This window comes from Coenobita brevimanus, chromosome 70 (assembly GCF_032717465.1).
Source record: "Coenobita brevimanus isolate Jiangsu-jjx chromosome 70, ASM3271746v2, whole genome shotgun sequence".
Classification (NCBI taxonomy): domain Eukaryota; kingdom Metazoa; phylum Arthropoda; class Malacostraca; order Decapoda; family Coenobitidae; genus Coenobita; species Coenobita brevimanus.
This window is the reverse complement of record NC_137023.1, coordinates 42,370,757-42,514,935: the sequence shown is the minus strand read 5'-3', so window position 1 is coordinate 42,514,935 and position 144,179 is coordinate 42,370,757. Positions and strand designations below refer to the sequence as shown.

The window sequence follows — 144,179 nt, the reverse complement described above, 5'->3', positions numbered from 1 at the left end:
ACCAGCTTGTATTACAAGTCATTAATGTGGGACTGGGTAGAATTGATGTCAATAGAAAAGGATTATCTGGTATTCTGGTTGGTTGTTTTACTAACTGCATGAGATGAAACGATTCTGCAAACAGCTCGCATTCTAGACCAGTATCGTCAGTCCTGGCAGAATGCGATAATCACTGTACATTATGTACATTAAAATCACCCGAAATGGTAATTTAAGTGCTAATGAGGTTCAGGTTAGTCAACTGTGAGGATATGGATTCAAATACACTAGTGGGTTCTGAAGGAGCACTGGGGGAGTGATAGACTACGAAGGTGTATTTGGTAATATTTAGATGATTTAGTTTATACAGTGAATAATCAAAATTAGTTCGTGAAGTTCAAAACTGCAATACATATATATACAGTATATTATGCTGAAGCATGGGGGAAATGGATTAATCCCCGAGCTAGACCTCATCAGATCATGTAGCCTTGCTAGGGTTACAGGAGAGCGTTACCCCTCCCAGCACGGCAGCCACTGGGTGGGGCTCGAACTCGCAACCTCACGATTACGAGCCCGACACCCTACCACCGAGCTACCGCGCTCCCCATACATGGAGGAAAGATAGTAGCAGAATGGATGTGGAAGATGTGCAGATTGGCCTGGAAGGAAGGCAGAGTCCCGGAGGATTGGAAGTCGGGTATAATTATTCCCTTGTACAAAGGAAAAGGGGAAAAAGAAGTGTGTGGTAATCATAGGGGCATTTGTCTTCTTAGTGTAATAGGAAAAGTGTATGGTAGGATACTTATTGACAGAGTTAGGGAAATAACAGAGGAATTAGTTGGAGAAGTACAGGGAGGTATTAGGAAGGGAAGAGGTTGTGTAGATCAGATATTCATTCTTAGATCTTTAGTGGAAAAGTTTCTAGAGAAGGGAAAGAAGTTGTATGCGGCCTTCATGGATTTGGAGAAAGCATATAACAGGGTAGATAGACAAGGATTGAGGAAAGTATTAAACATATATGGAGTAGATGGGAAGTTGTTGAATGGAGAAAGCATATGACAGGGTGGATAGACAAGGACTGTGGAAAGTATTAAGAATACATGGAGCAGATGGGAAGTTGTTGAATGCTGTGAAGAGTACGTATGATGGTGCTAAGGCTGCAGTGCGTGTGGATGGTGAACTGAGTGAATTTTTTTTCTTTGAAGGTTGGGTTGAAATAGGGATGTGTCTTGTTTCCATGGTTGTTCAGTCTGTACATGGATGGGGTAATAAAAGAGGTACAAGGTAGGGCAGTGGATGTTGGAGTGGCCCTAGTGAGAGACGGTGGTGTTTGGAAACTCTCTGTACTGTTGTTTGTAGATGATACTGTGTTGTTAAGTGAAGACGAAGGGGAGCTGCAAGGCTTGGTGGATAAGTTCGGGAGAATGTGTAAGAAACGGAATCTAAAGGTGAATGTAGGGAAGAGTAAAGTGATGGTCTTTGAGAGAGGTGAAGTCAGTGAATGTACAGTGAGGTTGGATGGTGAGGAAATGGAAAATGTGAGTACGTTTAAGTACTTGGGGAGTGTGATGAGTAAGGATGGAAGCTTGGAGGGTGAAGTGCTTGAAAGGGTACAACAAGGAAGAAAGGTTGCTGGTTCCTTGAAAGCAGTGATAAGAAACAGGGAAGTGAGCATGGAAGTGAAAAAGTTACTACATGACAGTATCGTAATACCAACTCTACCGTATGGAAGTGAAGCTTGGACGTTGTTGGAAGGACACAAGTCAAGAGTGAGAGCAGTGGAAATGAGTTATTTAAAGGAAGTCTGTGGAGTCACATGGAGAGACAGGCTGACAAATGAGGATACAAAGGAGCGTTGTGGTGTGGATGTGGATGCGATAGGATGTGTCAGGAGGAACACACTGAGGTGGTTTGGTCATGGGGAGAGGATGGAGGGTGAGAGACTGACGAGAAGTGTGTGAGTGAGGTGGAGGGGGGAAGAGGGAGGGGGAGGCCGAGGATGAGATTGAGGGATGGAGTGGAGAGGTATGAGAGGTATATGGATGGGGTGGGTGGGCAGGGTTGGTGAGTGAGTAGGTGTGGAGGGGCAGGGTGGGTGGAGTGTGAGTATGGAGGGGCAGGGTGGGAGGGTCAAGAGGGTGGGTGGGTAGGGTTGAATGCATGTGGTGGGACAGCACTGGTGGGTGACTGAGTGGGCACAATGGGTGGGTGGGACGCTGGGTGCGTGGATGGGTAGGGTAGGTGCCATTAGAAATTTAAGTGAATAGAAAAGTGGGAAAAACTCACCCTGACAGGCCCCAACTTGCTTACTAAAAACTCTCAATGACCTCAGCTATTGTGGATCCATATTTCTGAGGCACCATGAGACCTGCCACTCATACTGAGGCCCTGCCCATGATGTAATCATCAGCCAGTCACAGCCACTGCCAGCCAAAGTTCATGGATATATTTTACCAAGTCTGGGATGCATTTGCTAATGAACTTCCCTCGTGTCTAATATTTTTACTTTATGTCCACTCTGCTAATATTTAAGCTGACAAAGGATCAGAAGTGCTTTTTAATTGTCTGAATGATGAAAAACTATATTGCTGATGATGGCTTCACATTTATTTCAGTGAAAAAATTTAAAAATGTAATCACATGAATATAATACAAATGCATGGTCAGGAAGATATATCATGATTTCATGATCATCTGACTTACAACATAAAAATTTTGACATTTCAGTACAACTACAGCAAATCTAGTAATCCAGATACCTATTTAATCTGAACAGTTAAACAGACACCAACTTCCAGTCTAGATATACAGCTGTATTCATAAGTTCAGATAAACATCTAATGTTGAAACATCAACTCATGCTGTTCTTGTTGTTCCTTAACCCCAGTCTGTCTGGCTAATCAGACCTCTCAATCACAGGTTAGCAACTGCTTCTGTAGGGCTGCCCTACAGTATGTACACCATTCAGGGAGCTGGTGCCTCCTTGTGGTAGACAACGCCTGCCAGGGTCGGACCAAGGTCCTTCCCCACAGTGAGGGGCAGGGAAATATTTTACCTGTATGAGGAGGTGGCTCCCAGGTGGACACTGCACCTGCTTAGTTCCATCTACGATGAACAATGCCACCATGTGTAGGTTTCTCACAAGTGCCATTTACTGCCAGGTGTATTGATCATCAGCATACTAGGCAATAAATCCTATAGTTCTACATTCCATCAGCAGTGGACACTTCAGAAAACAACATGAGCACATATGTTATCCCAACTAAGGAATGAAACTATATACAAGTTTTCTCCACATAACTGGTTTTTCCATATATTACTGTATAAACTAATGCACAGTATTTTCGTTTTTTCTGAAACTGGAAACTCACATGGAAGATCTTCACATGCCAGTGGTAAATATGTATGTACTGTAAGATGCAAATATGGTACTCCACAGTTTCAGAAGCAATTTTATACTGAGATAAATAGAGTTCCACTGGATGCAGATTAAACATATGCAAGTCCTTTAACATATAACAAACATTTCCCTGGCAGCCTACCCTCACCTCACAAAATTAACAAACCACATAATCAATTTTTCTTTAACTAGTAAACAAAGACAAGCTCAATTATAAATGTTACAGTACAGTACTATGCAAATTCTAGGTATATGCAATAACCTGTTACATAATAAAATTTTGTACTGTGGTAGGTGGGGGAGCTCACCATCCAATCATTTGATGTCATGCTGCTTTGGGTGTCTGCCCTTTCCTTTCTTCTTTCCTTCCTCTTCTGTCTTTCTTTCCTTTATTCATTCCTCATTCTTCTGCCTACGGGTGACTTTCCACTTCCTCTTGTTTCATTCCTTCATTCTTTCCTCTTCCTTCTGCCTATTGGCGACTCTACACTGAGTGACATGCCAAATGGTTTCCTGTACACCAGAAAACCATTTCCTATGCTGTGTGGTAACCATATAACCAAATTATGACACCTGGTGGTTTAGTGGGTAATTGAGGTGCTCCAATCGGATTCAGCCTGTGTATGTTTATATCCAAGGGATGGTTGGGGCTTATTGCTCACATAATGCCACTCAGGGAAGAGTGAGGCTGGTCCCTCGCATCTTAAATGTCAGGAACAACTTGCCTAGCCCTGGGCTTCTACGCTCCTCATGGGGCAACATAAGACTGGATGATGGCTAGATGGATGGATATAATTTTTCCATATACAGTACTGCAATATATTTCCCAGTTGCCTACTTCTAAAAGCATATCTTTTTATTTTTATTAAGTTGAAATTCTCGGCTTAACCATCACAATGAATGAATGTATGAATAGTGAGAAAAGCTAGCACCAAGCCTAGGGAAGCTATGTGGCACTAGGGTAGCAAAAGAAGGATGGACAATTAAATTAGATTCAAAATACACAGAGCAGAAAGAAAAGCAAGAATATTAATTATAGAAAACAAAGAAGAGTTACCAAGGAAATCAGTAAGCAAGGGGAGGCGAGGTAATAATGAGAGGAAGGGAAAAGCAGAGCAGCGGATGTGGAGTAGGAACGGACAGTCAGGAAAAAGATGTTGGATAGTCAGGGAGCAGTTACAGCGTGAACAAAGTGGCAGGGGGTCACCACTCATTAAGAAACCTTGAGTGAGGCGGGTGTGACCCAAGCGAAGACAAGCAATGACAGTCTCCCATCAACGATTGGGATTAGTGGACACAGACCAAGGAAGAACAGAAGGTTTAACAAGATGAAGCTTCTTGGTGACCTAGGAGTTGATGGTGACCTGGGAGTCCCAAGAAGTTTGCCACAGGTCACAGAAGATGCGAGTGAGAAACCATCACCATCACTATAACAATTATACAACTGACTGCTGACTGTCAACTTCCAATACTGCATATTTATATGAACATAGTTTTTCTTAATCTAATCCTGATCAGCTTCCTAGTGAATTTGATATGACAGTTTTTACTGCACAATTTCATTCATTCTATGTCAACAGTATCATATCATACTGTATCAATTATAAAGGCTCCAACATACTTCATGTGTCAGCCATGGTCATCTTATAGTGGCTGTCCATGCTGCCTGGTCTCTGGCAACCTCCCTATTCAGTCCCTCATCCCAGAGGTCAAACTCTTATGACCTTGTCCCTGGTAATTTTAGGTCTGCCTCTTGCAACCCTACCCCTGACATTCACACCTTAAACTTCCACACCCAACTGTCATCCTCCATCCTCTCAGCATCCCCAAATCATCTCAATATACTCCTCCTTATCACAACACCAATACATTCAACTCCCATCCTCTTAACTCTTCTATTGCAATCCTAGCTCCCTCAGGCCTCGTATTCAATGACATATTACACGTTAACATTTTATGTACCCAATGTAAAAGGTGTATAAAGAGAAGAAACTACAAATCAACTGTACAAAGCAGTACAATAAAAGCATTGTCTTGATTTCTCCAACTCCTTATTCTCAATATCCCTCACAATAGGGGCAAAGCTCTTTGTCAGCAATAGCATACACTAGGGAAACTAAGTTCAAGTAATGCAGAATTTTATAAGGTAATGTGGATGAGAATTATCCAGATATTTTGACAGTTTTCAGTAACCTTGGAAATTATGCATATTAAAAAAAAAAAAAAAAAAAAAAAAAAATCATCATCATCATCATTATCATCATCCACCAGTGGCTAACCCTGCTCTGATTAATAATAACACTGATCCTAGATTGGTCCAGTATATCGAGGGTCAACATAACTGAATATGAAGATACAGGACATGGTGTTCAAACCAACTTGCAACAGAGCTGAATTGTACTTTGTTATCCAGTCATGCAATGCACACATCACAGATAAACTGCATAAAATGTAAATAAGACAGTCTTATACAGAGGAAGATTAAGTACTGTACAGTACTGTACTGAAAGGCAGCACACTGATGCAAGACTTTATCAGCATATTTGCAAAATACACTGACGTGGGAAAAATGATTAAAAGTCCATACAATGACTTCATTTTCTAAAATCAGTATACTAAAAACTACGCAAAATCCAAAATCCAACAGAAATGTAAGTCAGGTTCCAGAGTGGTTGCTAGCATCAATAAAATGAGTACTCCATGTACTATACCATAAATTCCCTAAGCATCAACTGTAATGATCACAAACAAAACATCTGAGTGAGGCTTAAAAAGAGTAAGTTAATGCAAACAATTTGGTTTGTAGCAGGCAAATTTGTTTGCTGCACTTGCAAAGTGTTTACCCTGATGAAGGACTGGTATAATGCTGTATTTTTTGTGACCTATATATTTTATGGTGATTACCATCTCTACCATCCACAGCGCATGTTGCATCATGTCAGTTCTACAGTCATGGGCACTGCTGCTTCCACGCATATCTTTATTATGTGGCATTATGGAGATATGAGTAGATCAATACAGTACTTCAGACATGCTACACTGGTTTCACACTGATTATTTCAACACAAAAGGCAGTCTTCCCTAAGACTGACACACAAACAACATGTGGATGCAGGTAATTTTCAAGCTATATTCCTAATCAAATTAATACATGAGGCACTCCAAGTTAACACAAGAGACAAAGCCTTGATGAGCATTACTTTGAACAATTTTAATGCTTTCAAGAGGACTATGATACCTTTATTTCAACTGGGGAAAAAAAAAAAAAAAAGTTTTGCATCCCTCAAGGGTTAAATTAAGTAGAATTACACCCTTGAAAACAAGAATCACTGATAGATAAAAATGGTGTTAACATCTGAACTACTCAAATCAAATGAAGTTGGGAGAAGCTAAAAAATCATATGATAAAATGTAGATTCTACAGCTAACAAACTGAAAAATAACTAGCAATACATTCTCTACTTCATACTTAGAATAATTCAACATTAATATGCAGGATACTCACAAATGCTTTCTGACAATAAAGTTTTGTCCTTGTTAAGCATCTTCTTATTTTCCTCTATGTGATGCAAAATACAAATACAGTAAGTCCTGATGATTCACGTTTTGCTGTGTAAATTTATTCATATACTTATACATACTGGACATACGATCACTTATCGGTCTGCGTAGCACTTATCTGCTGCATCTACATGACGAAAGCACAATCTCAAGAAATACCAAACAGCATAGCCAGCAAAATGGGTTATGCAATCTGAATCCATAATTAATGCATTGACCCATTTCACAGGACATGCCATTTCCATTATTCACCAACTTCTTTAGCTTTCTCTGTTTTTGTATATGTTTCCTGTAGCAGCAATTAAGGCTGAGATGACATCTAATCTACTGTATATATAACATTACATACTCATCTTTGAATGCAACTGTACTTTATCAGCAAGTGTGCATGTTGCTGGCAAGGTGCAAGCTGAACTTAATTATTACTGCTGTCACTAATATTTTACTGACTTTGTTAACCACATTACTGCTTTACATGGTATAGCTATGGCAATATATCTCTAGGCTACTTTGTCTCCAAATATTTATTATCCATTCTTTTCTTTGCTATTTTTCATCAGTAAAATCTTTTTTATCTGATGAAATCTGAATTTTTATAAGTCTCTGTCAAGCTCTCTACATTTCAAAACACCTTATCTGCCTGTCATCAGCTCTAAAACACCAAGTGCAAAATCTGCCCTCTCCATCTTGCTACAATGTTCATATCATCTCCAGTTATCCATTCAGTCTGTATTTCATGTACAGTTTAACTGTTCTTAAATAATTTATGCTATAAACCTGCACATCTCAGTTCACTCTTGCCTTCATGTGATCTTACCATGTTTCATAATCTTACCAGTAATTGCTGGTAAAAGTGTACCAGTACTGTCATTTAGTCCTTTTTCATCTTCTCCCCCTCCCCCCTCTCCCAAGTACCACATGCTTACAGGGGCAATTTTAAATGTTTTCTAAAATAATCAAAACAAACTTCTTCTTTTTTTTCTTTAAGCTTAAATTGGTTCCTAAAGTATGTTGGTCTACTTCATGTTACTTGCATCCCAAATTACATTAAATGGAGCATTCAGTATAGGAGGGGAATGATAATTTCATGTGATGATGCTGGGTGGTTACCATATAGCCAAATTATGACACCTGGTGGTTTTATGGGCAATTAGGACGTTCCAATCGGATTAAGCCAGTACAGGTTTATATCCAAGGGATGGTTGGGGTTTACTGTTCACGTAATGCCACTCAGGGATGAGTGAAACTGGTCACTCTCACCTTAAATACCAGGACCAACTTGCCTTGCCCTGGGCTCCAACGCTCCTCATGAGGCAACACTGGATTAGATGATGATGATGATAACATTTGCAGAGCCCTAAAGTTCTACAAAAGCTAAACTTAAAGCTAACTGAAATGGATGACAAAAATGGAACTCGTACTGGGATGGGGACGAGGAGGATGCAGGGAATGCAGATGATCAGTCTGTTGGTAGTGTAGGACACTCTTCAGACAGACAAAAGTAGCATTCACCACTGTAGTTATTTATACTTCCTGGACAATTATTATGAACTGGTTGCATGTAACTCTAAAACCAATATATACTGATCTGTTACTGGTAACATTAAAACCTTCTTATCACTAAAAGCCCAATCTGATCCAATATAGGATCTCATATACACACAGGATGGAGAGGGCTAGAACAAGCTATGTTATACATTGTCAATAATCAGTTCTTCCAAAAGTATACAGTACAAAGCTGAACTGATAGTCATCATTCTGCACATTAAATTAAAGGCATTACATGTGCAGTCACTCACAAAAGTCATGTCCTTTTCTTAAACCCATTAAATGTGCGAGCAGGTTTGTCGAAGCTGCAGGGAGACTCAAGTGTATCTGGGAACAGTATCAATGGAGGTTGGGGGGTATTGGGGATAGAGGGGATGGTGAGGTAGTGGACATATTGTATACTGCAGTTGTCATGTTATTGTGTAGCTTTTCCTGCTCTTGGCTTTGATTGTTTTGTACAAACGATAGAGATGGAAAGGGATAAAGAGAACAATAATATATTACCACATACTAAAACAGACATGCAACTTCTAAAAAAATGAGTTGAACTGCAACATGTGAGGTTCCTCCTGCCCTTTCTGCAGATTAGATGAGGTTGTTTCAGCACATGCTTACTGGACATCGTATTCATGTTGGATATTATGGAAATAGAACTTTGTGTAACACACCACAATATAATACATTTTATATCCTACTACTGCTTTTCCTTTGATACTGATGGTGGTCATACCATTTTGTCATGTGTAAATACTCTCAGTCTATAAGAATTAATATTCAGATACAGTATATAAATGTTTGCCTTGTAAGCATTCTCACTTATCACATGGTAATTTATTCATTTCCTGTCTGTAAAATATTACAGATCTGCTTCAGTTTTAAAATGCCATTTATTTCTGATGTAGACTGGAGATACTGCATTCACTGGGAGACTGCATAACAGATGGATTATTATCCATTATTGTTAATGTATGAGGACTGCGAGTTTCATTTTAACATTAACCCCTACACCGCGGGCATGTTTACCGATGTTTTGCGTGTGCCGCGGGGTTATTCAGGCTCCGACAGACTCTCAAAAAATATTTGCCAAAAATCAGTTATTAGTCCTAGAATATTAAAATTACATATGCTTATGGCACATACCTTCAGCTTTCTCCTGGAATGTTTGTTGAGCCTTCGTCAGTTACCGTAGGACTTGTGGAGACCTCTGAAGTTGGGTAACGAAGTCTCCACTTTACACTTCCCGACAACCCGTAATATGATTACCACAGCCAGATATTAACATTATAAACACTACTCTATGATTTTCAAGTAGTTTGGGATCCATACTCAAAAAAAAAAAAAAAAAAAAAAACACCGTGAAAGCAATGAAAATTACGAGCGCGTCTGACCGTCGCACTTGCGCTAGTTCGCTGTTGGTACTCTGTCATTTATTATTCATAAAACCCCTCACACTTTATATTTCTATTACTATATAACACTTATATATATCTACAGTCTTTATCCATAAGTTTCCTTCAGTAGTATTAGTTTATTGTCACTGTAGGGATTCAATTTCTTTCAGTAAAATACGTAGCATTCACTTTCTCGTCCTGTATACTAGCATTGAGAGTGAATGTCACTTTCATCTTCACTCTCATAACTCATAGTATTCAGACATGCTAGAGTGAAACTTTCACTTTCATTACTCCTAGGGTATATACTCGTATTCTTATAATACTACTCATTTACATTTCTAATTACGTTCTCTATTTTATTTACGTTATTTACATTTCTATTTTATTTACACTGTGTTATGCACTGTCACTTGAAGTAACTTATAAAACTATTTTCCATTGTTCACGTATATTTACATTCATTACTTTCACTTGCTGTTTACACATTATTTACAATTCCACTTGCACTGTTTTACTCAATAGAAAGATCGTAGTCACTCTTTTATCAATTGTCAGCCCTTTACCTCTTTCCACACGAGGTTTAGTAGGGGGTAAAGGTCACAGGGCCCTGTGCATGGGGGTGAAAAAGTCCCTGAAGTCAGCAAGACGAAATAGACGTACCTCTACTTCGGAAGATGAGAGTAAACTGATAAGGGAGGGCCGGGTGGAGGCCTACTTAGGGGATATTCAGTACTACCAATGTTAGCTCTTGAAACAGCTATGTATAGCACTGAAATGATTGGCAGGAAATCTAGACAATACATTATAAATTAGGTAGTTCCAGGTGAATGTAAATATCACTTAGGCTTCTCCCTTCCCTCCTTATATGTATATTTATTACGAAAATAGATTATACAGCATATTTCAAGGGGAAAAAAACAGCGAAAATTAGCGAACGAGTGCACGTGAGGTGTTGTCAGGTGATAATTAGCCAATTCCAGGTGTATGGCACTCTCACTTACCTTATTTCTTTCTTGTATATATTATTTGGTATAAGAATAGGGCATAGGGCTTATTTCAATGGATGAAATCAGTGAAAAATTCCAGGGAAGATTTACTTAGCGTAGCACGGCCAGGCAGGCGAGAGGATAGGGTAATGGAGGGGGGGTAGGGAGGGGAGTCAAGAACGGGGAGAAATGGCTAAATTGTCAACAATGGATGGGAGTACAGATGAGATTAGGAGTGCTGACTAGTGTTGGACATTGGCAGTACTGATAGATGATACAAGCCCCCACTTGGAAGCCCGGGTGAATTCAAAATAACACAGAATCACAAAAGCGACGCCCCGCGGTATGATCCCTTGCTCCCAAGCGTCACGAAAGTGACGCCCCGCGGTTAAGGGGTTAAGATAACCGTAAATTGGGGTAAATTGCAATATTACAAATTATTTACTTATTTGTTTTGGGTTGAAATTACTGGGGGAAGAAGATTAGTAAACATATATATCAGTGGGTGAATAATGAACATTACAGTATGAAAAATGCTGTTTTACTTATACTGTATATGAATACAAGACTAACACATTTTGAACCATAATGTCACAATTTGACATAGGTTTTGTCTCTGCACTACTTGAGAAACAAGATATCTATGGGTGATTAGTTTCCAGTGCATGGGGGATATTATCAAATATCTGCTGACAAGACATTACTTCCTATTATTCAGCAGTGAAAAACACTGAAAGCTTGATTATGACTACTTGATTATGACTCTACTAATCATATGAAATGAGTCAATAATAATATTAACAGCCATGGCTCCATTGCTTCATGACCGTGTCTGACAATTGTGATGCTTACACCTTACTTCACCATGCTTTATCACGCTGAGTTACAGCTGTGGTCTATATCCAAGTTTAGACTCCCCACCATCACCAACCTCCATTGTTTCTGGTTAATGAGTGGTTGGACACTTACCTAACTACTGTAAAGGTTTCAGATGTCAACACAAAATAGTTCTGCTACATCGTCTCATATTACAGCATGTGAACGACAAGGCAATGTTTTCTTTGCTTTGTTGTTATGTCGTAATGTTTTGTCGACTGTGCTATACTGCTGCCCATGGAAAAGGAGCCAGTTGGTGGGAATCAAGGTGGTATTATGGTGGATAGGGAGTGTGCGGAGAGGGCAGGTGGAACCTCCCTGTCGCAGCTCAACTTTGTTTTTTAGAAGCTGCATGTCTGTTTCTTTCCATTTTCACTGTATGTATAGAAAAGTCAAAGCCGAGAGCAGGTAAAGCTACACATGACGAATGTAACATACAACTCGCCCACTACCGCACCACCCCCTCCATTCCCAGTACCGGTACCTCCAACCCCCACTGACACTGTTCCCAGATATGCATGAGTCTCCCTGCAGCTTCGACAAACCGGCTTAAACATTTATGGGGTTTGAAAAAAGGACACGACTTTTGTGGGTGACTGTACATTCCTTATGAAAAACTTACCCTCATAAATCACTAATTTATCAAACTCTTCAAAATGATATTGCACAAACTGCTGCAAAGCATTAAATTCAAGGAGATACCTGCAGCTCCCATATGATGCCACATAATTCAGTATATCAAAGTTGCTGCAGGTGACATTTTCAGAATACTTCGGTATGTTGGTATACCGGAACTGTATGAGGTACACAAAACTACAAATGTATTAAAACATGGAATTTTGAATAACAAATTACAAGGCATTGCATAGCAGGTTCAAAATATGAAACTATAGTTAAAACAGTTCCTTGTTTTAAGCTGAATTTGATCCCAAACTGCCGTGATAACATCTCCGTTAATAAATAAGAGAGGCAATAACACTGATGTCTTGATATTTAGAGGATATATTTCAACAATTTTACTGTGGAAATACTGGGAAAAAAAAAAAAATGGTTTTCCTTTTTACCTATTCTCTAAATATTTTCCTTAACATTTTAGATATGCATTACGTATGAGAGATGTGGTATGTTCACGGAGAAGCACCGTCTATTACTGTCAGTGCCTGGTTTAATTGGAGTTCATCATACAGTACTGTGCACAATATGCTACTTTTTACAATCAGTTCATTCCTATCAAGTGACAAGTTTTCACTTTCATAGTCATTTACTTTTTCAGGTACAGTACATCTTATCCTGTTTTCAGAACTGCACTGCACTAAACTAAAATAAAACAAGACGGTTAATAATAACATACATATTAATCATTAGCATTCAAAGAATGATGATGTCTACCATTATTCTGTCCAAAATACCTCGTAACTGTTGTTCTGTGACATACCTGCTGAACATCATGCATTACCTTTCCTATGTAGTCATCTGTGGAAGGCCAAATTCATCCACTGGCATACCATCCTTCACTGTTTCAGCACCAGGCTCCTTTTCTGGGGCATTGGGAGCATTGATTGCATCATCTAAGTATGAGGCATCATCATCCAGCATCACCTCATCACCCAAAGCATCAAGCTCAGCAGCCAGATCATCCTCATCAATCTCAGGCATCCCATACGATCGCCCCAGCGCCTCCTGAACTTCGTCTGCTTGGTCTAGCATGTCAGCCATGTCATCCTGGGGTGTAAGGAAAGAAGTCAGACAAAAGAAGAGCTTTGCAGTCCACTGCTGTAAGGAAAGAAGTCTGACAAAAGAAGAGCTTTGCAGTCCATTGCCCTAAGTCATAACTTATGATCTTGCAGGAGGGTCCATGTTTTGTGACTGTTCTGCGAACAGTATCAGTGTGATGTGTATAAGAATAGACAGAGACATGAAATGGTTGTTGCTGCTGTTGTTACTGTTACTTAACCCTGGGCTGTATGGCTGAGCAGAACCGATGAATGTTTTATGCATTATGTCGTATGTATATGTAAGGCCTGGGGGCTACATTTATGATGGAAGAGTTAAGAGGAAGGATGGGACTGGAGTGTATTGCTGTTGTGATGAGGAGAGGTAGACTGAGATGGTCTGGGCATGTGGACAAGATGGGAGATGACAACTGGGTGCAGGAAGTTGGAAGCATTAATGTTGAGGGTAGGACAGCGAGAAGGAGACGAAAAAAGACCTGGGATGAGGTCATAGAGTGTGACCTCAAGGATAAGGGATTGAACTGAGAGGCTGTCAGAGATCAAGCAGCATGGAAAGCTACCAAGGCTGATGCATGCAAGCATGCTTGAACCTTTATGAAGGAAACAAAACAAACCAACATGTAGCAAGTGGACAGAGAGATAACTATGCTTAGGAAGTGGAGAATGAAGTGGCACAAGGAAGACAGGTACCTGGTGCTATGAAGGCCTGATATGCACCAGAAGTCTGAGTGGGGAGGGTGCAAGGTGATTCTATGAAGGTGTGTTATGCACCCATTAACATAAAGGTGTTTGTTTTGTTTTGTTTTTGAAGGCTCCAAAATGCTTGCATGCGTCAGCCTTGGTCAACTAAGGGCGGCTCTCCATGCTGCTCAGTCTCTGGTAGCTTCGCTATTTAATCCCTTATCCTTAAGATCACACTCAATGACCAAGTCCCAGGTCTTTTTCGGTCTACCTCTCGCTACCCTACCAGTAACAGTAACACTTCTCACTTTCTGCTCCCAATTATCATCCCCCATCCTCTCCACATGCCCAAACCATCTCAATCTACCTCTCCTCATCACAACACCAATACACTCCAGTCCCATCCTACCTCTAAACACTTATATTGTAAACCTTGCCCCCCTCCCCCCCCTGCTGAGGCCTCACACTAAACGACACACTGCACATGCATCCAATCATAGACATTTCTGTACATTTGAGAGCTGTGGGAATTTTATATCATGAGTGCAAAAACATCAGGAGTGAAAGAACTAGAAATGGAATTTTTGTGGAATGTGTTTGGAACACACAGACTGGCAAGGATAAAAACAAATGTGATACATGAAAGATGTGAAGTTAGAAAGTCTGTTGATTACAGGGCTGAAATCAGTGATTAGATGGAATGGTCATACAGAGAGAACAGATTTAGACAGGGTGATGATGATGGTGTAGCTATGTGAGTGGGTTGGAAGGTAGCAGAAGATGTGGTCAGCCAACAAAAAGTTGGATGGAAATGGTAAATGAGTGTAGGAACACATGGAATGGAAATTATGAAGACTAGGGATATATCAAGATAAACTGACTAAATGAGATATTGTGCAGAGGATCACACGACACAGGTTTGGCAGTTTTCTCTTTAAGTTTATCTTGCAGGTATACAGAAGAAAAAAAAAATGGGGGGGGGGGGGATGGGGGGAGGAGGGGCAGATAACTGGCCCTGTGCAATGAACCCAGGATTTCTGGGGCTAGGATAGTGTGTCAATGAGTGTCTGACCCTCTTCATTGGGCATGCTGTTAACAGTTCTCCCTCTTATGTGCTTCTATCATTCCCTACTTTCTGAACCCTACCACATCCTATCCTCAGATGGGAAAAAATGTCAGGATGATGATACATGGGGGGAAAAAAAAAATGCCACTGATGAAAAAACTATCAAAACATTTAAAATGAACACAACATCCTGTCGGTGCAAGATAAGAATAAAAATACACCAGCATATAAAAGGAAATGAAGTCTGAAAATAATAAAACCTAATGTATATGTTACTGGCAAAGTGGGAAACCCATCATTATACAGAATGCCAAGGTACTCCATAGAAAAGCCAAAACTTCAAGACAAGGTACAAAATAAAACTACCTGTAAACATTTCCTAAGTACAGCATTCTGTAGACTACTGAGTTTGTTTTTGGCAATGTGTGAAACGACAAAACTGCAGCAAACAGGCAAACTGTGAAATCAGTCATTTCATTTATATTACGTTAATTTAGGATGTGGTTAGGTTTGGTTGGGATAATCTAGGTTAAGTTTAGGTTAGATCAGGCTAGGGTTTTTTTTTTTTTTTTTTTTTTTTTTTTTTTTTAATGTGTCCGACTCTGAGCAAAGGCTTCAGGGCCTATTTCTTGGGGGCAGTGACCTATCCCAAGGCCCAGTAGTCCTCCTACACCTCCACATGTCACCACTTCGGCACTAACACCCACCATCCATATTGAATACATGCTAGGGCTGTCTCATACAGGATTGGTGTATTGGTATTAGCGGGGGTATTTTTATGACATGTCGGCGGGTCATCTGGTAGATCAGGAAAGTCTGCTTTTAGGAAATTCAAATCCTTAAACTGTTCCCTGCCCCAGCCGGAATTCGATCCTGGGTCCATTAGGACTACAGGCCGCCTCTCTACCGATTTGGTAGGTTATGCTAATTTAGACAAATGCTTAACATAACTTAGCATTCTTCTAAGTTAACCTAACCTGACCTAACCTACCATGGCTTAAACTTAACCTAGATTATCCCAGTCTAACATAAATGCAGCCCCCCTGTTATCTATTATATTATTATCATCATCATCATCATCATCCGGACCTTGTTTCCCACCCTAGGGCAGGGTTAGGAGCAGCAACGTCCAGACAGCCCAAATTTGCCCACTCCAATGGGCAAGCTTCCATTCACTCATCATTCAAGTCCCCGGAATCCTGGCTCTATCTGATACGCCAAAAACATTCACAAGGTTCTGGAGCTTCACATAAACGTATCTGATACAGTCAATCCGGACACTGTCACATTAAAAAGGGATGCCAAAACCCTGATCATGCGCTTTTCCTCACAATATTCATCCAGCCAGCTCGAACTCTTGTCAGTCCCCTAGCCTCACCGACTTCCAAACTCCTCTTCCTCACACACTCATCCACCAAATCCCTCCACCTTCTCCTTGGCCTACCTTGCCTCCACCCTCCTTCCAATTCACTCAGATATACCTTTTTCACAAGTCTATTGTTATCCATTCTTTCCACATGACCATACCATCTCAGTGCACTCTTTGATTCTGGTGTCCACAGACTTCTTCACTCCACATCTTTCACGAATCACATTATTTCGTATCCTATCCACACTCTGTACTCCACATACATTCCTCAGCAGTCCCATCTCCACTGCTCTCACTCCTGACTTTTCATTTTCATGCCACACCATAGTCTTACATCCATATGTTGAAGCTGGCACTAACGCTCCTTATGTAAGCCTCGTGCAGCTGCAACACTCAAGCCTCTATTTCTTATCAAGGCCTTCCTTGCACCAACTACTTTCGTTCCTTGTGTCACTCTACCTTCCACTTCTTCTGCACATTTTCTTCTCTTTTCTATCACTGTACCCAGGTATTTGAAATCTCGCATCAATTCCAGTCATTCTCCATTCACTGTAACATCGCACTGGGATTTTTTTCCCCCCTCAAATGTCAGGACCAATCTGCTTAGCCCTGGGCTCCTGTGCTCCTCATGGGGCATGTAGGATTGGATGATGGAAGGAGGGATGGAACATCCATCCAGCCATCATCCAATCCCACATTGCCCCATGAGGAGCGTAGAAGCCCGGAGTTAGGCAGTTGGTCCCGACATTCCTTAAAATCCTACCGTATGTAGCTGTCTCATTACCTGTATGTCTTCAATTTCATCTATGTCAATCTTCTTGAATTCCTTCTTCATCTCCTTCACACCAAGTTTCATGGCATTTACAGTGGTCTTGGTGTCCTTAAGGGTTTGGGTAGCATAATTGGCCTGTTCCATGTTGAAACTCTGGTTCCGCAGATTGGTTGACTGCTGCTCATACATCTTCTTTTGTTTCAACACACGGAGGGCCTTTTGCTTTACTGCATTCTTTGCTGGGCCCTCTCGCATCTGGCATGAAGGATAATCTTAGTGGAATGAAGAGTTCACTGTAGAGTGGGAACGACCTTACAAGAGAGTGCTAAATTGTATAATGTATAAAGGTGCTGTACTGGGTGGAATAAAGTCATAGACAGGAGAAGGGGTCAAGGGGTACTGATCCTCGCCCTGCACTCTTTCTGCTGCTTATAGCATATGATAGTGAACTTACTGTATTATGATGTGGAAAAATAACTCATCTCTTTCATAAGTGCAATGAGTGAGAAATATAAATTAAGCTAAAGGTTTGACTGGAGTCAACGGATCTGGTGTTTGGCACTTGGCCTCTGATTGATGTTGCTACAGTGAGCAGGTAAAATGACAGGATGCAGTTAGGGCAGGTGGTGGGTGTGTCCGGGTTGCCTGCTGAAATGTCGAAGGTTTCAGGAGATGCAGAACTTGGTTTAGCTACTGATTTGATAAATTTAATTATGTATGAGTGTGTTGTTCCAGATGACTAGCTGAAGAGTGTGACTGTAAATAAGTACTAAGGGGAAGGGTAATGCCATGGAAAGAGGAAATTATTGAGGCACTACAGTGGGTGACAAGTCATATGGTTTCCTGTAACTCTGGAAACCATTTACTATGCTGGGTTGTAACCATGTACACAAATAAAATGGTGATGGGGAGGCTACTAAGGTGCCTCTTTTAAATGGGTGGACACACAAATGCAGCACCAACCCAGGAACATAACCTGCACATTTATCCCTGCAGGCGAGGAACCATCACCCACAAGGGAACATTGGTTCACTGCAAGGGACAGCCCTGCAGGGGCAGTTGCTTGCCTGCACTTGACTGGGTCTGCTCAATCAGGCAGACTGGGGTAGCACAACAGCAACACAAGGTTTAGTGTCTGGCAACAAACAGATAGTTGGAGGAACTTAAAAGAATATCCTAGTAAGAGATTTTTCATAACTCAAGTTTCATTAATTCAATTACAAAGACCTTTACATTTTTCAATTATGAAAAGACAGACAACTCAGAACCAGACTCATTCGAGTGACATTAGCAGCTTGCTGTCAGGTTAAGTTCCACTGGGCGTTAGCTGATGATTTGATGTGTGATCAGGACGTCAATATTTTGGGCATAGAAAAAAAAAAAAAAAAAAAAAAATGGAGATATGTAAACAGCTGGAGGAAATCAGGGTAAACACTGTAGATCTGAAGGCGTCAAGTGGATACTTTACAAGCGATGACAAGGAAATGGCTGAAACACTAAACTAATATTACCATATGACATTTACCATGACACTAAACAGTATTCTAAGGTTTATACCCATGGCAATAGTAAGATACCAACTTATTTCACAGGAATTGACAAAATAATAAGTTACAGATCAGCTTAAGACACTAACAACAGACAAATCACCAGTTTCTGACCCAAGGCATGACTGAACATTGAAAGAACTTGTAACTGAAACAGCCGGCCCACTAACATTCACATTCAGGTCTAGTATCTGATATAAAGGAAAGCCACAACAGTGGAGAGGGGCCAACATCACACCCATATTAAAGAAAGAAGATAAATCAGACCCTGAAAACCACCATCCTATATCCCTTACGTCTATCATTTGCATGGTTTTTGAGAGGATTATTTCAGGAAAAATAACTGACCACATAAAAACAACAGACTTCATTCTAAACAGCAGCATGGTTTTACCATTGGCAAATCAACTATCACAAACCTATTACAGGATGCAGGCACTTGACATGGCAACAGATGCACTGCCACAACTTTCCAGCAGAGATAGGCTTACTTCTTGATTATGCTAAAGACTCTGACACTGTACCACATGATAGGCTTCTACCAGACAGAGTTATCTGGCATCAAGGGCAACCTTCCTGAATGAGTTTGGTGCTTCCTAACACAAAGAAGCTAGTGTGTAATGGTAAACCATAAAACTTCAGACAGGCTACCAGTAACTAACAGAGTCCCACAACAATCAGCACTTGGGTCCCTGTTAATCGTTATCTTTGTTGGTGATATACCAGACAGCTATCCAATTTCGTGTCACTTTGCCGATGACAGAAAAATGTACTCAATAACATTAGACTGTGACAATGCGAACCACAGTACATGCCTTCAGGCTGATTTACTCTTACACCATCCACTCACTCGATGTAATGCTGCTCTCAGGTGTCTGCCCTTTCCTCTCCTCCATCCTTCTTTCCTTCCATCCTCTTCTGTCTATCTTCCCTTCATTCTTTCCTCGTCCTTCTGCCCACCGGTGACTTTACACTCCCTCTTCTGTCTTTCTTCCCTTCATTCTTTCATCTTCCTTCTGCCTATGGGTGACTCTACACTGAGTGGCAAGCCAAGTGGTTTCCTGTACACCAGGAAACCATTTACTATGCTCGGTGGTAACCATATAATCAAATTTTGGAGCCTAGTGGTTTAGTGGGTAATTACGGCACTCCAGTCAGATTGAGCCGGTGAAGGTTTATGTGTGGTTGGGGTTTATTTGCCACTCAGGGATGAGTGAGGCTGGTCACTCTCATCTTAAATGTTAGGACCAACTTGCCATGCCCCGGGCTCCTACGCCCTTCATGAGGCAACATAGGATTGGATGATGGACAGATAGATGGATGAATGTACAACCAAGATGCAACTGAAATTGCATCCAGATAAGTGCAAAGTCAAACCTACCACAAATACACAATGAAGAAGCTTGATGGCACAGTTCATGCTATTAACCCCTACACGCCGGTTGACATGTATAGCCGTCACGAATTTTGGCGCAGAACAATGCCGGTTGACGTGTATTGCCGCAAGCGTCTTCCCGTCACCCTTTGAACCCGCAACCAATTTCTAAGACAACCACAGAGCAGGTAGGTACCCGAGGTACCTGACCGATGCACAGCTCAGTCTGCACACGGCACTGGCAGTGTGTAGAGTGATGTCTTCCTCAACCTCCTCATCCAATTCTGCTCCCTCATATGCGGGACCGATTGCATCATCGACCCCTGCGTAAGTTCTGCCCTTACCACCGGGGAAAGGGCTCAGTGAATGAGCAGGTGTGTGGGAAATTGTAAATAGTAAACAGGTATGCACATTTTTTTTTTTTTATATACATATGGTACCGGTAAGTGAAATGTAAGATATTATACGTTATATCTAGTAAGTGTTATAAGTGTTTTATAATAAGCTTTACAAGTGCAATGCAATAAGTGTTACTGTTTAGGGTTATCTGTGAAACAATGACTGGAAATACCTTGAGTAACCCTACCTGCTACATGAAAGAAAACCAGAAGTGCACAGACGAGAAAGAAAATGACCTGGTTGACTATAACTAAATTTTTTCCCTCATTACTCAGAAAATAACAATGAATAAGTAAGAATAGGTATATTTGTGATGTGAAGTACAAAAGATGTAAGTTGTGTATAACATTAGTAATATTTTCACAATGCCCCCGATTAGTACAAATTAGTCACAATTTTAGTACAAGTAATTACCTCATACTCAACCATACTGCATGAAACAGCCACATCATTTACTTCTTAAAGTGCAATTACCTGTAATCGTCATGTCAAGTTCAAATATAAATGCCACAGTAGAGGGAAATTATTATAACTAATGCAAGCCTTAAGTACAAAAAATCAAAAAGCTATTCTTTTCCCACACACCTATGAGGCATAGTGGCACTGTGAAACAGGAGGAAAACCTTATGGGGAGCCACAAGAACAGGGAGATGATTCATCCTTACGACGGTGAGTAAGGAAAAGTCGAAGAGTGAGTGGAAAATTTCAGATATTCTCAAAGAAAGGCTGGGCAGTGTTACAATCACCACTCCAGTCAGTGCTGCCAATGCTAGCCAGTAAGTCCAAGGTCACTGGCAGTGGCGCGCACTCAGAATCAGCCCGCCAAAACACGGAAAACCAGTCATCTTTAACTTATCCTTACTCATTGACAGGACCACCTGGAGACCTGGGGATACTTTCCTTCGAAAGAGGAAGAGTTGGTGAGTCTTATGTATTTTTAATTTTTTCTCTAGCTATTTTAGTTTGGCAGATATTATAGTTTGAAATCAAGGTATTTTTGCCAAAATTACGGAAATATCCCGCAGTGAAGAGTGGGTGATGTCAGAAAACCCCCGACGCGTAGGGGTTAATACCACCACCGAAGAGAAGGACTTAGGTTCCATGATTCATTCCAAGCTGAGACTTTCTGACCACGTCAACAATCAAGTCTGGGTGCAATCAAACACACCACCATGTGCATGGACAAATGCACATTTTTTCTTATATCTATAAAAGCTGTCCATACATATTTTGAATATGCATCAGTCCTCTGGTTTCCGCAACCCAAAAAGGACAAGGATGCAATTGGGAGTGTTCAACATTGAGGAACTGGGCTGGTCCTATAAACTGTGCATTTACCTTACTCCTTCAGATTCGGAAACACTTGGCCTCCCCACCTTCCTGTTCAGAAGGCAAAAGACAGACATTACCCACTGAGCCTACATCAAATCACATAAAATGTTGATCAAGTGGAAGTAGGCAACAAGTGTCCCTGCTGCAGCAGGTCAATGTTCAAGCCAAGTTTGTCAACCAAAACTTAAAGGCCACCAATATACTGTACTGTACATATAAAATCCAACATTCACAAGGACCAAGAGTCAGCTTCTTCCCTACAGGAGTAAATGAATATTGGAACAAACTGCCTTTAAAAACTGTCAACAGTACCATGATCAACAGCTTCAAGCAGTGCCTGGCTCATGCATGGTACAACCATCCTCACCTGTATGACTACATCTATTGAACAAGGGAAAACTCGAATTCTTCATCTTGGTGCAGTCTCATTATGCTAACTATTGTAGGTATTAACAGACTGGTACAGCTACAGGTATTACTGCTCTACAACCTTACTGTATTGACAAAACAAACAACACATAAAGACAGATCACACTACAGTTTTGTATCCATCCATCATCCAATCCAACATTGCCCCATGAGGAGCATAGGGACCCGGGGCTAGGCAGTTAGTCCCGACATTTATGATGATAGTGACCAGCCTCACTCATCCCAGAGTGGCATTACATGAGCAATCAACCCCAACCACCCCTTGGATATAAACCTTCACCGGCTCAATCCAATTGGAGTGCAATAATTACCAGCTAAACCACCAGGCGCCAAAATTTGGTTATATGGTTACCACCCAGTGTAGTAAATGGTTTCCTGGTGTAAAAGAAACCATTTGGCTTGTCACTCAGTGTCGAGTCACCCACAGGCAGAAGGAAGAGGAAAGAATGATGGAAAGAAAGAGAAGAGGGAGTGAAAAGTTACCTGTAGGCAGAAGGACAACCGCATATATTACAGTAGCTATGATTACATACCTTCTTCATCTGGTCTTTGTATTTCACAAGCTCTGCATCTAATCTTGCAATCTTTTTCTCAACTGACTCGGCTCGGCTGTCCACATTGGAAATACAATCTGTGAGGTTTGGAGGTGGTTCCTTGGGCTTTCCACGACCAAACAGGCGATCCATGGTTTCTGAAATGTCAGACTTCTGAGTTTTTGAATCCTCAGTAATACAGAATACACCTTAAGGTGTACTGACATGCAGGTTAAATATAATTTCACTATCCGTAATGAATACTCTTAGAGTCAAATATCCATGGAAAAATCTCACTCAAACTGTTGTGGGCTCTGTCCCTTAAAATATCAATGGAGTACTACTGCTCTCACATTCAAGCCTTGTCTGCTATGCAAAAGGTTTCAGGCAAGGACATTCAAAACCTGAAATATGTGATACAAGCATAAGTTTCAAATCTCTTAATCTCTGATACATCTTGTCATGAATTTTTTGTCTTTACTGAAAACAATGGAAAGGCATGCCTGTACCTTAATGGGGATGATTATTGGATCCCAGCAATAACTGAAAAGTCCACACCAAATCTGGTCAAAAATTTTCAATAAACATGTTTGCTTACACTAAACTTATCTCCGAAATTTTGTGGGCAAAATCCTCGATGGCTACCAGTTACAAATGACATATAAGAAACGGTACCATGGCAAAGCAAACCCATCTCCGGCAGTCATTTAGTGCTGACATTATAAACACAACAACATATCTAGTCAAAGATGTCACATATTAAATTTGGGGTAAATTGGGTGGAAATTGACAATTTTACTCCCATTTGAAATTTTAGGCCCGACCCACCTGATGCAGATCTGAAAGATGCAAGAGCATATAGAGGCTGGGGGAGTGGACTTTCTGATCACAACCAAGTGGTGGTCAGAATCATGGTCCAATAGAAGAGAAGGATGGGAGGAAGGGGTAGATGTAAGGAGACTGGAAAGGCCATAAGAGGATGAGAAAAAGGCAGATTATAAAAGAGAAGCAGAGGAATGATTGGGTAAATATGAACTGGAGCAAATGGAGGACGTGGAAGGTGTGTGCAAGATATTCACAGAGGAAATATGTGCAGCATGTGAGGTGGTGTGTGGAGTGAAGAGAAGACGAAAGGGGGTTCAAGGACCAGCATGATGAATGAAGAGGTGAGACAGGCTCTAGCACAAAAGAAGAAACCATATAATGAATGGATGAGGAATAGGGGCATGGAAGAAGTTGAGAGACAGAAGAGAGAGTTATATGTAGAAAGGAGGAGAGAGGTGAAAAGATTAGTAAGAAAGAGTATGAAAAGATTGGATGAGGAATTTGGAAGGAATTCGAGTGTCAAGTGGAGGGAATGTAAGAAAATGTTCTGGAAAGAGGTAAAGAGAGTCAGACAGGGTGGCAATGAAGTCAGTAGGGGAGTGAAAGATAAAAATGGTTGATTACTAGTTGAGAAGGGAGAAAAAGTGAGCAGATGGAAACACCACTTTAATGAACTGTAACATAGAGAATGAAAGTAATGCGAGTATAAGTGGCTGGGGAATGGCATGGAGAAGGCGGGAGGTAAGAAGACAGGAAGAAATCAGTAGGATAGAAGTTGTGGAAGCACTGAAGAAAGTCAAAATGGGGAAAGACCCAGGAACTGATGGAGTGTGTGGTGAAATGCTGAAGCATGGGGAAGAGATAGTAGTAGAATGGATGTGGAAGATGTGTAGATTGGCCTGGGAGAAAGGTAGTCCCGAATGATTGGAAGTCAGGTATAATTATTCCCTTGTACAAAGGGAAAGGGGAAAAAAAGTGTGTGGTAATCATAGGGGCATTTGTCTTCTTAGTGTAACAGGAAAAGTATACAGTAGGTACTTATTGACAGAGTTAGGGAAAATAGCAGAGGAATTAACTGATGAAGAACAGGGAGGCTTTAGGATGGGAAGAAGTTGTGTAGATCAGATATTCATTCTTAGATCTTTAGTGGAAAAGTTTCTAGAGAAGGGAAAGAAGTTGTATGTGGCTTTCATGGATTTGGAGAAAGCATAAGACGGTGGATAGACAAGGATTGTGGAAAGTATTCAGAATATATGGAGTAGATGGGAAGTTGTTGAATGCTGTGATGAGTATGTTCATGGTGCTAAGGCTGCAGTGCGTGTGGATGGTGAACTGAGTGAATTTTTCTCTTTGATGGTTGGGTTGAAACAGGGATGTGTCATGTCTCCATGGTTGTTCAGTCTGTACATGGATGGGGTAATAAAAGAGGTACAAGGTAGGGCAGTGGATCTTGGAGTGACCCTGGTGAGAGAGGGCAGTGTTTGGAAACTCCCTGTAATGTTGTTTGCAGATGATACTGTGTTGTTGAGTGAAGACAAATGGGAGCTGCAAAGGCTTGGTGGATGAGTTTGGGAGAGTGTGTAAGAAACGGAATCTAAAGGTGAATGTAGGGAAAAGAAAAGTCATGGTCTTCGAGAGAGGTGAAGTCAGTGAATGTACAGTGAGGTTGGATGAGGAGGAAATGGAAAATGTGAGTACATTTAAGTACCGGTACTTGAGTAGCGTGATGAGTAAGGATGGAAGTTTGGAGGGTGAAGTGCTTGAAAGGGTACAACAAGGAAGAAAGGTTGCTGGTTCCCTGAAGGCAGTGATAAGAAACAGGGAAGTGAGCATTTAAGTGAAAAGTTATTACATAACAGTACGGTATTGTAATATGAACTCTTACCGTACGTATGGAAGTGAAGCTTGGATGTTGTTGGAGGGACAGAAGTCAAGAGAGAGATCAGTGGAAATGAGTTACCATATTTGAGAGGAGCCTGTGGAGTCACATGGAGAGAGAGACTGACAAATGAGGATGTGAAGGAGCATTGTGGGATGTGGATGTGATAGGAAGCATTAGGAAAAACACACTGAGGTGGTATGGCCATGTGGAGAGAATGGAGAGTGAGAGACTGATGAGGAGAGTGTATATGAGTGAGGTGGAGGGGGAGAGAGGGAGGAGAAGGGCAAGGATGAGATGGAGAGATGAAGTGTAGACGTATATGAGAGAGGGGGGTGTGAATTGGTAGCAGGGCAGTGAAATGGCAGGGGACAGAGTGACGTGGAGGCGATTTGTTTGTGGCCACCCCGTATAAGGGATTGGGGAGTCTGGCAATAGATACATAGACAGACCTTGAGGTTTTGGTTTCATGTTGATATGACGAATTTGAAAGGAGTTAGGATGAAAAAACAATTTTTACACATCCCCGTTTTTTTTACACTTTGGGGGCTACACCCTGGGCCTTGGCCCAAAATTTAATTAGGTGATCAGAAGATCATAGCCCATCATCCCTGTAAGTTTCGTCAAAATCGCACCAGTAGTTTTCGCGTAAAGTTGTTACAGGACAAACAAACAAACAGCCAAACCAAGTGAAAACAATACTCATCCCTGAGCCCCTCCAGGGTGGGGATAGGTAATTAAGCTTTATCAAAGTATAACTCTTTGACACCTAAATCTTGCAAAAACATTTACAGTACATTAAGAAAGTTAGGACTGATAAATAATGCTCTCACAGTCATGTTAGGTCCCATTAGACATGGTTTACATATATAACTGATGTGTCTATAAATGATAACATGAAAATTATGCACTGTGAAACTTAACCCACCATTGGCTACTGCATTGATAAATCTGGTACAATTTTATTGATAAAATACAGTACTGTGTTATTTACGGTAAGTGTGCGCTGCTAAATTTCCACCAGTTCCTAAGGATTCATATAGCTAGTAATTTACAACTACTTGTAAAAACTATTCATTCAGGTACTGTGATCACTTATGGTTTCTAGCATGTATATTCCCAAAACTTTGGTTATTACTCCGTCACCGCGACAGTTTCCTGATTCATATTTTTCTGCTCAGATTTTAAAATACATAATAAACTAACCTGAGGTTATGTAACGCCCAACTAAGAACGAGGGTCGAGGAATGAGTCAAAGACGAATGAAGGTATGACCAACCTTCCCTTGTGACTATCAACAAGCAGTGATGATGTTTCGTCTACCCGACATGGTCAATATAAACCAGCAACCAAAGGGAGCCAAAAGTAACATATAAGCGTAGTTTTTTTAAAGGCAGCATAATTATGTATTAAGAAAGATGATTTTCATATAAATTTATAAATAATGGATGTCTTATGGGAAAGCCGATATACCCAACTCGCGTATTAAAGATGGCGGTAAAATTGAGTCTCATTTATTTCATTTTTTACTCTCGCATATCAACTTAAGCTTTCTGCCATCTCACTACCCGCAGAATGCTAGAGAAATGAAAGTGTACTCTCTATCCAAATGTATATCCAAGTTAACCTTTACACTGGGGGCCCAAGAGAGTAGGCTATATGAGTTTTTGATATGGGGCATAACCGCAGACAGTCGTTACAAGGACCGATGCACACATCAAGAGGAAAGAAAAATCATAAGACAACTCTTGACGTTTCATCAGCAGGTGAGCTTTACAGAGCTCAATGGCAAGCTTTCATCTTGGTAGGGTATAGGCTACCGATGTCGTATGCACGGAGTGACTTATGCTAGAAGTTACCATTCCCTTCTCTATTTAGCCAAAATTAACCTAACCAAACCACAACTAATCTTAACCCAACCTAACCTTATCCTAGATCAACCTAACCTAAATAAACCTAAACTAAACTAACCTTACTTCACGAAATGACTGATTTCACAGTCTGCCTATAAAACACACACACACACACACACACACACACACACACAGTTTAATATATCACCCTCCACTCGGCAAAAGCGATCATGCAGTACTAAATTATAACTTCAGGATAGCATATGACATAGTAAACAGCAATGAGTTACAAAAAGGGCCTAAACTATAAAAAGGGAAATTATCAAGACCTAAAGAAGTATTTCTTAGAAGTTGATTGGGAAAATGAGCTTAGAGGACAAGATTTAAATGCTGTATATAAAAAATTTTGTGAATTTTATGAAATAGGAGTCCAGAAGTACATCCCACAGCACAAAGAAACAGATAAGAAAATACAGAAATGGTTCAATACAGAATGTAAAAAATCAAAAGAAAGAAGAGATTTGTTGTGGAATAGATACAGAAGACACAATAGTGAAAGGGCGTATAATAATTACAAACAGGCAAGAAATGACTATACAAGAATAAGGAGGGAAGCCCAAAAACAGTTTGAGGAGGATATAATAAATAAAAGTAGTGATCAACCAAAGCTGTTTTACAGCTATATCAGAAGCAAAACCAAAGTAAAAGATATAATACAATACATTACGGACGAGGGAATCACTTATACACAAGAGAAAGATATTTGTGAAGCACTAAATAAGAATTTCCAATTAGTTTTTACAGAAGAAAAAATTTTTGAGAGGGACTATGTGGAACACGCATGTCCACACATACTACCAGATATACAAATGGCAGAAAAAGTAATACAGGAGGAGTTAAGTAGATTAGACAGAGGAAAAGCAAGTGGTCCTGATGAAATTTCATGTTGGGTATTACGAGAATGTGCAAAGGAGATAAGTTAACCATTATTTTTAATTTTCGAGAAATCCTTGAGTCAAGGTAAACTACCTGATATTTGGAAAAAAAAAAAAAGCAAATATTGTCCCCTTATTCAAGAAAGGAAATAGACAAAATCCACTCAACTACCGACCAGTATCACTGACCAGTGTTGTAAGCAAGGTATTAGAAAAACTTATAAGAAAAGCTTGGGTAAATCATCTAGAAGAACACAGTATGATAACAGAAAGACAGTTTGGTTTCAGAAAAGGAAAATCATGTGTTACTAATCTGTTGAGCTACTATGACAGAGTAACAAACTCAATACAGGAAAGGGAAGGATGGGTGGACAGTATCTATTTAGATTTCAAGAAAGCTTTTGACACAGTACCACACCAAAGACTTTTATGGAAACTGTACCATCAAGGAGGAATTCGAGGCAAACTGTTTTGTTGGATGCAAGACTTTCTCATAAAAAGAGAAATGAGGACAGTCCTAAGAGGAAACTACTCATCATGGAAAGAAGTGACTAGTGGAGTACCACAGGGTTCAGTGCTGGCACCAATCATGTTTTTAGTGTATATAAATGATATAAACAGTAACACCGGAAATGAGAGCTATCTGAATATGTTTGCAGATGATGCAAAAATACAAAGGAGAATTACTAACACAGACTCTTGTAAAGAGCTACAAGAAGAATTAAATAAACTTCATGAATGGAGTAGTACATGGCAAATGGAATTCAATGTGGACAAGTGTCATGTGATCAAGTTTGGTAAAAGTGGAAAAAGACCTGATTGGGATTATAAGTTAGGAAATAAAACCCTATACACATCAGAAAGAGAGAAAGACCTAGGTGTGATTATCAATAACAGACTATCTCCGGCTGACCACATCAGCGAGAAGGTACGGAACATGTAGGCCTATACACTGCTTGCAAATATGAGAAAAGCATTCACATACATAAATGAAGACATGCTAAGAAGGATAATAACATCATTCATTAGACCAACCCTGGAATATGCATCAGTAGTCTGGAGTCCTCATCTCAAAAAGCATATAGACAAGATTGAAAAAGTTCAAAGGGCCGCTACAAGATGGATACCAAGCTTAAGGGACCTAAGCCACGAAGAAAGACTAAATAAACTGAATCTACCAACACTACAGGACAGAAGGAAAAGAGGTGACATGATAATGCTATACAAGTGCATATCAGGAAAGGAGAAAATAGACATAAATGATTACTTAACATATGGAGAAGCATCAGCAAGAGGACACTGCAAAAAACTGCATAAGAAGAGAGGTGATAAAGACGTAAGGAAATTCAGTTTCCCAAACAGAGCAATTGATCAATGGAATGCACTACCGAATGAAATAGTGTGTGCTAAAACAATTCACAAATTTAAGGATATGTACGATAAATATGGTTTAAGACACGGGACAGTACGAGCTTGACTCATTCCTGTAAAGATACAATTAGGTAAGAACAATTAGGTAAGAACACACATACACACGTGTAATTCACCGGGTCGGTCAGGATCAGTTGATGGTCGTGATCGTCAGCTTTTACCCTCCCGGAAGGGAGCTGAGAGCTCATATAGTCCGATCTAAGGGCAAGGCTGTGACCTTCACACACCCACACCCGTCCCCTTGCTCGAGGGGAACAGTAACCACCCACTTCGTCAGTGAAACTTTTCGCAACCTGAGCGAGGCGCGAACTCCCGTCTACCAGATGGCAAGCAAGAACGTTACCACTGCACCAGCGAGCGGTGTGTGACTCTATCTATGTATGTATGTTACAGGCAGATTGTGAAATGTCATCTCGTATATTAAGGTTAGTTTGGTTTAGGGTTATTTACGTTATGTTGATCTAGGATAAGGTTAGGTCAGGTTAGGGTTAAGGTTAGTTTTGGTTTGGTTAGGTCAGGTTAATTTAGGCTAAATCATACCTCTATGGGCTAAATAGAGAAGGGAATGGTACCCTCTCGCGTCACCCTGTGCATGGCACCAGTAACGTTTCACATGTAGGGTTACCGAATATTAAGCACTTAACATTATTATTAATAGAGATAGATAGATAGATAGATAAAGATAGATAGATAGATATAGATATATGTATGTATGTATTCATCATCCACTCCTACATTGCCCCATTAGGAGCGCAGGAGCCCAGGGCTAGGCAAGTTGGTCCTGACATTAAAGATACTCACTCATCCCTGAGTGAGTGGCATTACATGAGCAACCAGGTGAGTAAACCAGGTGAGTAAACCGGCTCAATCCGATTGGAGCGCCGTAATTACCCGCTAAACCACCAGGCGCCAAAATTTGGTTATATGGCTACCACCCAGCTTAGTAAACGGTTCCCTGGTGTATAGGAAACCATTTGGCTTCAGTGTCGAGTCACGCACAGGCAGAAGGAAGAGGAAAGAAAGAAGATGGATTGCAAAGTTACCGGTAGGCAGAAGGACGAGGAAAAATGAAGGAAAAAAAAAGACAGAAGTGTATGGAAGGAAAGAAGGATGGAGGAGAGGAAAGGGTAGACACCCGAGAACAGCACAACATCGAGTGAGTGGATGGTGAGCGCCCCTGCCGAAATAGCAGGAAACCGAAACCTCCTCAAATGTCGCGGACACGAGAGAATTGTTGACATTAGGGTTACAGTGAGAGGCGTGTGATATTTTTCTCCAATTATGCTGTAAAATTAATTTCAAAATCGGTATTATGGGCGAGGATGGCCAGTCTACGCGTGACAGGGTAAGAGGGTATGATTAAATGTAAGCACTTAGTAATGAGAGAAGCTTTAAGTTAGATGCTTTCTGCAGCAAGGAAAACCCTTGATGTTACGTAGGCTTTGGGATGCCAGGAAAGATGTCCTTAATGTAGTCCGAATAGTATTTGGTTTTAATTCAGAGGAAAAACAAGATCCCAGATATGGGCCACATGTAGGTCATAGCATAGATGTGGATTTCTTGACCAGACGGATACGGCCTTTCCATATTTTCTGTCGAGATGGATTTAACAGATTACTTGTTATTTTTCCTGGATTACCACAGCTACTGGGCATTTTTATAAACTTACCTCTGAAAGTATAAGTGAGGATTTTGAATGCATAAATATTCCACTTACGTCTTCCAGTAGCAGACCGTATTTAATGTTCCTAATGCACCTTTTTAAAGCTGAAAGCTAGCAGTCTAATGCAGGGTAGGTTAGGATTGATTAAATCATTAAGTTTTCCAAAGCTTTGACATGGGATAGACTGATGCGTCTAGTCAGAGTAATGGTTGGTACACATGTCCAGTCAGAGAGATCGTTGGTAAACACTGCTGTGGGTGACCTGGCCACTTCCTTAAATGCCCAAAAATAGATGTACAGTAATTCCTCATTTATTCAGACATAATAAAGCCAAAGGCATGCCCGGGTATTGGCAACATCCAGATGATGAACACTTCCTCTACCTATACCCACCTCCAACCTATATTTTTTTTTTTTTTTTTTAATGCGAGGAAGAAGGAACCAAAGGCCATGAGCCCGCAGTAACAGTTCCCTCCAAGAGAAAAACAAAATACAGTAGAGAGCCAAATTCAAGATCCGATCATTTTGAGATGCCTGGACACACTACGTTTGAAAGACTGGAGATCATAGGCAGCAGGAAATACAGACAGAGGGAGACAGTTCCAGAGCTGACCTGTTGCATAAATGAAAGACTGGGAGTAACGGTTAACTCTTGCATTAGAGAGTTGGACAGAAAAGGGATGAGAGTTTGCTGCCAGACGGGTGCTACGCGCCCGTCGTAGAGGTGGAGGAATGCAAGCAGACAGTTCAGAGGAGCAGTGACCATTAAAGTAGCGATAGAAAAGAGATAAAGATGCAACAGTGCGGCGAAGAGACAGAGGTTGAAGGGAGTCAGTAAGAGGAGGAGAGTTAATGAGACGAAAAGCCTTTGCCTCCACCCTATTGTGAAGAGCTGTATGTGGGGAGCCTCCCCACACATGAGAGTTGTACTCCACACAGGGGCGGATAAAACCCCTGTATAGAGTCAACAATTGTGCAGGGGTAAAGAAAGAGCGGAGTCGGCTTAGCACACCCAATCTCTTGGAAGCAGATTTTACAAGAGATGTAATATGATCTTTCCAAGATAAGTCCCGAGTAAATGAAACCCCAAGCATGTTCAAGGATGATGCAGGATTAATCTGAATATTATTAAACATTAGTGGGTATACCTGTGGAAGATTTTGTCGGGTTGATAGGTGTAAGAACTGAGTCTTAGATGCATTAAAGACAACCATATTATTTTTACCCCAGTCAGAGATATGAGCCAAGTCAGACATTAGGTGTGCCATAGCCTCATCCCTTGTTTGTTGAAGTAACTGTTGAGATGGGCGTTGCGGGAACCGAATGGAAAGGTGAAGGGTGGAGTCATCAGCGTATGAGTGGATAGGGTTAGATGTACAGCTTAGAAGATCATTGATGAATAAAAGGAAGAGAGTTGGTGATAGGACAGAGCCCTGAGGAACACCACAGTTGATAGATCTAGGAGAAGAACGATGGCCGTCTACAACAGCGGCTATAGAACGACCAGAAAGGAAGCTAGCGATGAAGGCACAGATAGAAGGATAGAAACCGTAGGAGGGCAGTTTGGAAATTAAAGATTTATGCCAGACTCGATCGAAAGCCTTTGAGATGTCAAGTGCAATGGCAAAGCTTTCGCCAAAGTCCCGAAAGGAGGATGACCAGGAGTCTGAAAGGTAGGTGAGAAGATCGCCAGTGGAGCGTCCCTGACGGAACCCATACTGACGATCGGAAAGAAGGTTGTGATAGGAAAGATGCCTTAAAATTTTTCTATTAAGAATTGACTCGAAAACTTTTGAAATACAGGACGTTAAAGCAAATGGACGATAGTTGGAGGGTTGGGAGTGGTCACCCTTCTTTGGGACTGGCTGAATGAGAGCAAACTTCCAGCAAGAAGGAAAGGTACAAGTTGACAGACAAAGGCGAAATAGTTTGCCTAGGCAGGGTGTAAGCACAGAAGCACAGTTCTTGAGAACAACAGGAGGGACCCCATCAGGCCCATATGCCTTGTTAGTACTGAGGCCAGTGATGGCAGAAAATACATCAGCTGAAGAAATTTTAATGTCAGCCATGAGGAAGTACGTGTGCTTAACTTGGCAGTGTTTTCTGGTCATTCAGATGTATTTAGACATCAGAAGGAATGCTAAACGCCAAGAAAACCATGCAGAAAAAACACCGAAAACCAAAAAACACCCTACCTAAACACTGCTATATGTACAGTATTCCTCCTTATTTTGGCAGTTTTCTAGTCATTCTGCCATATTTTGACATCAAAACATACATAGGATTATCCAAAATAATTCTCAACACCAAGAAAACCATGAAAAAAAAAAAAATGAAAACCAAAAACACCCGGCCTATACACCACTGTACAGTATGTACAGTACCCCTCGTTTTTTTTTCACTGTTTTCGGGTCCATCTGCCACATTTAGACATCAAAACATACATAGGAATATCCAAAGTTATGTAATGCTAAACACCAAGAAAACCATGAAAAAAAACATTGAAACCAAAAAACACCCGACCTATACACCACTGTATGTACAGTACCCGTTACCCCTCCTATTTTTGGCACTGTTTTCAGGTAAATCTACTGTACTTAGGGTAGGCATCAAAACACACACAGGAATATCCAAAGTAATGTTAAACACCAAGAAAACCTTTAAAAAAAAAAAAAAAAAACACCCGACCTATACACGACTGTATGTACAGTACCCCTCCTAATTTTGGCACTATTTTCAGGGACAGTGTGCCATATTTAGACATCAAAACACACATAGGATTATCCATATTAATGCTAAACATCATGAAAACAATGCATAAATGTCAGAAATTAACAAAAACTTGATCTATCTATCTATCTATTGCCAGACACCTTTATCCCTTGTACAGGGTGGCCACAAACAAATGGCCTCCACGTCACCCTGTCCCCTGCCATTTCACTGCCCTGCTTCCAGTTGACACCCCCATCTCTCATATACCTCTCCACTCCATCCCTCCATCTCATCTTTGGCCTTCTCCTCCCTCTCTCCCCCTCCACCTCACTCACATATACTATCCTCGTCGGTCTCTCTCTCTCCATCCTCTTCACATGGCCAAACCACCTCATTGTGTTTCTCCTAATGCTTCCCATCACATCCACATCCACACCACAATGCTCCTTCACATCCTCATTTGTCAGTCTGTCTCTCCATGTGACTCCACAGCCTCCTGTCAGATAACTCATTTCCACTGCTCTCACTCTTGACTTGTGTCCCTCCAACAAGGTCCAAGCTTCACTTTCATATGTTAGAGTTGGTATTACAGTACTGTCATGTAATAACTATTTCACTTCCATGCTCACTTCCTTGTTTCTTATCACTGCCTTCAAGGAACCAGCAACCTTTCTTCCTTGTTGTACCCTTTCAAGCACTTCACCTTCCAAACTTCCATCCTTACTCATCACACTACTCAAATACTTAAACTTACACACATTTTCCATTTCCTCATCATCCAACCTCACTGTACATTCACTGACTTCACCTCTCTCGAAGACCATAACTTTACTCTTCCCTGCATTCTCCTTTAAATTCCGTTTCTTACACACTTTCCCAAACTCATCCACCAAGCCTTGCAGCTCCACTTTGTCTTCATTCAACAACACAGTATCATCTGGAAACAACAGTACAGGGAATTTCCAAACACTGCCATCTCTCATTAAGGCCACTCCAACATCCACTGCCCTACCTTGTATCTCCTTTACAACCCCATCCATATACAGATTGAACAACCATGGAGACATGACACATTCCTGTTTCAACCCAACCTTCAAATAGAAAGACGGTTTGAAAATCTTATCGTTGAAGAGTGATTGCTCCCGGGGCTAAAAAAAAAAAAAAAAAAAAAAAAAAAATCCACAGCCAAATATGCCACCATAAGTTGTTTATAATGGTATAAATGGTATACCATCATCTTTACTGGTGTTTATACAGTTATACTATAAGATAAGCTAATAAGAACACATAATACTGATAAGCAGCAGTACAGAAATACAGCAATAATAAAGTGTTCAGGAGTAAAACTTACATTCATATAACTTCCTACCATCCTAGTTGAAAATTTTGCCAGCACTTTCCAAGAGTTAAGTATATGTCTAGATGCAGAATTTGATGAGCTTGCTTGTGGATTTTGTGGAATTTCGATACGACCAATAGTAGTCGAAAGGTAACACAAAAAAACTTTGAAATCTCACGAGTCAGTGTTATCACCACAGAGGAGTGTAGGGAATGAGGGGCGAGCCAGGAAGGTGTGCAGGAGGGATGGGAGGGGGGGAGAAGCGAGGCTGTGGGCAGAATTCTCCCCCTTCTGTAAAAAGGCGGCTGGGCGCATTTGCCCTAAATTTACTCGTGGTTTGTGAACTGTTAGAGGCCGAGTGGCCATGTGGAAACGCAACTCACCGTGACTGGGAGACTTTCGACCTTCCATAGAGAGGTGGACAGGCACCGTCGCCGAACATGTATTTGTGGCTTGTGGTCTTTGTTCGGTGGAGGTGGCAGTTGGGAAGACTTAGTCCCCCCTCCCCTTGTGGCCACGCAGAATTAGACATTTGGTGGGGAATGCTTACGGATGTTTTGACACCACTTATGGGTTACAGTCGTTTTACTCGGGCACTGGAGGTTCGTTGGGAGTGATAGGATAAGCATACGACTTTGACCATTCAGTACAGGGGCAGACGGACATTTTAGCTTTGGTTGTGGGTTTCAGACTACTTCCCGCTCACGGCTCGAGCCCAGCGGCCACAATACCGAATGTTTGAACATGTCAGTTGACCGGCTGAAGTTCTCAGGGACTTTTACGTCCAGATAATTGCAAGTAAATTCGGATAAGGACTGACCAAGGACCGGACAAAGGACATTGCAATTGGAACGTGGAATGTAAGGGGAGCGAATGATGAGGTGAAAGAGAGAGAGATTGTCCAGGTGCTTGAGGATGCTAAAGTGGATGTATGTGGAATAACTGAAACAAAATGGAGAGGAGAAAGTGTGAGGGAATGGGAGTATGGATGGGGTATATGTGCAGGAGTAGGTGAGAATGAGAGGGCAAAGGAAGGAGTTTGTATAGTTGTGAGTAAAAGATGGAAGAGGAGCATAAGACAGTATGGATCAGTTGGATCAAGGATTGTGTGGGTAAAGTTGAAAGTTGGAATACAAATGTGGGCGATTGTGTGTGTGTATGCACCAACGCAAGATCATGCTAGAAGAGTGAGAGAAGAGTTCTGGACAAATGTAGAAGTGTGCATGGAAAAGTTTGGAAGGAATGAGAGAGTGCTTTTGATTGGTGATATGAATGGTAAAGTTGGGAATGTGAAGGTGGATGGAATAGTTGGTGAGTGGGGTGTGCCTGCTGAGATAGATGAGAATGGCAGTGCGTTAGTGGACATTTGTACTGGGAGGGGGTTGGTGATAGCCAATACCCTCTTCAGGCATAAAATGATCCACAGGTATACATGGCGAGCGATGAGAAGGGTGGGTGGCGAACTGAATGAAAGGAAGGCAATGATTGATTATGTGTGTGTGGATGAAAGGATGCGAAGATGTATATTGGATGCAAGAGTTTATAGAGGTTGGGGGAGTGGACTTTCTGACCACTACTTGGTGGTGGCCAGAATTAAAGTCCAAGTAAGATGGAGGAACAGAAGAAGGGAAAGACGAGAGGAAGGAGTAGTTGCAAGGAGAGTGGAAAGGTTACAAGAGGATGAGAAAAAGGTAGAGTATAAGAGAGAAGTGGAGGAACGATTGGGCAAATATGAATTGGAGCAGATGGGGGACGTGGAAGGTGTGTGTAGAATATTTACAGAAGAAATATGTGCAGCATGTGATGTGGTGTGTGGAAGGAAGAGAAGACGGAGGGGGTGCAAGGAACAGCGTGGTGGACTGAAGAGGTGAAACAGGCTGTGGCACAAAAGAAGAAAGCATACAATGAATGGATGAGGAATAGGGGCGTGGAAGAGGTTGAGAGGCGGAAGAGAGAGTTATATGTAGAAAGAAAGAGAGAGGTGAAAAGATTAGTAAGAGAGAGTAAGAAGAGAGTGGATGAGGAATTTGGAAGGAATTTGAGTGTAAAGTGGAGGGACTCTAAGAAAATGTTCTGGAGAGAGGTGAAAAGAGTAAGACAGGGTGGAAGTGAAGTTAGCAGGGGAGTGAAAGATAAAAATGGTAGATTACTAGTGGAGAAGGGAGAAAAAGTGAGCAGATGGAGAGAACACTTTAAGGAATTGTTGAACGTTGAGGATGGAAGTAATGCGAGTATAAGTGGCTGGGGAATGGCTGGGAGAAGGAGGGAGATGAGAAGACAGGAAGAAATCAGTAGGATAGAAGTTGTGGAAGCAATGAAGAAAGTTAAATCAGGGAAAGCCCCAGGAATTGATGGAGTGTGTGGTGAAATGCTGAAGCATGGGGGAGAGATAGTAGTAGAATGGATGTAGAAGATGTGCAGATTGGCCTGGGAGGAAGGTAGAGTCCCGGAGGATTGGAAGTCAGGTATAATTATTCCCTTGTACAAAGGAAAAGGGGAAAAAGAAGTGTGTGGTAATCATAGGGGCATTTGTCTTCTTAGTATAATAGGAAAAGTGTATGGTAGGATACTTATTGACAGAGTTAGAGAAAGAACAGAGGAATTAGTTGGAGAAGAACAGGGAGGCTTTAGGAAGGGAAAAGGTTGTGTAGATCAGATATTCATTCTCAGATCTTTAGTGGAAAAGTTTCTAGAGAAGGGAAAGAAGTTGTATGCGGCTTTCATGGATTTGGAGAAAGCATATGACAGGGTGGATAGACTAGGATTGTGGAAAGTGTTAAGAATATATGGAGTAGATGGGAAGTTGTTGAATGCTGTGAAGAGTATGTACGATGGTGCGAAGGCTGCAGTGCGTGTGGATGGTGAACTAAGTGAATTTTTCTCTTTGAAAGTTGGGTTGAAACAGGGATGTGTCATGTCTCCATGGTTGTTCAATCTGTACATGGATGGGGTAATAAAAGAGGTACAAGGTAGGGTAGTGGATGTTGGAGTGGCCCTGGTGAGTGAGGATAGTGTTTGGAAACTCCCTGTGCTGTTGTTTGCAGATGATACTGTGTTGTTGAGTGAAGATGAAGGGGAGCTGCAAGGCTTGGTGGATGAGTTTGGGAGAGTGTGTAAGAAACGGAATCTAAAGGTGAATGTAGGGAAGAGTAAAGTGATGATCTTTGAGAGAGGTGAAGTCAGTGAATGTACAGCGAGGTTGGATGGTGAGGAATTGGAAAATGTGAGTACGTTTAAGTACTTGGGTAGTGTGATGAGTAAGGATGGAGGTTTGGAGGGTGAAGTGCTTGAAAGGGTACAGCAGGGAAGAAAGGTTGCTGGTTCTTTGAAAGCAGTGATAAGAAACAGGGAAGTGAGCATGGAAGTGAAAAAGTTACTACATGACAGTATTGTGATACCAACTCTAACGTACGGAAGTGAAGCTTGGACGTTGTTGGAAGGACACAAGTCAAGAGTGAGAGCAGTGGAAATGAATTATTTAAGAGGAGCCTGTGGAGTCACATGGAGAGACAGGCTGACGAATGAGGATATAAAGGAGCGTTGTGGTGTTGATGTGGATGTGATAGGAAGCGTTATGAGGAACATACTGAGGTGGTTTGGCCATGTGGAGAGGATGGAGGGTGAAAGACTGACGAAGAGAGTGTATGTGAGTGAGGTGGAGGGGGAAAGAGGGAGGGGGAGGCTGAGGATGAGATGGAGGGATGGGGTGGAGAGGTATATGAGAGAGGGGGGTGTGAGTTGGGAGCAGGGGAGTGAAATGGCGGGGGACAGGGCGACTTGGAGGCGATTTGTTTGTGGCCACCCCAAACGGGACTGAGGCGTCTGGCAATAGATAGATAGATAGAAATTCGGATAATGGTTTAATAGAGCCAAGGCCCAGCATCCGGATAATGAACACGTCCAGATAAATGAGGGACAGCTGTATATATATGTAAAGAGTGGTTTCAAAGAAATAGTACCATAGTGCATCACTGGTGCTGGTATTTCAAAGTTGTTTTATAATACTTGTTATCAGCCAGTTCTCAAAATCTGATTATTACAAGAATTTCTTGGATAAGTCCCATAGTATTAGTCTAAACCCCATCATGTTATACATTTTCCTAATCCTTACTGAAAAAGGAAACATTTTTGTATGTGGTCATTTTTTCATAAATATTTTGTTTTATGAGTAAATCAAGGTTAAACTTGATACTTAGGAAGTGAAAATGTCTATTTTGTATGTTTGAGTGAAAATTTCAGGAAAGCTAATAAAGTTCAGTAAAATTATATGAATAAAAATTTTTCTGCATTTTATTTGAAACATTCCTCTTCTGTCCTTCTTTCTTTCACTCTTTCCTTTTTCTTCTGCCTACAGGTGACTTTACACTCCCTCTTCTGTCTTTCTTTCCTTCATTCTTTCCTCTTCCTTCAGCCTGTGGGTTATTCTACACTGAGTGACAAGCCAAATGGTTTCCTGTACACCAGGAAACCCATTTACTACACTGGGTTACCAATATACTGTAACCAAATAATGGTGGTTTAGTGGGTAATTAAGGTGCTCCAATTGGATTGAGTTGGTGCAGGTTTATATTCAAGGGGTGGTTGGGGTTTATTGCTCGTGTAATTCCATTCAGGGATGAGTGAGGATGGTCACTCTCATCTTAAATGTCAAGACCAGCTTGCCTAGCCCCGGGTTCCTACACTGCCCATGGGGCGACATAGAATTGGATGATAGATGGATGGAAAAAAAAAAAAAAATCCACCCATCTTGAACAAATGCATGAGAAGTTACATTTAACAGAATGTAGCAAGTACAGTACTCGATAGCCCAGCAGCCATTTTGATGATGTCATCACACCCACCCACCACTGGAATTTTGTAAGACTCACTTTTCTAAGACTCTTATTTCATGTAGAAACAAAAATTATTCACAAACCTTGTGCATTCTTTGGGTAAATAAATCCTAGTCTGGCTCTCGGACTCTATTACTGATAGGGGTAATATGAAGTGTCACATAAACCACACCTAACAGGATCATACTTAATCATGAAGCAGCATCCCTTGGCCTGAATTCAGACATCCTTTGATCTCAAGCATGGCATTCTTTGATCTTGATGTGTGCACTAAGTTTGAGTTAGCAACTGTTTATAGAGATAAAGGATGAAGATGAATGTTCGAGTTGGTTTGGATCTTGTTTTTGTTTTTGAAGGCTCCAACATGCTTGCATGCATTGGCCTTGGTCACCTAATGGCGGCTGTCCATGCTGCTCAATCTCTGGCAGCTAAGAAGTTGGCTTGAATATTCAGTTTTTCAGTGTTCTTAAGGTTCAGATATAACAAAGCTGGTGGAGGTATCCTGCATTCTGCTTGTATTCATTCCAGTACTGTCCAAGATTTTGAGCATAATGAAGAATGTGTCAAGATTTTGGGTGCCAATGAGGAATATATCAGGCTTCAGCTTTAGAGGTGTACATGTACAATATTGTATTGATTTTTTTTTTTCTAAGATGTTTTCTGTACTCAGATGTTGTAGACCTAACAGGTAGTATTGCATACTTAAGTACCTTGTATAATTTTTATGTAAATAAGCTTTGATTCCACAGTTGAACTTCTTTACTGTATTGTTTGTTAGTGAAACAATTTTACTGAGACAAAAAATGTTTTACTTCAGGTGGTGGAGCTCCTCAATACCTCGGCATTCTTACAGTCAGAAAAAGAGAAAATTTCTAATCTTGCCAAAGTCCAGGAGCTGATTATCCATCATGACCCTCAACTCCTTGACTCCTTCTTTGAGGAGGTGGCGGCCTTCCAGACTGACCGGAACTCGGATGTTCGCAAATTTGTTGTTGGTTTCATCGAAGAAGCTTGGTAAGAACCTGGGACTTTGAATGGCATTAAAAATTGAACTGGTATTACTGTACTGCTTTTATGCTGTTATTTATGTACTGTACCTTGTAGCTAGGTTGATATTGAATTATGATGTAGATAGAAACAACCCTTGTCTGACTGGCATTGTTACGTTACAGGGAGGTCCTGAAGATACGAGCAATTAGGTTCCATTTGGCATAGTCATATAATGAATATTGTATAATGAAACACGTACGGTAACTAATGGGAAAATATTGGTTGGGTTCAAGGACCCCATCAAAGGTAAGTTTTCAAGCTAAAATATACGATACCAAACGCAGCAAACATATCTACAGTATATTACTGAATTGTGGAGAAAGCAATGTGGAAGAGCAAATAGTATGCAAATAACATGACTGCACATTAATTAAACATATAAAACATGCATAACACTCATCTATAGATGGTAATGTTATGTTGGAGGTGGGAAGCTGGCAGTCGCCAGCTGAGCAGTCCTGCTATTTCTCTTCGAGGTTTGAAAGAAAACGGTGGTGACTGTGTTTGCTGAGATGACTGAGTTAGAATCCTCCCACCTCGCCCCAGACTGAATGTCGTATCATTGGATTTTCGAGATCGTATATTGAAAATACTGTAGTCCCTAATTTACTTAGGTCGTATCATCAGTTTCTTGTATATCGAGTGGTCGTATAACAGGACCTATCTGTATTTGGTAATTTAATAGTGTTTCAGAATGGAGTATCAGTACAGGCACACCCCTGTTTAACGATGTAATAGGTTAAGTAAAAACCCATTGCTAGGTGGGGTATCGTAAATCGGGGCTGATTTAATATGTAAAGTACAGTATACGGATGTGTTTTTTGAGCCTTGAGTTTTCCCACCAACCAAGTCCTAAACCCACCCAAATGAGTAAAAATAAAAAGTTTAAAGCCAGTCTAAATGGCCTAACAGCTGTAAAAGAAGTTAACTTAGCCTTGGACCAGTGCCTGACTCGCTTGTACCCAGTCAGGGTCACTGGAGAGCGTGATCTCCGGCTTGTATTCAAACTCGGTAGAGAAGAAGCAGCAGCATTGGATACAGTACAATCCCACCATCAGATGGTCTCAAGACAATTAAATAAACACCTGTTGTGCACAGTAATAAGGTATGAATGACGCAGAATCATCCAAGGTGCGAATTGTTGTGACCGGGAGTTGTTGATATTTTGAGGGGGAATTCTCTTGATGGGGAATGCTATCGTTGATGCGATCAGGATGGCCTTTTCAACGGCCCCTTTTTATGTTGTTTTATTTACCGTTCTGGTGCTGAGCTCCTTCATTTTCTTCTCACATAATATCCATCATTTATTTAGAAATTCCTTTGTATTTTCAATGTGTTTTCCCTTGAACAGCCCAAATGTAAACACATAATTTATTAATGTCACAGTTTTCATCAGTGCATGAAGTATTTACTCTCTAAAGCTTTCATACTTATTAATATTTATTTAAGATTATAATAATGTATTCCATGATAGGTTAGATGACAGTTCAGTGGTCAAACACGAAATACAGTATTCTTTGTTGAGTCGCCTACTTGTCCACCGTGTTTTGTACCACGTCTGATGGGCGAGAATCCGTACCCCAAATGACAGTATTCACTCCATGTGTGACTAAAACACATTAATCTAAGTCTGAAAACAGTTCAAAGTAAACCTAAATACATAATTTAGGTAAAATATAATCAAAATTGATTCTAAAAACTCAAAACCATCTCAAAACGGGGGGTAGGACTACAATAGGTGGGGTAGGGTGGTATTTCTACCTCCATCACTATTCCGGGGTATCGCATCAAGGGGTATCGCAAATCAGGGTTTGCCTGTACCTGAAAAACCATATGCAACCTAGTGGCTGACTCCAAGGGCTTCAAGCACCAACATATTTAGTCAGTTAGTGTGTTTTTATATGGTATCAGAGGGAACAAGAAGAATGAACATTTACCAGTTAATGTCAGAGAGAAATGTCCCATGTGATAGAAAGAAATTAGGAGCCTGTGTACTCAACAGAGATAGGATGTACAGTAAAACCTCGATATAACGGTTTTCAGTAGGCTGGAATTCTCTTTTATCGGAATCGAGAAGATACTGGAGTAAATTCTCACGTCAAAAAAAGTCCGATAAAGCCAGAAACAGTCCAAACTGCCAGACCACTTCAGCTGTGTTCATCACATTAAGGTAAATAAAAGACATGTTTATCAATGTACAGTGCAGTATTATAGTATTATATATTTTATACCATATGATTATTGTAGTGAATGTATAATACAGTACACTACCGCAACGGTAGTGGAAACCGTTTAAAAACCATTGGTGCGATCCGTACCAATGTCTGATATATCGAAAAATGTCTGGTTTAGCAGGGGGAAGTCCGGATGTCTCTTTCATCGGAATTTCGCTTTTTTTCGGAATGGCTTGGGCCCCAATTAATCCATTTTAGTAAGGTTTTACTATACTTTATTAAGGTTATTCATTGGTCATTTTTAACCCATGTAAAGCTATCAACTGATGAGTATTTCATAATTTTCTTCCTGTGGTCAATGTAAGAACAGTACTAGGATCCTTTAGATGTTTACTATGTTTGTTTTTACACTTATGAAACATGTATGGACCAGGAAGACTCATACTGACTTGTCACAGTGCTTCATAACAAAATTACATTCAGCACCTCTGTTGGCTGCCATTGCAGTGCTGATAACAGCATTACAGGTATGCATTTTAGTGAAATGTACAGTATTAAGACCATTGTAGAAGATATTGCTGTCTTGAAAAATGGAGCTGAAGATATGCAGTATTATACTGGGGTATGGATAGAGTGAAAAACTGATTTGATTGGACATGTAGATTGATTACAGGAAAACAGAATGCATTGGTTATGCAGACAATGATAATTTGTGTAAAAAAAGGGGAGGGCTTTTTGAGACAAACATTTGTTAATGAACAGTATTTGGTATTGGCAAGATTTATCAAGTCACTGACAAATATCTGCAAAACAGAATTCTTCAGGTTAGGACAAAGGAAAAGATGAACAAGAGGGTTGTGATGAGTGTGGTTGGATAGAGATGAGGTGAAGTCTGCAGAAGTGAGTGGAAATCAAGATGGTGTTGGTGGAGAGTGTTATAGGGTATTAGGTGTGTGTGAGTGTGAGTACAGTACGGTATATGAGAGAGAAAAAAAAATTATGTATTACAAGTAACATATTTGGATATGGAGATGCTGTGCTGAATATACCAATATTATTTTGTTATTATGCTGTATAGTGGCATTGGTATTACAGTACTTGGCAGTTGGCATTATCTTTTGAAGTTGTCAAAATTACTTTATTATAGTACTGTATTAACCTTAGGTAATACTGGGATAGGCAATTTCTTTGCAGAATATGGATGGTTACCAGCATCCTTGGAAGAGCCAGAAACTCATCAGCAGACCTTGTGCAATACCTTCAGACAGAGGACTTGACCAGATTTACATAATATCAAAGGATGAGACTGCTGTATATACTGTACATTTTGGCACCTGGTGGTTTAGTGGGTAATTATTGCGCTCCAATCGGATTGAGCTGGTGAAGGTTTATATCCAAGGGGTGGTTGGGGTTCATTGCTCATGTAATGCCACTCAGGGATGAGTGAGGCGCGTCACACTCATCTTAAATGTCAGGACCAACTGCCTAGCCCCGGGCTCCTACGCTCCTCATGGGGCAATGTAGGATTGGATGATGGATGGATGAATGGATCTACACAACTAAAATATATTCCATACAGTGGGCTGGACTTAGCCTTGGATGGTAGCTGACCTAGTTAAAGGAAAGCTCAAATTTAAAAAATGAGGCTGTAGGTGAGGGTTGACGATTTTAAAAGCAGATGGCTTTGATGCAACTTAGCCATGTTACTTGGTGGTGGCACACATGCAGTGATGGATGTACAAGTCACCCAGTTATTACCTACTGATATCAGTGGGTGGAAAAAGGCTTTTACATGCTAACATGGCCAGGGACTTGAAAAGTATAGTGTAAATGTTGATTACTGTTAGTAGCTATTTAATTGTTCACTTCTACTTAACAGCAAGAAGGATACAGCCATGTTGCCACGACTGGTGCCCAATATACAGCTGCTGTTAAATGATGAAGCCGTGGCTGTGGTGAAGCGTGTGGTGCAGGCAGCAGCCCAGCTCCATCGTGCCACCCTGTCATGGCTTGCTTCTGCCCGCATCACCACTGGAGAGATGGAGCAGGTCTGGCTCATCATCACTAACATCAAGAATACTATCATTACCCTTATTGACCATGACAATGATGGGTGAGTTGCCTGATTGGAAATCATGCTTACTATTTGATATCCACAAGTTTCATTTGGTCCTGTTACATTATATTTTTACTCAGGTAAAAAAAAAAAAAAAAAAAAAAAAAAAAAAAAAAAGTCTTACTTTACCGTTTATTTTCAGTTGATCTTTACAGACTTTATAACATTCTTACTATACAGTATTTATATCAGTTGGTTTTCACAGGCTTTGTAAAATTTTTGCCAAATTTATTATGTCTGTCAACAGTACGTCTATTTTTCTTCATGACATGTACGAGGTAGCCTGCTTATGATGAAGGTATGCATGTGCTTCAGTGAGTAACCCCATCAGCCAAGGGATATAACTTTAAGGTACTGTATACATTGCAAAAAGGGCTACTGAATGCATTATCTGAGTCACTCACATATATATATATATATATATATATATATAAATATATATATATATATATATATATATATATATATATATATATAAAAAGTATATATATATATATATATATATATATATATATATATGTATATCATCATCATCAGCTGTTTGAGTATGCACTGCAGGACCAGCCTATCCAGACCGAAGTCGGGACGATACAGCCAATGTATCTCTACCAAGTGGCTTAGGATGTCTGGTAGAGATTGTACTTGTAGGGTGAGAAGTGCTCGTAAGTGTAATTGTAGTGTTGGAGTGGCTTTGGATGTGTGTGTAGTCTGTGAACCAAGTGTAATCGGCCCGTGCAAGCCAACTGGGTGCAATCATAATTTATAGTAAGCGACACTGGTTCTACCACATCACCCATTGTGTCCACCAATGCAGTACGTGGCTGGGTGAACACTCCCAAAGTTTATTACCCTGGCGGGGCGCGAACCCTGGTTCACCCATGTATGAAACACACACTCTACCACTGTACCATGGAGGCTCCAATATATATATATATATATATATATATATATATATATATATATATATATTATATATACACACACACACACATATATATATGTATACCTGTATATATAAATACAGTAAAAGTCCTGTAATCTGAATGGCAGGAGACTAAGGGTCTTTCAGACTACTTTTTTTTTTTTTTTTTTTTTTTTTTTTTTTTTTAAATAAACTACTGGAGGGGACCTCTGAATACATTAGAAATACGTTCACTCACAATCACCAATTTCTGCTCAGGGGTGCCCCCTTCCTATCCCTGTATACCCATGGAGAAGGGGAAGGGGGGACAAAACGAGCTCCACCCACCACTACCCCAGCTCCCAAACCCCCCCATACCCCAACCCCCCCAATCTGTCATTCTTAACTGGCAGTTGCCGTACATCTCAAGCTGACTTCATGCTTAACATTCTTGGTCCCAGTACTAATTCAAACATAGACCACTAGGATATGTAAAAAGCGTATAATATAACTATCAACATACTGCAGCAAGAAATTAATGCATTATAACGTTGACAGTAAAACAGAAACATTAACAACAGCCACCTCAGGCATCATGCGTTGGGTACACTGTTTTGCAAGCCCACACACATACACACACACACACACACACACACACACACACACACCTGAAAAGCACATTAATAAGACATAAGCTTCTGACTAACATAAGAGTAGCATTTCATTATATGGATGAGGAGATGATGAAAAAATTGATAGTGGCCATGATCTGCCCCAGGTTAGAATATGCAGCGTTAGTGTGGTCCCCACACAAAAAGAAAGATATAAACAAGATTGAGAGAATACAAAGAACAGCAACCAAAATGGTCCCCAGTCTGGCAGATCTGTCATACAGAGAGAGGCTGGAAAAGCTGGATTTGCCTTCCTTAGAGGAAAGGAGAAAGAGGGGAGACATGATTGCAGTGTTCTGGACCATGGTGGGAATAGATAAAATTGACCGAGAAGATCTGTTTTTTTGGGATAAGAGAGCAACAAGAAGACACGGAATGAAACTGAAAAAGTCAAGCTGCTTGAAGGATATCAAGAAATATAGCTTTCCTTACAGAAGTATAGATTTATGGAATAGCCTGGACAAAGAGATCATCCAGTCTAAAAACTTAAATGAGTTTAAAGCTAAATTTGACTTACTGAGAAACAGCGATGGGAACCCACGAGCATAACATATTTCATGTGTATCTCAATTAGGTATATTGGGTAAATACATAAGTATTTGGAACGAATTAGACAAAAAGGTGGTGCAGGAGAAAAACATTTATGTGTGTAAAAGTAAACTAGATAAATGTGGATATGGAGACAGGACAACACGAGCATTGCTCAATTCCTGTATACTACAAATAGACACACACACACACACACACACACACACACACACACACACACCACTTGCCGGCTCAGTGGTAATGCTTTTGCCTAGCATCTGTTTAGATGGGAGTTCACGCCTTGCTTGCTATGTGAAATCTTTCACTGAGGAAGCAGGTGGTCACTGTCCTTCTTCAGCAAGAGGATGGGGCTGTGCATGTGTGAAAGTCAAGGCTTTGCCCGTAGATCGAACTATGTGAGCTCTCAGCTCTCTTCCGTGAGGGTAAAAAGCTGACGATCACAACCATCACGTGATCCTGATTGACCCAGTGAATCACACACACACACACACACACACACACACACAACGAAACATGCAGACACAGACAGGCATGCACACAAATGCATGTTTAATAATATTCAGCTTAATCCTGCATCATCCTTGAACATGCTTGGGGTTTCATTTACTCGGGACTTGTCTAGGAAAGATCATATTGCATCTCTTGTAAAATCTGCTTCCAAGAGATTGGGTGTGCTAAGCCGACTCCGCTCTTTCTTTACCCCTGCACAATTGTTGACTCTATACAGGGGTTTTATCCGCCCCTGTGTGGAGTACAACTCTCATGTGTGGGGAGGCTCCCCACATACAGCTCTTCTCAATAGGGTGGAGGCAAAGGCTTTTCGTCTCATTAACTCTCCTCCTCTTACTGACTCCCTTCAACCTCTGTCTCTTCGCCGCACTGTTGCATCTTTATCTCTTTTCTATCGCTACTTTAATGGTCACTGCTCCTCTGAACTGTCTGCTTGCATTCCTCCACCTCTACGACGGGCGCGTAGCACCCGTCTGGCAGCAAACTCTCATCCCTTTTCTGTCCAACTCTCTAATGCAAGAGTTAACTGTTACTCCCAGTCTTTCATTTATGCAACAGGTCAGCTCTGGAACTGTCTCCCTCTGTCTGTATTTCCTGCTGCCTATGATCTCCAGTCTTTCAAACGTAGTGTGTCCAGGCATCTCAAAATGATCGTATCTTGAATTTGGCTCTCTATTGTATTTTGTTTTTCTCTTGGAGGGAACTGTTACTGCGGTCTCATGGCCTTTGGTTCCTTCTTCCTCGCATTAAAAAAAAAAAAAAAAAAAAAAAGCACCCAACGCGGGAGGCCTGGGATGGCCTAATGCATTAATTGCTTGCTGCAGCATCATCATAGTTATATTATATACATTTTACATATCCTAGTGTTTTATGTTTGTGTATTAGTAATATGACAATGAGTGTAAAGTATGAATTTAGCTTAAGCTATGCTGTAATTGCCAGTTAAGAAAGACGAGTGGGGGGTTGGGTTGGGTAAGGGTATGGGTTCAGAGCTGGGGTAGAGCCAGGTGGAGCTCGTTTCATCCTCCTTTCCTGTCTTCCCTGGGTATACAGTATAAGGGTAGGAAGGGGGCACCCCTGAGCAGGTATTAGTGATCGTGAGTGTACACGATCATTAAACACTTAAAATGATATGGGTTATTGTTTTACTCACAGGAAGTGCATAGAAGTGTAGATGAATAGTTGCAGGCAGGTACATCCAAGTCCAAGGGCAAGTCCAAGCCAGATAAATCCTTAGGTAAAGCCCAGAAAAAGTTGAAAAATTTTGCCTTGAATTGGGATTTTTGGATTATTGGTGGTCGGATTGGAGGACTTTTACACTATGTGGAAAATGCAGATGACAAAGTATACAGAGAAGGATTGTGGAAGGTTTTGCTCACATATGGTGTAGGTGGTAAAGCTGCTACTTGCTGTCAAGAGTTTTTCTGATGGCAGTGTAAGGGTAAATGGGCATCTACAGTAAAACGCCATAACTTCGGACGGCGTCCAAACTTCGGACATTTCGTAAAAAAATGTAATAATTCAAGTTTATTGGAAGAGAGTGCGATATTTGCAAAAAATAATGATGTGGGTAGGTAAGGTAATCCTCTAAGACTATTATGTATTAATCCTATTAAACTTGCTTGAATATGTGTGGGTGAAAAAAATTCGTGAATCCATTGGAAAAAATAACTGAATTTTCTTACCCTGCAAAACTTTGTTCACACAGAACAAACAGTTTCAATTGTAAAAAAGTGAACAGTACGATTATATGTAGAAAAGTGCTGTAAGTACTGGGAAGTAAACTGTTTCAAAATATATGCATGGATAATCTTGCTATGCCTGCTGTAATGAATACTTCTTTATTTTGCTGAAAAAATTCCTAACTTCGGACAGACAAATTATTTGAGCCAAATAAAATCCAAACTTCGGACAGACAATAATATTAATGGTAAAGTGATGCTAATTATATAAACAGAAAAACATGGCTAAAACAGCGAAATCTCCTATAAAGAAGAAAAGAGCCTACACAAGTAAAGTGTCCAAAAGTGCCCTGGAAAAGGCTAAAGATGACATAAATAACAAGAACATGAGTGTGCGCAAAGCAGCTGAAAAATATAAATTAAAAAAGAGCACATTACATGATTACCTGATACAAAAACATTGCAAACAAGTGGGACGTAATACTTCATTAAGCCATGATGAAGAGTTACTGGTGTGTCAGAGAATCATCACATTGGCAGAATGGGGATTCCCACTCGACAATTTGGACTTGAGGATGTTAGTGAAAGCATATTTAGACAAACGAGGGGTTGTTGTGTCACGATTCAGTAACAACGTACCTGGTGTTAAATGGGCCCATTCCTTCTTCAAGCGCCACAAACAAACCCTTAGTAGACGATTGTCCCAGAATATAAAGACTGACAGAGCCAGAGTGACAAGAGCCATGCTAGCCAAGTTCTACAGTAACCTGAAAAAATCTCTAGAAGGTGTGCCTCCAGAGAACATAATAAATTTTGATGAGACCAATCTTACTGATGATCCAGGTAAAAAGAAAGTCATAGTGAGGCGGGGCACTAAATATCCAGAGAGAATCATGAACTCAACAAAATCCTCAATATCTATTATGTTCTCTGGAACTGCATTTGGTGTGTTACTCCCTCAATATGTGGTGTATAAAGCTATCCATCTTTACGATACATGGACTGAAGGGGGTCCTCCTGGAACACTATACAATAGGTCCCCCAGTGGATGGTTCGACTCGTGTTCATTCGATGACTGGTTCCACAAAGTTATCCTCCCCTATGCTAAACGCAAGACAGGTAGATTTGTCATTATAGGAGACAACTTGGCAAGCCATGTATCACCCAGTGTTATTGAGTCATGTGAGAAACATAATATCTCCTTTCTTCTCTTACCACCTAACTCCACGCACTTGACACAACCTCTCGATGTTGCTGTGTTCCGGCCTCTAAAAGTGCACTGGCGTAAGATCCTTGAGAACTTCAAGAAAACTACTGTTGGTAGGCTGAGTGCTTCATTACCTAAAGACTGCTTCCCACCGAACTGGTGGATAAAGTTAAAGGGACCATTGCTGACAACCTACGTAGTGGGTTTAGGAAGTGCGGCATTTATCCTCTTGATCCACAGAAATCCATCTCAAGACTTCCAGAAGATTCAGTCCAAGATACAGCTGATACTGGTACACCAGGACCATCTACCAGTACTGCCTTAGACAGCTCAGTGTTGGAATTGTTGAAGGACATGAGGCATGGAACCAGTCAGTCAAGCTCAAGTCCAGCTATAGCGAAACCAAGGCGAAAGAAAAGGTTGAATGTGTCACCGGGCATGAGTATTACTACAAGGGCACTACAAAATGAAACAGAGAGCCAGCATGAAGCGTGTGAAGTTGAGGATCCACAACCCCAGCCACTGCAGCCACAAGAGGATACAGCAGAGATAGCAGCACAGCCTTCCACTTCCACATCTGCACCCAACCATGAAGCACAAGCATCTCCCCTGACAGTCACCTCTACCCAGATTATTGGGGATAAAGTTGTTCCCTCAGATTGGGTAGTTGTGAGGGTTCCCTTTGATACCAAAGACAGATATAGGCATTATATTGCCATCATTGTGAAGGTAAAACCAGAAATACATGTCAGGTTTCTCAAACACGTTCAGGGTACACCTCACACATTTGTATACCCAATGGTTGATGACAGCAGTGACAGTGTGTGTGTGTGTGTGTGTGTGTGTGTGTCTTTAGAACCTGTAAGAAATGTTCAACATCATATTATGTTATTTTGGTATGCATTTGTTGAGTCAATGAGGTACATACTTGATAATTAAGTGAAGTTTTGTTTAGGAAAATGAGGACAGTTCCTCTTACAGTTTTGGGTATATGCAGTGCATTTTTATTTTATTTTTTCATCTCAAAAAGTTCGTGAATAGTTCTTAGTTCTATTTACGGCCAGAATACCTCACTACAATGTGATATGATGCAATTTAATGTGATATGAAATTACGAGCTCCAAAAAGAAGATATTTTGGGATACTTCTCTATATATATGTATAACTCTGGTCACGAGTGCCCAATATTTTTTACATTTTTTAAAAACTTCTCAAGTGTCCGAAGTTTGGCCAGTGTGTCCAGAGATAGATCCCATTAACCATTCTCATGTTTAAAGGGAAAATACATGGATGTCCGAAGTTTGGAAGAGCTGTCCGAAGGTAGAAAATTTGTTCCTAACTTCGGACACTTGAAAATGAAAAAAAAAAGCACAAGTTTAGCTTGGCTAATTTTTTTAAATATATGGAGTTAGTAGGTACTCTCCCTGGCTACCACATGACACCAACAGGAATAAAATTGCACCATTCTACAAGGAGTTATTCATTAAAACACATAAAAAATGTCCGAAGTTATGGCGTTTTACGGTATTGTAAGTGATTGGTTCATGAGCAGTGTGGGCGTGCAGTAAGGTTGTGTGATGTCCCCATGGTTGTTCTGTCTATCTATTGCCAGACGCCATAATCCCGTAAGGGGTGGCCATTTGACTTTGAGTTATTTGTTTTACAGGGAGGGGCACTAACCCTCCACCAACCCACTTGTTGACATGTAGGGAGCATGTATGGTTTGGTTATATGGTTACCACCCAGCATTGTAAATGGTTTCCTGGTTTACAGGAAACCGTTTGGCTTGTCATTCAATGTAAAGCCACCTGTAAAGGAAAGAAAAGCAATAAGAAGAGACAGGAAAGATGGAAAAAATAGGAAGAGAGGAGGACAAACACAGAAAAAGAATGATAAAGGCTAAGGAAGAAGTAGGCAGCACTACATCATATATATATATATATATATATATATATATATATATATATATATATATGGATGGGGTGATGTGAATTTTAAAAACACGGGCAATGGAGAGAAGGATGGCGTTGTAAATACAGGACAAGAGCTTGGTAGACTAGTGCAGAGTTTAGTAGGTGTCTGTGAGCATTGTGCCTTGAGAGTAATGTAGAAAAGAGTAAAATGATGCTAATAGAGAGAAAAGGTGACTCCCAGTGTGATGTTATGTTGAATGGAGAGAGACTGGAATTGGTGAAAGAGTTCATATACTGTACCTGGGTGCAATGATAGAAAAGAGAGGAAAATGTGCAAAAGAAGTGGAAAGTAGAGTGACACAGGGTAGGTAAGTAGTGGCTGGATGAATTTTGTGTGGAGAAGCACATAACCAGGGATTTGGCACCTCTTTTGATAATGTGACAGCATTCAGATTGACTATCAGATAGGTATATGTGAAGGTACAGGATGTGATTTTTTTTCTCTCTCTCTCTCTCTCTCTCTCTCTCTCTCTCTCTATCTATCTATCTATCTATCTATCTGATGGAGCCAGGATTCCGTGGGCTTGCATGATGAGTGAAGGGAAGTGTGTCCCAGTGAATTGAACAAACTTAGGCTGTCTGGATGTTGCTACTCCACCCTGCCCTAGAGTGGGAAAGGAAGTCTGTTTGATGATGATGTGGTGCCCTTATTAACAGGGTGGAGTGATGCAAATGTGGCATCCATCCAGGAACCAAACCACCAAACTTTTCTCTGTGTCTTGCATGGCAAGGTGCTGTCAACCAAAAGGGAACATCAGTTCACTGCATTGGATGGTCCTGCAGGGGTGGGTGCTTGCTTGTGGTTGGTGGATTTGCTTGGCCAGACAGAGTGGGGTTGATCAACAGCTTAATGGAAAAATAGAAATTGCTTGAAAGCTATACTGGCATTATTTTCTTCTCTTTTCAATATGGTTGGCAGTGTGCGGACTCAAGCCATCAAATTCCTAGAGGCACTGGTGTTGTTGCAGACATACACAGAACCTGACTCTGTCACCAGGGAGGGGGAATTCAACCTTGATCAAGTTCCTCTCACACTTAAGGTTGCTCGCCCACGCAAACTTGAGGAAGAGGCCAAGTAAGCTTGCTGGAGAGAGTGGTTACTTTAGTTTCCATTCATTGTTTTGTACATGATTGTAATGAATTATTTCCAAAAATATATAAATTTTTGAGACTGTGGTAGTGTACCCATAGAATGTCTTCCAGTTTTTCTGATACAGTGTGTTTTTACTGATTTCTTCTTGTTTTTCCTCATATGCAGTAACTTGCATGCATGATATCTGATGTTATCCTCTTTTTCATTTTTTTAATGGGGATATGTCTGAGTCATTATAAAGTTTGATATATGATAATTCTTATGGTAGCATTGACTTTACTTCTATAAGAATTTGGTAACATGTTTTGCTTTGCATTTTTCATAATTTTATATGTCAGGAATCTGTTAATGTTTTCCCTCTCACAGATCAACATTCATGTTTTACCCTATTCTTTTCAACAGAGTGGTGCTGAACAAACTAATTGGGTTCCAAGGATCAATTCATATCAGTTCAGTGAACCTGATGACATGCATGTCCTCCCTTACCATCATTGCCCGTGCTCGTCCTCAGTTTCTTGGCAAGATTGTCTGTGCACTTGAGATTCTTCATGGTGTGTACCAAATTGCTTACTGTGTTTTCTTATGTAAAGATGTAAATTTGTGGCCTAGCAGATGTTTGTGAATTCTATCAACCATTGATTCCCCCCCCCCCCCATATTTCTCTCTCAAACTATCCGATTGATCATATCGGAATAGGAACATTGCTTGTTTATTTTCTGTGAATTGTAAAATGGAGTTGAAGTGGAGGACTGGAAACTCATCATTTTTTATTTATTCATACACGGAATGAAGCAACCTACCATCCAACACAGGGATTCCAAGCAACCTTGTAGGCTACCTTGTGTGGCTTTGGAGGGGGTTAGATCCTTTCTGAGGCTGTCTGTTACCACATTTTTTTAATGTATGGAGAGTTGAAGAATGACTGAATGGATATAGAACAAGGGGTTGGGAGGGTGAACAGCAGATTACAGATCATATGGAAGAGTACAATTAGGACGTGGTGTATGAGACTATCAACAATCAGATCATCAGACCGCTTGGTCACTACCTCTCTTACTTCTTATTTGTACTTTTGTACTTGCATATTACAGCTCCCGGGTATACTCATATATGAATGTACAGTACTTAATCCAGCACCTCACATCCATTTCTAGTAATTATTATGAGATGTACCTCCAGTGACATGAAGTAGTGACTTTATACTCCTTTTCAAACTACATAGCATTCCTTTTATTAGTCATTTTCTTCCATCCACATCCATGATGTCAGTGATTTCCACTTCACCTTTTTCTCTTACTCCTAGAACATTTTTTTTCATTCATTCTTTCTCATAGGAAAAAACATTATGTTCAGTATCATAAGTGGCAGAAGACAGAGTGACAAGGAGGCAGTTTTATTGTGATCACTTCTTTCAAGATTATGGCATTGGCAATAGTGATGGATGGATAATCACAAAATGCCCTTTGTATAAGTGGATGGATAGATGAATGGTTAGTTTGCCCTCATGCAGAGAGTTCTTGCAGTACACCTCCTTCCTCAATTCCCTTACAGCTAACCTACCACCAACTTTGACCAAGTCTCAGGTGAACAGTGTAAGGAAGCACTTGAAGATCCAGTTGCTGAATCTGCTGAAACACCCAGCTTCATATGATTACCATGAGAATATCACCACTGTTCTCAATGATCTGGGCATCACAGCATCTGAGGTTAGAAACAGATCATGATAATAACTTAAGTGAATATTACACATTTTGATATACAGTACACCCATACCCCAATATCCAGCAGTGTTGTGTACCAGTGTGAGTGTTCAGTCAGCGAGTATGTTGGATATCGAAGCGTTTTCCCTATAAGATAAGGAAGAAAAGCCAGAGATGCATTCCAGACCCAAACCCAAACTCTTATATACATTACTCAGTCAATAGAGACTGACACAGAAACACCGTAGGTAATGTTATTATCCTTATAAACAATGCCATTGCTAAAAAATGAGACAGCAAACCTGACATGCAGGAAGGTAATGTGGATGGGATGTGCAGTGTGAGACGCTTTTGGGCAACTGAGAGGCAGGCAGCTGGCAGTGCGCTAAGCGGAGGTGGAAGTGGGTGGGGGGATAAGGAGGGAGACAAGTAGGGGGTGAGGGGAGTGGAGGGAGACAAGTGAGGGTGGGGGGAAAGGCAGGCAGCTGGTAGCATGCCGGCTGGGTATGGGGGAGGGCAGAGGTATTGAGAGGGAGACAAGCAGGGGTGGGGGAGGGCAGATGTATGGGGAGGGAGACAAGCAGTGGTGGGGGAGGGAGACAAGTGGGGGGACAGGGAAGGAAACAAGAAAGCCAAACAGCCTTACTACCTACCCCGCTAGTCTCACTTACTCAGTTGCTCACCATTCTCACTCACTCACCATTTTTACTCACTCACTCACCATTCTTATTCACTCGCCACTTTCACTCACTCACTTACCATTCTCGCTCACTGACCAATATCACTCACTCACTCACTCGCTTACACACACACACACACACACACACACACACACACACACACACACACACACACACACACACACACACACACACACACACACACACACAGACACGGGAGACAATTGGGGGTGGGGGAAGGTGGGAGGGTGGAGAGGGAGACAACCAGGGGTGGGGGAGAGTCAGGGGATGGAGGGAGACCTGCCTGGCAGTACTGAGTGTGGTGGGGGATGGAGGAGGGATGGGGGTGGGGAAACAAGGGATGGAGGGAGGACAAGAGGATCGGGAGAGCCTCATTTCAAACCTAGGGAGAGGTGGGGTGTTGGACCAGCGAGGCGACGAACATTAAAGTTGTTCAGATTGTGGGACTGTTCCCCTGTTTCTTGTGTTCAGTCTAGTGAAGCGCCGGTTATAGATGCACTGGATAAAGGGGTATGGGTGTATTATTATTTGATATATATGTTATATATTTTGTTTTTTTAGTATATCATATAGTGTGTGATGAGAAACATAAAGTTAACGTCAGGTTACAAATGAAACAGAAGCATTCGAGGGCTGAATGCTAATTGCCTGCCAAATTATCTTGTTGAGTAAGGTATGAATTTGATATATATGTTATATATTTTGTTTTTTTAGTATATCATATAGTGTGTGATGAGAAACATAAAGTTAACGTCAGGTTACAAATGAAACAGAAGCATTCGAGGGCTGAATGCTAATTGCCTGCCAAATTATCTTGTTGAGTAAGGTATGAATTACCTACAAACCAAATTTGAAAAAAAATCACATAACTCTATGGAATTCAGTCACCGTGTTTTGCAAAAAGCCAAACCATATTACAAAATACAGTACTGTATATACAGTAAAGCCTCAGTATAACGGATTTCAGTATACCAGAATTCGTTTTTATCGGACTCAAGGAGCCTACCGGACTGAATTCTCATATATTGGGAAAAGTCCGACTAAGCCAGAAGCGGTCTGGACAGCTTGACCACACTCCAGCTTTGGCAGGGGGGGATGGTGGAGGATGAGGATGTTTGGGTAGGTTGAAGTGACCTTGATGATGGGCATTGGATGGTTGTCGTGACTTTGTTGGTGAGCATTGGGTGGTTGTCGTGACCTTGATGATGGGCATTGGATGGTTGTTGTGACTTTGTTGGTGAGCATTGGGTGGTTGTCGTGACCTTGATGATGGGCATTAGATGGTTGTCGTGACTTTGTTGGTGAGCATTGGGTGGTTGTCGTGACCTTGATGATGGGCATTGGGTGGTTGTCGTGACCTTGATGATGGGCATTGGATGGTTGTTGTAACCTTGATGATGGGCATTGGATGGTTGTTGTAACCTTGATGATGGGCATTGGATGGTTGTCGTAACCTTGATGATGGGCATTGGGTGGTTGTTGTGACCTTGATGATGAGCATTGGATGGTTGTTGTGACCTTGATGATGGGCATTGGATGGTTGTTGTAACCTTGATGATGGGCATTGGGCGATTATCCTAACCTTGATGATGGGCATTGGATGGATGTTGTGACCTTGATGATGTGCATTGGATAGGCATTGGATGGTTGTCATGACCTTGATGATGGGCACTGGGTAGTTGTCGTGACCTTGATGATGGGCATTGGATGGTTGTCGTGACCTTGATGATTGGCATTGGATAGGCATTGGATGGTTGTCATGACCTTGATGATGGGCATTGGGTAGTTGTCGTGACCTTGATGATGGGCATTGGATGGTTGTCGTGACCTTGATGATGGGCATTGGATGGTTGTCGTGACCTTGATGATTGGCATTGGATAGGCATTGGGTGGTTGTCGTGACCTTGATGATGGGCATTGGATGGTTGTTGTGACCTTGATGATGGACATTGGGTGGTTGTCGTGACCTTGATGGTGGGCATTGGAGTGGGTGAGGATCTTGAAGATGTAGATTGCTGGATCTGAGTTAGACAATAAGTAATGAAGCAACAATGCTAATGAAAAAAAAAAAAAATGTGTGATCCGGACTAATGTCTGATATATTGGAAAAAATCTGGGTTAACAGAGGGAAGTCCAGATATCACTTTTGTTGGAATTTTGCTTTTTTTGGAATGGCTTGAGCCCCAATTAGTCTGTTATAGTGAGGTTTTACTGTACATTAGTGACTGGCATTTGGCTGTCTTTGATAAATCCTCACCAAAAGTAACAGACCTCTGCCTATCGACATAGTTGCCATTTCTTGAAAGTTTGGTGAAAATTCATCCACAAATTCTCGAGATGTTTTGGCATCGTACGCGCGTGCATGTGCTCGCATGTGCACACACACACACACACACACACACACACACACACACACACACACACACACACACACACACACACACACACACACTCAGTGGTAACGCTGTCACCTGCTATCTGGTAGATGAGAGTTCATGCCTCGAAAAAGTTTCACTGACAAAGCTGGTGGTTACTGTCCCCCTTGAGCATGGGGATGGCTGTGCAAAAAAGTTTCACTGATGAAGTGGGTGGTTACTGTCATTCTTCAGTATGGGGATGGGATGGGGATGGGTGTGTGCATGTGTGAAGGTCACAGCCTTGCCCTTACATCAGACTGTTGCACACACACACACACACACACACACACACACACACACACACACACACACACACACACACACACACACACAAGTACCAACATAAACTGACATAAACTGTATCACCCCAACTTTGCTAATGGCGGGTGATAATTATACCAATTACCCCTTCTTCTGCACAGCACATGCTACACTAAGACAGACAGTACATCAGCTGTATGGGGAACTTATGGGTCAACCCCATACGGGCAGTTGCTTCCTAGGGGCTGCTGGGTCAGGCAGCCCAGGGTAAAGCAACAGCAAAAACAATGACCCGTAGTTTTAAGATAAAAGTTGTAATTTAATTGTAAACATATTATTTAGCTACCCTTCATATACTAAGAATTCATCATACACAACTCCTCTCCTCTCATATCAGGTCAACAAGTCCATGCCATCTAAGGAATCCATTAAGAAACGTGTTAGACGAGACAAGCAGAGCGATGATGGATCCGGGATAGGAGAACAGGCAAGCAAGAAACAACGAGTTGAGAAGGAAGAAAAGAAAAGTGGAAAAAGTGAAGAGATTGCTGTTGTTGAGCCTATGCCCCCAGCACCAGCATCCACAGAAAGAATGACTAACGCGTTGGACATCACTCAACGCTGGTTGGTGGAAAAGCTCACTACAGAGACAGTATCAAACTTGGTCATGGTAACAATGGTAAGTCGTGACACAGAATGCAGGTGTGATAGGAAATTAGAGTTATAATGGTTTGTTGTGGCCTTGTGGGACAGGTTGCAGATGTAGCAGCGAATAAAGATTGTAGTGGTATGTTGTGAGACAAGATACAGTTGTGGTGGAAGTGAGGGTTATAGTAATGTGTAGTTGGACGGGATGCAGGTGTGGTAGGAAGTAAAGGATGCACTGGGGGTATTGTGGGATGTAGTTATAGTAGGAAGCAAGAGTCTTAGTGGTGCAATATGGAACAGGATGCAGGTGTAGTAGGGAGTGTAGGTCATAGTGGTGTTTCATGGGACAATATACAGTTTTGGTATGGGGGCAGCAGCTGCACTTCCACCATTCTTACTCTGAACTTTTCTTCTTGTGCCATGCCTGACTCTTACCATTATGTTAATATGGATGCTAACACCTTCCTGCAGTCCTTTTGGAGCTCCAGTACTCTGTCTTACATAATGTATCAAACCTTCATGCATGACCAACTTTCCCCTCTGAACCTCTGTAGTCAGACAGGTGCTTCTAATATATATAATACACCCTTGATATAGTGAATTAATTGGTACCAGACCCTTGATGTTAAAGCCAATTCAGTAATGTTTCTGACTGTACATCGAACATTTATAGCTTACGTCAGCGCAAAGGGTACATCAGCTCATATGTGGACTTTTCAACCATACATCATATACTCTACATATAATACTCTTAATGTAACAGGTATGTATATGGAACACAAACTTTTGAACTTATGGTTTTTATTTAATAAAAAGTGTGTTGTACTCCTGGTCCGCCACGTCACCCCTCAAGAGCCTCTCATGCGTCACAGTCATGGGGGTACCGGCGTGTGTTGTTGTTGTCGTGGCAACGGCGGTGGTTGCTGAGTTAGGCCACCTCTTCCTCATTCTTCCATCATCTTCACATTCATGCCCACTGCCAACACACATTTTATTCATTAACACTAATGTCTATCTATCTACATACCTAGGCTGCTTCCCCCAAAGAAAGGAAGGTAGCTGAGACAGGGTGACACAGTCCCAATTTACTCTGCCATGCACACCCATTCATTTGTATCTTAGCCTCAAGGAGAGACAGGGAACGCTAATGTACCCAAGCAGTTTTGTTACTCTATCATACAGTAATCACAGTTGATTGGTGATTGCATAGGAGTTGTGCCATTAACATGAGACAAGATAAGATTCTTGTGATTGATGATAGTGGCTACAGTCCTCCGACTCATCTCCAGTGCACGCCCAATCGCTGATGTCTTTTCTCGCTTGTCATTACGCCTAACAATGTCCACTTTTTCATGTAATGTGAAGGTCTTTCATTTCTTGGAATCATTATTGTCACTAGGAAGCTTTCTCGTAGGCATCATTGAATCTGGACTGCAAAAAACAAACACAATAATCACGGTGGTAGCTGTGAGGCTGAGACCGATTGGTGGCAGTCAAGCATGAGGCGGGAAAACAGCAGAGACGCCTTGCGGCAGACAGCAACACATTTAAAACCGCACCATGTGTTTATTTTTTCATTTAAATTTTTTTTTTTTTTTTTTTCTCTGTAGCATACTGTCATAATCTTGGCGTAAGTCAGGTGACTTAACCTGGGACCTTACTGTAGTTCGTTAAAGCCTAGCACCATCTGGACTTCCTTTCCCACCCTAGGGCAGGATGAGGAGTAGCAGTGTCCAGACAGCCAAAGTTTGCCCAGTTCAATGGGCCATGCTTCCATTCACTATAATTCAGGCCCTTGAAATCCTGGCTTCATCAGATAAGCCAAAAAAATTTCACCACGTTCTGTAGGTGGGAACGCCCATCATCCACTCACTCAGTGTGGTGTTGCCTTACGGTTGTTACACTGAGTGACAAGCCAAATGGTTCCCTGTTTCCAGGAAACCATTTACTGTGCTGGTTGGTAACCATATAACAGAGGTTTTTGGCTGGTTACGTGTCCCCCAGATTCCTCTATCTAAAATCGCTAAATCATGGCAGACGTCGTGAAATAAAGATTGTTAGAGCTTCATTCTGCCATGCAGTTGTCCGCAGTAACATACAGCAAGGTCTAAAAGGCTTTTTTTTCTCAATAAATGCCCTATTTATGGCCCCTTTTATGATGCTGGTCACCCAGAGACTAATGCAGCGTTTTGCAGGATGCAGAGCAGCGTGTGTGTGTGTGTGTGTGTGTGTGTGAACAGAATAAACAGCAAGCCCAAGGCATGAGGCCTGGGGTGGCTGTTGTGTACGATATTGTTTTTGTCTCAACGTTATGATGCATTAATTTCTTGCTGCAGCATGTTCATAGTTATATTATGTACTTTTACATGTCCAAGTGTTTTATGTTTGTGTAACAGTGGTGTGACCAAGAGTTTTAATTATGAGGTCAGCTTGAGATGTAACTGCCAGTTAAGAATGATGGGTGAGGGGGGTAGGGTAGGTGTAGAAGGGAGGGTTGGTAGCTGGGGTAGATGCAGATGGAGCTCGTTTCATCCCTCCCCCCCCCCTGCCTCCCTGAGTATACCGTGGTAGGAAGTGGGCACCCCTGAGCAGAAATGAGTTCACGTGAATGTACATATAGTACAGTAATACGGTATATAATCATTATCATACTTACCCAGCGTTGGCACAGCCACAAAAGCCACAAACTCAGCCATCACACAGAGCTAGGGTACATTTTGTAAGTACTACAGTGACAAGCAAGGAACCGGGCGGGGGGGGGGGATGGTTGGCTTGGCACGTTGGGTGGGCTGTGCATTGTGATTGGCTGGTGTGTGTTGCTGTGCTGTGGGGTCTGCCTGTGGGCCAATTGGGTCCCATGTCTGAACCAGGTGATACACATTACCACTGAAAAATGCATAGTACCACTGGTTGCTTCCCATTTCGGCGCAGGCTATTGCCAAATTCTGCCGGGTGTTGTTTTAACCCTTACACCGCGGGCATGTTTCCCAATGTTTTGCGTGTCCCGCGGGGTTATTCGGGCTCCAACAGACTCTCAAAAAATATTTGCCGGAAATCAGTTATTAGTCCTAGAAAGTTAAAATTACATATGCATATGGCACATACCTTCAGCTTTCTCCTGGGATGTTTGTTGAGCCTTCGTCGATTACCGTAGGACTTGTGGAGACCTCTGAAGTTGGGTAACGAAGTCTCCACTTTACACTTCCCGACAACCCGTAATATGATTACCTATCTATCTATCTATCTATCTATAGCCCGACGCCCTAATCCCACAAAGGGTGGCCGCAGACAAAATGCCTCCAAGTCACTCTGTCACCCACCATTCGACTACCCTCCCCGCAACTCACCCCCCCCTCCCTCATATACCTCTCAACTCCATCCCTCCACCTCATCCTCGGTCTACCCCTCCCTCTCCCTCCCTCCACCTCACCTACATACACCCTCTTAGTCAGTCTTTCATTCTCCATTCTCTCCACATGTCCAAACCACCTCAGTGTATTTCTCCTAATCTTTTCAACCACATCCACATCTACCCCACAACGTTCCTTCACTTCTTCATTCATCAACCTGTCCCTCCACGTCACTCCACATGCTCCTCTCAAGTAACTCATTTCCACTGCTCTCACTCTTGACTTGTTCCCCTCTTGCAAGGTCCACGCCTCGCTTCCATACGTCAGGGTAGGGATCACAATACCATCATGCAGTGACTTCTTAACTTCCATACTCACCTCCCTATTTCTCATCACTGCTTTCAGTGTACCAACAACCTTTCTTCCCTGTTGTACCCTTTCACGTACTTCATCCCCCAAAGTTCCATCCTTACTCATCACACTACCCAAGTACTTGAATGCACTCACATTCTCCATATCCTCACCATCCAACCTCACTGCACACTCTGTGACTTCATTCCTCTCAAACACCATAACTTTACTTTTGTTTACATTAACTTTCAGCTTCCTCCTCCTACACACTGTCCCAAATTCATTCACCAAACCTTGCAACTCCCATTCATCTTCACTCAACAATACTGTATCATCAGCAAACAGCAACACCGGAAGCTTCCAAATCTCACCCTCATTCATTAGGGCCACCCCCACATCCACTGCCCTACCTTGCAGCTCCTTTACAACCCCATCCATATATATATTAAACAGCCATGGAGACATCACACACCCCTGTTTCAGTCCCACAATGAGATCAAAGAACTCACTCAGCTCACCATCCACTCGCACCGTAGCCCTAGCTCCCTCGTACATACTCTTCACAGCACTCAACAATTTCCCCTCCACTCCATATATTCTTAATACCTTCCACATACCTTGCCTATCTATTCTGTCATAAGCTTTCTCCAAGTCCATGAAGGCAGCATACACTTTCTTTCCCTTCTCTAGATACTTCTCCACTAAACATCTTAGAACAAATATCTGATCTACACACCCTTTTCCCTTCCTAAATCCCCCTTGTTCTTCTCCAACTAGCTCCTCTGTCATATGCCTAACCCTCTCAATGAGTATTCTACCATATATTTTACCAGTCACACTAAGAAGGCAAATACCCCTATGGTTACCACATACTTCTCTCTCCCTTTTTTCTTTGTACAGAGGAACAATTATACCTGATTTCCAGTCCTCTGGAACCCTTCCCTCTTCCCAAGCCAATCTACACAACTTCCATATCCACTCCACAACAATCTCACCCCCATACCTAAGCATTTCACTACACACTCCATCAATTCCTGGGGCCTTTCCCAGCTTAATCTTCTTCATCGCTTCCACTACTTCCGACCTACTGATCTCTTCCTCCCTCCTCTCATCTCTTCTTCTCCCAGCCATTCCCCAACCACTTATACTCACACTGCTCTCACTCTCTACATTCAACAAATCCTCAAAGTGCTCCTTCCATCTCCTCAATTTCTCTCTCTTCTCCACCAACAATCTATTATTCCTATCTTTCACTCCCCTACTATTTCCCCTTTCACACTGCCTTACTTTCTTTACCTCCTTCCAAAACAATTTCTTACTCTCCCTCCATTTCACACTCAGATTCCTCCCAAACTCTTCATCCACTTTCTTCTTACTCTCCTTCACCAGTCTCTTAACCTCCCTTCTCCTGCTCACATATACCTCTCTCTTCTCTCTCTCATCTTCTCCCCTACCTCTACTCGCCAACCATTCACCATATGCCTTCTTCTTTTGTTCCACAGCTCGTTTCACCTCATCATTCCACCATGCTGTCCCTTGCACACCCTTGCATCTCCTCCTCACTCCACAAACCGCCTCACACGCTGCGCTTATCTCTTCCGTGAATATCTTACATACGTCTTCCACCCCTTCCATCTGCTCTAGCTCATACCTTCCCAATCTTTCTTCCACTATGCTCTTATACTCTGTCATTTTCTCACTATCTTGCAATTTCTCCACTCTTCTCACAGGAGCTGCTTCCTCTTGTCTTCCCCTTCGTCTCCTCAACCACTTTCTTTGCAGCTCTATCTTGGCCATCACCAAGTGATGGTCCGAGACTCCATTCCCCCACCCTCTCCACACTCTTGCATCCAACACTTGTCTTCTCATTCGCTCATCCACACAAACGTAGTCTATCATTGCCTTTCGTTCAACAAGTTCACCATCCATCCTCCTCATTACTCTCCATGTATACCGGTGGATCATCTTATGACGAAAGTAGGTGTTGGCTATTGCCAACCCCTTACCAGCACAGATGTCCACCAAAGCACTACCATTCCCATCTACTTCAGCTGGCACACCCCACTGACCAACCAACCCATCCACTCGTACATTCCCAACTTTGCCATTCATGTCTCCAATCAACAGCACTCTCTCGCTCCTCTCAAACTTGTCCATACATGCTTCTACTCTCGCCCAAAACTCATCTTTCACTCTTGCCACTCGATCCTCTGTTGGAGCATACACACATACAATCGCCCATGCTTGTATACCTACTTTCATCCTCACCCATACAATCCTTGCACCCACTGTTCCATACTCTCTTATATTCTCCTTCCACTTCTTGCTTATCATCAGACATACTCCCTCTCTTGCCCTCTCATTCTCACTGACTCCCGCACATATACCTACACCATATTCCCATTCTCTCACCCTTTCACCTTTCCATTTAGTTTCAGTCAATCCACATATATCCACTTTTGCATCCTCAAGCACCTGGACAATCTCTCTCTCTTTCACTTCATCATTCACTCCTCTCACATTCCATGTTCCCATCCTCAGAATGTCCTTTGTCCGTTTCTTAGTCGTCAACGTATGGTCCGTCCTGGTCCGAGGCGCTTTATTCGCTTGTTTAGTTAGTTCTTTTTACGGGGTGGGGCACTAACCCACCACCAACCCTTTTATTCGCCTCGTACGACAAGCAGGGATACTGGGGGAGTATTCTTGAAACCCCCTACCCCCAGGGGGGTAGGGGGTTTCAAGAATACCACAGCCAGATATTAACACTATAAACACTACTCTATGATTATCAAGTAGTTTGGGATCCATACTCCAAAAAAAAAACCACTGTGAAGGCAATGAAAATTACGAGCGCGTATGACCTTCCCACTTGCGCTAGTTCGCTGTTGGTATTCTGTCATTTATTATTCATAAAACCCCTCACACTTTATACTTCTATTACTATATAACACTTATATATATCTGGAGTCTTTATCCAGAAGTTTCCTTTAGTAGTATTAGTTTATTGTCACTGAAGTCATTCAATTTTTCATTCAGTAAAATACGTAGAGAGCCACGGATTCACTTTCACTGTTATAACATTAAGTATTTGTACTCATATTCTTATATTACTAATTACTTACATTTCTGTTTACATTTTCTGTTGTATTTTCAATATTTACACTTTTATTTTACTTACACTATGTTATTCACTGTCACTTTCAGTAACATAAAACTATATTACACTGTTCAATCATATGTACTGTACATCCATTGCTTTCACTTGCTATTTACACATTATTTTCACATTATTTTCCTTTCCCACTTGCACTTTTAGAACTAACTTCTTCTGGCTGTGGTAATCAAAGAAGCAGGTAACACAGAGGGGAACCTGGCACTCAGCGCACTGCGAAGAGGTGCGTTTGTGCTCAGGTGTGCGTAGGGTGGTATGTGCACACCAATCCTACATTGCCCCATGAGGAGCATAGGATTGGATGATGGATGGATGAACATATATATATACTGTATATATATATCCATCCATCCATCCATCATCCAATCCTACATTGCCCCATGAGGAGCGTAGGAGCCCGGGTCTAGGCAGTTGGTCCCGACATTTAAGATGAGAGTGACCAGCCTCACTCATCCCTGAGTGGCATTACATGAGCAATCAACCCCAACCATCCCTTGGATATAAACCTTCACCGGCTCAATCCGATTTGAGCGCAATAATTACCCACTAAACCACCAGGCACCCAAATTTGGTTATATGGTTACCACCCAGCTTGGTAAATGGTTTCCTGGTGCACAGGAAACCATTTGGCTTGTCACTCAGTGTAGAGTCACCCACAGGCTGAAGGAAGTGGAAAGAATGAAGGAAAGAATGACAGAAGAGGGAGTGTAAAGTCACCCGTAGACAGAAGGACAAGGAAAGAATGAAGGAAAGAAATACAGAAGAGAATGGAAGGAAAGAAGGATGGAGAGGAAAGGGCAGACACCCGAGAGCAGCACTACATCGAGTGAGTGGATGGTGAGCGCCCACACCTACCACAAATGTATATATATATATATATATATATATATATATATATATATATATATATTAGCATCAACCCATAAACTGCAGTAGACAGGAAATCCAAACTGCACCCTATGTGCTAAAACAGATGGTTGAGAGGTAATGAGGGTAATGAATGGCGCTGCAGAACTTAAGTAAGCAGAGAACTAGGTAGAGGGATAAAGTTTGTAAATTTACTGGGGTGGAATTGAACAGGCCAACAGCCAGTAAATCTAAGTGGTAAAACTTGAGAGAGCTTCTTTATTAGTAGTATATATACAGTCAGATGATGACACAAAGGAGTTGGTTTGTACAGCATACAGAATTTTTCATATTGTGCAAAATGTGGAGAATTGCAAGATAAATTATTATATCTAGTATTTGGGGTTGTGACATTAGTACTTCTTTCTCAGTTTCTCAGAAAATTGTTTGCCATAGCCTACAGTGTACTACTAATCCTTACTTCTGTCATTTGAGTATGCCTGATAAATTGCCAACCTTGTTCAGTATATGATGCATCTCCTCTTTCAATAATTCAGGTAACTAACTAATTTTGTAATATTATTATTATTATTATTATTATTTAATTTATTTATTTATATATTCCCAGTTGAATCTACCTGAGGAAATGCCGGCAGTCTTTAGTGCAGGGTACTCTCCCATCACAGCAGCAGGTACTAAGAGTCAGATCAAGCATGTGGCGCGACTCCTGGCTTCACAACTTACTGCAGCAGGGGTTGGGCCTGGGGCAGAGGAGCAGGCCAAGCAGGACCAGGTCAGGCTTGAGGAAATGAAAATGAGTTTAACAAAGTTATACCAGTAATGTTATTAGCACTGGATGTGGTACAGTGGTGTTATGTGATGGAGCCTCAGGTTTACATTGTAGGAGACTAACCCAGACCTAATATCTGACAAACAAGACTTTCTAACTACACCACACTGCCTTTTATACATCCTGAGAATCTTAAGATGACTAATGTATTTGGACACTGTGGATACACACACATATTTACCTCGGAATCCTTTTCCAAGAGTGAAGGAAGAACTAGACATGCATCCCAGTGAGAATATGATTTAAAGTACTTCGGATGACACACTGTACACAACAAAAGAAATACAGTATGTGGGTCATACCTCCAGTGGATTGAACCCAAACCCAGCATATGACAGGCTGTGGTGCCATACTCTTCCAGATGCACAAAGCACTTGTGGCTGTGGCATTAGAAGTTACTTAAAGATGTGCACTGGTGAAAAACTTTATTTACTGGAAATTTAAATGCTTGTTGTGTAAATGTCATTAGGTGGATAGGGATAAGGTTTCATTCATATCCTTGTTTGTGGTATGTATGGAATGTGGTGATAAAGAGTTTGTTTTGTGGCAGATGACAAGTGGATATGGGAGTGATGAAGAGAGCAGTATATCACAGTTGGTGGGAGGACAGACTCAGGATACAGTTCAGGTTAGTACTTTCTGTATATTTTTGTTACTTCTGCAGTTAATTCATTTAGTATGATGGCATCTTCTTTACTCCTCCAACAATTGAGCATTTTCATTCTCCTCAAGTGAGACCCCTTGTAATGAAGGGTTTAGTAAAACCTCCATTAACCCCTTCAGTCCATCCATCGATCCATCATCTGAACCTGTGTTGCCCCATGACAAGTGTAAGAGCCCGGGGCTGGGCAAGGTAGTCTGGACGTTTAAGATGAGAATGACCAGCCTCATTCATCCCTGAGTGGCAGTATGTGAGCAATAAACCCCAACCATCCCTTGAATATGGACTGACACTGGCTCAGTCCTGGTGGAGTGCCTTAATTACCCTCTAAACCACCAGGCCCCAACAGTAATATTATTTTTTCCTGACAGTAGAGAGACCCATAATTGTTCAGTGATTAAGGTGTTAAGGGATTGGTGATTATAAAAAGCAAAGAATGGTTATTTTGTCTTAACAGAGGAAACTGCTTTTATCCTTAGGCTGTTGTATGTCAGGTGTCTGCTGTCTGGACAGAGAAAACTGTTTTTAAACCTCAAGCTGTGACATGCCTGTTATCTGTGATGCAGGAGACTTGAGAAAATTGACCTTTTAACACTTCGAGAATTTTCATAGAAATGCTGTATGCATTAATAAAAACTGAACAGATAAATACAGTAGTTCTTCCCTCTTTGTGGGGTCCACTTTTGGTGGGTTCAGGTATTCGCTGAGAGCAGATGGTCATTCTTCAAAAACATTTGAGAAGTACTGGAAAGCATCAGTGGGGTTCCACATGGTGCATTGTTCCCACCCTCTCGACCCTTCCTGCGCTTTCTCATGTGGCCTGCACTCCAGCCCTCCCTTGTTTGTCCCACTCAGGCCACTCCACTGTTGCCAACTTGGTAGAAAAGTCACAAAATCTAGCGACTTTATATATTATCTAGTTGCGTCTGTAGCTGATTCATACAAAAGTATTCACCACATACCATAATTAATAAATATTGTACCATGCCATAAGTGATAAAGTCACTGCCATTTTCATATCCTCAAATTAATTCTCAAATTACGTGACCGCAGAAACAGGATTGTGGTGAATAAAGAATGTAACATAACAATCCAGTCCCAAGAACATAGTGTTTGCTGGTATTATGAGATGATTGTGGTGATAGAAACACAACCATGTATGACATATAACCAGATAACATTAGAAATTTTGTATGTTACACACTAAAACGAGTTAATAACAGTTTTTGCTTGCATTCTCAAAGAGAGTCAGAGTGTTGGAAGCTCAACAGTATACGACTTTACAAAACAATGTGATGAAATTCTGAAGTTTTGTTGCAAATGGAAATTTGGTAAATATCCCTTAGTCATGCAACAGCACTTGTCAGACATCATTTGCTGATGATTTTTACTATTGGTCTCTTTATCTATATCCAGATGCCATAATCTCATATGGGTTGACTATTGTCTTTTAGTTAGTTGTTTTATGGGGAGGAGCACTAATCCTCCAACAACCCACGTACTGACACGTAGGGAACTTGAACCCGCGCGGTCCCGGTGACGTGAATTAACGCGGCAACATTGCAAGGTCCCTAATTTGCACAATTTTCAATTTTCGCGAGTAATTTCGCGAGTGATTTTTGGCACGTATACACGGGACACCTTCCTCTATTCCTCTACAAGATGCCAAGCAGGAACAATGACTTACACCGCATAACCTCTCCCCCCCCCCCTGCACGCCATTGTCTCGGCAATTCACCTGTTACCAGTGACCTGGCCAATAAAGACATTCAGGGCCAGTGTGATTCCCCAGTCGATGACAATGTGGAGGACAAAGTTTACATGGCATTAGAGGAAGAAACAGTCAGAAATAATGATCAGGTAATGTGGGAAAAAAAAGGTCATGAATGGTGATGAATTAGTGAGTGAAACAATGCTTATAATGCCTATATTACTGTTTGAAAACCAATATACTCTTGTACTACATATAAATTCGTACCAAGTAAATAAATAAATACTGTTTATGAGTGGATAAAATAGTTACCCTTCCATAGAACTCGTTTTCTTTGGTGCCAGCCTGTTAGAAAACCCAGTCAGGTAAGGAAGTACTCGTACCTAAATCCGGTATTTTAAACCTCAGGGGAGCGATTTCTCTATGAATTTTCGATGTTTCTCACTAAAAGCGGATGTTTGAGCCAAAAAAAAAAAAAAGGTCCAAAAACGTCAGGATGTGGCGGGTTAATGGTTACCACCCCATGTTGTAAATGGTTTCCTGGGTTACGGGAAACCATTAGACATGTCACTCACCGTAAAGCCATGTGAAAAGGAAAGAAGGATAATAAAAAGTGACAGGAAAGATGGGAGAAATAGGAAGAGAGGAGGGGGGAGACAGAAAAAGAGTGAAAATGGTGAAGGGGGAAGTAGGCAGCATTATGTCAAGTATGTGGTTTGTTTATCAGAAACAATTAGTTGGTAGGCAGCAGCCTCCTAAATATTTCTTTTATATGATTTGTGTCACTGTTACAGCACTGTGCAATTGACAGTCAAGTAAATTACAATGTAACCAGCCACTGTAAATATTAACCTACGACACCTTTTTCCAGTCATTTCACAAAGACATGCATGCACACACATGTATTGCATCACTGTTTAAGATTTCAGTATTCCTACAAGATTGCAATAATGCAGACTTAGATAAGTGTGCATTATCATAATTATAAGTAAACATTAAGCATTCTGTGAGTTTGATATGCACATACAAGGAGCATGGAGTTATTGCACCATACCAAATGCATTATAAGGTTGTAAACAGCAATCAGCTAATCTCCTGCTGGTGGAAACAAGGCATGGTGAAAGATATGTAGATATATGTGGTTCTATTATTAAGTATTGTAATTGAATGTAAAATTAATTATTTTCCCTGACAACTTGCTGGTGGATGATAAATAGAAGTACAGTATAAGTGGTCATACAGAGCATGAGGAAAGAGGTAAGATAAATAGTACATGGTTAATAGGAGGTATTATACTGACAATTAATATTAGCTTGAGTTATAAAATTATATACAGTACAGTATATGGCCTAATGTCTGATAATGTTTTGGGCCAATGCAGAGGGTGATTTGGCAACCATATAGGTTTGTTGCTACTGCAGGGCCCCTTTGGGGGGACATGACCAGTATTCATGGGAATCTCTTTACCATAACATATGTGAAAAGGGAGGGAGTGCAGTACAGTATTGTAAATCTCTTCTCACAAATGAAACAATTTGGAAGTACCAGTATCCACAAGTAGTGATGAGATGATGACATGTTTGTGGCCATTGGAGCATGCTCTGGCTGACTAGTGCCTCACACAGTGCATGGTCATTCATCAAGCTTAAACATGTGATTTGTGTCTTAAGGTAATGTTGAAAATTTTAAAGTTATCATAGATTCTGGAAGGCAGGCCACGTGCTAACAGAAATACGAAACGCATGTCACAGGTTAGAGGTTAAATTTTTATAATTCTTTATACCCTACTCCAGTAAGGATTTCAACTTTTTCAGAGATGTCATTGTAATGGTAAGGTATCCTAGTTAGACTGTGTTTTCACTTCATTAACCCAAAATACAAAATCCAGTCCCAAGTCACAGTAAATAGAGGCTTTAGTTGTCTTTGTTATATGAAGTGCAGATGTGAGAGGTTAAGGGATGAGGATAATCTGATAGGCAGAGCACATTGGGAATATAATTCTTGGTAGCTCTGACTAGCAGTGGGTAGAACTGATGCTAACAATCAGAAATACTGTACCACCATCATTTTGTTTTGTTTTGTTTTTGAAGGCTCCAACGTGCTTGCACACGTTGCCCTTGGTCGCCTGATAGCGACTCTCTATGCTGCTCGATTTCTGGCAGCTTCCCTGTTCAATCCCTTATTCCTAAGGTCACACTCAATGACCTCATCCCAGGTCTTTATCACACATGGCCACTCTTCCTCTTCTTTGACAGTACCACCACCAGCCCTAGATACAATCACTTTTGTTATCACCTGCCCTTATCAAGGTGGAGCGATAATGTTTTTGCCAGTGTCTGTGTCTGTCGGTGTGTTTGTGTGTGTGTATCTGTTACCATTGTATCTCATGAACGGCTTGAGCTATCAGCAGGAAACCTTCAGGGTATCAAGTTATGACCAAAATCTTGGACGAGTTAGAAAATGGGCACTTGGGATCAAGGTCAAGGTCACCAAAATGGCTGTCAGAGGTCAACTAGTTTTTATCGCTTGCCTTTAGCACCATTATTTTTCTTGAATGGCATGAGCTATCAACATGAAATCTTTAGGGTATCAAGATATGGATAAAATCTTGGAGGAATTAAAAAATAGGCACTCTGGGTCAAAGTCAAGGTCACCAAAATGGCTGCCAAAGGTTCACTAGTTTTTTTGGCTGCCTTTAGCACCATTATATCTCATGGATGACTTGAGCCATCAACATGAAATCCTCAGGGTATCAAGATATGGTCAAAGTCTTGGACGAGTTTGAAAATGGGTGCTCGGGGCCATGGTCAAGGTCACCAAAATAGGATCCAAAGGTCAATTTGTTTTAATATGGATTGGCTTTTTGTGAAACGCAGCGACTGAATTCCCTGAGCTTTGTGAGTTTTCTTCACATTTGGTTTGTAAGTAGCTTGTAACTTGGCCAGCAGCATACAGCATTCTGGTGGGCGATTAACAAAATGCTTTTCTTTCATTTTATATCCATTAACTCAAGCTCTTGTGCCCCATACCATCTCTCCACTTCCTAAATCTTTCCTCCGCCTCCGTTTCATTCGCTGCAATCAACACCAAATCATCAGCATACAACATCTCCCACAGGAGTCCATTTCTGAAGTCACGTGGGAGAGCTTCAAGTACCATGGTAAACAATAAGGGGTTCAAAAGTGACCCCCTGGCACGCACCAACTTTCACGGAAAACTCATCACGCAAATCTCCATTCATCCTTACCTGGATGTGAGCACCCACATACATTGCCATGACAACCCTAACCAGCCTCTCCTCAATCCCCAGCATTCTCATTGCCCACTTCACCACCTCTCTAGGGACTTTGTCAAAGGCCTTCTCCAAATCGACAAAAATCAAAGTACAGTTCCCTTTTCTTTCCTATATATTTTTCCTGCAGCTGTTGAACAGTGAATGTGGCATCAGTGGTCTCTTTGCCTGGCATAAACCCAAACTACATCTCATCAATATTCACTCTTTCTCTAATCATACCTTCTAGAACTCTCTCTATTACCTTCATTATCTGGTGTAAAAGCTTTATTCCTCTATAATTTCCTCTTTCCAGGTCATCACCCTTCCCCTTCTACACATTTACAGTTACACTCTTCAGCCAGTCATCTGGGACAGCACACTCATTTATAATCGTATTTATGAAGTCAATGACTATTTTCACTCCTGTATCTCCTGAGGCTTTCAGCATTTCAGCAGTCAACCCAGACACACTTGCTGCCTTCACACCTGCATCCTGCCTATTGCTCTGCTCACAGTAGCAGCATCAGTCAAAGGCCAAGGGCCAAAGACTGGATCTGCTGGCTCCAAACCTTCCCTATCCCAGTCAAACTCCTCATTCAACAACCGGCAGTAATGCTATCTCCATGCGTCTTTGACACCCCCACTGTTCACAACTACCTTTCCTTTATCATTCTTCACACACTGCTCACCTATGATATCCCTATTCTCCATCTTCATCTGATTTGTCACCTTAATTATCATATTCTTCCATTTCACGCCATGAGCCTCTGTAGTACAGTGGTAAAATGTGCGTTTTCGTACACTGAAAAACGAGGGTTCGCGCCCCACCAGGGTAATAAACTTTATTTGTGGTAGGTGGTGGCGACCATCATCCACTCACTTGATGTAGTGCTGCCTACTTCCTTAGCTTTTATCATTCTTTTTCTGTGCCTGCCCTCCTCTCTTCCTATTTCTCCGATCTTTCCTGTCACTTCTTATTCCTTTTCTTTCCTTTACAGGTGGAGTAATTCAAGGTGGTGTTCTATCGCTTTTACTATTTTTATTGGTCATTGATTACATTATGAAATGCGTTGGAACAGAAACCGGTGCAGGTATACTTTGGGGAGAGAACAGGAAACTTTTGGATTTAGATTATGCAGATGATATAGTTTTGATTTGTGATGGGCCAGAAGAGATGCAGAGAGTGTTGGACTGTTTGGTGAGTGAAGGTCGAAAGGTGGGTTTGGTTATTAATTGTGGAAAAACTGAAATAATCAATATGAATATGGAAAATGCGCAGGAATGTGTAATTGGAGGTATGGTTGTAAAGCAAGTTGATAGGTTTAAATATTTAGGTACTTATTTAGCCAAGGATGGTTCTTTGAACTTTGAATTCGAGGAAAGGTTAAAGAAGGCTAATCAGGCAATGGGAATGCTTAAAAATATTTGGAATAATAACAATTTTTCTGTGCATACAAAAATCAAACTTTATAAGGTAATGGTTAGGAGTATCTTAATTTATGGACACGAGTCTTGGTACAGCACAGTGACTATGGAAAATAAATTCTTGGTGTTTGAAAATAAAGCACTTAGAAGAATATTAGGAGTTAAGTGGTGGGAAAGGATACCAAATAGTAGAATTAGAGAAATAACGGGAGTGCAACCGATCGATGAATATGTTAGATTCTCACGATGGAAGTGGCTAGGACATGTGTATAGGAGACAGGGAATAGTACGAGGTACACCAGGGTGGGTGGCACTTGGTAGGAGAGGTAGAGGAAGGCCAAAAGAGACGTGGGTGAGGACAATGAGACGGGAAGCTGGAGATGAGTGTTGGGGAGATCTTGAGGAGTTAGCACAAGATAGGATGTGGTGGTGTGAGTTCATTGAGGCCCTATGCATCCCCGAGGGTGCCACAGGAAATGATTGATTGATTGATTGATACAGGTGGCTTTACATTGAGTGACAAGCCAAATGGTTTCCTCTAAGCCAAGAAACCATTTACAACGCTGGGTGGTAACCATATAACCAAACCATACATGCTCCCTATGTGTCAACAAGTGGGTTGGTGGAGGGTTGGTCCCCCTCCCTGTAAAACAACTAACTCAGTGTCAAATGGCCACCCTTTGCGGGATTGTGGTGTCTGGCAATAGATAGATAGATAGATCCATTTCACGCAATTTAGGTTATCAAGTAAAGGTCTCTGTGACTCAGACTTTGCCTTGCAAACCTCATTTCTATTCCAACACTTGGCAGCCAAGTATTCCTCTGTTACCACCCTTCTTCCATTCCTGGAAAAGCCTTCTTTTCTCCTTAACTGCAGCTTTTACACCCTCATCCCACCACTTTGTTACTTTATGTCTTGAAGGGCCCCTTGTCCATCCACATATTGAATCAGCAACTCTCAAGAGGTTGCTCTTGAGGGCTCTGTATTGTTCATTAACACTTCTGTCAGCGTCTCCCTGTTCAACCACCACCCTCCTCATTTCAATATAGAAGGCATTCCTTACTGCTTGGTTTTGCAGCTTCCATATTTCCCTCCTAGGTGCATAGGTCCTCTTTTTCATCACCCTCTCCTTAAGCACCATGTCACATATCAATACCTTGTGTTGCTGCACACACTCCACACTCCCTATAACTTTAACATCCCTCACTAACCTCCTATCAGCCCTCCTGACCAGGAAATAGTCTATCTGGCTGCTGTTTCCCCCAGATTCACATGTAATCAACCTACTCTCTCTTTTCTTACAATGTGTGTTGCACACAACCATGTTCATTGTCTCCCCAAACTCAAGTACCCTTTCCTTTTCCTCATTTCTTGTACCATATGCACATCCTCCAGTCCCCATGTAACCCTTCATATCCTTAAGCTGCTTCACCAACATGACCAAAACCAGAATCTCATCATCCCCCATATCGCTTACTACATGTATAAAGTCATTCCAAAATCTATCCTTCTGTACCTCATCCAAGCCTGCCTGTGGAGCATACGTCGATATAAAGGTAAACGTGATCCTGCCAAACAACATTTTCAATACTGTTGTCCTATCACTTACTCTTATAACATTCATGACATCTGTCTATCTATCTATCTATTGCCAGATGCCTCAATCCCGTTTGGGGTGGCCACAAACAAATCGGCTCCAAGTCGTCCTGTCCCCCGCCATTTCACTGCCCTGCTCCCAACTCACACCCCCCTCTCTCATATACCTCTCCACCCCATCCCTCCATCTCATCCTCGGCCTCCCCCTCCCTCTTCCCCCCTCCACCTCACTCATATACACTCTCTTCATCAGTCTTTCACCCTCCATCCTCTCCACATGGCCAAACCACCTCAGTGTGTTCCTCATAACGCTTCCTATCACATCCACATCCACACCACAACGCTCCTTTATATCCTCATTCATCAGCCTGTCTCTCCATGTGACTCCACAGGCTCCTCTTAAATAACTCATTTCCACTGCTCTCACTCTTGACTTGTGTCCTTCCAACAATGTCCAAGCTTCACTTCCGTACGTTAGAGTTGGTATCACAATACTGTCATGTAGTAACTTTTTCACTTCCATGCTCACTTCCCTGTTTCTTATCACTGCTTTCAAGGAACCAGCAACCTTTCTTCCCTGCTGTACCCTTTCAAGCACTTCACCCTCCAAACCTCCATCCTTACTCATCACACTACCCAAATACTTAAACGTACTCACATTTTCCAATTCCTCACCATCCAACCTCGCTGTACATTCACTAACTTCACCTCTCTCAAAGACCATCACTTTACTCTTCCCTACATTCACCTTTAGGTTCCGTTTCTTACACACTCTCTCAAACTCATCCACCAAGCCTTGCAGCTCCCCTTCGTCTTCACTCAACAACACAGTATCATCTGCAAACAACAGTACAGGGAGTTTCCAAACACTATCCTCTCTCACCAGGGCCACTCCAAGATCCACTACCCTACCTTGTACCTCTTTTATTACCCCATCCATGTACAGATTGAACAACCATGGAGACATAACACATCCCTGTTTCAAACCAACTTTCAAAGAGAAAAATTCACTTAGTTCACCATCCACACGCACTGCAGCCTTCGCACCATCGTACATACTCTTCACAGCATTCAACAACTTCCCATCTACTCCATATATTCTTAACACTTTCCACAATCCTTGTCTATCCACCCTGTCATATGCTTTCTCCAAATCCATGAAAGCCGCATACAACTTCTTTCCCTTCTCTAGAAACTTTTCCACTCAAGATCTAAGAATGAATGTCTGATCTACACAACCTCTTCACTTCCTAAAGCCTCCCTGTTCTTCTCCAACTAATTTCTCTGTTCTTTCTCTAACTCTGTCTATAAGTATCCTACCATACACTTTTCCTATTATACTAAGAAGACAAATGCCCCTATGATTACCACACACTTCTTTTTCCCCTTTTCCTTTGTACAAGGGAATAATTATACCTGACTTCCAATCCTCCGGGACTCTACCTTCCTCCCAGGCCAATCTGCACATCTTCCACATCCATTCTACTACTATCTCTCCCCCATGCTTCAGCATTTCACCACACACTCCATCAATTCCTGGGGCTTTCCCCGATTTAACTTTCTTCATTGCTTCCACAACTTCTATCCTACTGATTTCTTCCTGTCTTCTCACCTCCCTCCTTCTCCCAACCATTCCCCAGCCACTTATACTCGCATTACTTCCATCCTCTACGTTCAACAATTCCTTAAAGTGTTCTCTCCATCTGCTCACTTTTTCTCCCTTCTCCACTAGTAATCTACCATTTTTATCTTTCACTCCCCTGCTAACTTCACTTCCACCCTGCCTTACTCTTTTCACTTCTCTCCAGAACATTTTCTTACAGTCCCTCCACTTTACACTCAAATTCCTTCCAAATTCCTCATCCACTCTCTTCTTACTCTCTCTTACTAATCTTTTCACCTCTCTCTTCCTTTCCACATATAACTCTCTCTTCCTCCTCTCATCTTCTTCCACGCCCCTATTTCTCATCCATTCATTGTATGCTTTCTTCTTTTGTGCCACAGCCTGTTTCACCTCTTCAGTCCACCACGCTGTTCCTTGCACCCCCCTCCGTCTTCTCTTCCTTCCACACACCACATCACATGCTGCACATATTTCTTCTGTAAATATCTTACACATACCTTCCACGTCTCCCATCTGCTCCAATTCATATTTGCCCAATCGTTCCTCCACTTCTCTCTTATACTCTGCCTTTTTCTCATCCTCTTGTAACCTTTCCACTCTCCTTGCAACTACTCCTTCCTCTCGTCTTTCCCTTCTTCTATTCCTCCATCTTACTGACATATTCCACCTATTTCTCCCCAACCAACACGCCCACAGTACCATATCCATCTTTCCTGCCATGCCAAAACAACTCGTTTTGTTTCTTTTTTAAATGCTCCAACATGCTTGCATGTGTCGGCCTTGGTCACCTAATGGCAGCTCTCCATGCTGCACAGTCTATTGCAGCCTCCCTGTTCAGTTCCTTAACCCTGAGGTGACACTTAAGGACCTCATCCCATGTCTTTCTCAGTCTGCCCCTCATAACCCCACCACCAACACTTCTCACCTGCCTCACCCAGCTATCATCCCCCATCCTCTCCACATGCCCAAACCATCTCAATCTACCTCTCCTCATCACAACACCAATACACTCTAATCCCATCCTACCTCTCAACTCTTCCATCATAAACCCAGCCTCCCGAGACCTTGCATGCAGGGATGCACTACACATCCAGCTAATCATTGTCATTTCTGTACATCTGAGCCTGTGGGTATCCTCCTCCTTCACTGCCCAGGTCTCGCTAGCATACAGCATTACACTCCTAATGCATGCTGCATACAAAAACCCTTTAGCACGTAGGGAGAGTCCTCTCAGTGTCAGGAGAGACAACAGCTCCCTGAACTTCTTCCAACCACTTCTCACCCTAGCCACAGAGCTAGCTCCAGCCCCACCTCCAGCACACATGTCTCCCAAATAACAAAACTCTTCCACACACTCAAGAGATTCACCAGCAAGTTCAATCCTTTTATGCCTGATAATCTCCACCTGCTCTCCCCGACATGCCGTACGCATAAAATCAGCATTATCTCGCAGTCTACCTGTGATACCACTACATCTCTTGTGCACCCATTTATCACAGACTCCATACAAGATGGAATTACTTCCCACGCCCTTGTGGCAAACTGCACATGGCTACGCTTCCTCGTCTTTGACAGTACCACCACCAACCCTAGATATCGTCACTTTTGTTTTATCTGCATTTACGCTTAAGCCCTTGTGCCCCATACCATCTCTCCACTTCCTAAATCTTTCCTCCACCTCCCTTTTGTTCTGCAATCAACACCAAATCATCAGCATACAACATCTCCCACGGGAGTCCATTTCTGAAGTCACGTGAAAGGGCTTCAAGTACCATGATAAACAACATGGGACTCAAAACTGATCCCCGATGCACACCAGCATTCACGGAAAACTCATCACTCAACTCTCCATTCACTCTTACCTGGGTGCGAGCACCCACATACATAGCAATAACCACCCTAACCAGCCACTCCTCCAAGCCAAGCTTTCTCATTGCCCACTTCACCACGTCTGTAGGGACTCTGTCAGTGGCCTTTTCCAAATCAACAAAAACAAAATACACCCTTTTCTTACCAATATATTTTTCCTGAAGTCGTCGAACAGTGAATAAGGCATCAGTGGTCCCCCTGTCTGGCATAAACCCAAACTGCCTCTCATCAATATTCACTCTTTCTCTAATCATACTTTCTATAACTCTCTCCATTACCTTCATTATCTGATCTAAAAGCTTTATACCTCTATAATTTCCTCTTTCCAGGACATCACCCTTCCCTTTATACACATTTACAGTTACACTCTTCAGCCAGTCATCTGGGATAACACACTCATAAATAATCATATTTATCAGGTCAGTGACTAACCTCACCCCTATATCTCCTGGGCCCTTCAACATTTTGGCAGTCAACCCAGACACACCTGCTGCCTTCCCCACCTACATCCTGCCTATTGCCTCACTCATAGTAGCAGCATCAATCAAAGGCCAAGGGCCAAACACTTGATCTGCTGGCTCCAAACCTTCCCTGTCCCAGTCAAATTCCTCATTCAATAACCAGCTATAATGCTCTCTCCATGCATCTTTAATATCCTTACTGTTCACCACTACCTTTCCTTCATCATTCTTCACACACTGCTCACCTATAATATCCCGATTACAATAACAATCCTTCCCAGCAATCATTCTGGCTGATCCTTCTGACATCCTGCACACATACCGTATCTACCCACCTCCTACTGAGTGTCTCAACCACTTACCTGTCTCTGCCCCTCAAACTTCCCACATTAAGTATGACCTTAGGGTTAAGGGACTGAACAGGGAGGCTGCAATGGATCGTGCAACGTGGAGAGCCGCCATTAGGTGACCAAGGCCGACACATGCAAGCATGTTGGAGCCTTTAAAAACGCAACGCAACGCAATGCAACGATTCCACGCCACTCTGATCCCTCTGGGTGATTTAGTGTCCTCAGGCTTGCTTTGAATTTCATTCTTTAACTTGGTCATAAGCAGTAAAATAATAAAGAGAAAAGACATGGCACAGGCCCCACCCACTTCACAGTCCCAGGTTCAGGCAATGGATCTGGGACCTATAGCCCACCAGCCTTGACCAGTGGCTGTGGTAGTTGCTTTGGGGCACCCTTTCAGGACAGCTAGAGGGACACCCTCCATGTGTGCCTTGGCACTGTAACTGCCCTGCCATTATATACCCATTGATAGGGCAACCTCCTGGGGTGCTACTTCCAGTTTGGGCCCCTCTGTAGTGGGTGGAAGCAGCAGCCTGGGAACTGCAATGCCTGTACCCTCTATCACAAGTTCAATCCCCACCTCACCCCAGTCCCACGATCTATGCTGGCAGAACCCTTGCCATGCCTTCCCTCAAAAAATCTGCTACTTGGTGGCTGGGGCAAAGTTTTCTGGCTGCATGCCCTTGCTGGCGTCAACCCCTGTGGCGTAGTGGGGTACTTTAAAAACGCATGTGGTGTAGTGTATGAGATAGAGGAAGTATTTGGGAGAGTATGGTGATCTACTCTCCATGCTAGTGTCACACTGAAAAGGTCAACAAAGGGGGATAGTTAGGTAGCTAGTAAAACAGGAGCTCCAGCTCTCCCTATCACCAGGATTCCCAATCCCTTTGGGAGTGCCACCCGGATCGGCTGGTGCTACAGCCTCCTCCCATTAAAATGGTATTTTTTGTTTAGTTCTTCTGCCTTTGTTTCTGGAAATTTATGTACAAGATGTCATTCCTTGTAACTCGTTTTACTCTTATAGAGTACCCCAAATGATATGTAATACCATGTGTCACTGTTAAATCATTGAAATAAAATCACATCATATCCTATTAAATGGGCACGCTCTCATTTAAGGAGCCCACACACTGAGGTTGGTTATAGTGCAGCTGACATTTTTTGCAAATTGGAAACTAAACCAAGTACTAAAGTCAGCTGATTATTTCCCTGCAGTTGTTGGAAACTGTTGGGAAAAAAGAACTCTTACATGTGTGATAAGATTTGTATCAATGTAGAATCTAAGCCTGGACTTTGAATCTTTTGTAACTGAGTTTCCTGCAAAAGAATGATAATTGTGTGGCTAGTTGCAGTACTAATACCATAGCCACATTTCAGTCATGGTGGTACTGTAACTCCCAAGGTCAGTGGTGGTGCCCTGTACCATTTGTGGTACACCTTTTCATTCACAAGTATCATAGGAAATAAGGTTTTGAGATTATATGTTTTTTGCTTTTATACCAAATCCACTCCATTTAATTCACATGCATCTTATGAAGAAGGATTGGGGTTATGCTGACGGTGTTTCCTTCTTCTTTACTAGACTTATTCCTTTCATTCATAGGTATCAGGAGAAATAAGGTTATGACAGTTCTGTATGTCGTTTGTCTTTTTATGCTCACTCCTTCTCATTCTTGACCATTGTTGGAAATAGGGCCAAGATGATGATGATGATGATATATTTGTGTCATTGACCAAACCTATTCCATTCTATTCACCAGCCCCATGGCCCTGCACTGGTGCCAGCAGGAGTGGTGGGACGTGGAGTGAGACACAGCAAGGTTAAGGCCATGAAACTGGAGGAGGTTACGAGGCCACTACCCCCCGCCAACGTCACCCACATGCACTCCCTTCTCCTTAGCCGTCTCCTGAAATCCTTGGCCTCATCAGGGCCTTCCAATTCTGCAAAAAATCACATACGTATTCTCACAATGCTGGCCGGCTGTGTATCTGACCAGGAATGTGTAGGTATGTGGATACAAAACATCATCGTCTTGGGTGGTAGGTGATGGCAACCATCAGCCACTCACTTAATGCAGTGCTGCCTACTTCTTCCTTCACCCTTATCGTTTTCTTTCAGTGCCTGCCCTCCTCTCTTCCTATTTCTCCCATCATTCCTGTCACATTATATTACTATTTTGTCCATTTCAGGTGGCTTTACACTGAGTGACAAGCCCAATGGTTTCCTGTAAGCAAGGAAACCATTTACAGTACAATGTTGGGTGGTAACCATGTAACCAACCCATACATGTTCCCTTCGTGTAAACATTGGGTTGATGGAGGGTTAGTGCCCCTCCTCGTAAAACAACTAACTCAAACACAAACGGCCACCCCATACGGGATTATGGCATCTGGCTGTAGATAGATAGATCATCAATATCATCTAATGGTATGTTGTCCCAAAAGAAGCACAGGAGCCCAGGGCTAGGCAAGTTGGTCCAGGCATTTGAAATGAGAGTAACCAGCCGCACATATCCCTGAGTGGCATTACATGAGCAATAAACCCCAACCATCCCTTGGATATAAACCTGGACATTCTTAATCCGATTGGAGCCCCTTAATTGCCCACTAAACCACCAGGCTCTATAATTTGGTTATATGGTTACCATCCAGCATAGGAAGTAGTTTCCTGGTGTACAGGAAACCATTTTGCTTGTCACTCAGTGTAGAGTCACCCATAGACAGAAGGAAGAGGAAAGAATGAAGGAAAGAAAGACAAAAGGAAGAAAGGGAAGAAGAAATATATGTTGCCATTTTATCATGGGAAACAGAGATGGAAGGATGATGTCTGTGATGATATTCCATTTTTTCTCTCCAAACACTTTCACTTAAAGTAGCGGCTCGTGTATCGCATGGTACCATATTATACAACAGGCTACGTGGTACACCAGGTCTGCATGCTATATCCTTAGCATATCATATTAAAGATAATGGGCTCTTGTTGTTGAATAACTTTGATCTGTCTGGGTGACCAGACCCAGTGACCACAAGCAAGGAATTACCCCTGTAGGGCCATCCCATGTCGTGAACTGATGTTCCTTTGCTGTAGACAGCAAGGATGGGAAGGGTGTGAAGGTTCCTACATGGATGGTGCATTTGTCTCCACCTGGTTAATTGGGGCACCATTGTAGGCTCCACAGCACCACGTTGTTTGGTTCTATGGTTTCCACTCAGCATCTGGGTTATAGGAAACCATTAGACTTGTCACACAATGTAGTGTCACTGAAGTTGAATGTGGAACAATAATAAGTGACAGAAAGGATGGGCGAATTTGGGTAAATGGAGGGCAGACACGGAAAAAGAATGATAAGATGAAGGAAGCAGTAGGCAGGACTGCACTGAGTGAGTGGATGATGGTCAACACCACTTAACCAAAGATAATAATGGGTATTAACGCCCAGAGGCTAGATTATGTGTATTAGGGCTGCAGAGGATCAGCCCTCTTGGTGCATTGCTGGTAGACTGCTTGACCTCAGCAACAGGCTTCCAAGTTTGTATCCAGAGTCAGCAAAAGATTAATTCCATCCATTCATCATCCAATCCTATGTTGCCCCATGAGGAACGTAGGAGCCCGGGACTAGGCAGTTGGTCCTGACATTTAAGATGAGAGTGACCAGCCTCACTCATCCCTGAGTGGCATTACGTGAGCAATAAACCCCAACCAGCCCTTGGATATAAACCTCCACCGGCTCAATCTGATTGGAGCACAATAATTACCCACTAAACCACCAGGCGCCAAAATTTGGTTATATGGTTACCACCCAGCATAGTACAGTAAATGGTTTCCTGGTGTACAGGAAACCATTTGGCATGTCACTCAAAAAATTAATTAATAAGTAAATAAATTACACCAATGAATATTTCTACCTTACATTATGTACCCAACAGTTGCTAGCATTTGGTTTTGCCAGGTTAGACATGTAATTTGTCTGATTTTGAAAATATAATAAATAGTCATTGTGCTTTACATTTACATCTTGGAAGGCCATGGTTGTCATTGCATGTTTAAGCCTTTTATCACCCATTGATGACAACAAACATAAGTACTTAGTACCATGTAACTCCAGTGCTGTTGATGTGCCATAAACAAGTTGCTTGGCCAATTTTTTTTAACCCTTGAACAACAGGAGGTTTCCCTGTGGAATGCAAAAGTTTTTGTCATTAGCCAAAATAAAATACATTTCTGTGCTTCATCAGCTGTCATCTAAGAATTAACCATAGTAGTTTTCAACTCATCCTTGACAGGAGGTTTTCCTGTGGTGAATAAAGTCTTTTACCCAAAGTGAAATACAAGAGTCAGGACCAACTGCCTACCCCCTGGCTCCTACGCTCCTCATGGGGCAACATAGGATTGGATGATGGATGGATGAAATACAAGAGCTATCAGCTCTTGTTAAAGGATTAATGATTGTTAAAAGGAAACAAAATTAGAATAGTACCATTGTCAAAATAATTAGAATAAAATTACCACTGTCAGTACTTTACTTAAAAACAGTGGACAGGAATGGGGGTATTGTGGAAGCCCTGGGAAGGTTTATGTTGATATGTGAGGAGAGATGCTGTTAACCTGCAAGTGGAGTCATCAGGTGCAGTAATTAAAAAAAAAAAATGATTTTTATAGGGTGACCTGAGGCTTTGGAATGGCTAAATTAGATGGTTTTGACATTGGTAAAAAAGTCCTGATGAACTGCAACTCTCATGACACTCTTACTGGCCATTATAAGTCACTCAGCAACTCCTCTCCTCACCTCTGTTTTTAAGTATTGACAATAGTAGTTGTATTCCATTTATTCTGATGGTCAGTGTTTAAATTTAGTTTTGTTTTAATTTTAATTACATTAAATTTTACATCCTTTATTTTATTTTATTTTTTTACTAGTCACTTCCACTTTTTTGTTTCCCCTTATGTTTTTTTATTTTTAAGTAGCAGTAGTCATTTACTGACTTTCCTCTCTTTTACCTGGTTTATTTAAATTCAGCACTTATCACCTACTCAGTGTGGTGCTGCTCTTGAGTGGTTGCCCTTTCCTCTCTTCCTTCTTTCTTTCCTTCCTTCCTCTTATGTCCTTCATTCCTTCTTTCATTCTTCTTCCTTCTGTCTATGGGTGTCTTTACACTGAGTGACAAGCCAAATGGTTTCCTGTACACTAGGAAACCATATACTAAGCTGGGTGGCAACCATATAAGCAGACTATGGCACCTGGTGGTTTAATGGGTAATTAAGGTGCTCCTTCTGGATTGAGCTTGTGTAGGTTTATATCCAAATGGTGGTTGGGGTTTATTGCCCACATAATGCCACTCAGGGAGAGTGAGGATGGTCATTCTCATCTTAGACGTCAGAACCAACTTGCTCAGTCCCGGGCTTCTGCGCTTCTCATGGGGCAACACAGGATTAGATGATTTATATATGTATGTATGTATTTAAAGTCAGTTATAGGACAAGTCAAAGAAGTTTTGTCCTACTTTTGATAATGGCTATGAATTATAGCCAAAAACGTTACCCAATAAAGATGTTTGTAATAGTGCTGGTTCTCATGGCTCTTCTTTAGTTCTGCTTCCCTGATATAAAAGCACTGCATGTATACTAATATATATACAGTACATCCCCACAGTACGCCATTTCCGATTGCGCGATCCCCCTTGTACGTGAGGACCCCCCCCCCCCCTTTTTTTTTTTTTTTTTTTTTTTTTTTTTTTTTTTTTAAGTACACAAATTGAACTCCTTGTAAGCGAGACAGACAGCGAAGAGTGGCCCAAATCCAGGGTTACCCCGAGTACGCGACATTGCCCCCCTGAGAACCAATAACAGGTAAAGGTGAGCAGCCATATTCTTGTTGGTTTAGTTAAGCCATATCCTTGTTGATTTACCTAGTAAAGCCATAATCTTGTTGGTTTACTTCATCTTAGGTAATACGTCTTAGATAGTTTCCCTGTACAATACAATACTTAGGTCTGAAAAGCATCTCAAGGGTTGCCCATGAAGGGGGGTGCTGCCCATATGTAATTTTTCCCGTAAGTTTATGTATTCACAGTACACGAATTCCTAGTACGTGACATCCTCTGCCGCCCACATGGGTGTGTATTAGGGGGATGTACTGTATATATATATACAGGAAGGTCCTGAAGATACGAGCAGTTAGGTTCCATTTGGCATAGTCATATAATGAATTCTCGTTTAACGAAACACGTAACTAATGGTTCAATAATGGTTGGGGTCAAGGACCCCATCAAAGGCAACTTTTCAAGCTAAAATATACGATACCAAACACAACAAACATATCTGTATTACTGAACTGTAGAGAAAGCAACCTGAAAGAGCAAGTAGTATGCAATTAACATCACTGCACATTAATTAAATATATAAAACATGCATATCACTCATCTATAGGTGGTAATGTTGTGTTGGAGGTGGGAAGCTGACGGTCGCCAGCTGAGCAGCCATGCCAGATTCCCAAACCCCTGTTACCGTACCCAGCACGTTAAAATTATCGCTTTTTGATCAGAATTATTGCTCATAAACAAAGGCATTTCTTCACATAAATCAGTAATTACTGTGGAATTAATATATTTATATGTGGAGTGATTAATTAATGTTATTGAATTTGTTTAACTGTTAAGTGCCTACCAGATTATATTACTGGTTATTGTAACAGTTACTAAATCCTACTGTTATACTAGTCTTATAGTAGACTTGTTAATTTTGCAATCCTCGATTTATTTTTCAGATTATGAAATTATGAAAGTTATCACATTATCGCATATCGCAAAGTGTGCCAAAATATCGCATTTTGCGATAATTATTGCACATCTGGCAATGTTGCAGCAGAGCAGTCCCACTATTTCTATCTGAGGTTGAGAGAGAACAGCGGTGACTGCATTTGCTCCCACCTTGTCCCAGACTGAATGTCGTATCATTGAATTTTTGAGATCGTATAACGAAAATAGTCCCTAATTTACCCAGGTCGTATCATCGGTTTCTCGTATATTGAGTGGTTGCATAATGGGACCTACCTGTATATGTACATATAAATAATCATATCTGGTATATATATCATGTGATATCACCATGAGCATAGTCCAGTCACCTACCTATGTTCTGGACTGAGATAACATGTCCTCAAACTTAGACATGCCACAAGGAATGATATAGGAGTAACTTACCATTTTTTTCATACCTATTCTTCATGCACCTTGCCCCAACTCCATCACCCTGAAGAACTGGAGGACTTCATACTAGAGGATGTCGGAGGCCGAGGTGACCTTCTCTTGTCATGGTTGTACTCAGAGTATGCTGTGCGCCACGATTTCTCCCAAGTTGGGAGATTGATGATGGCAGCAAGTGGAGGTGATGGCAAGCTGCCCCTTAGGGAAAAGGGATATGCTGATATATTGGATGATGTGATCAGTCGACTTGTTGCACTGGACCCATCTAAGGATAGAGATGAGTAAGTGGAGCAGGGTTGTTTGAGGGAAGTACAGTAATTTAGTACTGTACTTCATTTTACTTTTTTGCTACTCCTTACCCTGCCCTAGGGTGGGAAAGGAGGTTCGGATGATGATGATATGATGATGATTGGATTTTATTATTTTGGATGGTAAGAGATGGAGGGATAGAGTGAAGATATAAATGGGAGGGTGTGTGAGTTAGAAGGAGGGCAGCCAAATGACAGAGGTCAGGGTGACATTAAGGCAGTTTGTTTATGGCTACCCCTTATATGATTAAGGCATTAGGCAATAGACACATAAAAAGATAGAAATTTATCATCTGTCATCATTGTAACACTCCATGTAATCAGAGGAACTAAGCATTATGGTCATGTCATTAATTTGGTAGATTATTGTGAATACATGATTCAGTGACATGTAGCTCAAATCTTTTTAAATTTTGTTATTGACCTGCAATGTCATAACACAAAAAAGATAATTTGTGTAGCAAATATTTTTTCCTATTTTTATATATGAAGTTTAGTCTTTACCTGTGGTTCATAGTTGTCTAATACAGGTTCATTTCTGATTGACACAAACCAGATTTTTGTCCCACAGTAGTACAGCATGCAAAACTACATGTGATGAGTGAAAAAAGAAAATGTGGTCAGTGAAATTTTCTGATTTACATTTTCTGAGCAGAATTTCATTGAAGTATTCATGTACTATCTAATGTAAATTGGTTATTATTTATTTATTTGTGATTATGTGTATATGGAATCAGTTACTCTTCCATTCTCAGGATATTATGGCGGGTGTTCATGGAGGTGCCACAGGTGCCAAATGACCTTGTGAAGAAGTTGGTGCAGGTGGGAAACCAAGGTGCAGAGGCAACTTTAGCGGCAGCTCTTACCCTGCGGGATATGGCACGGTGGCGACCCCTCTCCTCAAAAACTGCCCTCCAGACCCTTTCCCTTCTTGCCACACATGATCTTGATTCGGTAAGCTGCTTTACCACATTGTAGGACATAACTGGAACAATTAGTTCCATCTCGATATACAGAGTGGCTCAGTCTAACAGGATATGTTTATGTGAAGCTAAAGAACATGGTGAATGTTTTTGCACATCCGATGGGGCCAGGATTCCAGGGTCTTGAATGATGAGTGAATGGAACCTTGGCCCATTGCAATGGGCAAATTTGGGCCCTCTGGACATTGCTGCTCCTCACCCTGCCCTAGGGTGGGATAGAAGGTCCAGATGATGATGATGATGGTGATAATAATAATAATAATAATAATAATAATAATAAACAATAATAATAATAGTAATAGTAATAATAATCTGGTTTTTGTTTCTCAAAGGTGCCAGTTCATCCATAGGAAATTCACTAGCACCCAGCACACATATACATTATTTTTACAGTTACAAGAATTGTGACATCTGTCATATACAGTACAAACTTCATCATCATCATCATTATCATCTGGACCTCCTTTCCCACCCTAGGGCAGGGTGAGGAGTAGCAACGTCCAGATAGCCCAAATTTGCCTAATCCAATGGGCCACGCTTCCATTCATGCACCATTGAAGCCCTTGGAATCCTGGCTCTATATGATATGCCAAAAACATTCATCACGTATTGTAGCTTCACATTAACCCAAAAGAGTCAATCCAGATGCTGTCGCATTAAAAAGAGGTGCCAAATCCCTGATCATGCATTTCTTCTCACAATTCTCATCCAGCCAGCTTGATCTCTTGTCAGTCCCCTAGCCTCCCTGACTTCCAAACTCCTCTTCCTCACACACTCATCCATCATATCCCTCCACCTTCTCCTTGGCCTACCTCGCCTCCTCCCTCCTTCAGACTCACTCAGATTTACCTTTTTTCACCACTCTGTTGTTATCCATTCTCTCCACATGACCATACCATCTCAGTACACCCCCTTCGATTCTGGTGTCCACAGACTTCCTCACTCCACATCTTTCACGAATCACATTATTTCGTATCCTATCCACTCTCCGTACTGCACATACATTCCTCAGCAGTCCCATCTCCACTGCTTTCACTCTTGACTTTTCATTTTCATGCCACACTATAGTCTCACATCCTCATGTTGAAGTTGGCACTGATACTCCTTCATGTAATCCTTGTGCAGCTACAACACAAAAGTCTCTGTTTCTTATCAAGGCCATCGTTGCACCAGCTACTTACCTTCCTTGTGTCACTCTACTTTCAACATCTTTTGCACATTTTCCTCTCTTTTCTATCACTGTACCCAGGTATTTGAACTCTCTTACCAATTCCAGTCTCTCTCCATTCACTGTAACATCACACTGGGAGTCACCTTCTCTCTCAATAACCATCACTTTACTCTTTTCTACATTTACTCTCAAGGCACGATGCTCACAGACATCAGCAAAACTCTGCACAAACTTCATCAGTAAAAAAATATGAAAGTGGCAATAAGTAAACCCTATAATCATTCACCATAGTACCTCTTTCCAGGTCGAAGCATTTTGAAAAAAGTAAGGTTTTATGCTATCTCCTAAAGGATTCAGCAGAAGAGAGTTGTTTCATGGACAACGGCTATCTATTATATAACGTAGAGGTTCTATACACAAAAGAATGATCAGAGAAAAATGACTGGTGAACAGCTCCAGGCTCATCAAGACGCAAGGAATCATCTTCACTACGTAACACCACACCTGGGTTTGCTGATGGGAGTTTTAACAGTTGATCAAGATACTTCAGTTCACCAGACTAAAGAACCTTGAATGTAAAGTCATGAGCAAATGTTTGCCACCATTCCCGTGCCAGCATTGTTTCCTCCTTCCATATTTCTCATTCCTCTTGATGCAACATAGGGTTTCTTTCCATTTCATACACTTTTGTTGGTTGCCTCACATTAGCTGCATTTTTGTGAGGTCATTTTAGACCAGTCAAGACCAGTCAAAGTTTTCTGGACTTGATGCTCACAAGAATGGGTTTTAGCCCAGTACAAAACTGTCCTTAATGTGCTTCTATTGGCTGGAGGATCAAGTGGGCTGAGTCATAATGGAATTCAGCTGAGTTATGTAAACAGAGAGAATGGGATGATAAGAAATGAGTTTAGCTATAAATTTTGTCATTAAAAGAGTACACAGTAGCTCTGTGTTATATAAAAGAAAATATGACAGCTTGCCAGTGTGTCACAATTAGAATTATGATAAGTTCTCATTACTCCATCAAGAAAAAAAAAAAATCAGCTTACCAGTATCTTTTCAGTTAAAAGAGAACTAATAACTGGAGGCAAAGGATGCAGTACCCATCCTGAAGGAGTTATTAGGGTAAAATGGGGGTAATTTTGCTGTGACGCCAATAATTCCAGTTCAGAGGCCCATAGCTCCCAAACAATTACCATGCATGGGAGGTCCCCAAACAACTTATCAGCCATGAAACAATCAGTGAAACAATGATGGATGCCATCGACATAAAGTACATGGCATAGGCCTCTTCCATATGGTAGCCTAGACTGCCTAAGCCTAGTTATAATCAGTTATGTGTGATATGTAGTGTGGTATTATAACAATCCATCCATCATCATCATCCAGTCCTACATTGCCCCATGAGGAGCATAGGAGCCCGGGACTAGGCAGTTGGTCCCGACATTTAAGATGAGAGTGACCAGCCTCACTCATCCCTGAGTGGCGTTACATGAGCAGTCAGCCCCAACCACCCCTTAGATATAAACCTTCACCGGCTCAGTCCGACTGGAGCACAATAATTACCCACTAAATCACCAGGCGGCAAAATTTGGTTATATGGTTACCACTCAGCATAGTAAATGGTTTCCTGGTGTACAGGAAACCAGTTGGCTTGTCACTCAGCGTAGAGTCACCCATAGGCAGAAGGAAGAGGAAAGAGTGAAGGTAAGAAAGACAGAAGAGGGAATGTAAAGTCGCTCATAGGTAGATTTTCCATTCATATATTTTTCTCAGAATGTTGTTTCTGCATCCATGTCTCACTGTGAACACCCCATACATTTTCACCATGGCCCCTCCCATCCCCCTTTTTTTCCTTGAAACAGACCACTGCAAGAGCATTGATTCTCTGTACCTGTGGTAACCATTAATTAGTTTTAAGCACTTGTAAAATACTTAGGTCTCCAGTTAGAATAGTCATTCAATAGCAAGATTTACTGACAAGAAATGCACTGAAATGTTGTCAGGCTTAGGACTTTATTGTAAGCGGCTGTGTAGATTTCATAACACTTTTTCCCTAGTGATTTATTCTGCACACTACCTTTCAGTATCTTATTGATGCAAATTGTATCAGTATTACGACAGTACAGAGGGCATACAAGAGAATGAAATGTCTTAGGTAGTATGTGGATGGCTATCATCAACCCTGGGAGATACTACCATGGGAGCAGACTGTGACTACAAGCAATCAGCCACACAGTCATTGCAGAGAACATTCAGCCAGAAGTGTAGAAACTATGTGATATTTTGTCTGTCTGTACATTGAATCAGATTCCTTGTTGAAGCTCTCACATTGCTACAAATCTCATTACACATCTCAGATTTCTTTTCTCCCAATAGGTTTCAGCAGCAGTTGGAAAACAATTAGCAGGGTTTGGCATTTAGTTTAACTTCCAGTCCATAGAACTCATCAGCTGTGTCATGACCTACCTCAGTTGAAAGAGTCCATAACAGGAGTCATGGTATTATTTTTATATGTTTTTGTTACAAGAGAATGATGTGGTGCAGTATGCAAAGTAACTGCCAAAAAATAGGCACAGTGAAGTCTCCCATGTGCTTAACAACATTTCAGAAAGAAGGAAAGGAAAGAGGAAGGATTAGTTGATACAAAAGTAAATTTCAAGAGAGGGAATAGGCTCTGGGATTAAATCCATTATGCTTGGACATTATTTGGTGGGTAGGAGACAATCACAATACAGCAGAGAAGAAAAGTACCCAACATTTATCCGCAGAATATGACAATGTATTGTTGCTTTACAGTCCAGGTTCCTGTTCTCAGTTCTAAGCAACAACAGTTTAGGGTAAATATATATATATATATATATATATATATATACAGCAGGGAAGAAAGGTTGCTGGTTCTTTGAAAGCAGTGATAAGAAACAGGGAAGTGAGCATGGAAGTGAAAAAGTTACTACATGACAGTATTGTGATACCAACTCTAACGTACGGAAGTGAAGCTTGGACGTTGTTGGAAGGACACAAGTCAAGAGTGAGACCAGTGGAAATGAGTTATTTAAGAGGAGCCTGTGGAGTCATATGAAGAGACAGGCTGACGAATGAGGATATAAAGGAGCGTTGTGGTGTGGATGTGGATGTGATAGGAAGCGTTATGAGGAACACACTGAGGTGGTTTGGCCATGTGGAGAGGATGGAGGGTGAAAGACTGACGAAGAGAGTATATGCGAGTGAGGTGGAGGGGGGAAGAGGGAGGGGGAGGCCGAGGATGAGATGGAGGGATGGGGTGGAGAGGTATATGAGAGAGGGGGGTGTGAGTTGGGAGCAGGGCAGTGAAATGGCGGAGGACAGGGCGACGTGGAGGCGATTTGTTTGTGGCCACCCCAAACGGGATTGAGGTGTCTGGCAATAGATAGATAGATATATATATATATATATATATATATATATATATATATATATATATATATATGTATGTATGTATGTATACCAGTAATCCCTCTAATATCCGAACGCCCAATATCCGAACATCCCCACTAACCTTACATAATCGTCCTGGGATCCAACATTCCCAAATGGTCCGGGGGAAAAAAGAAAAAAACAAAACTGAATTTTTCCCGCCCGTAATTTGAACTTGCCGCGTGCGGCGCGGGACAGCTTTGTTGTGGCGCGCCATTCCTCCAACGTCCGATAGAGCGCCGCTGCATCCTCCCCACTTTCCACCTGTCTCTCGCCACGAGTGCACGCTCGTCGTTATGGCTGCCCACGTGCTCGCTTTTGTGGTGGTGCCTTACCTGCTGCAGGCACTCCTGCTGCTCTCAGGCCTCCTATTAGTGTGTGTGATGATGGCCCTGCCACCTGAGAAGAGGAAGAGAGTGGTGTTGACTCTGGAGAAGAAACGGGAGATATTGGAGAAAGTAGATGCGGGGTGGTCTTCTTCCCGCATCCTCCGCGAGTTCAACCTGGCTCGATCTACTTTGTTTGATATCAAGAGATCCCGAGACAAACTCATACAGTACACGGCTGACTTCTCGTCGAGAAGCAGACGCAACGTGGAGAGGAAGGTGATGTTTACCCCCAAGTTTGCTGAAATTGACCGCTCCACGTTGATTTGGTATCGACAGCAACGTGCTGCTGGTGTGATGGTATGTGGAACAGAGCTGAAGGCTGCTGCTGAGAAGTTCGCCAGGCTTCACAACGCCCTAGACTTCAAGGCATCTGAGGGTTGGCTCTTCGCGTTCAAGTTACGGCATGGCCTTACCAACCGTAAAGCTCATGGTGAAGCTTTGGACGCTAACGAGGATGGAGTTGATGAGTTTCGGCACAAGGTGAAGGGCTTGATCGACAGGGAGGGCCTCACTCTCAGTCAAGTCTACAACGCTGACGAAACTGTTTTATTCTATCGCTCTTTGCCAACGAACACTCTAGCCGAGGAGACGGAGAAGCGTGTACCTGGCCGCAAGCTCTCCAAGGAACGGATATCTGCTTTGTGTTGTGCCAATGCTAACGGCATGCACCGGCTTAAGCCCATTGTTGTTGGCCGTGCAAAGCAGCCTCGGTGTCTTCATGGGGTGATGGATGTCCTTCCTGTCGTCTGGTACCATTCTTTGAAGGCATGGTTTACAGCCCAGATCTTCAAAGACTGGTTCCACCGCCACTTCGTCAAGGAGGTCATCAATTACCAGACGAAGACACTGGGAATCCCACACGACCAGGTAAAGGCCCTCCTTCTCCTCGACAATGCACCTGCCCACCCGTGCGACAAGGACTTGGTGGCTGAGAATGGCCGGATTAGGTGCATGTTTCTGCCACGTGATACGACTGCTCTCATCCAACCAATGGACCAAGGAGTGATCGTGGCAACAAAGCGCCTATACCGATGGAAGTTCCTGGACGAGGTGATGGTTGTTCTCGAGGACGAGGATGAGCGCAGGGAGGGACGGGACACACGAGGCCAGCAGACTTTGGAAAACCTTCGCCGCTACAACATCAAGTCTGCACTCTACAACTGGGCCAGTGCATGGAAGGAAGTCCCTGTCAAGTCTCTAGAAAATGGTTGGTCTCGTCTGCTTCTCAAAACGGATGTGGAGTACGATTTTCTAGGGTTTGACGTGGATGACTTCCCTATGTACGCATGGCGATGATGTTGATGTGGACGATCTGCGTGAATGGTTGGATGACGACGAGGGCGATCCTGGGTATCAGACATTGTCTGATACCGAGATCGCGTCTTCAGTTGCAGGTGTCAGTACCGAGCTTGAAGATTCCGACGAGGAAGGCGACAATGATGCGGACTCCTCTCAGCAGGACACTACTCCAGCCATCCCCAAGCTGAGGCACTCCGGGAACACCTAGAGTTCGTCCTTGACTACCTGGAACACCCGGACTGCGACAGGGAGATGGGGCCCTTGGGACTTGTGGAGGAAGTGCGTGCTTTCAGGCAGTGCATCATCAATCGTCAGAATCGTTGGTCCCTGCGTCAATCAACGATTGACAGTTTTTTCAGGCCCGTGACCCCCGCTGTGCCCAGCCCTATCTCCACTCCGTTGCCTCCCCAAGACAGGCCTTCATGCTCCGAGCCACAGCCCAGCACATCAGCCACGGTGGAGTCACCGCTCGACGTGAGTTTGCGTCTGTCTTCAGAGTCGTCTGCAGTGGGTACGCCATCACCACGACCCAGCGACGCACCCCTAGGTCACCTGCCAGTGATACTCTCGGACTCTGACAGTGATTAAACAGCAAGAACTTCTCCACTAGACCACACGGGAATTTACAGTGTTGTGCCGTGAAAAAAAGTGTGTTGTGTTAAGGATTTACAGTTGTGAGTGAAAAGACTAATTTGGAACAAAATTTAACGTAAATAGACTTGTTTGTTTTTGCTTTAGAAAATTAATAGAAGAATGGGAAAAGTTAAAGTGCAGAGTGCAACACTTAGTAAGTTACAATGGAGCATTAGTTAGACAAGAGTGTGCACTGTGAAGAGAACGGACTTCTGAGTGCGATTGACTAAGTTCAGTGCAAGACTTCATGAACAGTGTACTGGAAGTGCTTCAGGAAATCCTTCTTACTGTCAGAGTCCGAGAGGAGGTGGTTATTCATCGAGGTGGCCATGGACTTGGTGTAAGTAGGTAGAATGTTTCATACTGTACTTTTTTCCATACTTTACTTACCTCAGACACCTCATTTCACTCTTTAATGTCCTTTATTGGTGTGAATAGGGTGTTAGGAGCTATGCATGTGCAGTAGGAAGGTGTTTTTCTGAGTTAGGCTAGGTTAGGGTCCATAAGTACCAGTCCAGGAACCAGTAACCAGAATGTTTAATATTGTATAAACCTACCTCTAAACCCTCATTTTATGCTTCTTTTGCATTTATTTCAGTCATTTATGTGCCTTATTGGTGTGATTTGGGTCTTAAATAGGTGCTATGCATGTCCAGAGGGAGTTGTATAGGTGTTTCTCTGAGTTAGGGTCCATAAGTGCAAGTCCATAAGCTGGGGCCCAATATTCGGACAGGACCAGTATCCGGACCTGTCTATGGCCCTGTTACGTCGGATATTGGAGGGATTACTGTATATATATATATATATATATATATATATATATATATATGGAGCCTCTGTGGTACAGTGGTAGAGTGTGCGTCTCGCACGCTGGTGGGCGGGGGTTCGCCTCCCCGCCAGAGTTGTAAAAACTTTGGGAAGCGTTCACCAAGCCACTGACCACTTTGGCGGACACAAGGGGTGCTGTGTTTGAACCAGTGTCACGTACTAGTATGCTTGCACCCAGTCGGCTTAAGGCGGGCCGATTACACTTGGTTCACAGACTACACACACTTCCAGTGCCACTCCAACACTACAGTTACACTCACAGGCACTTCTCACCCTACATACAGTCTCTGCCAGACAGCCTAAGCCACTTGGTAGAGATACATTGGCTGTATCGTCCCTGCTTCGGTAGGGATAGGCCGGTCCTGCAGTGGACCTCAACGGCTGATGATGATGATGATATATATATATATATATATATATATATATATATATTAATACTGCAGTGAAACTATACCAATAATATTTTTTCCACAAAGTGAATTTCTGTGCATGGGGCATTATGGATGTTTTGCTGAATTTGATGATGTAAGATACGAGGCGATTTAGTGGTTTAAAGCTCCAGTCAGAGTGATGGTAATATGCCCTACACAGATAAGTTTGAGTTTGGATGAGGTGACTGGAAGCATTTTCAATTATGTAATGCAGCCAGGGGAAGAGATTGGTTACTGACCCTTAAGTTCTGGATTAACAGTAGCCTAGCCTTAGGCCTCAGTGCATGAAAAGGGTAACAAGAGGTTGATTGTTGCTGTTGTTTTAGCAAACTCATAATCTTCCACATATAGAGAGGTCTCTTAATCTAATCAATAACAGATTTTTTTTTTTTTTTTTTTTTTTTTTTTTTATGTTAGCAAGGTTATGGAAAAATATGTTTAGGCTGAGGAGGTTAATTGGGATTGTTTGCAACCCTTCTCATCCTAAGCATATATCCAAAGCTTATTAAAAATGTCTTGTATTAGCCATAGTGAAATATAGATAATCTAAGGTTTGGCTTGAAGATGTTAAGCTGAGTAAAATTACCTGTAAGAAGCCAGAGAAGGTAACATTTGATGGAAGTGGTTAATGGTACAGTAATTATTTGTAAACAGTATGATCAAAGATGTTTGTCCTAGGATAAAATGGAATTCTTTGATGGTAACCAGACTAAGATGTGTTTGAAAGGATTAAAAATTATATGCTGCAGTTTTCGTTTTATTGAATGATGATATTCAAACTTATACTGTATGTGTGTAGGTGAGGAATGAAGTGATACCCATCCTTGTGGAAGTTTGTGAAGGTGGAACATCAGCACTGGAGGTGGTGGTGGAGTGTTCCCAGCGCCACTTACGCTACCTTCTGGACACCTCTCCACCCACTACACTCTGTTCTTACCCCTTGGGCCGCCCCTACCCTCCACCTGCTGAGTGGACTGAATCCACCGTCAAAGCATGCCTTTACCTCTGCCTCACGCTTCTTCCGCTCAACCAGGCTCTCATACATGAGTGAGTTTTCTCCCCTTCGTACAGTAATGGCACCTATTGTATTGGGTTTCTTTAAGTATTTTTTGCATTGTTCAGGTTACTACTGTTTGGTATTGTTTGAGATCTGTTATTGAGGAAGTCAGAATCAATGTCTGCTTTATATCACTTGTATGGATACACAGGATTAGTAAGACTGGTGATTGGAGGAAGGAGGAGTTATGTATACCCCATGAATTTCAGTTTTTTTTCACTTATCAGTTTAATTTTTCTTCCTCCGTCTAACTTCCCTTTCCCTCTTGTGGTTATGATTTTTCTATTTTTCCGTTGTCTGTCAGTATGTAAGGTTAGTGGTGATGTGCAGTACACTGTGTGAAAGGCTCTGAATATGACCAGTAAGTAATGTACAGTGAAAATCAACTGACTTTTTCTCTAAAGTATCTGCAAAGTGTATCTTAAGTGTATTTGTTAGGCTTTGTATATACAGAAATTTTGTATATAACATGAATTTCTTCTTAACAGTATAGGGGAAGCTGTGTGTTAGCCGACACCTGGACAGTTGATTGGGGGTTGTATTTATAAGCCCTTTTAAACTGAAGTTGTTTATAGTCTGTGTTGAATTAATGTTGATTATTGATTGGGTGACTGAATTGTAGTAAAGTGAAAAATACAAAATTATCTGTAATAATAGTTATCCATTTTGCAGACTTGTTTATCCTGGAAATTTGTGATGATTCTTTCTAAACACTTCTCTGTCTCATCACAACCTCCCTGTGTAAATGTATCATAAGTCTACACACTTGTATATGAAATATCTGGATAGCTGTAATAGAAGGGGACAGCCTTTTTATGTGATTGGGACAGTAAATCAGAATAAAGGGATATACAGTTAGAATTATGTAGGGCAAACTAGGTAAAAATAATCTAAAGTGCTCGATGAATTGTAAGAAATTTTTATATTCATAAAGACAGAAATAGATTGTTAGGAATGCTAATTCACAATTATGAAATTAGAGAAAATACATAGTACTTGAACTAATTTTCAAAAGTGGCGAGAATTAACGTAAATAAATGACACCAGACTCTGCTGAAGATTGACTGGGTGCATTCTTTCCCCGCCAAGAGAATTTAAACTATGGATGCATAAAAAAATCACATTGATGTTTTTAAAATAGTCACAAATATACAACTGTGTATGTACAAGTTTTGTGTTCAGGGTGCTCATATTAGAGTTGGTTTAACTATGTATGTATCCATATATATACAACAGTATATATCGGTATGTATACATGTATGCTCACATTACACATTTTATATACAGTACCAGTATACTATATATTATATTCCAATATATCTCTTAAACAGATCATTTGACCCTCCAGTGCCCCCAGTTTCCCATGAGTGCCTGAAAACTTAACTTATTACAGCTTTTCTGATACTGTATACCTTGGTATGAATCCCCAAGAGTAGGAGGTTTTTCAGTCTTGTAATTCCCTCACAGACAAAGACCAATCATTTACTCTGCCCTTGAATGTTTTGGCAATAATAGTTTAACTTTAGGCCCCCACTCCTTGCAAGGCCATAATTAACATTACAGCATTCTGAGAACACTTTGGTAATGCTCTTTCTTGCCTTGCCATAGGGATAATAAATAATGCCTCTCTTTGTCCTTCCCTCCAGCTTGGCGCAGGTGTATGTAAAGACCGTGAATGAGGCCAAGCGTGCAATCCTGCGGCTGCTGGAGGGGCCCATACGACACATGGGCATGGACTCTCCTCAGCTTCTCAGGCTTGTTGAGACATGCCCCAAGGGTGGAGAAACACTAATCACACGTATCATTCACATTCTCACTGAGAAAGGTATGATAAATGACAGTTGATTAAATTTAGAATTTAATGTTGTACATCTGCTATTGGTAAGTTTAAGTTTCATCTGAAAAATATACTGTGGAACTTAAATATTCATATACCTTTTGTCATTGTGCATCATTGTTATTTCAAGATAATATTTATCTTTCCACAAATATCTTAAGAAGATAGATATTCCTCATGTATGCCATTCCTACTGTATTATGTGAACTGTAGCAGTACCTGTACAGTCTTGCCTTAACCCCTGCTAGGCTGATTCTTTATAAGGTAGTTTACCTCCCCAGTGTCATTGTTTTGTAACCAGTGTAAATTGTGCCTCATATGAGTTTCGCAGCTTGGCCCATGCTGGCCTTCTTTGTCCCTCGTATGAGGTTTGCAGCTTGGCAGGGGTTAACAGTCTCATTATAGAATTACATTCTGACCCAGCACTACCAATTAACCACTGGGATATAAAACTTGAAGTCTTTGTTAATGAAAACTGTTCTTGCCAGAACTGTAGGAATGTATTTTAATCCTTGCTGAGTTGCAGACCTCATATGAGACAGTGAAGGTTGTCACAGGCTAGACTGCAAATGTCATATGGGATACAGTTTACATTGTTTATGAAACAATGACTACTTTACAAAGAATCAGCCCGGCAGAGATTAAGCCTTACTCTGCAGTTTTGTGTTAGAGAAGTAAGGTTAGATTCCAGTGTTATTGTAAAGTCAGGGACCTTATTACTGAAAAGTGAGCATGGTATTAGATGTTGGTTTATTCACTATTTGAAGCTATCTTTTATGTTTTCATTGATAGATTTATATTTTGTTTATTTTTAGTATGATTTTCATTAAGCTTTTTTCCCTTCATTGATTATCATAAAGTGATGTTGTGGCCAAGTATTATGTATGTGCAGTATTCATTTATACACAGCCCTGCTAAAGATTTTTTATCATTGTATTTTCCCCTCCACCTTCTTTTGTTTCATTTAGCTCCACCAAGTGAAGCATTGGTGTGTCGGGTACGTGAATTGTACAATCGCCGGGTATCAGATGTCCGTTTTCTCATCCCTGTCTTGACTGGACTTAGCAAGAAAGAGGTGATCGCTGTCCTACCTAAACTTATCAAACTCAATCCACATGTTGTTAAAGAGGTAAGCTGAGGAGAAGGTTGGAAAATTATAAGGTTGTGGGAGATGTGATCTCACCCAATTGTGTAGTGAAAGAGGGAATGATGATATACTGGGAGGTATAAGAGAAAAGAATTTCTCTACTTTCAGTGTGATGTGCTGATGAATAGAGAGAGAGAGAATTGAATTGATGTGGGAGTTTGAGTATGTTAGTGCAATAATAGAAAAAATAGATACTGGTAATTTTCAAAGGAAGGTTAAATCAGAGTGGCACAGGTAAGGTGCTCTGAAGGTGTTGATACTAGACAGCAGTGTAAGTGTGTAGCTTGGAAAAAAGATTGCATGAGATGTGTTAGTATCCATGTTAATATGTGGGTGTGTGAATGGTTGGCAACAACCATCACTGCATTAATCTGCTTTTAATTTCAAAGCATGATACTCGTGTACACTTTCGAAGCTCTGAGCCACTTTGTAAAGCTCTAGGTCAGTATTAGCAAGCAACACAGCACCAGATGGATGTGACAGATTGGAGGCTGATGAGTGGGAAGGGTGCAAGCAGAACAACAGCAAATATGATTGATTTTGATGGTGTGCAGAGGAGGACTGTGGTGCCTGAGAATGTGACACTGGCATGAGTGAAGAAAATGTACAAAAGATTGAAGAACAGAAAGGCAGCAGGTGCTGATGAGGAACATACAGAGGTGATTAAATGTAGTGGAGAGTGGAGTGAAATGTTAGCCTTAAATACCTTATTCCAGAGAGTTTCGATGAATGCCACTTATTCAAAATTGGTACAACTGAATCCATAAACTGCTGCTCAAGGAAATTAAGTGCCTCGTCCTGTTTGCAAAAAAAGTTTTATATATATATATACTGTATATATATATATATATATATATATATATATATAAGCATGCATGGTGGATCATATAGTTTGTGATGGGGTATGTGTGTATGGATATTTAGAGTGATATATCCCATAGTTTTGCCACTATAGTATCCTGAAGTTAAGCATTTTTCAGCAAGCAAGGGAAAAGAAAAATAAAGACCTGATAAATGGGTATGAGATGGACAAGGACTTGCTAAAATATGAGTATACAAATTTCCAGGTTATTATGTACTGTACTGTAGCCATAAGAAGCACCATTAAAAAAAAAAAAAAGAAAAAAAAAAAAAAGAAAGTGCAGGGACCACCTCTAAGTGGTCTTTATTAAGGTACTGTCTGTCATAGTAAGAGCCCTGTCCTATGTTGAGTTAAGCTTAGGAAGTTGTATGAATACAATCCCAAGACCATGGTGTCCTAAGTTGTGACAATTTACTCTCCCCTCCAGGTATTCAATAGACTTTGGGGTGTGACACTGGACACAGGTGCATCACCACTCACTCCCGTTGACCTCCTGGTGGCCTTACATCTTATTGAAAATGAGAAGTGTGATGTCAAAACTGTTATTAAAGGTAACATTAATGGCAAAGTTTTCAGTAAACTGATAATTATGGTGGTTAGAATGAGTTAATCTTTGCTGCTGTTGTTGTATTGCTGGTAATATATCTATCTATTGCCAGACCCATTAATCCCGTAAGGGGTGGCCACAAACAAATCGCCTCCATGGCACCCTGTCCCTCGCCATTTCACTGCCCTGCTCCCAGCTCACACACCCCTCATATACCTCTCCATTCCATCCCTCCATCTCATAATTGGCCTCCCCCTCTCTCTGCCCTCCTCCACCTCACTCACATACATTCTCCTCATCAGAGTCTCACTCTCCATCCTCTCCACATGGCCAACCACCACAATGTGTTTCTCTTAACGCTTCCTATCACATTCACATCCATACCACAATGCTCCTTCACTTCTCATTTGTCAGTCTGTCTCTCCATGTGACTCCACATGCTCCTGTCAAATAACTCATTTCCACTGCTCTCACTCTTGACTTCTGTCCCTTCAACAAGGTCCAAGCTTCACTACCATATGTTAGAGTTGGTATCACAATACTGTCATGGAGTAACTTTTTCACTTCCATGCTCACTTCCCTGTTTCTTATCACTGCTTTTTGTGCCAAAGTAATCCATAGATAATTGTCTGTTTGGCTTACCTCCATCCCTCCTCAGTTTTTATGAACCCCTGACCATTTTTCACCACATTGTCAACTTGAATCTTGAAGTTTTATGTTGGCTGTTGGAAAAAGTATTTTTTGTTACTGAAAAAGACAAGTGGGCAATTTAGTTTTCAGAGCCGTAGGTTTGGTTTAGATGATGATTGTCATGCTGAATGAAGACACTTAGTCTAAAGAAAGTGATTAATGAGAAAGTAAATGCTTTGATCCTCTTTGAACGTCTGTAGTGGTAGGTGGGGATGCACATCATCCACTCACCCAGTGTTGCCATATGGTCTCTACATTGTGTGACAAGCCAAATGGTTTCCTGTACCCAGGAAACCATTTACTACACTGGGTGGTAACCTCATAACTGGGGTTTTTGGCCAGGTTTAATGGCAGATATTTCTGAGAGCCTCGGAGGGCCCAATACCTGCCCACGGCCCCAACCAAACGGGCACATTTGCATGGCCATGTGCATTGTGAGAGGTGGGAATGAGGAAATCAAGAGGGTGGAAGTGGGGAATGTGTTCAAGAGTGAGAGATACATTGTAATGGCATTGAAACAAAGATGAAAGGGTGTGAATTGGAGGAGTGGGAGGGTTTAAAATGTGTAAGGTCGGGCATGAATGAGCGAGGAAGATGTAAAGAAGGAGTTGCTTTGTTGATGAATGCAGTGTGGCGGAGTGGAATGAGAGATTACAAATGTGTCATCTTTAGATGTATGTATATCAAGTTCAAGTTTGAGAAGGTGAAAGTGCCAGTGATTGTAGCGTATGCACCACGTGGTGACAGGAGTGAAACAGAGAAAGACAGGTTTTGGAATGAGCTGGATAAAGTAGTTGGAGAAATGCCCAAGAGTTATGAAATGTTTGTAAAGGGCGATATGAATGGGAGAGTAGGCGCTAGTCCTGTGAATAATGGGTAATGATGGAGTACTGTACCAGGAGAGAATGATAATGGGAAGTGACTGAAGGATATGTGTCAGGAAAGGAGGTTGTGCATTTGTAATTTTTATTTCAAACACAAAGATGCATATAAATATACATGGTATAGAAGGAATGGAGATCTTGTTGAAAGGAGCCTGGTTGATTACATGCTCGTAGAGAAATCGATGCTGGGAAGTGTTGCTAATACGAGGGCAGTGAGAGGATGATGCAGTGGTTTGTCAGATCATATGATTGTGGTATGTAAGATCAAGCTGAGAGGAATGAGATGGACTAAGAGAGGGAGGAGCAATCAGGGAGATGGACTGAAAGTCAAGAAACTGAGGATCAAAGAAATGGCAGTAGAATACAGAGCCTAAGTAGAGGAGGAGTTAGAATCAGTGAATTGGAATGAAATGGATCTGGACAGCTTGTGGAATGCATATAGGGATTGCTTAGTTAAGAATGCTAAACTGGTGTGTGCTGTGGCAAGAGTAACGACAAAGAAGAAAGGTATGGCATGGTGGGATGAAGAGGTTAAGAGAGCAATGGAGGAAAAGAGGAAGAAGTGGCTAGAGTGGATACAGGACAGGGGTTCTGTTGAAATAAGAACTGAATATATTCAGAGCAAGAAGCACATAAAGAGACTAGTGAAGAGGAAAATGGAGGAGGTAAATAATGAAATAGAAAGAAAAATGAATGCAAACTACTCTGAAAATAGGAAGTTATTCTGGAAAGAGGTGCGGAAATATAGAAGTGACTGTGGAAAGAAATGTGAAAGTGTGAAGGATGTTAGTGACAGATTATTAACCCATGGGGATGAAGTAAGGACCAGATTGAAGGAATATTTTGAAAGTCTGATGAATGGGAATGGAGGGAGCAAAGCAACTGTTAATATGATTGGTTTGGGGGGTGAACAGAGAAGAAAAGCTGTGCCAGGAAACGTGACACTCACAGAGGTGAAGAACATTGTGAAGCGGCTGAAAAATTGGAAACCAGCTAGGGTTGATGAGGTGTATGCAGAGATGATTAAATGTAGTGTAGAGAGCGGAATTAAATGCTCATTGGAGATATGTAAGAAGGCACGGATGGATGAGACTGTGCCAGTGGAGTGGAAAAAGGCAGTGATTGCACCGTACCCCTGTAAAAAAAATAATGATGAGCAAAGTGAGTGCAAGAATTATTGTGGCATAAGTCTATTGAGTGTTGTAAGGTAAGGTATATGGAAGAATTATCATTGAGAAAGTATGAGAAATATCAGAAGTCCTAGTGAGTGACGAACGGGGTGATTTAGGAGTGGCAGAGGATGTGTGGATCAAATATTTGCAGTGAGAGATAGTGGAGAGGGCTTGTGAGAAAGACTTAAGGTGATTATGGCATTTGTGGATTTGGAAAAAGCATACGACAAACTACACAGAGAAGGATTGTGGAAGGTTCTGCACATGTACAGTGTAGATGGTAAGCTGCCAGATGCCATCAAGAGTTTTTATGATGGTAGTGAGGCATGTGTCAGGGTAAATGGGCATCTAAGTGAATGGTTCATGATCAGTGTGGGTGTGCGACAAGGTTGTGTGATGTCCCAATGGTTGTTCGGTACTTATATGGATGAGGTGATGAGAAAAGTAAAAACATGAGCAATGGAGAGAGGGATGACGTTGGTAATGAATGGTGATGAATGGAATATCTTAAATATGATGTATGCTGATGATGCGGTACTACTTGCAAATACTGGTCAAGAGCTTGGTAAGCTAGTGCAGTTTGGTAGATGTCTGTGAGCGTCATGCTTTGAAAGTAAATGCAGAAAAGAGTAAAATGATGGTTATCTAGAGAGAAGGAGACTCCTAGTGTGATGTTAAAGTGAATGGAGAGAGAGACTGGAATTGGTGGGAGAGTTCAAATACCTGGGTACAGTGATAGAAAAGAGGAAAATGTGCAAAAGAAGTGGGAAGTAGAGTGACACAAGGAAGGAAAGTAGCTGGTGCCATGAAGACCTTGATAAGAAACAGAGGCTTGAGTGTTGCAGCTGGACAAGGCTTACATGAAGGATTGTTAGTGCCAACTTTAACATATGAGTGTGAGTCTACGGTGTGACATGAAAATGAAAAGTCAGGAGTAAGAGCAGTGGAGGTGGGACTGCTGAGGAATGTATGTGGAGTACAGAGAGTGGATAGGATACGAAATAATGTGATTCATGAAAGATGTGGAGTGAGGAAGCCTATGTACACCAGAATCGAAGAAAATGTACTGAGATAGTATAGTCATGTGGAGAGAATGGATGACAATAGAGTGGTGAAAAAGGTATATCTTATCCAATTTGAAGGAGGGAGGAGGTGAGGTGGGCCAAGAAGGTGAAGGGATATGGTGGATGAGAGTGTGGGGAAGAGAGGTATGGAATCTGGTGAGGTTATGGGACTTACAAGAGATCGAGCTGGCTGGATGAATTTTGTACAGAGAAGTGCATGACCAGGGATTTGTCACTCCTTTTTAACATGACAGTGTACAGATTGGCTGTATCAGAGAAGCTACAGAATGTGGTGAAATTTTTCTTTCGCCTATCACATGGAGCCAGGATTTTGTGGGCTTGAATGATAAGTGAATGGAAGCATGGTCCTTTGATTTGGGCAAACTTTGGTTGTCTGGATGTTGCTACTCCACACTCCACCTTAGGTTGGGAAAAGAGGTCCGGATGATGATGATGATGAACTTTTGTGTTGTGCTGTTCTTCATCATTATCTTCAGTGTTAGGAGTAACGGCACAAGTGAGGATGTTATTTTATTTTATTTTATTTATTTATTTATTTATTTTTAACAAGTAGCTTTAGTGCACGACTTTTTATTGAGTAGTGAAACAGTAGCAAATGCTGCAATTCTGAGATATTCCGACACTACTCGCTGCCCTAAAGCTGCATTTTCCTGTGTCATTTTGACCAGTCACAACCAGTTATGCCCTGCAGTTTCCTGGGACATGATTGGTGGAGATATAATCCTGACCATTCACAACCGATCCAGTTAGCAGCACAAAAATACAGTACAGTATTGAGTAGAATGGTAATAGTGGACTACTTTTCACCCCCCAAAAAAGTAGCTGTAGTGCTAATGACACCACATTCTGATCCAAGTAGAGGTAACAGTAATGCCACATGGGGTGGGGAGATCCAAAGAAAGGCCCTTTGGTCTCTTATTAGGCACGAATCATAGAAAAAGAAGGTCCATTTCCATCTCCCTTGTACTATGTCGAAGACGCTACCAGACTGGTTTTATTGCTGTCAGTGTTCAGTAGGGTCACGAGGCTTAATGCCAGTACAGCACAGAATGGAGGGTTTTCATTCAGCTCATTTAGTCACCATTTGTAATACCATCCACTCACTCAATGTAGTGCTGCTCTCAGGTGTCTGGCCTTTCCTTTCCTCTCTCCATTCCTTCCTTCCTCTTCTGTCTTTCTTTCCTTCATTCTTTCCACGCCCTTCTGCCTACGGGTGACTTTACATTCCCTCTTTTGTCTTTCATTTCTTCATTCATTCCTCTTCCTTCTGCCAATGGGTGACTCTACACTGAGTGACAAGCCTAATGGTTTCCTGTACACCAGGAAACCATTTACTATGCTGGGTGGTAACCACATAACCAAATTAGATGCCTGGTGGTTTAGTGGGTAATTACAGCGCTCCAGTCGGATTGAGCCAGTGAAGGTTTATATCCAAGGGATGATTGGGGTTATTGCTCATGTAATGCCATTCAGGGATGAGTGAGGCTGGTCACTCTCATCTTAAATGTCAGGACCAAATTGCCTAGCCCCGGGCTTCTACTCTCCTCATGGGGGAACGTAGAATTGGATGATGGATGGATGGATGTAATTTATAGAACAAGTTTGGTTTGTGCTGTTGAGATCTTATTCCCCTACCTGCAGGGTTATCAGCATTTTAAGGCAGAACATGGATTGGAGAAAAGAATTTACTCCCAATTAATTTCATTTAATACATTACTGTGTAAGAAGCAAGGTACAGTAGTTTGGCAAGAAAGTAAGAAGATGAGGCTGTAGAACTGATGGGTAATTAAGTTGGTTGGATGAATTATATAAGGAGAAGCACATTACGGGGATTGATGCTCCCCCTCCCATTAAGTCATCAGACTGACTCTATCGGGCAGATAGTATGAAGCATTTCATCAGGTTTTGAGGAGCTTGAATGGTGTGTAAATAAGTGTTTGGCCCTTTTCATTAGCATGTTATTGATATTTCTCCAGCTTTCTTACATTCTCTTTCCATTTTCTGGGTCCTACCTTATCCCATCCTTAGGGGGGAAAAAAGGTCAGGATGATATGAGTACATTACTGTACTAGTATTGTATGAATATGAGTAGTGTTTCGAATATTCGCAGTAACCAGCCTATTGTGCCAGAGTATTTTATTTGAACAGCTTTACATTCCACATCTTACCTGTCCTTACCCTCTCAGCAACGGGTCTGTGCTTTGCTGAGCGTAGCATCTACACGGCAGAGGTTCTGGCATTTGTGCTGCAGCAGCTAATGGAGCAGCCAGAACTGCCTACGCTCTTCATGCGCACCGTCATTCAAACTCTCACACATCACCCCAAGCTACTTGGCTTCATCATCAATGTTCTCCACAGACTTATTGCAAAGCAGGTCATTACTTTGTTTTCATTTATAACCAGCCATTATGTAATTTTATGCAGTCAGTGTTATAAATATCTCTGTTATTAATAGCACAATGCACCTTTTTTTTATGAGGAGGTTATTATTTATTTATTTATTTATTTTTATCTTGCATAGGCATACTGCATTAGAAGGTTTTACCATAAACTTGCATTTTCTTCGATAAGCTGGTATCAGTAGGTATATCATTATTATTATTATTATTATTATTATTATTATTATTGCATACTGCAGTTCATGGTGTTATTTGTTTTCATTACAGTTATTACCTTGTTTACACTTTTTACTAAACAAGTTGTGTATGTTTGGGGACACTGTCTCTTAGTTACATTTTTCTTGATATTATGTTAGTGTATTATTGTACAACACTTTAGCTCAATCAAGTTTCTTGCATTGGGGGGACATCCATAGACTTGTTGCCTCTAATATGTAATGTCATTTATGCATTATATTTTGTGAAACAGGTCACACCAGGTCAGCTTTTGTATACCCATTTTAAGTTGTAAATATTATCTAAGTGCAGTTACAAAATAGTTGCAGAGGCTACAATACAAACTTCATATATTGAAACACTCATGTGTACCACTTTTGGCCCACATAAAGAATGATTAAGGACAATATCCTGTATCAAGAAATTAATTAACACACCATTGAATTACTTGATCCAGAGGTGAGGTAGTGCATTAAACATAAACATGGAAAAGCTCCAGCATTCACGAAATACAACTTTGATAATAATGACAGGATGCACTAAAACCACAGATATGAGTCACATACACCAGGAAATAAAGTACTTGTAGCTATCTATCTATCTATAGCCCGACGCCCTAATCCCGCAAAGGGTGGCCGCAGACAAAACGCCTCCAAGTCACTCTGTCACCCTCCATTTGACTCCCCTCCCCCCAACTCACCCTCCCCTCCCTCATATACCTCTCAACTCCATCCCTCCACCTCATCCTCGGTCTACCCCTCCCTCTCCCTCCCTCCACCTCACCTACATACACCCTCTTAGTCAGTCTTTCATCCTCCATTCTCTCCACATGTCCAAACCACCTCAGTGTATTTCTCCTAATCTTTTCAACCACATCCACATCTACCCCACAACGTTCCTTCACTTCTTCATTCGTCAGCCTGTCACTCCACGTCACTCCACATGCTCCTTTCAAGTAACTCATTTCCACTGCTCTCACTCTTGACTTGTTCCCCTCTTGCAAGGTCCACGCCTCGCTTCCATACGTCAGGGTAGGGATCACAATACCATCATGCAGTGACTTCTTAACTTCCATACTCACGTCCCTATTTCTCATCACTGCTTTCAGTGTACCAACAACCTTTCTTCCCTGCTGTACCCTTTCACGTACTTCATCCCCCAAAGTTCCATCCTTACTCATCACACTACCCAAGTACTTGAATGGACTCACATTCTCCATATCCTCACCATCCAACCTCACTGCACACTCTGTGACTTCATTCCTCTCAAACACCATAACTTTACTTTTGTTTACATTAACTTTCAGCTTCCTCCTCCTACACACTGTCCCAAATTCATTCACCAAACCTTGCAACTCCCATTCATCTTCACTCAACAATACTGTATCATCAGCAAACAGCAACACCGGAAGCTTCCAAATCTCACCCTCATTCATTAGGGCCACCCCCACATCCACTGCCCTACCTTGCAGCTCCTTTACAACCCCATCCATATATATATTAAACAGCCATGGAGACATCACACACCCCTGTTTCAGTCCCACATTGAGATCAAAGAACTCACTCAGCTCACCATCTACTCGCACCGTAGCCCTAGCTCCCTCGTACATACTCTTCACAGCACTCAGCAATTTCCCTTCCACTCCATATATTCATAATACCTTCCACATACCTTGTCTATCTATTCTGTCATAAGCTTTCTCCAAGTCCATGAAGGCAGCATACACTTTCCTTCCCTTCTCTAGATACTTCTCCACTTAACATCTTAGAACAAATATCTGATCTACACACCCTTTTCCCTTCCTAAATCCCCCTTGTTTTTCTCCCACTAGCTCCTCTGTCATATGCCTAACCCAATCAATGAGTATTCTGCCATATATTTTACCAGTCACACTAAGAAGGCAAATACCCCTATGGTTACCACATACTTCTCTCTCCCCTTTTCCTTTGTACAGAGGAACAATTATACCTGATTTCCAGTCCTCTGGAACCCTTCCCTCTTCCCAAGCCAATCTACAGAACTTCCATATCCACTCCACAACAATCTCACCCCCATACCTAAGCATTTCACCACACATTCCATCAATTCCTGGGGCCTTTCCCAGCTTAATCTTCTTCATCTCTTCCACTACTTCCAACCTACTGATCTCTTCCTCCCTCCTCTCATCTCTTCTTCTCCCAGCCATTCCCCAACCACTTATACTCACACTGCTCTCACTCTCTACATTCAACAAATCCTCAAAGTGCTCCTTCCATCTCCTCAATTTCTCTCTCTTCTCCACCAACAATCTATTATTCCTATCTTTCACTTCCCTACTATTTCCCCTTTCACACTGCCTTAAGCGGGTATCACACGGGGACCCGTGAACAATTTGTGCAGCACAAAACGGACGTCCAAACCGAGCTTGGACGTCCATACCCTATCACACGGTGGACGTCGACGGCCACCTTCTTCTTTATCGAGTTCACCCCACGCGACTGGGAGGTCACTTCCAACTCCCTAGCAGACGACGTGTTTATCAGCAACAACAATGGACATGAACCAGATTGTAACTTTTGCAATGGGTGCTGCAGTCCTAATCCTGCAGGATGAGGAAGAAGCCTCTGCAAGAAGACAAAGGAGGGGGAGAAGGAGGGCACTGTGGATGAGAGAATGGCTCCGACGGAGTGAAGAAAGCAGCCAGTATAGAAATCTGCACAGTAGTGCTTTCTTCCCGAGTATGCCTTTCGAACGTGTGCGGGCCTCTCTTGGAAACAATCAATCCACATTCCATCATATTTACATTTTGGTATATATGAAAAGTTTCTATGACAAACAGAAATAAACGTGCGCGGGCCTCTCTTGTAAACAATCATTCGACATTCCATCATAATTAACACATTTTGGTGTATCTTACAATTTTTTGTGACAAATAGAAATATTACACAGCTACATGTAAACTCCATAGAGAAGAAGGAGACTACCGAGTCGTGGACGTCCACGGTCACCGTGGACGTCCACGAATGGGTCAGGTGGCCTTCCACTCATGGACGTCCATGACCCTCCCGCGGGGGCGAATTTGGACGTCCACGGTCAGTTTGGACGTCCACGAGTCTCCCGTGTGATAGCCCCTTTACTTTCTTTACCTCCTTCCAAAACAATTTCTTACTCTCCCTCCATTTCACACTCAGATTCCTCCCAAACTCCTCATCCACTTTCTTTTTACTCTCCTTCACCAGTCTCTTAACCTCCCTTCTCCTGCTCACATATACCTCTCTCTTCTCTCTCTCATCTTCTCCCCTACCTCTACTCGCCAACCATTCACCATATGCCTTCTTCTTTTGTTCCACAGCTCGTTTCACCTCTTCATTCCACCATGCTGTCCCTTGCACACCCTTGCATCTCCTCCTCACTCCACAAACCGCCTCACACGCTGCGCTTATCTCTTCCGTGAATATCTTACATACGTCTTCCACCCCTTCCATCTGCTCTAGCTCATACCTTCCCAATCTTTCTTCCACTATGCTCTTATACTCTGTCCTTTTCTCACTATCTTGCAATGTCTCCACTTGTAGCTGCTTCCAGTTAATTACCATATGAATATTAGAGGCATATAGTTCATTATGTCACAACATGATGTAAATCATTGAAGCAGTTAAATGCCTCTCCTTTCCTTACCACAGAGAAAATGATTTTTTTTTTTAATAAATAATTCCAAATATACCTCCTCTGTTACTCAGCACTGCAACACACACAAACACACACACACACACACACACACACACACACACACACACACACACACACACACACACACACACACACACACACACACACACACACACACACACACACACACAAACAAATGCTTATACACAGCATACAAACATGAACACACACACACACATACATAAACAAATGCGTATACACAGCATACAAACATGAGCACACACATGCATGGGTGAACACACACACACACACACAAAGTAATATTCCTCGGGACCAACTGCTAGGTATTCATCCCACAGAAACCTCACTTCCCAGACACACAGGTACATTACAGTACTTCTCACCAGTACCATTTCTGTTACGCTCCTTTAACCTTAGCTTGGCCCAAATTTTCATCCTTTTGCAGCTTATATTGTGTAACTTATTGGCAGAAGACAATGCTACAGCTTTAGAGTCATTCCATAGCACTTCTTTGTGACTAGCGTCATATTCAGTTGTTAATCTCTTGCAACAACTCAGCATTCAAGATAGCAAGATCACAGTTTTATGCCAAGTTAGTGTTTAATAAAAAAAAGTATATATATAGTTAGAGTGCATATAACCCACTCGTTCTAATACAGTAATACCAGTCCTCATACCACAATACTCTTAGGCCAGTATTCTTGTGGCATTAGATGGAATTTTAACACGTCATCCTTAACAGTGTATCTTGCTTTTTACTGTCTTACACCTTAATGTTCTCTTATTTCATATACAGTACAGCTTTGTAATTCAAACATAGTATAAATACCATAGATGAGGTTATTAAAATGTCACATGCAAAAAGAAACTACTGTATAGCTCTTAACTTGGCCTAAAACTGCCATCTCTCCATCTTGAATGCTCATTTGAAACAGTGTACAGTATTAACACTGGATTATGATGCAAGTTGAGAAGTGCTATGGAACGGGTGTTGAGGAGTATTATGGTCATATTCTGCCACTGAACAACAGCACATCCTCATTTCAAGGTGAGTCAGTTATAATCTTTTAATGGGATACATTTTTGACCAGGGGTCACCCACCCAACTTAATTTAAATACAAGTTTCGAACTCACCTCATCTGGTAGTTATTTCTCTTCACTGCACTTCACTTGCTGATTACCACCAAAAGTAAGTTTTCGTTTTTAAAGGCTCCAACATGCTTGCATGCATCGGCCTTGGTCACCTAATGGCGGCTCTCCAAGCAACACGATCCATTGCAGCCTCCCTGTTCAGTCCCTTAACCATGAGGTCACACTTAATGACCTCGTCCCATGTCTTTCTCGGTCTACCCCTTGTAACCCCACCCCCAATATTAACACTTCTCACCTTCCTCACCTAATTATCATCCCCAATCCTCTCCACATGTCCAAACCATCTCAATCTACCTCTCCTCATCACAACACCAATACACTTCAGTCCCATCCTACCTCTCAACTCTTCCATCGTGAACCCAGCCCCCCCAGACCTTGGACGCAGGGACACACTACACATCCACTTAATCATTGTCATTTCTGTACGTCTAAGCCGGTGAATATCCTCCTCCTTCACTGCCCAGGTCTCACTACCATACAGCATTACATTCCAAACGCATGCTGCATACAAAAACCCTTTAGCACGTTGGAAGAGTCCTCTCAGTGTCAGGAGAGGCAACAGCTCCCTGAACTTCTTCCAACCGTTTCTCACCCTAGCCACAGAGCTAGCTCCAGCCCCACCTCCAGCACACAACATGTCTCCCAAATAACAAAACTCTTCCACACACTCAAGAGTTTCACCAGCAAGTTCAATCCTTTTATGCCTGACAATCTCCACCTGCTCTCCCCGACTTGCCGTACACATAAAATCAGCATTATCACGCAGTCTACCTGTGATACCACTACATCTCTTATGCGCCCATTTATCACAAATACTGCACAAGATGGAATTACTTCCCACGCCCTTGTGGCAAACTGCACATGGCCACTCTCCCTCGTCTTTGACAGTACCGCCACCAACCCTAGATATCATCAGTTTTGTTTTATCTGCATTTACGCTTAAGCCCTTGTGCCCCATACCATCTTTCCACTTCCTAAACCTTTCCTCCGCCTCCCTTTCGTTCTCTGCAATCAGCACCAAATCATCAGCATACAACAACTCCCACGGGAGTCCGTTTCTAAAGTCACGTGAAACGGCTTCAAGTACCATGATGAACAACATGGGACTCAAAACTGACCCCTGATGCACACCAACATTCACGGAAAACCCATCACTCAAATCTCCATTCACTCTAACCTGGGTGCAAGCACCCACATACATAGCCATAACCACCCTAACCAGCCACTCCTCCAAGCCAAGCTTTCTCATTGCCCACTTCACCACCTCTCTAGGGACTCTGTTAAAGGCCTTTTCCAAATCAACAAAAACAAAATAAAGATCCCTTCTCCTACCAATATATTTTTCCCGAAGCTGTTGAACAATGAATATGGCATCAGTGGTCCCCCTACCTGGCATAAACCCAAACTACATCTCATCAGTATTCACTCTTTCTCTAATCATACCTTCTAAAACTCTCCCCATTACCTTCATTATCTGATCTAAAAGCTTTATACCTCTATAATTTCCTCTTTCCAGGGCATCACCCTTCCCTTTATACACATTTACAATTACACTCTTCAGCCAATCATCTGGGACAACACTATCTATCTATCTATCTATCTATAGCCCGACGCCCTAATCCCGCAAAGGGTGGCCGCAGACAAAACGCCTCCAAGTCACTCTGTCACCCACCATTTGACTCCCCTCCCCCCAACTCACCCCCCCCTCCCTCATATACCTCTCAACTATTTATCTGGTCAGTGACTAACTTCACCCCTATATCGCCTGAGGCCTTCAACATTTCAGCAGTCAACCCAGACACACCTGCTGCCTTCCCCACCTTCATCCTGCCTATTGCCTCACTCACAGTAGCAGCATCAATCAAAGGCCAAGGGCCAGACACTGGATCTGCTGGCTCCAAACCTTCTCTGTCCCAGTCAAAGTCCTCATTCAACAACCAGTTATAATGCTTTCTCCATGCATCTATAATATCCTCACTGTTCACCACTACCCTTCCTTCATCATTCTTCACACACTGCTCACCTATAATATCCCGATTATCCCTCTTCAACTGACCTGCCACCCTAAATATCATATTTTTCCTTTCCCCATGATTTAGGTTATCAAGTAAAAGTCTCTGTGACTCAGATTTTGCCTTGTATACCTCTCTTCTAGCCCTATGCTTGGCAGCCAAATAGTCCTCTTTGCTACCACTCTTCTTCCATTCCCGGAAAAGCCTTCTTTTCTCCTTAACTGCAGCTTCTACACCCTCATCCCACCACCAAGTTACTTTATGTCTTGGTGGTCCTTTTGTCCAGCCGCATGTTACATCAGTAACTCTCAAGAAATTGTTCTTGAGGGCTCTGTACTGTTCATTAACGCCTCTGTCTGCAGCTCCCTGTTCAGCCACCACTCTCCTCAACTCACTATAGAAGGCATCCCTTACTACTTGGTTTTTCAGCTTCCATATTTTCTTCCTAGGTACATAAGTCCTCTTTTTCATCACTTGTTCTTTAAGCACCATATCACAAATCAGTAGTTTGTGCTGCTGCACACACTCCTCGCTTCCTATAACTTTAAAATCCCTCACTAACCTCCTGTCGGCCCTCCTAACCAGAAAATAATCTATCTGACTGCTGTTTCCCCCAGACTCATACGTAATTAACCCACTGTCTCTTTTTCTAAAATATGTGTTGCACACAATCATGTTTGTTGCCTCCCCAGACTCGAGTATCCTTTCTCCTTCTGCATTCCTTATACCATACGCACATCCCCCATTCACTCCTTCATAACCTTGTGCTCCTTCACCTACATGACCATTTAAGTCCCCTCCCAAAACCACTATCTCATCATCCAGCATACCACCCACTACATGTATTAAATCATCCTAAAATCTGTCTTTCTCTGCTTCATCCAATCCTGCCTGTGGAGCATATGCCGATATAATCGCAGCTATCCTTCTACCGAACAGAATTTTCACTACCAATATCCTATCGCTTACTCTCAACACCTCCATATCCATCTGTCCCCCCCTGCCAAAACAACTTATAGCAACAGTCCTTCCCAACAATATTTCTGGCTGATCCACCCCTGTACCGGACTGCCTGCAAACACGCCACATCCACCCACCTCCTACTGAATGCCTCAACGACTTCCCCCGCTCTTCCCCTCAAACTTCCCACATTCCATGAACCCACCCTCATCCCCCTGGGTGATTTACTGTCCTCAGGCTTGCTTTGAAACTTTTTCTTGTGTTTTGTCATATTCAGTATTAATAAAGGGGGATAGACATACCACAGGCCCCACTCACTCTACAGTCCCAGGTCCAGGCAATGGATCTGGGACCCGTAGCCCACCAGCTTAATTAATTTCCAAATCACCTAAGCTGGTAGTTTTTTAACTTCACTTGCTACTTGAACTCCAGCACCATAGTATTGTTCCATTACCATACTTATTTCATCAGTGTATGAAGAAGAGAGGTTTGAAAGTTGGTGAGACTACAGAACTGACAAGAGATCAAGCTGGTTGGATGAATATTGTGAGGAGAAGCGCATCATCAGGGATTTGATGCCCCTTTTTAACCTGACAGCGTCCAGATTGACTCAGTTGGATATGTTTATGTGAAGCTACAGTATGTGGTGAATGTTTTTGGCATATCAGATAGAGCCAGGATTCCGGGGGCTTAAATAGTGAGTGAATGGAAGCATGGCCCATTGGATTGGGCAAATTTGGTCTGTCTGGACATTGCTACTCCTCACCCTGCCCTAGGGTGGGAAAGGAGGTCCAGATGATGATGATGATGATGACACGTACACACCCAGTACTGACCAAGTTCAAAGGCCATCTTGGAACTGATTGTAAGCTTGAGTGTTGGCAGTTGCATAAGCGAAAATAGCTTTCAGTCATGCATCGACCATCGAGGTTTTGTACAGGATTATAATGATCATATGAGTGAAAATGATTTTGTATATTAAAAAGCATTCATAACCTTTTTTGTCATCGCATAAGCAATTCAACACACACTGCGTTGTTGTTTAATGAGGGTATGTTGTATGTGAAATAAGCTGGAAAAGGATGAAAATTGGTGCCAAGTTAATGTGGAAAGAGTATAGTAAGGAAAAGATATTAGGGAGCCATCTTACCTGACAAGAGTATAGGCTGTACTCACAGCATGCACCTCATTTACAAGCAACATATTCATTACAGTTGAAATATTCTGTTTTTAGTCCCCTGTATTCATGCCTGTGTAAATTACAGTAATTTCTCTGCAGACATCCCTTATTGATTCTGATATGACCTTTAATAATTCTATACTTGTTTATCCTTCTTTTTCTGTGCCAGCTCTTCTCTCTTCCTATGTCTCTCCTCTTTCCTAGCACTTTATTACTCTTCTTTCCATTTCAAGTGGCTTTACATTGAATGACAAGCCAGATGGTTTCCCATAAGCCAGGAAACCATTTATAACACTAGATAGTAACCAAAGTTTTCGAGTCAATTTTTAATAGAAAAATTTTAAGGCATCTTTCCTATCACAACCTTCTTTCTGATCGTCAGTATGGGTTCCGTCAGGGACGCTCCACTGCCGATCTTCTCACCTACCTTTCAGACTCCTGGTCATCCTCCTTTCGGGACTTTGGCGAAAGCTTTGCCATTGCACTTGACATCTCAAAGGCTTTCGATCGAGTCTGGCATAAATCTTTAATTTCCAAACTGCCCTCCTACGGTTTCTATCCTTCTATCTGTGCCTTCATCGCTAGCTTCCTTTCTGGTCGTTCTATAGCCGCTGTTGTAGACGGCCATCGTTCTCCTAGATCTATCATCAGTGGTGTTCCTCAGGGCTCTGCCCTATCACCAACTCTCTTCCTTTTATTCATCAATGATCTTCTAAGCTGTACATCTAACCCTATCCACTCATACGCTGATGACTCCACCCTTCACCTTTCCATTCGGTTCCCGCAACGCCCATCTCAACAGTTACTTCAACAAACAAGGGATGAGGCTATGGCACACCTAATGTCTGACTTGGCTCGTATCTCTGACTGGGGTAAAAATAATATGGTTGTCTTTAATGCATCTAAGACTCAGTTCTTACACCTTTCAACCCGACAAAATCTTCCACAGGTATACCCACTAATGTTTAATAATATTCAGCTTAATCCTGCATCATCCTTGAACATGCTTGGGGTTTCATTTACTCGGGACTTATCTTGGAAAGATCATATTACATCTCTTGTAAAATCTGCTTCCAAGAGATTGGGTGTGCTAAGGCGACTCCGCTCTTTCTTTACCCCTGCGCAATTGTTGACTCTATACAGGGGTTTTATCCGCCCCTGTGTGGAGTACAACTCTCATGTGTGGGGAGGCTCCCCTCATACAGCTCTTCTCAATAGGGTGGAGTCAAAGGCTTTTCGTCTCATTAACTCTCCTCCTCTTACTGACTCCCTTCAACCTCTGTCTCTTCGCCGCACTGTTGCATCTTTATCTCTTTTCTATCGCTACTTTAATGGTCACTGCTCCTCTGAACTGTCTGCTTGCATTCCCCACCTCTACGACGGGCACGTAGCACCCGTCTGGCAGCAAACTCTCATCCTTTTTCTGTCCAACTCTCTAATGCAAGAGTTATCCGTTACTCCCAGTCTTTCATTTATGCAACAGGTCAGCTCTGGAACTGTCTCCCTCTGTCTGTATTTCCTGCTGCCTATGATCTCCAGTCTTTCAAACGCAGTGTGTCCAGGCATCTCAAAATGATCGGATCTTGAATTTGGCTCTATATTGTATTTTGTTTTTCTCTTGGAGGGAACTGTCACTGCGGGCTCATGGCCTTTGGTTCCTTCTTCCTCGCATTAAAAAAATATATATATATATATATATATATATAACCAGCCCATATGTGTTCCCAATGTGTCAACAAGTGGGTTGGTGGAGGGTTAGTGCCCCTCCCTGTAAAACAACTATCTCAGAGCCAAACAGCCACCCCTTATGGGACTATGGCGTCAGGGTAGAGATAGATAGATAAATAGTTAATAATTCAGTGATCGGCAGTTAGACTATCTATAATCTGTTGAGTATGTAGAGAACAATGATCTGCTATATTTTCTCCTCACATCTGAACTTTGCAAGATTCATCTGTCAGCTACCTTTACCTTCCCTGACTGTCCATCCCTTCTCACTCCTGCTGTCTTTGTACCTGACATCTGCTTAACCCTTCGCATTTCTTGATATTTGCCTTTCTCACCATTTCTTTTCAAACATTCCTTTGTTTTTCCTGTATCCTCACATTTGCCATTTTCACCTCTTGTTGTTCCTAACTTAATTCCTCTGACTGCCTTTAATTTTTTCTGCAGGTATGGAAGCAGAGGAAAGTATGGGAGGGGTTTATCAAGTGCTGCCAGCGTGCAGTGCCCCAGAGCTTCACTGTCTTACTCCAGCTGCCACCTGCACAGCTTTCTGATGTGTTCACTACTGCGCCAGATCTTCAAGCCCGTCTTACCTCACATGTTGCTGGACTTAATGATAATCAGGTAGTTTATGCAGGAGCTTAACAGGACATTTGCTTTATTGAAAGTAGATTAACCACTGACATATAGAGGAATCAGAAATATATTGTCTTTGACCAAGATTTTTTTCATAGGACAATAAGAGTAATCACCATTGATGCAAGAGCTGCTTTCATAAGTGTGTGTGTGTGTGTGTGGGGGGGGGGGCACCCCAACAGTAACATAGCAAATGGGAGAAATGGAGTTCCCCCGAGCTAAGCCCTGTATTGGACTATATAGCCCCACTAGGGTTACAGGAGCGAGCTACCACTCCCGGCACAGCAGCCCGGGCGAGGCTCGAACTCGCAATCCCCCGATTACGAGTCCAGCGCGCTACCGCTGTGCTACCGTGCCCCCCAGTAACATAGCAAAGGGGGGAGGGAGGGGAGGCATACGCACTTCCACAAATCGCTGACCCCCCCCCCCCACTTCCCCCATTCACCTCATGACCTAGTGCTCTCCGTGTAAAGAGAACTGAAAATACTAGTTCCATCACATAAATAGGACGGAGCCATTCCGAGCCATATACAAGGAAAGGATGAATAAATTTTATTATTTTCTGTACATGTGGTGATAGGTGGGGGCATTCACCATCCACTCACTCAATATAGTGTTGCTTTGGGTGTCTGCCCTTTCCTTCCGTCTTTCCTTCCTCTTCCGTCTTTCCTGCCTTCCTTCTGCCTACGGATGACTTTACACTCCCTCTTCTTTCTTTCCGTCATTCTTTCCTCTTCCTTGTGCCTACGGGTGACTTTACACTCTCTCTTCTTTCTTTCCATCATTCTTTCCTCTTCCTGCTGCCTGTGGGTGACTCTACACTGAGTGACAAGAGAAACAATTTACTACGTTGGGTGGTAACCGTATAACCAAATCATGGCGCCTGGTGGTTTAGTGGGTAATTAAGGTGCTCCAGTCGGATTGAGCCTGTGTAGAATGATATCCAAGGGGTGGTTGGGGTTTACTGCTCATGTTGTCACTCAGGGATGAGTGAGGCTAGTCACTCTCATCTTAAATGTCAGGACCAACTTGCCCAACCCAAGGCTTCTTCGCTTCTCATGGGGCAACATAGGATTGGATGATGGATGGATGGAAATGAAATAGCTTCCTCCAAGGTGAACATTATACAGTTTTTGAAATCTGATTAAATTAAAATGGCATTTCTCCAAGTTGAAAATTATAGTATTTGTTCTGACTGTTTTAAATACCAGATTGAAAAACAGTTGCATATTGACTTTGTCAGCACTGGTAGCTTTTAATTATGCTGGTACAGTATCTTAAAAAAAAATAGATGTAGTTAAGGGTAGGAAGGGAGTGTAATGGGCGTCACAAATTGAAATGAACAGGTGTTGTAGGAAGTATGCTGAACTTAGCAGTTAAGTGAATTAAGAATATGTCACACACAGCATGCATTTCTGTGGTTTTCCATCACATGCTGAAGTTTTCTTAGATGCATAATAAATAATGTGCAGTGAAATGTTGAATTCCCATTCTGCACTGACATAGTATTTCATAGTAACATAAAATGATAGTAATATCATATGACATTGTAGCTCTGTAAATTTTCTTGATGTCTGTACTAATACCCATCCACTTTCTTTCTGAATTTTGTACAGAGGGCCCACATTCCACCTAGTCTGCTGGAGGTGATAGAAGGACACACCAGCACTGAACAGACCTCCCACACCATCAATCCAGACTCCACTCTCACCATGCAAGAGGTCAGTTACCTTCTAGACACTAAGAAATAATCTCACTTTCATTCCCAGACTCTCATTGTTCTCATCATACACATTCATCCCTGCCCTCACTTCATTTCAAACCCTCCCTTGCCCTCCTTTCACCACACTTCCTTCCCAGTCCTTCTCTAACACCATACCCTTGCTGTATGTACTCCTTAGCCCTCTAGGTTTCTCACATCTTCCTTGGCCTTCCTCTCAGCACACTTCCTTCCTAGCTGTCCTGTAACTCCACACTCTCTTCTCACCTCTTTGGCCATTGCCTCTCAGTTTGTTTAACTGTTGTATCATGTCTCACACTCTCCTCACCCCACACCCTTCTTGGCCTTCATTTCATGACCCACACACCCTGGCCCTCATGGCCTGTCTCACACTTCCTGGCATTCACCTCATGTCACTTACTCTCTGGCTTTCCTCTCACTCCACATCCTCTCTGGCCATCACCTCATACTATCTTCAGGTTGAAAAATGTTAAATGAAAATATTTAACTAGTGCAGATTTTGTAATCAGTTCATTGTATGTAGGACAGAGTACAGTATCAGGCTTATCTTTACAGTACATCCACATGAGCCTGGGGCCACAACATGACCATGTAGAATGTACAATAATATATATTATTATAAATTTTGAAAAATGTCATTCATTACTGTATTACCATAAGTTGGGGCTATTCGACTCACCTGGGACAGTAAGGCTCAATAAGAGTTAGGCTAATGAGACTCAGGTGATCAAGACAGTGTAAATAGGGGTATATTTGACTTTTTCATATGGTACTATATTCTACAATCACTAATTTATATTGTAAATTAAATTTAAGGATAGCTTGCTGAAGGTAAGTGAACTGATCAATTTTTCATTCTTGATATTTTTTTTTATTAATATTATTATTTTTTTTTTTTGAGCTCTGGTTTACAACAATAAAGACAAGATTATTTGTATTTTCCTCCACTGTCCCTTGGACATATAATAACAAGCTAAGGGTCATTAATGTTTATCCACCTGCCAAAGTAAGGTAGCTGCTTTTGTTTATATTATGATTTTAGACATCATCATCATCAGGACCTCCTTTCCCACCCTAGGGCAGGGTGAGGAGTAGCAGCATCCAGACAAGCCAAGTTTGTCCATTCCAATGGGCCATGCTTCCATTCACTCATCATTCAAGCCCCCCAAATCCTGGCTCTATCTGATATACCAAAAACTTTCACCATATTCTGTAGCTTCACATATACATGCCCGATAGAGTCAATCCAAACGCTGTCATGTTAAAAGGGGTGCTAAATCCCTGATCATGCGCTTCTCACAGCATTCATCCAGCCAACTTGATCTCTTGTCAGTCCCCTAGCCTCACTGACTTCTATACTTTTCTTCCTCACACACTTATCCACCTTCTTGGCATACGTCATCTCCTCCCACCTTCAGATTCACTCAGATATACCTTTTTCACCACTATTGTTATCCATTCTCCCCAGATGACCATACCATCTCAGTATACTTTCTTCAATTTTGGTGTCCACAGACTTCTTCACTCTGCATCTTTCACCAATCACATTATTTCGTATCCTCTCCACTCTCCGAACACCACATACATTCTTCAGCAGTCCTATCTCCATTGTTTTCTCTCTTGACTTTTCATTTTCATGCTACACCATAGTCTCACATCCATATGTTAAAATTGGCTATAACACTCCTTCATGTAAGTCTCATGCAGCTGCAGCACTCAAGCCTGTTTCTTATCAAGGCCTTCATAGCACCAGCTACCTTCCTTCCTTGTATTACTCTACTTTCCACTTCTTTTGCACATTTTCCTCTCTTTTCTGTTACTGTACCCAGGTAGCACTGCATGATCAGCATACAAGAAGTTTGAGATATTCCACCCATCACCATTCATTACCAACGTCATCCCTCTCCCCATTACTTGTGTTTTTATTTCTCTCATCACCCCTTCCATATACTGTATATATTGAGCAACCATGGGGACATCACACAACCTTGTCGCATGTCCACATTGATTGTGAACCATTCACTTAGATGCCCATTTACCCTTACACATGCCTCACCATCCATCATCCAATCCTACCTTGCCCCATGAGGAGCGTAGGAGCCTGGGGCTAGGCATTCGGTCCCGACATTTAAGATGAGAGTGGACGTGCCTCACTACCATCATAAAAACTCTACCATCATCAATCATTTTTATGATTTTAGACTACTGGGGCAATTTGCCTCAGTCCCCTGGGGCATTTTGACTTGGTACTTTAGGGCATTTTATATGCTGCATCTTCATCAAGAACTATCTGGACAGTTGTAGACACTGTATCGTGAATTGCAGGGATAATCTCCCAGGTACAGACTGGGTACATGGCTTCCTGAAGAGACATAAAGACCTGATGTCCTCCAGGATATGCCAAAATACTTTGAGGAAGCGGGCTGCTGTCTCTGAAGAGGTCGTAGTGGCCTATTTTAAAAAGCTAGAAGAGAGCCTGAGGGGAGTACCTCCTGCAGACATTATTAACTATGATGAAAACATCACGAATGGTCCTGTGGGAATGGTCCAGATATTACGGCATGGTGTAAAGCATGCGGAGCGCATCATGAACACGACGAAGAGTTAAACGTCTATCGTGTTCTTCATCAGTGCTAGTGGAAAGCGCCCTAGTCCATATGGTGTTTACAAGGTTGAACATTTGCAGCAGTCAAGGATTGAAGGAAGACTAATTGACATATATAATCAAATTTCTTCTGGCTGGTTTGATTTGAATTTAAGCAGGGGGAGTGGAGAGGTGAGTCTCCTGAAGGCACACAACCAAAGGACAATACTGGGCAAGAAGGTATCGAAAGTTGGAGTGATTCCAATGAAAGCCCACTGAGACCAATTGCCCCACATCAGGTGTTGGTAAACATTTCTGGTATATTTATTTTTCAGATATGTCTTTTCTCTGTTTTTCTGTGTTAAAATTCATGTTCACATATGAAGTTGGATCGTTTGTGTTTCATTACCCATACATACAGTAAAGCTTTTTAAGTGCTGTAAATGTTGCACCACAAACCTTAGTACAACAAAAAATAGCCAAGAGTGTGTCGAATAGCCCCATCTTACAGTACTCTCTCTCTCTCTTTCCACAACATGCAGACACTTTTTGTGTTATGCTGGCAGTGCCAAATTATTGTAGCCTTCAACCTGAAGAGTATTTTTCACAATAGCTATTGTCCTATGATATTATAATGCATTTAAGAGACCCTGTGGGGTGATGGGGGCAAGAATCTCCATTAATGCTTTCATCCTGAGAATCTCTTTACTTGTATTGTGACCATTGGCAAATAATGTCATACTCTTGGGAGAGAATGCCTGGGCTGAAGGAGTGAAGTATTATTATTTATTTACTTTTTTTAAGCAGCATATGACTTCTGATAATCATTGTAGTTAGTGATAAATGTATTGTACCTTGAGGTATATTTGGTGATCAGTTGTGTTTGTTTACAGTCATGAGACTACAGGCAAGAAGTTCAAGCATGGTGATCGTCAAGTGTTTGCTCCAGTCCCACTGGTTTTTACAATAGAGGTGGTGTACATCTTAATATTTAAGATTTATTGAATTACATAGATGAATGTTAACCAAGGAAGGTCACATGAAGGACATTAACTGGACTTGTATATGTAATTCCAATATACACTACAATATTCATATATATTTAATGAAGAGTATGTAAAGATCAGTGTTTTTCTCAGATCAGTTTGTTGATGCTTAAAACTGACATTATCTTTGCACACCGTTAATCTCATCCATAGCATATATGGGCTGTATAGTTAATTTTGAGACTTAGGCAGTTTTTAATAAAACTAAACCTTCCACTTTCACTGCTTATTTTCAATATGAAGAGTAAACTCTCAATTATCCGTCATCGCAATATCCGGTGCTGCTGGCTCAGCTCTATTAAAGCAATATCCAGCAAAGTTATGCAATATCCAGCCCTAAACGGGACGTGACCAGTGGTTCTAAGTAATATCCTTCATTGAGGCATATCAGTTGGCTTGTATTCGGTAGCCAGCTGGCACTGTATTACTGTATTTCTGTACTGTGTCATTATTTTATTGTATTTTATGCGTAGTTTTCATCTTTTACTCATGGGAGAGATTTTAGAATAGAGGGTCAAGATGGATAGTAACACAATATCTGACTCGATGTTAAATGTCGAGCTGATGGAGGGGTACTATGCAGTATCTGATATTATTTGGCATAGGGCTTAGCTGAATTACAACGGATATTTGAAAATTTACCGTGTTGTCTTGCAAAAGTGATACCATATTTTACACAGCATTTCCCACTTCCTTGAACATAATGATACATTATAAGTTTCAGGATGCTGGATGATAAAGAAATGGCAATACAGGTTCTTTGAGTGGAGTAATCTGTCCCAGTTTGGACTTGTATCATAAAACTAAAAGAGGTCATGTCCCGAACTAATTTCAAAGGGATAATTACTGTTACCTAGTCTACTGGAACTCCTGCCACAAGTTGACATTTCCACATTCATAATCTTTGCAGCTTTATAAGTTTTACAGTATTGTATTACATTTTGACATGAAGACACTGCAGTGGAAATATCAGTATAAAACTTTTAGAATCTTTAATTTATAATTCAGGTAATAATGAATCTGTTTTATATGTTTGCCTATTCTTTAACCTTGTTTTTTAACAAATGTAACATGTACAGTAGTAAAATTACTCACATTTTTGCTTGGGAGGTGTTCCATGTTACATTACTAGATTTGCCTGATGGGAGGTGGAGTCATCTGTTAGTTTACCTGAACATGTCTGCTATCAAAGTACTTGATGAAAACCACCAAAAAGTAAAATGTAGTGTACGTGCAGTGATCCCTTGGTTATCGCACATAATTGGTACCACATTAAGTGCTTGATAACAATAGCACAGAACATGAGATTTATCCTAACTGGTACTGGGCACCCCACTTGTAAGCCCAAATGTTCCCATTTACAAGAATTCAGACCCACTAAATACCCAATTGTCATCCTCCATCCTCACCACATGCCCAAACTATCTCAATCTACCCCTCCTCATCACAACACCAATACTCTCAAATCCCATCCTTCCTCTCAACTCTTCCACCATACTAATAATAATGGTGATAGTGATACAGTAATAATAATATTAAGTATGTAATAATGTCATCAGACTGATGAGGTTCATGGCAAGTGTTCTCAGATTTGTGAGCTGCAAAGGGGACTCAGTTGTGCTGTAGGATACCTTAGAAAGCTACAGTGAATTTTCTTAAGAAACTCACTTCTTTGCACTGTGGCAGGACGTGTTTGTACCTTATGGAAATGGGGCACTCTCATAACCTGAACACTTTGTTCTTGTTACACAGTCTTGATTATGAGGCAGTAATGGGCCTACTTAGTTACCATTTAAACTGATCCTCTAGTCTGACTATATTTGGCCATAACAGAACTGAAAGAGGTTAGGGATCTTTGTCAGGTTAAAGTAAATGTGCTATAGTAAAAGAATTTAACAAAATGTTCAGGCATGAAATCATAACAGCAAAATATATAAGTATGGTACTGTATGAGCAAACCAATGGTGTGTGAAATGGAAATGGGAATTAACTGGTATGGAAATATAAATGTGAGGGTATACAAGTACTGCACATGTATTTAGGCAGACTGATGGCAGTGAATACAGTTACTCAAAAGTAATTTTGGTGTGACCTGAAAGGATTGGGAATTAAATCATTCATGAGGACCTACGTGAGGCAGCTGAAGTAGTAAGAAAAATTGAAGTACTTTGAGGCCATTATATCATGCAGAGGAAAATAAAAGTATCCATCCATCCATAATCCAATCCTGTGTTTCCCCATGAGGAGTGAAGGAGCCCAAGGCTAGGTAAGTTAGTCCTGACATTTAAGATGAGAGTGGCCAGCCTCACTCATCCCTTAGTGGCATTATGTGAGCAATAAACCCCAACCAACCCAGGGATATAAACCTGCCCAGACTTAATCCGATTGGAGCACCTTAATTACCCACTAAGCCACCAGGTGCCATAATTTGGGTATATGGTTACCATCCAGCGTTGTAAATGGTTTCCTGGTGTATGGGAAATCTGCCTTGCCACTCAATGTAGTCACCTGTAGACAGAAGGAAGAGGAAAGAATGTAGGAAGGAGAGACAGAAGGGGAAGGAAGGAAGAGAGGAAAGGACAGTCACACAAGATCAGCAATACATCAAAAGAGTGGACAGTGCATGCCCCCACCTATCACTAAATAAAATAAATAAAAGTCATCATCATCTAATCCTGTGTTGTCCCATGAGGAGCGTAGGAGCCTAGGGCTACACAAGTTGATCCTAGCATTTAAGATGAGAGTGACCAACCTCAATAATCCCTAAGTGGCATTACATAAGCAGTAAACCCCAACCACCTCTTGGATATAAACCTGCACAGGTTCAGTCCGACTGGAGCACCTTAATTACCCACTAACCAACAGGTGCCATAATTTGGTCATATGGTTACCACCTAGTGTAGTAAATGGTTTCCTGGTGTACATGGGACCATTTGGCTTGTCACTCCGTGTAGGGTCACCCGCAGACAGAAGGAAGAGGAAAGAATGAAGGAAAGAAAGACAGAACAGGAAGAAAGGGAGAGGAAAGGGCAGTTTCCGAGAGCAACACTACATCAAGTGAGTGGATGGTAAGTGCCCCCACCTTTAATTAAAAGCAATAATGTAAGGGAAAAAAATCTGATGGTCTCATAGACAGACAGACCATAGAAAAAGATGGAGGGGGGGGGGGGCTTATTTCTGCGCAGGAATGGAAATGCATGTATTAACTATTTTAAGCCTACCCCTAACAGTTAGAAATCAGACGGTAATTAAACAAGACTATCTGTGGTCAACATGTAACTTTTTTCTATCTGAGCACTGGTTTTTGTACTTCATTGGTTACATCATTTCACATACTTTGTAACTTAGGGATAACATAAAAAGGACTTGTAGTGACTGCCACATAATGTCATTTTCCTCATCCTCATCATCCAAACCTCCTTTCCCAACCCAGGGTGGGGGCAAGTTACTTTTCCATCCATCATCCAATCCTACCTTACCCCATGAGAAGCGTAGGAGACCGGAGCTAGGCATGTTGGTCCTGACATTTAAGTTGAGTGACCAGCCTCACTCATCCCTGAGTGGCATTACATGAGCAATCAACCCCAAACACCCTTTGGATATAAACCTTCACCGGCTTAATCTGATTGGAGCGCAATAATTACCTACTAATCCTGTTTGTTATATCATGCTCACAGCATTTGAAAAGCAATGAAAACTGCATGTAAAAAAACAAAAACAAAAAAACAAAAATATCTGAACTGGCTTCCGATACTAGCCCATTTTTGCACGATCCTGAGGAATTAACATTAGGCTACTGCTTCAGGAATATGTTGGGTGTACTGCATGAAGTAATATGTTAACACATTCAAATTTGAAAGACATGCAGAATAATACATAACATATTCAAATTTGGAAGACGTATCAGACGGTTTGAAATTCTAATACAGTATATCACTGCCCCATATTGTTCAACTTACATAATACTCAACATGAAGTATGTAATTTATTCGACAGCAAGCCCAAATCTGCAAGAAACCAGGAATGTAATATTAGGCTATTACTTCAGAAACACAAAAGGAATACAGTCTTGGGTAATACTGTACACAACATATTAAAATTGGAAAGACATGTTAGACACTTCTAATATATAACTGCCTTATACTGCCCGCTCTTAATAATGCCATGCATGATGAGTTATGTATCATCAGATGATGAAATGAATGTACGAAAACATTATATATATTTGCTCGTTTTTCATCCAAAGTCTGACAGACCATAGTTACTGAAACAAACTGAAACTTTGCCATCTCTTCTTGGGACGACTGTACACCGAACAACGCTCTATGTTTGACGAACATTGTTTGGTAAAAGCCACGACACCTGGGAAATTAACGAACAGCATGGTGTTTGGCTTTAACATCAAGGGTCTGGTACCGATTAGTTCGTTATATCAAGGGTGTACTGTACGTAGCTACTGTATACCAGTAACTCCTGTAAAAATGGGACACACCAGTGGTTTTGTAAGTTTATTATGAAAAAAATTATAGCATAGTGAATTGAGCCATAACTGAAGCAGTGGGATACAACTTACATTAGCTGATAAACTATCAAATATAATCCATACAAACACAAAATATCTACACTGATCTAGTTATTAACATTCATTACCATATGTACAAGTGACAATGCTAACCTACAGTTATAATGGGTACTGTACAAGGAAACCTCCAACAAACTTCCAGTTTAAACACCACTGCAATGAGGTTCAGCTTGTACCACCACACTTCACTACTCATTTCTAAGCTTGACACATTTTGACACTGATCACTCATGATCTACAGATAGTTTGGTCTCATAAATACTGTACTTCTAAATATACATCATTTACCAACTTTTTTTTTTTTTTTTTCTTTTTTTTTTTTTTTTTCTCTCCCATTATCCAGTGTGCAGTACAGTACTATGCTTTGGTTGACACTTCTTCTGTCTGCTGAGGCTTTGAAGGGATATCACTTTCAGTCTCTTCTTTGTCATCCTTATTGCCATACACATTAGGGTACTGAGCCATACATTCAGACATCTGTCGGAATGGCTCCAAACAGTCACTGCCCTTAGGATCTGCAGTAGAGTAATGAAAGCATGTAAATGCTTCCCGGAATTCAACACCACATGGTCCAGTGGCCATTCCTCCTAGACAAGGGCAGGCCCAGTTGATTTCCCCATCAGGCTGAATTAGTCCAACTGTTGAGTGAAAAACATACAAAGCTGATGAAATTTAATGTTGAATTCAAGTGATAAAAGCAATTGTGGTATACAGGTATCTCGTATAAAAAAAAAAATATGGCCACTATTAGCTAACTCATATACAGTTACCTGACCAACAATATCTGCTGGGTGCTAATGTCTTAACTCATCATTCCCTCTGAACTGGGCAGTATTCTAAAACTATATATAATGGTATAACGGGACTAGCAATTAAAGTCTGGTAACCTAAAATATACTGAACAAGGATCAAGAAATTTTCATTCTCCAATATATCAATCTGACAGACTGGGGTAGCATGACAACAACAATTATATTTTAAGAGAAAGATACACTGAGTGGAGATCAATACACATCAAGATATGAGTATCTAGGAAATCACAATGTAATGTTTATAAAGGCTCCAAAATGGTTGCATGTGTTGGCCTTGGTCACCTAATGGCGACTCTCCACACTACTCGATCTCTGGCAGCCTCCCTAGTTTATTCTCTTATCCCTGAGTTCACACTCTATGACCTCATCTCAGGTCTCTTTTGGTCTGCTTCTCACAACCCTACCCCTGACGTTTACACTTTTCACCTTCCGGACCCATCATCCTCCATCCTCTTAACATGGCCAAACCATCTCAATCTACCCCTCTGCATCACAACACCAGTATACTCCAGTCCCATCCTTCTTCTCAACTTTTCGATCACAATCCTAGCCCCGCCCCCCCAGGCCTCGAATTCAAGGATGCAATACAGATTCATTCAATCACTGTCATTTCTGTACGTTTGAGTCTATGAATATCCTCTTCCTTTACTACCCAGGGCTCACTACCATGCATTAGTCCTAACACATGCCACATACAAAGATCCTCTAGCACAGAGGGAGAGCCCTCTCAATGTCAGGAATGGCAACAGATCCCTGAACTTCCTCCAACCATTCCTTACCCTACCCACAGAGCTAGCTCCAGCCTACCTCCAACAAATAACATGTCCCCCAAATAACAAAACTCCTCCACATCCTCAAGAGACTCTACAACAAGATCAATCCTTTCATGGCTGACAATCTCTAACGTTCTCTCCAACACACTGCACACACGAAATCAGCATTATTTAGCAGGCTACCTCTAATACCACTACATCTCTTAGGCTCCCACATATCACAAACACTACACATGATGGAATTACTGTACTGTACTTCCCACACCCTTGTAGCAAACTGCACATGGCACCACTCCCTTTGTTCTGATAGTAGCAACACCAGCCCTAGATATCATCATTTTTGTTTCATCTGCATTTACTCTCAAACCCTTGTACCCCTTTCCATTTCTCCATTTCCAAAATCTTTCCTCTGCCTCCCTTTCATTCTCTGCAATTAACATCATCATAAACAGTGGCTGAATCAGTAGAGGTGGCCTACAGTCCTGACAGACCCAGATTCAAATCCCAACTGACGTATATATAAAATGTACGTAAAAAAAAATATTTAAGGTGTTACTGAAGGTACACACATGAACAGACTGTATATTTTGTGCAGTGAGTTACAGGTCCTGCATACAGCTTTGAAGTCCGTGGGACTGAATCCCAGCTCATGTATATTCTCCATTCCCACAAAATACCACTACGAAAATGGAAATATGTCGGGACTAATGCATTGCACCCTCACTTCATGTTTTGTTTACCTCCATCAGCAGATAAGAAATGCTGCTTTCTGACTGGCAAACACTTCCTACATGTATCTTCATAAAGCTGCTGTGACTGGCTAGAGTATCAAAAGGTGCTTTCTGAGGGTAAGTTGCCTTTCTGCAGAAAGGCACACCAAAGGTGACTTTAAAATTATTTGAGTATGGGAATCAGGTGTGCCATCAAAGGCACCTTTGACATGCCATACAAAAAGGCGCCTTTCATCAACTGGCACCGTGGTTAATGGCTTGTTTTGAGTATCCAGCCCCAGTCCGTGAAGCCTATACCCAGTTGGACAAAAAAATCTCCCATGGGAGTTCTGACGTCATGCAAGAGAGCTTCAAGCACCATAACAAACAACAAGGGGTTCAAGACTCACCCTTGATGCATGCCAACATTCACAGAAAACTAATCATTCAACTCTCCATTCACTCTCGCCTGGGTGTGAGCACCACATACTGTACAGAGCCAAGACCACTCTAACCAGTCTCTCCTCGATCCCAAGCTTCCTCAGTGCCCACCTCACCATCTTCCTAGGGACTATGTCAAAAGCCTTCTCCAATCAACAAAAACAAAGTACAGCTCCATTTTCTTTTCTATCCTGTATATTTTTCTTGAAGCTGTCAGATAATGAATATGGCATCAGCAGTCCCTTTGCCTGGCAGAAACCACTGCATCTCATCAATATTCACTCTTTCTCTTATCATACCTTCTAGGACTCTCTCCATTGCCTTCATTACCTGGTTTTCTGTCTCTACAATTTCCTCTTTCCAAGGTATCATCCTTCTCCTTCTACAAATTGACAATCACACTTTCAGCCAGTTGTCTGGGACAACACACCTATATACAGTATAATTAAATTTTTCATATCAGTAATTAAACTTAACAATGTCTAGGATCTGATTCTTTGCAGTTTCCTTTGGGTGATCAATGTTATTTCTACAGAAACTGTCCCAGAAATAAGGACCACCATTATACTATACCTGGAGGCTCATCATCTTCTGGTAATGAGACTGCTGCTGGGCCATTGTGGTCCTCCTCCGTCACAAATATTACGCGATCCTTTCCTACGAGGAAAAGTAACAATATAAGTCATGTCTGCAGTCCTGTGCTAAATGCACTACTGTGAAATGCGACATTACTGTAATTTACCAATAGCAAGTTTATTTTCATGACCCCTTTCAGCTTATCTGATGGTTATTATTATCAAACTGGACAGCTGATTTGAACAGTAATGAAGGAGATTCATTCCTGCCTCATAATTATGGTTAATTGCATTTCATGCAATCAAAACTTACCTTATTACTGTATTCATGTAATGGGAGTGGTTCAGTTCTATCAGGTGAAGACAAACTGACTAATGTATAGTATCCCTAAGCCAGGGGAATTCTATGCAGGGAAGGAGGAAGATGTGCAGTGTCCAGTATTATAACAAAAAGTTATGGCAGTCATATTATACAGAGGAACAGATGCAAGGGCATTCCTCATTCAAATATAATTTAGGTATTGTAGTTAATGATGGCCGCAGTCAACAATTCTTGATTCTCCCATACATTTTTCCTTTATTGTGTCACAATTCACTGCTGCTTCTGATAAGAATATTAGGAAGGTGGGGAACGATTTCTCATATTGTTGACACACTCTCAGGTACCACACATGAAGCATCCCTTGCCTGTACATACATTCAGAAAGGATATGACACAATTGTAAAACATCTATTAAACTAAAATATACCATACTATTCTCAATACTCTTGACAAATGCTTAAGAACCAACTAAGTGGTGTACCATACTATTCTCAATACTCTTGACAAATGCTTAAGAACCAACTAAGTGGTGTACCATACTATTCTCAATACTCTTGACAAATGCTTAAGAACCAACTAAGTGGTGTACCATACTGTTCTCAATACTCTTGACAAATGCTTAAGAACCAACTAAGTGGTGTACCGGTATTGTACTGTATTGTTAGCCTATATGATGGGTCAGCGTAAAACTGAAGTCTTCTATTTCCTGCAAACACTTTACCCCTTGGATATGGTGAATACCTGAGATAAATACTGCTGTCCAGTGCTGGCTGAAAATATGTACTGCCTGTGCTGTTATGTAAATCAACCTAGTGTTTAGCCTTTTTTGTTCCAGTAGGGTTTTGTGGCTAAAAACACGAAATTTACTTAGCCTTGTACAACTTATACTCTGCTTAGGTTTGGCTGGGATATTGTTATGTTACTGTTGAATAATCCCAGTCTGTCTAGCCAAGCTGACCCATCAACCACAGGCAGCCTCCACAAACCCACAACATCCACTACATTACCAGTACATGGCAGCACATCCACCCACACCAAGGAACATCAAAACAACACCCAGCACACGATATCATACACAAATACTGTCATCTCTTTCCCCTCGCCCACCTCAGACCAGCTTCCAGAAGCATATCCACACTCACATCACTCACTGCTCCATTCAGTCACTCAAAGACAACATACAGCTGCATGCACAGCCTCCTGACATCCACCCTTCTGAATCCTATCTCCCTCATGAGGACAGGGTCCACCTGGCCAGGCTGAGATGTGGGCACCATCCAGTCCTCTTAAGCTACCAGAAGAGGCTGCATGACTCCATCACTGATGCCTGTCCAGGATGTAACACAGCACCCCAGCACATATGGAAGACTGCATTGCACACAATCACCTACGTCAACAACACAACATACACTCTTTGTGAGCTCTGTGGGAAAGCCCGGTCTCGGCCATGGCCTTCCTAAGGGACTCAGGGCTGTACGGCCGGAGTGCCTAGGGAACAACTACAACTACCACTACCACAGGCAGGACAATCCCATGCAGTGAACTGATGCTACCATGCAGCAGGCAGTGCCTTATCAATGCAAAGCACAGGGAAGAATATGAGGGTCTGGTTCCAAGATGTACATCACATCAGACTATCCATCCAGTTAACAGGGGCACAATAGTAGGCTCCACATCATCCTGTTATCTGGTTATATAGTTACTACCCAGCATTGTAAATGGTTTCCTGGGTTCCAGGAAACCATTAGGCTTGTCACACAGTGCAGCCACCTGAAGTAGAACAAAGAGCACCAGTCATAATAAGTGACAAAAGGATGCATGAAATAAGAAGAGAGGAGTGCTGACAGAGACAAAGAATGATGAAGGTGAGGAATATATGTTGGAAACACTACATCAAGTGAGTGGACTGGGAGATAAAAAATCAATTCACAGCTGTGAAGAGGTAGACTGAGATGGAATGGGCATGTGCAGAGGATGGGGGATGACAACTGGATGCAGAAAGTGAGTGTAAGTCCAATATGTAAGGGCGGAGACAGAAGCCTCCCCCAAAATTACAAGCTCGCTGCACTTGCATCACACACAAGCAAGGTGTTTGAGAAATGTGTGAGAGAGAAAATTATTGCCCACATGGAAGAAAACAACCTCCCCAGTAAAAGCCAACATAGATTCAGGAAGGGAAGGTCCTGCCTGTCTAAACTCCTGGCACACTACGACTGGTTGCTATAGAACCTAGCAAAGGGAAAGAATGTGGACGTCATGTTTTTTTACTTTGCCAAGGCTGACCACGGCATCCTACTTCATACGATCAAGTCCCTTGGAGTATGTGGCAAGCTTGGAATGTGGCTACATAGCTTCTTCACATGAAGATCCCAGTCAGCTGCAGCAGATGGCCACAAGTCTGAAAAAGCCACTGTAGTTAATGAAGTGCCACAGGGTTAGGTCTTGGGTTTCCTCCTCTTCCTGGCACACCTGGGCAACATTGACAATAAAGTGGACTCTTCCCTCCTCTCCTCGTATGCTGATGACACCAACATCAGTCGTACCATCACCACTGAAGAGGAAGTGCGCTACCTGCAGGAAGACTTCAATGCAGTTTACACTTGGGCTACAGAGAACAACATGCAGTTTAATGAGGACTAATTCAAAATTTTGATATGTGGCCCAAATCACATAATCAAGTAGGCAACCGCTCTTCATACTGAAGGGGAACAGGACATCAGCCCATAACATGTCAAATGCCTCGGAGTACACCCAAGTAACGATACCACTTTCCAGCACCACATCACGGAAGCTGTGATATAAGCTAAGGGGATGGCAGGCTGGGTGATGCAAACATTCACTTCCAGGGAGCCCAAAGTAATGCTGATCCTCTGGAGAGCCCTGATACAACCCACACTGGACTACTGCAGCCAGCTGTGGTCACCACACAGAAAAAGCGACATCATCAGACTTGAAGCAGTGCAAAGGACGTTCACCAAAAAGGTCAGAGGAATCCACGACCTTAACTACTGGGACTGCTTCAAAAAGCTGGGTCTGTACTCCCAGCAAAGAAGAAGAGACCATTACTGGGCGATCTACATGTGGAAGGTCCTGGAAAACCTGGCCCCAGACCATACATCCTCTACAATGCAGCCCTACAACAGTGAACGGGCCTGACGCAAGTGCACTAGAAAAGCCCTCCCATCATGAGCTCCAGAGCACATCAAGACCCCACTCACATCCAGCCTAGGCCATGAGTGCCCAAAAATTTTCAATGCACTCCCAAAACAAGTAAGAGAAATAACAAGATGCTCAGTGGAGAAGTTCAAAGCTGGCTATGTTCCTGAAAACATAGCCAGATGAACCCCCAGTGCCAGGAGACACGGCCAACTGCTGGGCAACCTCCAACTCCATACCGGACCAGGTGGACCTAAAAAGTTGGGACACCAATACCGAAGGCAGCAGTGGACCACCATGACTGTGGGGCATCGACCTCTAAACAAAGCCAAGTAAACCAAGTATGTAAGTAAGTAAGTAGGTGTAAACATTTGGGGCAGGGCTGCGAGAGGCAGAGCGAAAAAGACCTGCAACGAGGTCACACAGTGTGACCTCAGGCAAACAAGACTGGATAGGGAGGCTGCCAAGGACGATGCATGCATGTTGGAGCCTTTATAAACGAAATGACCACAGACCCTGGGATATAATTGGCCTACCTGATTTCACATGAAATTATCACACCTAAGCTAGAATTCTAAATTAAAGATTATAACTTTTAGCCCATATCATATGACAAGATTTATATATGGGGTACTATGCTGTTCATATAACTAGCAAAAAAAAGGAACACTTCAAAACTAAATACTTGCTGGTACCAAATAACACGTGAAAAACTAGTTACCAGCAAAACATGACCATTCCTTCTCATGACTGCTGCTTTCCCAGCCCCCGAGAAATCCTGGCTACATGTTTAGTACAAACGACAGATTGATATATCAAAATCCCTTGAATCTGTTGTTATAAATAGTTGTGTTTATACAACATATTATCTCAATGCTTTCGATTATAACAGCACCACAGAAAACCTGATTAGGCTACTAGTCGTCATTCCAGTCAACAAAGATTATATGGACGTCGTGACGTCCAACGCTATCAAATAATTCCGCGAATATTCACTTCGTACCGTACTGAATTTTGCAACGTAACGGTACCGGTACGGCTACTTTACCTTCGCTAACCACCCCAAGATCGTTAATGCTTGAAGTACTGAGCAATGCCGCCTCTTACATTGCATTAGACTTCTTTAACTGATATATAACCAGGATGGTCACTAATTTACCTTCTTGCTTGCAGTATGACATCCCTGAGGTAGTTCACTGCCAACGCCGCTGAACACGCACGCTGCTACATAACAACACAGGCTCAAGCAGCCGATACACCATGGAGATTTCGGTGCATTACATTTCGCCGCAGTTAGGTCATTATATAGTTATATAAATGCCAACAAAGAAGTTCGAAATCTAATACTACAACATTTACTGTATATCTTATAGTATTATCCTTCTTCCGACTCTGCTGACGTGAACATGAATGGTCATTAATTTTTATCCAAAGCACCATCTCATTGGGACACTACTCTAAAAATCCAGTAAATATACAGTACTTCATTATGCCATAAATAATATACAGAGTAAAACACCTAAGTCTGTAGAATTTGTAATCCAGATAAACAAGTATCCACTCGCAGTGTTATGCCATGTGCTCTGAGATCAACTTCTTACTCTCTGAGTATGAGGGTTTGATATTGGGTTCTTTCCAACTTCCAAACTATCGTATGCAGCCTGGAAGTAACCGTTTCGCTCAGTGTGCATGCGCCGAGTGGCCGTTTAGCTTCTATTTTGGAAGTATCCGCATGTTATCTCAAATTTTGTGCCATTTATCAACAACATTGTATGAAATACATGTGTCAGGAAGATAGTTGGATGTCTTATCGACCTGTAGGTAACTATAGGTCGATATATGGATATACATAAATATAGATATATATGTATGTTACAGGTGGATTGTGAAAGTAGTCATTTCGTGAATTAAGATTAGCTTGTTTTAGGTTTATTTAGGTTGATCTAGGATAAGGCTAGGTTAAGGTTAGGTAGGTTATTATAGGCTTAATAAAGAAGGGATTGGTAACTCCCAGGATAAAGTCACTCCGTGCACATGACACCGGCAAGCACGGTGACGGTGCACAGTGGGTGTCCTCTCCCCGGCGAGCATGGTTGGAGTCGCTGCGGTCCTGCTCTGGGCAGGGGCTGCAGATGAGGGAAACACTGTGGGCATTCCCTCACCAGCGGGCACGGTGGGCACCGCCGTGGTTCTGCTAGGCCCTGGGACTGCAGGTGAGAGGAGCACGGTGTGCGTCCCACGGCTGGATTAAGCATGTGGGAGGCCCGGAGCCCGCTTGGGAGACCCCCTTTCCAACTCCCCCCAATGGCATACACCACAGACTGGTAACCTAAATCCTAATATATAAATTGGACACTTTTAGTTAGGAAATACTGAACGGGGACTATTCATCCAATGCTGTAATATGTAATGCATAAACACGAAATGAAATGAACACATTTTGTTCTTACCAAATTTATTTACACAGAGAAATTCATTTAAAATTATTTAATTTTTCATGAAAAAGTATAGTATAACTAACAAGTATAACCATTACAGTCCAGAAACTTTTCTCGATTTTCGTGCTGCAAAGTCGCTGATGATGTCATTAAAGTCCAATTCACGCAGTATATCTGACTCGATGCTCATGAGAGCCAGATTTACAAGTCGTTTCTGCTTCATGGATGTCCGTAATCGGTTCTCAATTAATTTGAGTTTTGAGAAGGAGCGCTCGCCACTGCAGTTTGATACCATCAAAATAAGGTATATCCGTAGAGCTATCTCAACTTTCTGCTGCTCTGGTGGGAGGCCCCCTCTTGGTGGGTGGCCCAGGGCCCGGGCCCCTTGGGCCCCCCCCCTTAATCCGGCGGTGGTGCGTCCTCTCCCCAGCAAGAAAGGTGCGCAACGCCGCGGTCCTGCTCCTGGCGGGGGCTGCAGATGAGGGAAGCATGGTGGGTGTTCCCTCCCCGATGAGCACGGTAGGCATCATCGCGGCCCTGCTGGTGGCTGTAGGTGAAAAGAGCACGGTGGGCGTCCTTTCCCCGAAAAGCACGGTGGGTGTCATCGCAGTCCTGCTTGAGGAGTCTGCTGGCACACAGATTCTGTCCTGATCTGGTGAGCACTGGCCCAGGTAGAGGGTAATGTGGCAGGGCAATGTACCGTACCTCTCGTGGATTCCGTTGAGGGCAAGAGGGGCGCGTGGTGGTTGGGGCGTATGTCTGTCTGGATCGATCTCTTGTGGCGCCTCTATGTGGTCTCCCCTTGGTACCTCGTATTTCATATATATATATATATATATATATATATATATATATAAAACACTTCCCCCCCCTCCCTTGGTCAGATTGCTTGCTACACACTGTACCCCAAATGTGCAAGGAAACCCCCTCGTATCCCTCAAATTTCTTGGGCGACCACATAATTATGCTTGGCCACCACATTTTAAAAATCCCATTAGTGTCCCTGGTTAGGACATCTACACTTTCTCCTTGACAGTAAGTGAAGACACTGTTGTAGGAGACCATATTTAATGTTGGGAAAATCATCGTATGATAGCTGAGAAGCATGGTAGCAACGTAAGAGCACCGTATTACCTTTTTAGGACATTTTGTTCACAGTGCAGAAAATAAGGGGAAAAAGTTAAAGTGGTTGAAGAAAGTCTGGTCAATGTGAACACTCTGATCAACACAAATGAGGATTGTAAATTGACAAATACAGTAGGACTTTTGTTGCATGTTCCATGTACAAAATCACGCTGTTTTACCTAGCTTTTAGAGAAACAGTGGCGTAGCCAGAGGAGTGACAGTGACATTGACTACTGCTGTTACCCTGAAATGTTTGATATCCCAGTGCCTGCACAAATTTTGAAGGGAAACTACAGTTTTCCTTGAAACCCCCCCCCCTCCATCCCCCAGAATTAGGCCTGGTTCTATATCTGAAATACGAGATGTAGCAATGGGAGACAACAGGGAGGCATGACGAGAGAACGAGCAAGACAGGTATACGTCCCGAACCACCACACACCCCTCTTCCTCTCAACGGAATCCACGAGAGGTATGTCACCCTGCTGCATTACCATCTACCTGGGCCAGTGCTCACCAAGATTGGGGCAGGATCTGTGTGCCAACAGACTCCCCAAGTAGAACCGCGACGACACCCACCGTGCTCGTCAGGGAAAGGATGCCCACCATGCTCCTTTCACCTACAGCCACCAGCAGGACCACGACGACGCCCACTGTGCCCGCTGGGGAGGGAACACCCACTGTGCTTCCCTCATTTGCAGCCCCCAGGAGGAGCAGGACCACAGCGATGCCCACCATGCTCGCTGGGGAGAGGACGCCCACCGTGCTCCTCTCACCTGCAATCCCAGGGTCTAGCAGAACCGCGACAGCACCCACCGTGCCTGCCAGGAAGGGAATGCCCACTGTTCCCTCATCTGCTAACCCTTCGGCACCTGCCAAGGGTCATGCCTTTTGCTCGCCTCACTCCTCCAGAGGCTGTGTGGGACGCCCTTCTCCCTCTCCCTGCACCACAGGGGGCAGAGCAGGCTCCCCAGCGGAGTCGCTGCTGGAAGGGGTCTTGAGCGGCCCTGTAGAGTCTTGGGGTACACTCACTACAACCAGTGCCCCTACATCACCAGTTACTGTTGGTCTCCCGGGGAAGGAGAAGCCACAGGCAGCCCCTGCCGGACTCCCGACGAAAGTGAGATCACAGACACCAGTCACCGAGGGACACGTCCAGGACTCCCGGCCAAGACCTCCCTACTCAAGCTGGCAAACCGTCCTCCACCAGGGGTAGGCGCGAGGCAGCGCACCTTCTTGACCTATTCAGCCCCAGCCCCATGGGCCAACACCCACACAGAGTCCCCTCCAGTGAAAGGCCTCCCTCTACACTGCCCAGCAGCCCTCACCCGATGATCTGGAGTACAGTAGTGGTCCCGCGCCCCATCAGAGAGCTCACACCTGACGAGACCCTTCCCAGGCCTGGCCGCCTCCTGCAGTTATCTTATTAGTCCTAGTCTCAGACTCCAATCCTTGTATCTCCCATAGTGCTTGTAATCCATCATATTGTATTGTGACAAGTCACTGTACTCTTTATGTGTAATATATGTGTAAGACTGATTAGCATGTGTTTTTGAGCCCTGTTCCTCTGGTTGCATGCTCTATACCCGGTCTTGGAAAGAACCCAATATCAGACCCACGTACTTAGAAAGCAAGAAGTTGATCTCTGAGTACATGGCATAACAATATCCTTTGTTACATATCCCATATTGTACCTAGCTTCCAGAGAAACAATGACAGCCAGAGGAGTGACAGTGACATTGACTACTGCAATTACCCTGAAATGTTTGATATCTCTAGTCACCCCAGTGCCTGCACAGATTTTGAGGGGAGACTCCTTTACAGTTTTCCTCAAACCTCCCCCCTTCCCCCAGAATTAGGCTTGGTTATTATAGCTACATCTCTGAGTTACCTGTTCCTGGTCCCTGCACTTCTGATATGGCAATACTGGATTGATTTAAGGGTAGATGGAAGCTAGAAGATATAATTTTGAGTACAGATTTCTTTTTTTTTTTTTTTTTAGGTAAAGGAATCCTCTGTCAGACAAAGGAGGTTCAATTCACCTTTTTAACTTACTGTGTATTGCAGTACTGTTTTTCATAGTGTCACGAGGGTGCCATGTAACAAGATACTCGTATATATCAATTGTTGTAACATTTATGCTTTCCAATGTGCATATTCCTCCGTTTCATTCCTCATTGTTCATTTGACTCTTCATTTTTGGTGTTTATAACCATACAAACCCATATACAGTTTTAGAGTTGTTAAGTCTACAAGTTATTAAATTTCTCCCTCTTTCACAGCTCTTCCTGTCGTTTGG

At 42.0% G+C, this 144,179-nt stretch overlaps 3 protein-coding genes across 3 annotated transcripts; 1 reads left to right on the top strand and 2 right to left on the bottom strand.

Moving 5' to 3' along the window:
* Positions 1 to 12,231: 12,231 nt before the first annotated feature.
* Positions 12,232 to 26,964, bottom strand: Vps60 (vacuolar protein sorting 60). The gene is made up of 4 exons (XM_080277537.1): positions 26,894 to 26,964; positions 22,984 to 23,141; positions 17,381 to 17,623; positions 12,232 to 13,469 (listed from the first exon to the last, which is right to left on the bottom strand). Exons 2-4 carry the CDS (start codon positions 23,134 to 23,136, stop codon positions 13,209 to 13,211), a joined length of 657 nt encoding a protein of 218 aa, XP_080133663.1. The 5' UTR covers positions 23,137 to 23,141; positions 26,894 to 26,964; the 3' UTR covers positions 12,232 to 13,208.
* Positions 26,965 to 31,138: 4,174 nt separating this feature from the next.
* On the top strand, positions 31,139 to 128,119 carry Sym (symplekin scaffold protein). The gene is made up of 20 exons (XM_080277540.1): positions 31,139 to 31,251; positions 41,270 to 41,466; positions 45,556 to 45,789; positions 54,205 to 54,360; positions 54,781 to 54,929; positions 55,930 to 56,084; positions 59,855 to 60,136; positions 68,453 to 68,617; positions 69,225 to 69,302; positions 83,407 to 83,653; positions 88,902 to 89,130; positions 89,913 to 90,111; positions 99,147 to 99,394; positions 101,051 to 101,229; positions 102,210 to 102,370; positions 103,678 to 103,801; positions 109,815 to 110,002; positions 121,390 to 121,566; positions 123,195 to 123,299; positions 126,797 to 128,119. The coding sequence occupies exons 1-20, from the start codon at positions 31,219 to 31,221 to the stop codon at positions 126,800 to 126,802; spliced, it is 3,312 nt and encodes a 1,103-aa protein (XP_080133666.1). The 5' UTR covers positions 31,139 to 31,218; the 3' UTR covers positions 126,803 to 128,119.
* Positions 128,120 to 131,223: 3,104 nt separating this feature from the next.
* On the bottom strand, positions 131,224 to 139,551 carry LOC145406298 (mitochondrial intermembrane space import and assembly protein 40-B). Its single transcript, XM_080277458.1, has 3 exons — positions 139,480 to 139,551; positions 134,841 to 134,924; positions 131,224 to 132,169 (listed from the first exon to the last, which is right to left on the bottom strand). The coding sequence occupies exons 1-3, from the start codon at positions 139,499 to 139,501 to the stop codon at positions 131,889 to 131,891; spliced, it is 387 nt and encodes a 128-aa protein (XP_080133584.1). The 5' UTR covers positions 139,502 to 139,551; the 3' UTR covers positions 131,224 to 131,888.
* Between the last annotated feature and the right edge of the window lie 4,628 nt (positions 139,552 to 144,179).

Bases quoted from the DNA above. Each gene is read 5' to 3' on its own strand.
- Vps60 (XM_080277537.1), bottom strand. From the start codon at position 23,136: ATGGATCGCCTGTTTGGTCGTGGAAAGCCCAAGGAACCACCTCCAAAC. The intron at 17,624-22,983 runs GTATGTAATCAT...CCTTCATGCCAG, and splicing joins ACAAAGACCAGATGAAGAAG to ATGCGAGAGGGCCCAGCAAA. The intron at 13,470-17,380 runs GTAATGAGACAG...CTTACACCCCAG, and splicing joins ATGAAATTGAAGACATACAG to GATGACATGGCTGACATGCT.
- Sym (XM_080277540.1), top strand. From the start codon at position 31,219: ATGGGCGAGGATGGCCAGTCTACGCGTGACAGG. The intron at 60,137-68,452 runs GTAAGTCGTGAC...ATATATTCCCAG, and splicing joins ACTTGGTCATGGTAACAATG to TTGAATCTACCTGAGGAAAT. The intron at 89,131-89,912 runs GTAAGTGGAGCA...TTCCATTCTCAG, and splicing joins CCATCTAAGGATAGAGATGA to GATATTATGGCGGGTGTTCA.
- LOC145406298 (XM_080277458.1), bottom strand. From the start codon at position 139,501: ATGTCATACTGCAAGCAAGAAG. The intron at 134,925-139,479 runs GTAAATTAGTGA...TTTTCCTCGTAG, and splicing joins GTCATACTGCAAGCAAGAAG to GAAAGGATCGCGTAATATTT. The intron at 132,170-134,840 runs GTATAGTATAAT...TTCACTCAACAG, and splicing joins AGAAGATGATGAGCCTCCAG to TTGGACTAATTCAGCCTGAT.